At 64.9% G+C, this 124,461-nt stretch overlaps 11 protein-coding genes and 1 long non-coding RNA gene across 21 annotated transcripts in view; 10 read left to right on the forward strand and 2 right to left on the reverse strand.

Annotated features, from left to right (window-relative positions):
- STAT3 (signal transducer and activator of transcription 3) overlaps positions 1-7,481 on the forward strand; it is a 16,926-nt gene extending 9,445 nt beyond the window's left edge. For 2 of the 4 annotated variants that reach the window (XM_054224156.1, XM_054224157.1), the window contains exons 8-24: positions 111-262; positions 710-868; positions 995-1,087; positions 1,890-1,949; positions 2,193-2,222; positions 2,358-2,451; positions 2,536-2,583; positions 2,796-2,879; positions 2,975-3,073; positions 3,216-3,351; positions 3,466-3,518; positions 3,607-3,701; positions 4,008-4,147; positions 4,527-4,742; positions 4,968-5,010; positions 5,313-5,425; positions 5,513-7,481. In XM_054224156.1, the coding sequence (XP_054080131.1) occupies positions 111-262; positions 710-868; positions 995-1,087; positions 1,890-1,949; positions 2,193-2,222; positions 2,358-2,451; positions 2,536-2,583; positions 2,796-2,879; positions 2,975-3,073; positions 3,216-3,351; positions 3,466-3,518; positions 3,607-3,701; positions 4,008-4,147; positions 4,527-4,742; positions 4,968-5,010; positions 5,313-5,425; positions 5,513-5,568 (1,671 nt within the window). In that variant the 3' untranslated portion in view covers positions 5,569-7,481. Of the gene's footprint in view, positions 1-110; positions 263-709; positions 869-994; positions 1,088-1,889; positions 1,950-2,192; positions 2,223-2,357; positions 2,452-2,535; positions 2,584-2,795; positions 2,880-2,974; positions 3,074-3,215; positions 3,352-3,465; positions 3,519-3,606; positions 3,702-4,007; positions 4,148-4,526; positions 4,743-4,967; positions 5,015-5,312; positions 5,426-5,512 lie in introns of those variants that run through there. The other 2 variants (XM_054224158.1, XM_054224159.1) reach the window with 2 other exon arrangements.
- A 9,727-nt stretch (positions 7,482-17,208) lies between these two features.
- LOC128919233 (signal transducer and activator of transcription 5B) lies at positions 17,209-35,352 on the forward strand. Of its 4 annotated transcripts, none has more exons than XM_054224424.1 (19): positions 17,209-17,335; positions 28,727-28,864; positions 28,977-29,133; positions 29,223-29,312; positions 29,485-29,659; positions 29,738-29,868; positions 29,942-30,093; positions 30,164-30,319; positions 30,425-30,604; positions 30,726-30,813; positions 31,044-31,166; positions 31,338-31,430; positions 31,566-31,772; positions 32,433-32,527; positions 32,595-32,725; positions 33,424-33,594; positions 33,801-33,852; positions 34,267-34,374; positions 34,444-35,352. In XM_054224424.1, exons 2-19 carry the CDS (start codon positions 28,737-28,739, stop codon positions 34,568-34,570), a joined length of 2,364 nt encoding a protein of 787 aa, XP_054080399.1. In that variant the 5' UTR covers positions 17,209-17,335; positions 28,727-28,736; the 3' UTR covers positions 34,571-35,352. The 4 variants fall into 4 exon arrangements, with proteins under 4 accessions (XP_054080399.1, XP_054080398.1, XP_054080401.1 ...); XM_054224423.1 differs by lacking the exon at positions 17,209-17,335 and adding an exon at positions 20,044-20,632; XM_054224426.1 differs by lacking the exon at positions 17,209-17,335 and adding an exon at positions 20,045-20,632 and having other exon boundaries at positions 33,424-33,579.
- Positions 35,353-36,047: 695 nt separating this feature from the next.
- GHDC (GH3 domain containing) lies at positions 36,048-39,259 on the forward strand. Its single transcript, XM_054224726.1, has 8 exons — positions 36,048-36,295; positions 36,408-36,538; positions 36,643-37,219; positions 37,491-37,674; positions 37,761-37,832; positions 37,963-38,096; positions 38,247-38,335; positions 38,488-39,259. Exons 1-8 carry the CDS (start codon positions 36,073-36,075, stop codon positions 38,686-38,688), a joined length of 1,611 nt encoding a protein of 536 aa, XP_054080701.1. The 5' UTR covers positions 36,048-36,072; the 3' UTR covers positions 38,689-39,259.
- Positions 39,260-40,826: 1,567 nt separating this feature from the next.
- LOC128919381 (inactive phospholipase C-like protein 2) lies at positions 40,827-52,646 on the forward strand. Of its 2 annotated transcripts, none has more exons than XM_054224681.1 (6): positions 40,827-41,015; positions 46,287-48,776; positions 48,992-49,195; positions 49,726-49,801; positions 51,551-51,660; positions 51,832-52,646. In XM_054224681.1, exons 1-6 carry the CDS (start codon positions 40,827-40,829, stop codon positions 52,015-52,017), a joined length of 3,255 nt encoding a protein of 1,084 aa, XP_054080656.1. In that variant the 3' UTR covers positions 52,018-52,646. The 2 variants fall into 2 exon arrangements, with proteins under 2 accessions (XP_054080656.1, XP_054080657.1); XM_054224682.1 differs by lacking the exon at positions 40,827-41,015 and adding an exon at positions 42,254-42,335.
- Positions 52,647-53,417: 771 nt separating this feature from the next.
- HCRT (hypocretin neuropeptide precursor) lies at positions 53,418-54,426 on the forward strand. The gene has a single exon (XM_054224509.1). It carries the CDS (start codon positions 53,890-53,892, stop codon positions 54,277-54,279), a length of 390 nt encoding a protein of 129 aa, XP_054080484.1. The 5' UTR covers positions 53,418-53,889; the 3' UTR covers positions 54,280-54,426.
- A 907-nt stretch (positions 54,427-55,333) lies between these two features.
- LOC128919118 (uncharacterized) lies at positions 55,334-62,370 on the reverse strand. Its single transcript, XR_008469829.1, has 4 exons — positions 61,730-62,370; positions 60,423-60,567; positions 58,721-60,181; positions 55,334-58,592 (listed from the first exon to the last, which is right to left on the reverse strand). It is a non-coding gene; the product is annotated as an uncharacterized LOC128919118 (long non-coding RNA).
- On the forward strand, positions 58,205-66,305 carry KCNH4 (potassium voltage-gated channel subfamily H member 4). Its single transcript, XM_054224092.1, has 15 exons — positions 58,205-58,349; positions 58,480-58,611; positions 58,814-58,941; positions 59,912-60,155; positions 60,394-60,551; positions 61,629-61,836; positions 62,003-62,197; positions 62,475-62,674; positions 63,351-63,600; positions 63,692-63,906; positions 64,956-65,003; positions 65,086-65,453; positions 65,567-65,673; positions 65,749-65,825; positions 65,913-66,305. The coding sequence occupies exons 1-15, from the start codon at positions 58,220-58,222 to the stop codon at positions 66,303-66,305; spliced, it is 2,853 nt and encodes a 950-aa protein (XP_054080067.1). The 5' UTR covers positions 58,205-58,219.
- An 899-nt stretch (positions 66,306-67,204) lies between these two features.
- Positions 67,205-81,537, forward strand: RAB5C (RAB5C, member RAS oncogene family). 2 transcript variants are annotated; one of them, XM_054224105.1, is made up of 7 exons: positions 67,270-67,335; positions 70,433-70,535; positions 77,094-77,338; positions 78,421-78,572; positions 78,889-79,011; positions 79,811-79,904; positions 80,323-81,537. In XM_054224105.1, the coding sequence occupies exons 3-7, from the start codon at positions 77,173-77,175 to the stop codon at positions 80,436-80,438; spliced, it is 651 nt and encodes a 216-aa protein (XP_054080080.1). In that variant the 5' UTR covers positions 67,270-67,335; positions 70,433-70,535; positions 77,094-77,172; the 3' UTR covers positions 80,439-81,537. The 2 variants fall into 2 exon arrangements, with proteins under 2 accessions (XP_054080081.1, XP_054080080.1); XM_054224106.1 differs by lacking the exon at positions 70,433-70,535 and having other exon boundaries at positions 67,205-67,335.
- Positions 81,538-83,454: 1,917 nt separating this feature from the next.
- Positions 83,455-84,374, reverse strand: LOC128919114 (heat shock protein beta-11-like). The gene has a single exon (XM_054224103.1). The coding sequence runs from the start codon at positions 84,314-84,316 to the stop codon at positions 83,603-83,605; it is 714 nt and encodes a 237-aa protein (XP_054080078.1). The 5' UTR covers positions 84,317-84,374; the 3' UTR covers positions 83,455-83,602.
- A 270-nt stretch (positions 84,375-84,644) lies between these two features.
- LOC128919116 (heat shock protein 30C-like) lies at positions 84,645-86,011 on the forward strand. The gene has a single exon (XM_054224107.1). It carries the CDS (start codon positions 85,245-85,247, stop codon positions 85,851-85,853), a length of 609 nt encoding a protein of 202 aa, XP_054080082.1. The 5' UTR covers positions 84,645-85,244; the 3' UTR covers positions 85,854-86,011.
- Positions 86,012-86,921: 910 nt separating this feature from the next.
- On the forward strand, positions 86,922-93,388 carry KAT2A (lysine acetyltransferase 2A). Its single transcript, XM_054224093.1, has 18 exons — positions 86,922-87,266; positions 88,302-88,425; positions 88,519-88,664; positions 89,015-89,104; positions 89,215-89,396; positions 89,657-89,848; positions 89,988-90,094; positions 90,235-90,342; positions 90,426-90,562; positions 90,699-90,907; positions 90,990-91,116; positions 91,449-91,559; positions 91,642-91,785; positions 92,052-92,166; positions 92,277-92,313; positions 92,467-92,530; positions 92,737-92,821; positions 93,055-93,388. The coding sequence occupies exons 1-18, from the start codon at positions 87,024-87,026 to the stop codon at positions 93,246-93,248; spliced, it is 2,415 nt and encodes an 804-aa protein (XP_054080068.1). The 5' UTR covers positions 86,922-87,023; the 3' UTR covers positions 93,249-93,388.
- Positions 93,389-94,606: 1,218 nt separating this feature from the next.
- DHX58 (DExH-box helicase 58) lies at positions 94,607-99,358 on the forward strand. 2 transcript variants are annotated; one of them, XM_054224094.1, is made up of 12 exons: positions 94,607-94,924; positions 95,044-95,245; positions 95,357-95,547; positions 95,661-95,903; positions 96,122-96,248; positions 96,338-96,520; positions 96,608-96,864; positions 96,995-97,144; positions 97,424-97,585; positions 97,912-98,102; positions 98,354-98,450; positions 98,714-99,358. In XM_054224094.1, exons 1-12 carry the CDS (start codon positions 94,736-94,738, stop codon positions 98,891-98,893), a joined length of 2,172 nt encoding a protein of 723 aa, XP_054080069.1. In that variant the 5' UTR covers positions 94,607-94,735; the 3' UTR covers positions 98,894-99,358. The 2 variants fall into 2 exon arrangements, with proteins under 2 accessions (XP_054080069.1, XP_054080071.1); XM_054224096.1 differs by having other exon boundaries at positions 94,610-94,924; positions 95,787-95,903.
- Positions 99,359-124,461: the final 25,103 nt, after the last annotated feature.

Here is a 124,461-nt window from a genome sequence, read left to right on the forward strand (position 1 = left end):
AGCGCTGGAAACGCAGCCCTGGGCGACTTCTTTCTTGTCTGCAAATGTGAAACTTGCAGATCTCGGGAGGAGTCAGAGGGTGTTGAAGGTTCTCCTTTCTTTTCTGACAGGGTATTGTGAGCGAGCTGGCCGGACTGCTGTCAGCCATGGAGTATGTGCAGAAGATGCTGGCAGATGAGGAACTGGCAGACTGGAAGAGACGGCAGCAGATCGCCTGCATTGGCGGCCCACCGAATATCTGCTTAGACCGGCTCGAGAACTGGTAGGAGCTGGCTGGGGGTTGCATCAGTCCCTAGAGGTGGCATTCAAACCACCTGCAGTGCAAATGAGCTCTTTGCCTCTGGAAATATCCTTGCTAAATGGCTTCTGATGCCTGCAAACGTAAATGTAATGCATTAGTCGGACTGATCCTCACCAGCGGGCACTAGCGCTGGAGTGATTTGCCCCAGACCTGTGGGATTTTAAGGCTGCTGTGAGAAGTTTCTGGTCCTGGTGTCTCTGCAGAACTTAAGTGGGTGCAGGTTTCTTTTGTAACGGGTGGCCTGGAAAAATGCACTGGGTTGGGAACCATAGACATGTTCTGTTTTCCGCTGGTTTGGTACGGAGGGTGTCGTCTGTCACACAAGCGAGGGAAGAGGAAGGCTCTGCGGGCTGGGACCGTGCAGGGCTCGGCAGCCAGCGCTAACCCCGGTTCTTCCTGCTCCCCTAGGATAACCTCTCTTGCCGAATCACAGCTACAGACCCGGCAGCAGATCAAGAAGTTGGAAGAACTGCAGCAGAAAGTGTCCTACAAGGGTGACCCAATCGTCCAACACCGGCCCATGCTGGAGGAGCGGATTGTGGAGCTGTTCAGGAACCTGATGAAAAGGTGCCGAGGGCTGGCGGGGAAGCTGCGGGCGGTCCCCTGGTCATGGGCAGCTGGTGGAGGGGTGGGCAGTGAGCGTGCTGGGCCGGGCCTGAGGTTTGACTGTGGTTCTCCTGCCTTCCCCTGCAGCGCTTTCGTCGTGGAGAGGCAGCCCTGCATGCCCATGCACCCCGACCGGCCCCTGGTCATCAAAACCGGCGTGCAGTTCACCACCAAAGTCAGGTGAGTGTCGCTGGCCCCTGCGATCCCGCCACGCTGCGGGCGAGGAAAAGGAGCTGTGCAGGGGGGAAGCAAAGCGGGATCTCTCTCCGAAGGAGATGCTGGTGCGGATACAGCCTCCAGCTTGCCTGGGGAGCGCTGGTGCTGGGAGGGAACGGATCCCAGCAGGCTGGGCCTGCCGGAGTGCCGCCTGCGTGACTCAGTGCAGGGATGGCGCCCGCTGGCTGGGGCTCTGCCACGTTCCTGGAGGCAGCCGGGATTCTGGTAAATCCCGCTATGGGGGCGGGCAGCAGGAAGCGTCAGCACTTCCCTGGCCAGCTGCCTCTCAGCTGGCCCATGTTTCCTGCCAACCTCCACAGAGAGCGGCTGCTCCGACACCGGCCTCTGCCTGGAGATTGTTCACCATCTCCCAGCTGTGCCCCCGTTGTCCCCTTGGTGTGTGGCAGCATCTGGGCGCAGAGGAGCGCGGAGGGTGTTTGGTCAGAGCAGATACCTGCCTGGTGTGGGCAGTCACAGCCCAAACGGGCCTTCCTCGGGGGGCTCAGGAGAGCATCAGCACCTCCATGGCTCTGGGGACAGGGGTCAGGGCTGACATGTCACAGCCCTGCACGCAGGCGGGCTCGGGGGTGCCCGAGGAGCTGGGTAACGTCGCGTCCCTGTGAACTTTGTGGTGCTGCCTGCTGGGGCGTGCAGACAGCACTGCTCTGCATCCAGCTGTTCTGCAGCCTCTGCCAGGTGCTGTGTCGAACTGGAGTTGTTTGCGTGTGCAGGGTGTTCAGGCTCACGCTCTGCTGACTCTTTGCAGGTTGTTGGTCAAGTTTCCCGAGCTGAACTATCAGCTGAAAATTAAAGTCTGCATTGACAAGTGAGTCCCATGCCCTGATCCTGGTGGCGTCGGGTGGGATTACTGGAGTGGGACCTGTTCCCGCTGCCCTTGGAGGGTGTGGGGTGGTACGGTGTCCCAAGGGTTTGTTCCCATGTGGGGGGACAGCCTGGGGGGCTGGAGGGGTACTCGATGTTGTGATGCAGCCAGCGCCACGCACCAGCGTGTCTGCCTCAGGCTGGGAAGGCCATGGCCATGACCAGGTGTCTCTCTCCCCTTTCCCAGGGACTCCGGGGATGTTGCAGCACTTCGGGGGTAAGTGCAATGGTGGTTTTCTTTTCTCTTTTTTTTTTTTTTTTTTTGTTTTTTTCTTGCTTCTGCTTTTAATCCTGGCAAACGTCCTACCGCACGTTTGCTGTGTCAGCCACGCTCTGTCTTTCCTCTTTTGAGGTCCCGGAAGTTTAACATCCTGGGGACAAACACCAAGGTCATGAACATGGAGGAGTCGAACAACGGCAGCCTCTCAGCAGAGTTCAAGCACCTGGTAGGTACCACGAGCCCTCGGGCTGCTCCTGTTGAGGCCGTGCGCCGTCGCGGTGTTGCTTCAGCCTGTTCTTTCTCTCCACAGACCCTGCGGGAGCAGCGGTGTGGGAACGGAGGCAGAGCCAACTGCGACGTAAGTGCTGAGGGGGTTCCCAGTGCAAGAGCCCTTTGCTGAGCCTCGAGGAGAAGCGGGACCCCTGCCCCGCGGGGGCCTCTCTGCAGACACCTTCTGGCGCGTTGGCAGCTGCTGGACCAGCCTGGAGCGGCGGCGGCGGGCCCAAAGGCCATGCGTCAGGCCAAGGGCTGGCATCTCCTGTGTGCTCATTGTGTCCTCTTCTGCCCTAGGCCTCGCTGATAGTCACTGAGGAGCTGCACCTCATCACCTTTGAGACAGAGGTGTATCACCAGGGGCTGAAGATCGACCTGGAGGTGAGCTGTGGGTTATTGCCTCTTGCTGCCATGGGCCTGGGTGCAGAGGAGCCCTGGGAGATGTCCCAGCCCGTGGTGATGTCCTGTCTTTGCAGACCCACTCGCTGCCTGTGGTGGTCATCTCCAACATCTGCCAGATGCCCAATGCCTGGGCATCCATCCTGTGGTACAACATGCTGACCAACAACCCCAAGGTAGGGCTTTGGGACCTGAGTGTCCCAGCAGGCAGGCTGCAGGCAGGGAGAGGGAAGCTGTGGCCTGGGAGCAGGGCTGGGGCAGGACCTGGCTCTCTTTCTGTCCCACGTCTTGTTCAGGGCTGCCTTTTCCCTTGTACAGAACGTGAACTTCTTCACCAAACCCCCCATCGGGACCTGGGACCAGGTGGCGGAGGTGCTGAGCTGGCAGTTCTCCTCCACCACGAAGCGCGGCCTCAGCATCGAGCAGCTGACGACGCTGGCGGAAAAACTTCTAGGTAACCCTGCGTGGGTGTCCTGCCCGTCCCTGCTGTCCCTCAGGTTGCTCCCTGGAAACAATGTCTTTGTAAGAACAGATCAATCTCACTCTTGATGCTCCTGTTCTCTGCCAGGGCCAGGTGTGAATTACTCCGGCTGTCAGATCACCTGGGCCAAGTTCTGCAAGGTATAACTCCCTCTCTTCCCCGAGCACCTTCCCTTGGCCGTTCTTTTCCTCTGAGCCGTGCTCACGGCCTCTCTGTCCTCTTCCTCAGGAGAACATGGCTGGCAAAGGCTTCTCTTTCTGGGTCTGGCTGGACAACATCATTGACTTGGTGAAAAAGTACATCCTGGCGCTGTGGAACGAAGGGTGAGCCTCAGCCAGCGTCACTCCAGAGACCCTTGGTTGGGCTGGGCCTTGGGAGGGGTCCCACGAGTCCTCTCCTGGTGCAGGTGGGCTCTGCCGGTGTGGGTGCTTTTTCTGTCCAGGCCCTGTTGGCTGGTTCAGAGTAAAAACCCTCCTTGGGAATCCTTAAAACATTGGTGGCTCTGCCGGTGGCTGGGCCGGGTCCTGCTGCTGCCTGGTGCTGTGCAGAGAGCTGGCAGGGTTCATGTCCTGGAATGGCTGCCCCGGTATCCTGACCCACCCTTCCTCTCCTCGCTTCCTGGTGCCCAGGTACATCATGGGATTCATCAGCAAGGAGCGGGAGCGAGCCATCCTGAGCACCAAGCCTCCGGGAACCTTCCTGCTGCGGTTCAGCGAGAGCAGCAAGGAAGGTGGCATCACCTTCACGTGGGTGGAGAAGGACATCAGTGGTACGTTGCTCTCCCCATCGTTGCCCTGATTGCGGTGTCATGCTCAGCCAGCGTTTCTGGCTCTGAAGGGGGCTTGGAGCACGGCGATGTCCCCTGATTTGTCCTTCATCCTTGTCCTGACAAAGCCATCTCCCTAGGTTAAGTCTTTGAGCCTAGGCGCCCTTTGCTGGTCTCTGCGTCCTGGGTGCCCCTGCCCATGTGGCACAGTTCCCGGCAGCACCGAAACGCCCTGGCAGGTGCCCGTCCTGCCCCGTGGTCTGCTGGGTCCCTCCTGAAGCTGAGCACAGCCCCAGGCTTACCTTGTCTCTGCCGTTCCTGGGGTGTTTGGGGGAGGAGGCCTTTCCCGAGGAACACGGGTGTCAAAAGTCTCCTTGTACAGGGAAGACCCAGATCCAGTCCGTGGAGCCTTACACCAAGCAGCAGCTGAACAACATGTCATTTGCGGAGATCATCATGGGCTACAAAATCATGGATGCCACCAACATCCTGGTGTCCCCTCTGGTGTACCTGTACCCGGACATCCCCAAGGAGGAGGCGTTTGGGAAGTACTGCCGCTCAGAGAGCCAGGAGCACTCTGAAGCTACTGACTCAGGTAGTCGTTGACTTTCTGCGCTCCAGCCCAGCTCCTGTCTTGTGAGGTGGCTCCAGGGACGGTGCTGGTGGAAGAGCTGTCACCAGACGGGGGGTCCTGTACCGGTCCCCGGTGGGCAGCGAGGGCCGCGCTGGGGCCGGGAGGGTGGGCCCAGGGCTGTGCTCTGCGGGGAGGAGAGCAGGGTTCCTCCTCCGGCGTCCGCTGATGAGGCTGCTCCCTCCTCCGCAGGTGCCGCTCCGTATCTGAAGACCAAGTTCATCTGTGTCACCCCGTAAGTGTTCCTGGGGGTGTCTGTGAGTGAAGGGGGGCTTTGTGTGTGCTCAGTCTCGCTTGAGAGGGGTTTCCATCCCACCACTGCCCCGACTGTCCTGGGCAGCGGGAGACTGTCGGTGCTGAGCCAGGGTCCGCTTGCTGCCCTAACCGCAGCCCCGTCCCTCCCCTCCCGGGGCCCCTTTCCTCCGGAGAGCTCTTGGGACGGCCGGGGCCCCGTCGGGGGGAGAGGGGGTGTCAGAGAGCTCTGGCCAGGCCCTGACTCCGGAGGTTTCTCTGCTTTTCCCTTCCTCCCCTGGACAGCACCTCCTTCAGCAACACCATCGACCTGCCCATGTCCCCGCGCACCCTGGACTCGCTCATGCAGTTTGGCAACAGCAGCGAGGGCGCAGAGGCCAACGCAGGAGGGCAGTTTGGTGAGTCTGGTGGGCCGTGGCACTCGGGGGGTGTCCTGGCTGTAGCCACACATGGGCCCTGTAACCCCCGGCTGTGTCTCCCCGCAGAGTCACTGACCTTCGACATGGAGCTGACGCCGGAGTGCGCTTCTTCACCCATGTGAGGTGCTCTGCCGGCACTCGCGGGGGCCCTCCCGAGACTCGGGCTTCCCACCTCCAAAGAGCCCCCCCGGTCTCGCCCTGCTTGGTCACGGCTGCTCTGGGCCATTCCTCGGAGGAGCTGGGGGGGGGTCCTCGCCACCGATTCCTTGTTTGACCCAAACGCACACCCCCCTCTCGAGGGTGGTGCCGTTCGTCTCTTTGTGGGAGGGGGGGGGGGATGGGGGATGAACCTTTTTCTATTTCCTTCCGTAACAGTTTTTTATTATTGTTTTGCTCATTCAAGTGCCTATTAGCCTCCCATCGCAGCCTCAGTTTTTACAAACGCTTCTGCAGCCCCAGGCGTGCTGCCTGCTGCTGGAAGCTGCTTTCCCCACTGCCAGAGTCCAAAAGCCCACAAAGATCCCACGAGCCCGGATTTGCCTCCGGGTGCCTGAGCCGGGGGGGGATCGGCCGGTCCTGGCCTCCACGCAGGTTCCCTGATGCACCACGGTGGGCGACTGTGCCCCAGCAGCCCTCCCAGGGGGCAGAGGGGTCTCCTCTCCACACCTTTGGCCCTGGTTTTGCCCAGGAGGGACCGGCAGACGGCTCGGGGCTGGAGGTGGCCGGGCCCAGGCGCTCCCGTAAGAGCCACGTTCCTTGCTGGGCTCTGCCGGGAGCAGGGAGTTTCGGTGGCTGCCTCCGCTTGCCACCAGCTCCCTGCTGCGGGCACCCAGCTCCGACTGGCTCTAGCAGCCCCAGGGATCCTGCTGGGACAACTGGTTTCCCTGGGGCAGGGCAGTGATGTGTCCCAACACCAGCGCGTGCTGTGCAGGGTGAGACCCGTCGGACCCCCGGGGGCAGGATGGGAGGCCGCTGGATCCAACGTGACCGGCAGTGGACGGCCTGGCTTGGCCCTTTTCCCCCCGGTATGGCTGGTGCTGTCCCAGGCAGTGGGTTTGCAGCTTCTCGGGGGCTTCACGTGGCATTTTTGTTAGAGGTTGGCTGTGGCTGTTAAGGTAGGAGGTGGCAAGAGTTGAAGGGAGCAGGATGTACGTAGGGAGAGGAATCCGCTGTCGGCCAGCGCTCAACAGAGACGTGGGTGTTGCAAAGGGCAGGTTTCCTCCTCGGGGGGGGGAGCCGGGGGGCGGAGGGGGGGGTGTCGAGGAAAGCGGGAAGCCGTGCTTAACCGATGGTTGTGGCTCTGTGCACCCCCAAACGGGGGGAGCCCTGCCCTTTCCATGCGGTGGGCACACAGACAGTGATGAGCGAGGAAGAAGAGGGAGCAGGAAGGCTGCCTGTCCCCCTCCCCGGGGTGCTAACGGAGCTGTGGCTGCCCGGGGGGTGGCGGGGGGGGGGGGAGGTTGTGTGCTGTGCTTGGCCGGGCCGGTGCTTCAGGGCTGGGCTGTCACCGAGGCTGTGGGTGACAGCGGCAGAGAAACGTAGTGGGCACCAGCCCTGGGTTGGACACGTCTGATGGGTCTTAACTGGGTCCTGGGTGGAGAGAAACCCTCAATCATCTGTACCGGTGATGCCGCTGCGGCGCAGGGTGGACCCGACGCCCGGCTCTGGCACTTGTGCCCAGTAATGGCGGTGGGGTGTCCCCCCGCACCGGCTGGGGGCTGCGCTGTCGGCATCGCAGCCTGCGGGCAGGGGGAGATCCCCGGGGAAAGCAGAGGGCTGGGGGGTCCGGGCCAGCCCCCGTCCCTGTGTGGGCAGGAGACGGTGACTGTGGCTGCCCCGGGGGACAAGAAGGCCCTTTGGAGCTGGGAGGTGCCCCGAGGGGACGAGGGCCGTGCCCCTTGCTCGCGCGTAGCTGCCTCCAGCTGCTGTAGCCCCGGGCAGCACTCAATACTGTAAAAAAATTTTTATTTTTTTGTATATTTTATTGCTGTATCTACAGGCTTTAACTTTCTCCAAAATAAAGGCTCTGAAGCGACGTGCTCTGGGGCTGTGAGTTCAGCCGGCTCGCCTGCGCCGCCCGCCTTACCCCGCTCCGGGAACTGGGGCCTCTCGCAGCGGAACGCCGGCCCTGACGCCAGAGCTGCGGTTTGCGGGGCGCGAAGCAGCTGCTGCCGCCGCCGCCGCTGCTGCCCCGGCAAGCGTGGGCCGGCGGCGTGTTCAGGCCCCACTCCCGGGGGGCTGCCGGGGCAGGGGGGGGGGAGCATAGCCCCGGGCTGGTTTCTCTCTGCCCCCGAGCGGCGCTGGGTCTCCTCCGCTTGCGTCAAGGAAACGCCGGTGCCAGCGTGGGAGGAGGCGGTTGCGCCGGGGCCCTGCTTGCTGGAGGCCGGGGGCCGCAGTGGGACCCCTCTGCCCTTCGGCTGCCTCCGTCCCCGGGGGGCTCTGGGGGCAGGTGCCTGTCCCCACTGTCCCTCTCCTGGGGCTGTGGCCCTGGGGTGGCTGCATGGCCGCCCTGCAGGGACCTGGCCCCGGGCTGCAGCGTGGGCCTGTCCTGCCCTCTCGTGGGGACGCGCCGGAGCTGGCACCCTTCGCCCCACGGGGACAAACCCCGGCCAGCGGCTCTGAGCCTCGGGGACAGCAAGTCCCAGGCTCGGTGGGGCCAGGAGCAGCCAGACGGCGCCATGCTGCCCATGGAGCACCCCCGTCTCCCCCTGGATCCGCACCCCAGCCCTTGCCACCCGCAGCCCCCCGCAACGCCGCGGAGCAGCAGGATCGTGGTGGGGTTTGGGCTCTGAGATTATCGCTCCGTCAGGGCGGGATTAGCAGGGGGATTTTTCATGCAGGTCATGCTCAATAAATCCCCCCCCACACACACATTGCAGCCCCCGTGGGACCGGCTGCGCTGGGCTGGTTCGAGGGGCCAGAGGTGGCCCTGAAGCCTCCTGCGCCCTCCCCAACCCGGGAGCATCCCGCTCGGGTCTGCGGCCAGCGCTAGTCCCTACTCTGGGAACCAGCCCACCCCCCCAGGCCCCTCCATTTCACCGCCAAAACACACCAGGGCTCTGCATGGAGCTGGCAAACCCCTTCCAGCCCCGAGGCAGCGGCGGGGGGACCATGCGCCCGCTCCTGGCAGCGCAGCCCGGGTGCCGTTGGGGGGTGGCTCGCACGGGGACGTGCCCCAGCCCAGCCCCAGGGACACCCCCCCCCCCCCCCCCCACTCCTTCCCCGGCAGTTCCCAGCTCCCCTCTGCCAGCTGCAGGACGGGGTGGGAAACCCCAGCACGAGGAATTTTCTTACCGATATGCAAACCCCTGGGGTTGCCACAACCGTTTGCTGTCAGGAACGCAGCGTCCCGTCCCACGCTCCTGCAGATAAGTGGTTTCTTATCTCCCTGCGCCCACACGCCCTGCTGCATCCCTGTCGGAACCTGCCCCGCTCCCCGGGTGTAGGGCGGGGGGCCGGGCCCTTCAGTAACGGGGTTCAGTGGCCCCCCCCATCCCATCTCGGGGGGGGCCGTTGCGGTGGGCAAGTGCCGCAGCCTGATTTGCAGCAGGAGAAAGTGCCAGGGGAAGGTCCCGGTGGCACCGGGGGGCAGCCAGGGCAGGGGCACCCGCTGCCCCTCTATCCCCCCCCCCCCCCGACACCCAAGCCATCCCTGGGGGGCTGCTGATATGTGGGGCTGGGCTCCTCGCTTTCTCCCCACGCTGGGCGCTGCGGCGGGGCTGGGCGCTGGGGAATGGGGTTGTTTGTGACTCCGAAAGGAGGTCACGGGGGCGGCTTTGCCCCTTCCCCAAGGCCGCAGCCCCCCCTCCCCGCTCCGGCAGCGGGAACGGCATCCGAGCCAAATGTGCAAACGGATTAGGGGTTTCCAAATGCAGATAAGCCGCTTGGGAAGCAGACATTTGCGTGACAGGGATGGGGAGGCCCCACGGGGACGAGCGGCCACCCGGTGCCGCTGGGACCCCGGGGCTGGCAGCTGTCATGGGGCCGTGGCTACCGCCGGCCGAGCCCCGGGGTCCTGCCGGTCCCGGATGAGCCCAACTGGTGCCATGTGGGGAGTTCCCAGGGGATGAACCCTTGGATAGGGATCAGCGAGGCTGTGGCAGAGCCATGGGTCCAGCCCCAGCCCTGTGGGTCCCAACCCCCCCCTTTGCCCTCACCCCCAGGCTGTGGGTGCCCCCACCCGCCCCGAGCCGCCCCTGCGGTGGCTCCCACGCAGCCCATCGTGGCCACTGTTTGTGTTACCAAACCGCCTCCGGTTCAGCTCGCGCAGACCGAGGTGCGTCCCCCACAGCCAGAGCAGCCCCCCCTTGTCCCCGAGGGGGTGGCAGCGCTGACCCGAGCGCCGTGGGTGGGCAGGAGCGTTCGTTCGCCCGTGGCTCGGCGGGGCGATGCACGTGGGCAGCACGAAGACCCCGGGCAGCGCCGGGGGTCGGTGCCCAGCTCCCCCCAGCCCCCTGTGCCAGCCCCTGGCCGAGGCCGTGCCCAGCGCTGCCTGGAGCCGTGAAACGCTGCTCCGTACCTGCTGGTTTGCCGGGGGGCAGACGGGCGCTGCGGTCTCCTCCTCCATCCTTCCCCTGTCCGGTCGTGTGCTGCCATCGTGGTGGAGCGGGGCAGAGAGGTGGGATGCTCTGCTCCGAACGTCCGTCCAAGCCCCCTCCTCGGCAGGCCCTCGTCGGAGGCGGCTCTGAGCTGAGCTGCGGAGCACCAAGCCGTGGCTGCCCAAGCCAAATGCCATCCCTGCCTCCCAACGCTCATAAAACAAGTCAAATATTGCACCACTCTCAAACTTTAATACGCAGCGGAGCTGGGCCAAGCAAGGTCTCGGCGGCGGCGCCCGCTGCCAGGTGTGGGAGAGGTCAGACCCCGAGCTCAGCACAGCGCGGTCCCCAAATGCCACCCTCTGCCAGCCCTGCCCGCGGCTGCCGGGCCAGAGGGACACGACCTGCCCATTTTCACGCATTCATCCCATCCCAGCTCGGAGCGCGGCGTTTGGCTCTGCCGGCACCGACGCCGAGGGCTCAGCTCGCCCCGCGTTGGGTAAAGGACCCGACGCGGCTCCTGACCGCCCCCACGGACCAACGCTGCCTGGGAGGCTGGTGGGGCTTGGCCAAAATCAGCCTCCGAGCCCTGCGCGCCCCGAGCTGCCAGCCCGCCACAGTGGGGCTCCTCGGGTGGGGTTTTTCCCCCCTATTTTCTTGCCAGAGGCGCGTGTTCCTCGGTGTCCCTCAGCACGCAGCCTGGGAATTAGCACACGCCACCGTCGGTAGGAGCCCTCTGTGTCCCTCTGCCTTCCCCCAGCCACAGCAGCTCTGCTGGAAACCCACCAGCCCCGGGAGCACGAGCTGTCCCCTCCCCGCCACCCCCCAGAGCCGGACCCCACGGGCAGTGCCCCATGGCTGCCCTATGGCTCCCGCCTCGCCCCGCTGCTGGCCAGGATGGAGCCGGCGGCCGCCTTTCCCCTCGGAGCAGCCCACTCGCCACCTCTTCCAGCTCCGGCCGCCGCGGGGGCAGGACACGGCCCTGGGTGGGCTTGGGGGCTGCTCTGGCTTTTGGGTTCCTGCTTTGGCTCCTGTGGCAGCGTGTTGATGGCAGCAGCCGGCTGGGACCGAGCGGTTACTGTGGCAACCTGGGCTCTGCCGAGGGGAGCGCTCTGGCGAGCGCGGGGACGTGCGGCTGCATCGGCGTGGGGTGGGGGGCCGGGTGCTGCCCGGTGACCCCCTCCTGGGTGTCCCCCAGCCAGCCCAGGCCCCGGGGTGGGCACGAGATGCTTGTGTCCTTAGTCCCGGCTGGGCCACGGGTGCTGGCTGGGCCCCCTATGCCCCCCCGGGGTGCAGCGGCACCCGCTGGGATGATGGGGGGCTCCAGTTCCCATCGCAGAGCCGGACTGGCCGTTATTGCCCCGTGTTTTTCAGTAGGCAGAAACCCGGATGGTTTTTTTCCCAGCTGGATGAATGATGTGAGGGAACAAAGAGCTTTTGCCCAGGCAATAACGCCTGTGGGCTGCTGAGACCGAGCGTTCACTGGGGTTGTTCCCAGCCATATCCGAGTGGCTGGAAGCAGAGGTTTCCTGTGGAAATTCCCCCTCGGACAAAATGCCATTTCCCAGGTTTTTGCTGGAGCAGGTCGTCCCCTCCTGCTGGCACGAGGCACCGTGGGGCTGAGCTGGCTTCCGATGGGGATGAGCTTCCCGGGTGGCTCCCGCTTCCCCTGCCCGTCAGCTCCCCGCTGTGCTGGCTGTCCCCTGGCAGGGTCCGTGCTGCCCCTCCGTCCCCCGGCTGGTGCCGGCCCCGCTCTCCGCAAGCAGCGCGTGGGACCAGCCTCCGCCATCCCTGGGGTTTGGCATCCTCTCTCTCCCGGTGGGATCAGAGCCCCGTGGGGCTCATCTGGGCCAGCTCTCCGATGGGACCTCCCTTCGCATCCTTCGGCTGTGGCAGCCTGGCAGGAAACGACTTCTGGGGTGGCCACGGCAGAAATAGCCCGTCCGGCTCCAGCCCGACCCCTCTGCGTCATGCCGGGTCCCGGGGGACCGCAGGGCCGTCGTGGCACAGCCTGAGGAGCCCTGCACCCACCCCGGCTTTGGCAGCACTGGGTGCACCCCTGTCTCCCCGGAGGAGGATTCATGGCCGGTGTCAGGGAAATCGGGACGGGACGTGCCTGGGCACCAGGATGGCACTTTCCTGGGGCAGGGGCAGACAGACCCCTGGCTACCCTGGAAACTGGGACCACAAGGCAACGGCCTCAGCTCCTCGCTGCAGCCCGAGGAGCTCCTGCCTGCTCTGCTCCGCAGAGCCCGTGGGGAGCAAATGCTGCCGGGGCCAGGAGCTGGGGACGGCGCTGGCCGGGAGACCCGGGAGCGGCTCCAGTGCTGGGAAATCCGCCGCAGGGGGGATGGCTGTGGCTCGCTGAGCTCGCGTGGCCGAGCCCGTGCCGCCGTCCCTGCCATGGGCACCCGCACCCGGAGCAGAAGGGGCTGGGGGCCACCAGGGTGGGCCAGGAGGGCACGGTGCCGGGAGCTGCGGGTCCGCGGTGCCAATGCAGCCCTGCCAAAGCTTCGCCCTCCCTGCGTTTGAAACCGAGTGGGAAAACATGTAGCTGTGACTAATTTGGGGATTCATCTGGTTTGCATTAACTGGGCTGGATTATCACAACAGGGTTTTCTGGCCTCGGCACAGAGCTGGGACCACGTGGGGACCCAAAGCAGGGATGGGTTGAGGCCGGGGTCCTCGGCAAGACACCCCCCCCGCCCCGATAATCCTGCAGGGATGGGGCAGAGACTGCGCCGTGCCCGCAGGCGACATGGTTGGTGTGTTTGTGCTATGGCCGAGCCCCGAGCCCTGCGCCCTGCGTGTCCCAGGCATGGCAGAGGGGGATGCGGAGGAGCCTTGGGTACGGGATGTGCCGGGAGGGCTTTGGGGAGGGGAGGGCAGTAGCCAGTAGCCTTGGGACCTCTCCAGAGGCTGCCTAAATAAATGCTTCCACTCCTGAGAAATAATTAAGACCCTCGAGATGTCACTTAGAGAAGAAGGCTGCTCTGCCTGCGCTCCTCACGCTCCTGCTCCAAACACAGAGGCAATTTTCTAGGAAATCAATTACGAAGCCCCATGCTCCCTCTCTCCCCTGAATGTGCAGCGTCACTCGCCATCCTGTTGAGCTCATCTGAGATGACAACGTGTTTGGCCGCAGCTCAGCCTGGGCACTGTTTACCTTCCCAGAGGCTTTTGTGAGACTTTCCGAGGACCAACACAAGAGACGCCCCGATGAGAGCAGGGACCCAGCTGCGCCGGGAGCTTGCCGGGGTTGTGAGTGGGCTCGGGCGCTTTGCGGTGCTCGGTCGGCTGGAAAATCTGCCTTTCCAGCCCTGCCCGGAGGTGCTGGTGTTGCCCGTTAGATCCCCTGGCAGATCCCCGGCTGTCCCGCGGCAGGGTCTGCCCACTCCACCGGAGCAGGGCCAGGCGAGACGGCGGTGAGGGGACACCAGCCGTGCCCAGGGACCGCCTCTGGCGTCTGCAGAGTCCGTCCTGCCAGGACACATCCTGGGGCTGCCTGTCGCTGGCAGGGTCTGGCCTGGTCCCCTTGTCCCCAAAAGCCACCACCAGCGCGGCCACCGCGGCGGAGGCAGCACCGGGGCAGAGTCGGGGCAGAGTCGGAGCAGCCTCTCCATCGGTTATTGCTGCAACTGCCATTCCCCCGTTCCCTTCCTCCCTCCAGAAAGGAAGAATTTCTCTTGGGTAACATCCCCACCACCCAGCTCGGAGTTTTCCTTGGGATCTGTTTGAAACAAAGCTTTGATTTGATTCGATTCAATTTGATTCCATTTGCCCTCTCGGCATGGAGCACTTTCCACTTTCTCTCCCATCCCTAATTTCTTCCCCCTGTTTTTTTCCCCCCTTCCTATCAAAACGGGGAGGGAGAAGTCGGAAAGAAGGGGAGAGGGAACGGAGGATGTTCTGTGTACGTTTCCCAGCTCTCCCGAGCACACGTGGCCATGCAGGTCTCTGGCACAGGGAGCACCGCACCCCTGGGACCCTCCGGATCCACCCGGACCCGCTGTGCCCGGGCAGGGGCCCGGCAGAGGCAGACATTGCGTGTGACCTTGATTTTCTCAGCCGGAGCAGCCAGTGCCTGGATGACTGCGCCGATGGGTTATGTGGGCCGGGGATTGTGAAAGCCGTTTGTCCGCGTGATGCAACTCGCTGGAGCGTGAGCGTCCCCAGCCAAGGCAGGGAGGGCAGGGAGTGCAGTCCTTTCGCTGATTTCCCCATTCCTTTCCTTTGTCTTAGTGGAAAAAAGACGGCGTGGGACGTGCTGGCCCCACGCTGGGAGCTCACCCCCGGGTCGCCGGCATCCCAGCTCACCTCCCCACGAGGTCTGGAGCGCCGTGGGAGCACTGGGAACGGCAGCCAGGACTGTGCTGGCAGCGGCTCAGCCCCGATGTGTCAGCCCCGTGTGCGTGAGATGCCGCCCAAGTGTATGAGCGCAGGCGATGAAACGTTTGGTGGGAGCTGGGAGCTACTCGAGCTGGAGCCACTTGTCCCTCCAGGCTGTCCCGTTCATCCCGGGCTGCTCTGGGCAGGTGGCGAGGGCTGGCGGGGAGGAGGCGAGCCGAAAAGCACCGGTTCGTGGCTGGCATTTGCATGGGAGCAGGTGGAGCACCTGGACACGTGGAGCCGGGCTGGGCGTGAGGAGCTGGAGCTGCAGAGAGGCTGTTTGGGGGTGTCACTGCGGGCAGCAGACCCCCAAAGGCCTTGGCTTTGCCAGCCGGACAAGGGTCCGTGGGCATCTTGCCGCATTCCTGCCATGGCCCCGGCCTTCGGGGCTCACAGCGCTGTCCCCTGGGCTCGCTCCCACGGCTGCGCACTCCGGAAGGAAAGAGAATCACAGAACCACAGAATGGTTCGGGTTGGAAGGGACCTTAAAGATCATCTAGTCCCAACCCCCTGCCCTGGGCAGGGAGACCTCCCACCAGCCCAGGCTGCTCCAAGCCTCATCCAGCCCGGCCTTGGACACCTCCAGGGATGGGGCAGCCACAGCCTCCCTGGGCAACCTGTTCCAGCGCCTCCCCACCTTACCATAAAGAATTTCCTCCTGGTATCCAATCTAAATCTCCCCTCCTTCAGTTTGAGGCCGTTACCCCGTGTCCTGTCATTACACTCCCACTTTAATACAAAAGCAACATTAAAAAAGATGGAGAGGTGACAACTTGGAACTGCGCTTTTACCTAATTGCCAAGAGATTTGCAATTGCTGGCGCATTAACTGTCCCGAGAACCATCCTGTCCCAGCGCTGGCACCTGAGCGAGGAGAGCCGGGCCCGTCCCTCCCGGTGGGCACTGGGTGCTCGCCATCGCCGGGCAGGGATCACCCACGCTTCTCCCAGGCCGGAGAGGGACGGCGCCATGCACTGAATTTCCCTCCAGAGCTTCTTTAGGCCGCAGAATATTAACTGGTAACGAAAGTGAAAGCCCAGGAGATCCCATGCGGCTGGCGAGAGCGTTCAAGCAGAAACAAGCACACCCAGTATTGCTTCCTGCCCGGCCGCCTCGCCCCGCCGCCGCACGCTGCCCGGGGAGCCCCGTCACCCGGGGAGCCCCGTCACCCGGGGTGCCCCATCGCCCTGGGCAGGTGTTTGCTGTGGGTGGGCAGCTGTGCGAGGGCCCCTTGGGCTGGTTTTCTCATGGCAGCTGCCGCCTGTCCCTGTTTGGAGGATGCCAGAGGACTGGGTAGTGCCTCGGTTCTCCGTACAGCTCGCGGGGGACGTGCCAGCTCGGGAGAAGGTGATGCACTGGTGCCCATTCCCCTGCCTTCGCTCCCAGCGTCCTCGCCCCATGGGTGCATGAGGCTGCGGCACCGCTGGGGACCCGGCTGCGGTGCGGACCCCGGCCGTGCACGTGTCCTCACGTCCTCAGCCCAGGGCCTGCAGGGGGAGAGGGCAACCGTATCCAGCCAGGGGAACCGAGCTTGCTTCACACGGAGCGCCCGGTGCGGTCACTGGCGAGAGTCAGCACAAGGCACCCCCACAGCCGCGCGTGCAGCCACCCGGTACCACAGCAGCAGGGGAGCAGGACGGTGGGGCAAGACCTGGCACAGAAGGTCTTGGTGGGAGTTGACAAACCCCACAGACCCCGCGACGCCGGGCCAGTGCTCCCGACCTGCAGCGGCCCCCAGTGCTGCACGCCGGCGTGGGGGGTACCAGCTCGAGCTCTGTCACTGGGAGGTGGCTCATGGCGGCTGTGCTCGTCCCCGCTGGTCTCGCCTTTTGTATGACTCCTGTCCCTGGAGGCTCCTTGCCCCAGGAGCTTCCGGGGCTGGTGGATTCCCGCTTTCTCCAACTTTGGATGGCGGCATCCCCCTGCACCGCCAGCCCCACGGCGCCTGTGCCTTTCCCTGCGAGCCCGGCGGAGCGGCTGGAGCAGCCCCAGTGCCGCGTCCTCGCGCCGGGTCCCCCCACGTGCCCATGGCTGCGTTACCAGAAGGGAGGAAGCCTGTGGAGAGGAGGGAGCCAGGGCGATGGTGTTACTCATCCCGTGCTTTTTGGGATGGGAGTTCCTTTCTCTCCTCGCGCTCTCATGCGAACCCCGGCAGGGCCCACACGGCTCCCACGGGAAACCCGTCTTCCGCGGGCACGGGAGAGCGGGAGGCAGCCGGGGCCTGCAGGCAGCACAGCACAAAGAAACCATTAAGAAACATTAATAAGTGCAACGGGCAGCGTTCGCACCTTCGCCACAGCCCAGCGGCTGGCGGGGATGTGCCGCAGTGGGGCCGGGCACAGCGGCGTGGGTGGGCGGCTGGGGGGCTGGGGGGAAAGAGCCTGTCCTGTGGGCAGGGACGGTGGCGGCGGGGGGGAAATGGCTGGAGACCCAGGGGACTGGGAAGGGCGTGGGAGGAGAGGCGCAGAGGAGGGTCCCGGTGCCGGTGGGGGGGTCCCAGCCGTGCCCGGTGGCGGGGGCCTGATCCCGGTGCCCGTGCCTGGTACCACGGTGGTCTCCCCCCACTGCCAGGGCTGGTGTTGGAGTGGAATCCCCCGGTGCAAGGGCCCCGTGCCGATGCTGGCTCCTACCGCCACCAACGCCCGGTACCGGTTTGGGCTTCCCCGGTACCCCGTGCCGAACTCCGGTGACGGATCGTGCCCCGCCGTAGCCGGTACTGAAGCTCCCATCGGCTTCGTGCTGTGCCCGGTGCCGGTGCCGGTGCCGGCGGCGCGGCGGAGGCGGGCGGGGGGCGGTGCCGGGGGGGGTGGTGCCGCGCGGGCCGGGCGGCGGCGGCGGCGGCGGCGGGGGGGCGGCGCAGGCGGCGGCGGCGGCGGCGGCGGCCGGAGGGGGCAGAGCGGCGGCGGAGCCCAGCGCCGAGAGCCGCCGGAGCAGCGGAACCGCAGCCGCCGCCGCGGCCGCAGGTAGGGCCGTGTGCTGGGCCGCCATCGCCGCCGGGATCGGGATCGGGACCGGGCACGGGGCCGGGGCCGGGGCCGCTTTCGCTTTCCGCCGCCGGGGCGGGGGCGGCGGCGGCGGGGCCGGGGGCACCCGCGGCGGGGGGCGGCCGGGGCGCGTCCCCTCCCGCCGGTAAATATTGTGATATTTTGTGCGTTTCGTAACGGGCGGCGGGGCGGTGCGGGGCCGGGCGGGCCGCGGCCTGGCTGCGGGCGAGGGCGGGGGGGGGGGCCGCGCAGGTGCGGGCGGGGGCGCGGGCAGCCGCGGGGCCGCCCCCGGGGCCGCGCTCCCCGCGGGGGCGGGCGGACTTTGCGCGGGCCGGGGCCGGGGCCGGGGCGCTGCTCGCCCGGTGGAGCGGGGCCGGTGCCCCCCGCCGCCGCCGCCACCACCACCACCGCGGGCCGGGCCCAGCTTGAGCGGCGGCCGCGGGGGGAGCTCCTGGACCGGCGCCGCGCGTCCCGGCGCGGGGGGAGGGGGTCCGGCCGCGGGGAGCACAGCGGGACGGGGATCCCGCTCGCCACCGGGGGGGGGGACGCGCGGCCCCGCGCTGCCGGGCAGGGTCGAAGGCGGCCGGGAAATGTTCCCCGGTGCGAGGCGGGAGCGGTGACACCCCGGGGGCCTGCAGCGCTCGGTGGCCTTTCACCCAGCTCGTGCGCTGGCCGGGACACGCAGCCGGGTGACTGCGAGCCCAGGGAGCGGCGGCCACCTGTCCGGCGGGATACGGGAGCTGTCAGGGCCCTGCGCCCGGCCGGGCTCCCGGTGGCTCCTCGCCCTGACGCCGGGCGGCTCCGGGGCTCCAGCGCCCGGCTCGTGTCGGCGCCGGGGTGCGGGCACTGTCACTGGGGTGCGGGCACTGTCACTGCCGGGGCTCCCCGGCTCTGCCTCCACCTGAACTGCTGACGGCGGTGACACCTCCGACACGCGCTGCAGCGCGGAGCTGGGGCCGTGGCTCGCGCGAACTCACGAGCGAGCCCCATGGCAGGGGACAGGGGACAGGCAGTGACAACAAACCATTTGTTGAGGTGCGTTGCCGAGGGGTGCAGTGCACGGTGCTGCCGTGGGGGGGACCACGGTGTAGGGCCACGTGGCTCATCCATGGCCGGGACATGGTGCCCGAAGTCCCCGCAGCACAGGTCGCCTTGTTGCAGCAGGATGTTCCTGGCCCCGGGCTGGCTCACCCCGACACCTGCCTGTGGCCAGGCCATGTCCCTGGTGTCACTCATGGCTGCAGCCGGAGCTGTGCAAGCCCTGGTAGCCGGCATCCATGGATGCAGCTGGTGTGTTTACCGTGGGGTGGTCTGGAGAGCCTGTCCACCACTGCAGGCACCAGGGGGCCAGCCCTGAGCTGCGGGATCTTTGTTCCCCCTCATCCCTGTGCCCCGACTTCGGGAGGAAGGCTCTGAGCCTGTCATGGGGAGCGCAGCCCTGTGCTGGCATGGGAGGGCTGGCTGGCTGTGGTGCTCGGGGTTTGCCATCGTGCTTCCATACGTTTGCCCCCAGCGCAGCGATCCCACACTGGAGGGAGGTTTGGTCGGGGCCCAGCACCACGTGTGGCTCTCTCCCGTCTGCGTGGCTCCGGTGAGCGGGAGGCGTTGGGGGTGTAGGGGTCACCTGCCTGCGGGCAGCTGCAGCGAGCCCCAGGTGCTCCCAAAGCCATTGGGATCGCAGCCCGACCTGGCGTGGCTCCCACGCCCCCGGGATGCTGGATGTGAGGATGGAGACCGTCTCCTTGGGTTTTATAACTGTCCCTGGAGAGCGGGGCTTGTCCCCAGGGCTGTGCCGCGCCGCGTGTGCAGCCACGTGGAGGAGGAGCTGCGGTGCAGGTTGAGAGGTGCCAACAGCCCATGCCCGGGGACGCGGGAGAGCCGGGCTGGCAACGGGGCGTGGTGGGCAGCGGTCACCCAGGCTGCGTTTCATGGCACCTTGACAGTGTCCCCCTTTGGGGGGGGGTGTTTGCCCCGCAGCAGTTGTCATTAGAGCCACCTTGCTGGCTTTGGTGCCCCCGCCTTGTCCCGAGGACGACGCTTTGGGGCAGGACAAGGGATGCTGGCACCAGCGCTGGGGACGGGGAGCCGCAGCCGGGGATGCTCAGCGCAGGGTTGCACGGAGCCTCTGGAGGGACCTTCCCCTCTCGCTGCAGGGGAAGTGCTGACTCCAAAACGGCTGTGAGGTCTTCGCCGTGGGGTTTCCCAGCTCTCTCTCGAGTGATAGCAAAACCCAGATACTCTACTTGCGAAAAATCCCTGCTCCTTGTACTCCTCCACGGCGTGGGTGGTGGGGCGGCGAGTGGTGACTGTGCTGTGCCGAGTACAGTAAAGCGTCCCCGTCAGCTGGGAAATGACTTTCTGGTTTGCAAGGAATTACTGTAAGCCGGTCTGGGCTCGACGGACTTCGCGGCAGCCCCGGGGAGCTGGCGGGAGCGCAGGCACGGGCAGGACGGCGTGGGGGTTGAGCAGGATCGCCCTCCCCTCGGCATCCCCTGCGTGCCTGCGCTGAGGGCCATGGACTTTCTGCCCGGCCACCGGCTTCCCACCGTGCGGGTGCTGCCCTTGGAGCAGCCTCCGCATTACGTGTCCAATGCACCGCGGCGGTGCCGACGCAGGGCTACGGGTGCCGGGGGACGGAGGCAGGGGCTCGCCGGTCCCCGCCTCACCGGGGTGGCTTGGGGCTCGCGCAGGCAGCTCCGGCCTGGGAAGCCTGTGCCGGCTGCTGGCTCCGGGGCTCCGGCATGCCCTGGGAGAAGTAGCCTCGACAGCTGTAATGTTTCTGTGGCATGCCTTTCCTTTCATGGGGTGTCTATTTTGCAACCCCGAAGTGTTTTGATCCCGGAGGAAGGGGGCGGGTGTTTACCCTGGCACCGCGTGGCCGGCGCAGGGATCCAAGCGGGCTGGGCATGCCCGAATTCTACACGCAGCAACAGTTCTAGCAACATCTGCTGGCTGATAAAAGGTAGGCTGCCGTGAACCGCTTCTCCCGCCGCGTTGGGAAATGTCGAGGGGGAGGCACACATGCGAACACGGCTTCCTGGCCGATAGGGCTGAGCTGACTTGCTGATAAAGCAGAATCCACCCATCTGGCTGCCCCAGAGGGGCCAGGAGCGCTGGCTGTCGCTTCTCGCCCCGCGTTTCCCTTGGTGCCGGCTCCTGCTTCCCGTCAGGCTGGGGAGCGATGTGCTGCCGGGCGGCTCCTGGCCAGGCTGGGGTGGCCGCAGTGGCGGAGGCGAACCGTGCCATGGTCACCACTCGCTCCCTGTTCAGTCACTGGTGAGTTTTGCAATCTCCATTCTCGCTGCAACTTCGTGTCTTCCTGTTGTTATGAGACGTAAACGCTGGTTTATAGCGCGGCTCTGCCAGGGAGGGAATTGGGGAAAAGGCTGGTGCTGGGGCAGAGCTCGGAGAGCCGGTGCCCATCGGCAGAGCCGCGGCTGCGCGCTCCGTCTGTCTCTTTGTCCCCTCTCGCTCGATGGCTGTCCACAAAGCTTTTAGCGGAGAAAGAGGCAGCTCTCACTTGCGGCGTATCCAAGCCCTTCGCACCGGCTAAAACAGCTGTAAAATGATCTTTGTCCTATTTGGTGGCGTTAACACGCGGTTGGGGGGGCTGCAGCTCAGGGTGGCACAGCTGCCTGGGCCCGGCGTGCTCCGTTTATATCCCCATTAGTCACCTGAGCCTTTTGGAAACGCGTCGGTGGGGTGCTGGCGGGGCAGCCAGGGGGCCAGGACTCTGCTCACCCTCCTGGGGCCGCTCCGCGCTGCGGGGCGAGGGAAGCCGAAACCCGGCTCTCCCACCCAGACGCATCTGTGTGCGTTGGGAATGAATGCTGCGTTTAACCCCTGGCCAGGTTTGGCTGTGGGGTTTACCCGCTCTGACTGGGGATTTTGTTGCAGAAACCAGTAGCGTTTTGGTTTTTTATTCCCATTCTGACTTGTCCCTCCTCCTGCCAGCATCCCCGTGTGTCTGCGTGTCCCCTCTTTGGAAGCCAAGGCTTTACCCCTCTTCCCTTCTGCTCCGCTGACCGGGTGCGGGAGCATCACCTTGCGTGGGGCTGCTGCGGCGGCTGCGAATGGCTCGGAGGGGGATGTGGGGGTGACGGGTGCTGCTGTGCTGGGACGTCTGCGTGGGCTGGCAAGGGTTCCTCAGGCACCCTGCAGGCTCCACACCGGCAGTTGTTGGCGGTGGGTGCAGAGCAGCACCCGGTATCTGCCGTTGCTGGAGCATCCTCGTGCGTAGCCGGGTGCTCGCAGCCCGCGTTTGGTGTTTACTCCCAAAGACGGGGGCGTGAGGGTTTGCCCGCCCAACTGCGGCTGCACGGTGGGTCCCGCACGTACCCTACGCTGTCTCGCAGCGTGGTTGGTGCCTCTTCCCCGGGCAGGGCAGCGGGTGCCCTCGGGGGGCTGCCATCCCTCTGCCTGTCCCTGCCCTGCCCCAGACCCTGGGTGCCCGTGCCGTGGCATGAGACTGAGCTGGTCCCAGGGGATGGGGGAGGCTCCTGCACCGTCTCCCCTGCCCCGCGCGGAGCACGAGGGGGATGGATGTGGTCGGAGCGGTGCTTGCGCTGCCTGTGTCTGCCCCGGCCCACCTGGGTCCCGCTCTGCAAATCCATCCCGGTCGGCGACTGGATTAGTGCGATTGTGTGTGCTCGCCAGAGCGTGGCAGATAAAATGAAATTATGTCTCCAGACCCCAATCGGGACTAATTCGATGCTGAAATGAGCTTAATCCTCAGGTCCTTTTGACCAGCCCATCCCTCCAGGGCTGGCGCTGGTCTGAGCAGGGATTAGCAGCGAGCCCGGGGCTGGGGCTGTGCTGGAGGTGGCCCCGGTGCCAGGGGCTGCGCGGGACCCGGGAGTGGCTGCAGGGTTGCTGGGAGGTGGCTGCTCTTTTGGGCTGGTTTGTTGGAAGGGACAACACAAGGATGAACCGGCTGTTGGGGGTGCGGGGGCTTCTGCCTTGACCTCCTTGAAGCTGCCGCCCCATCCCTGGGGGGCATCGCTGGGATGCTGTCACCTCCCTGCCCTTCCCCAGGGCTGCATTGATGCCTCTTCCCTCCTGGGATGCAGGAGGGGACCGGAGCTGGACCCTCCCCGCTGGGCTGGAGTGGGCACCAAGGTGGCATGTGAGTCCCTGGGGGCTGCACCTCCTGCCGGCGGGTGCTTCACCCCCAGCATGGTGTTCCGGGGGTTGGGATGGGTGATTATTATCATGGAGGAAAAATACCTTCATCAAGTGCCCTGGCACGTGGTGGCTGCGCATCCCCTCCGGAGCGAGGACTGGTGCCTGCCCGGAGCTGGGATGCTGTGGGTGGGCAGTGGGATGCAGTGGCTCCGTGCCTTCCCCGGGATCCCCCCACCGAGCCTAGGGGAAACCCCGGGATCCGGAGGCGTCGGAGCCGGGAGCTCCCTGCCGTGCCAGCCCCGCAGCCAGTTAATTCTGCTGCTTGGCCCCAGGGAGCCAGGAGTAAGTAAAGCTCTGCCCAGGCCTCTCTAATCCTGTCTGCGGGCTTACGGCGGGGGCAGCACAGGCGCTGGTGGGGATTGGGGTCCCCGCGGCGGGTGTCCCCGCAGGATCCACGCTGGACTCGTGCCCGCAGGGGGCCGGGTGGGCGCTGGGCTCTGCCGGTGTGGCTGAGCGGTGTGTCCTGCCCACCAGCGCCTGGCTTCTGCTCTGGCGCTGGCTGCCTGCAGCTGGAGGGTGGGCAAGCTGCCTGCACCGCGCTGCTCGGCCCCCAACTCCCCCCCTCGCCCCCCCCCCCCACTCCCGGCACCCAGACAGACCCCTGTTGTTCCTCTGCGGCCGCAGCCTCCAGCCCAGCCCGCGTGGGGTCCGGCACAGCCGGCTCTTTGTGCCGGAGCTGAGCGGGTGGTCCTGGGTGCCTGGTGTCCCCAGGGATGGGGGGACTGGGGTGGGGGGACTGGCGTTGGCTCTCGCTGCGGCGAGCTCAGCCAGGGAGGGCAGCAGCGTGGCCATGGCCCCCCTGCTCTGCCGCGGGGACCTAGTCCTGCCGGTGCTGGTCCCGCTCCGTGCTCGGCATTTGGGGGAATCCCACCGGTGCTGGGGCAGCGGTTGTATCTGTGGCTACACCGGGGTGGTTTGTTTTTTTTTTTCTCTAGGTCCCGGCCCCTGGATTCAAGGGAATTTGCTGGGATTTCGTAGGGTATTTTGGTGGTTTTGGTTTGACGCAGGTTTCTGGGCCTCTGTGGTTGGAAGGGAAAATCTGAATAGGGGGAGAAAAACCGTTCCCGAAGGTGGCAAATGCCAATGGGCAAGTACAGCCCCAGGCCCCTGACCTCCCACCCCAGCACCTGGGGGGCAGCGCCGGTCCCCGTCTGGGGCGTCTCCGCTTGTGTGGGGCCAGTTTCTCCCCAGCATCATGCCATGCGTGGGTTTTCCTTGTTCCTGTAACGGTGTGACTTCCCCGTTTTTGGCTCCCAAAGCTGCCGGGACGCCCAAGCTGTTGGCTGCCGCCGCTTTTCTGCAGGAGACAAACAAAAGCCATCAAAGCACCGAGCTTCCAGAAGGAGCTTGTCTCCCAGCCCGAAGCTGGAAACCCCAGGCGGGTGTGAAACGGGTGAACCACCCCCTTTCCCGGTGCCGCGACCCACTGTGCCCCGGTGCCCACCACCCCCGAGCCCCGTCCGGCAGCTCTGAGGGGGGCCGGGGGCTGCTCACCAGCCCCCCAAGTGTTTTCTGGTGTGGGCTTTGCCCCAGTGCTGTGTGCCGGGGGGCATGGAGTGGAGTTGGGGGGGCACAGCGAGTCCATCCCATCTCCCCCCCTGCTCCGAGCTCCTGCGTCGGTCCCTGGGGTCCCATTCCCAGCTGCCTGTGGGGGGTCAGGGGGCTCAGCCCCGCTGACCGGCTGGGGCAACAGTTGTGCCTGGCTCTGGCACCGTGTCCGAGCGCGGAGGGGGTGCCAGACCCGCTCCCTCGGTGGGCACCACGCAGGCAGCGGCGGCAGAGGAAGCTGCTGGCAGCCCCGGGGCTGGCTGCCCTGCGCAGGCAGCTGACATTTTGGAAGGAAATAGCTGCTCTCCGCTCCTTCCTGTAGCGCGCAGCCTGCAAAACGGCCGCCCGGGAGCCCGGCTCTGCCGGCAGCGCCTGCCCGGAGCCGTGGCTGGGCTGCCCCGGGGCCGGGACGCCGGAGGGGTGCGAGGGGCAGAGGGGAGCCCGACCCCGGGTGAGTGCGATGGCGGGACGGGGCACGCCGAGCCCCCGCTGCGGTTCCCGTGCCCTGGAAGAGCCGGGAACCGTGCCGAGCCCCGAGGCTCTGCCGGCCCTGCCATGCCTGTGCGTGGGGAACCCCCCAGCTGGGATGGTCCTGGGGCTGCGGGGCCCCTCGAGTGGATGCGGAGCCCCCCGTGCCCCCCGGCGGCGGGGCAGGACGTGGTGCGCAGCGGCGCTCGCTGCCAGCAGCGGGCAGGCCCAGGGGCGAGAGTGAGGGGGGCCGCGCTGGGGGAGCCCATGGCGGGGACCCAGCCCCGTGGGGGTGCTTGGGGGCTCCAGCGTGTCCCCCAGGGCGAGCCGGTGTGGGCAGGGGGGCGAGATCGTATGGGCAGGGGGGTGGGTGTCTGTGCTGGGGGAACGGAGCCCTTCCAAGTGCCAAGCGGCTGCTATCGGCTGCCGGCACCACCGTTGCCGGGGCTTGGCTGGGAGCCGGATCCTGCCCCGTACGGAGCCTGCTTGGGGCTGCCCTTCCTGAGGGGCGCAGGATCCCCTCTCGCCGGGGCTGCCGGGGGGAGCAGGAGCAGTGTGGGCTGGGGCAGGACCGGAGCCCCCTGGCAGCACCGGCCACCGGGGCAGCAGGGTCCGGTCCTGCGGCCGCCAGCGAGGCCGGCTCTGACCTGGAAGCGATCGTGGCTCCCGGAGGTGCCGAGGAACCACGTGTCCGTGTGTTTACTGCGGCGGGAGGAGGCCACTGTGGCTGCTGCCAGCCAGAGCCCAGCGCCAGGCAAGCGCCGTGCCACCGCCCAGGGCAGGACACCGCTCCGGAGACCCCCGGGCCGGGAGAGTGCCGGGCGAAGGGCAGTGCAGGAGCCACCGCAGCAGAGGGGCTGTGCGGGGCTAGCGTGCGGGAGAGGGGGGGTTACGGCCAGAGCCCTTTGCTGTGTCCCCCCCCGAGCCTTGCCTGGCCCTCAGCCCCTGCCCGGCCCTGCAGGGCATGGGGCTGCAGTTGGCGGCTGTGCCAGTGCCAGGGCGGGGGTGTCTCCTGCCCACGGGGAGGTCCCCGGGGTGGCTGCGTGCTGCGAGCATCCCGCGGCTCTGCATGCGGTGAGCATCCTGTGAGCTTCCCGCGGCTCTGCGTGCAGTGAGCATCCTGTGAGCATCCTGCGGCTGCGTGCAGTGAGCATCCTGCGAGCATCCCGCGGCTCCGCGTGCACCGGCTCCTGGGTGGGCATTGCCCCTGTTTGGGCTTTGCTGTGCCCGCAGAACCATAGAATCACAGAATACCGGGTTGGAAAGGACCTTGAGGATCATCTGGTCCAACCTTTCTGGGCAAAAGCGCGGTGGGAACGTGGGAAGGCGCCGCTGCTGGGCTCGCCCGTGAGGCATTTCCCCCCTTTTGTCTGCCTGTGGACGTGCTTGGCTCACTCCGGCTTTCCTGCAGCTGGTGGCCATGGCCGGGAGTGCCACCGCTCCTGTCACTGCAGATGTGGCCATCCCCGGTATGATCACATCGGGTGCCCTGGCCACTCCCTGCCCCCAGCGGTGCTGCCAGCCTCCCCCTGCCCATCACCCCCCTGTCCGCTGCCTCTGGTGCTCTGGGTGCCCCTTTTGGGGGGGTTTCACCCATTTGCAGCCAGTTTGGCGGTGCCTCCCCGCGGGGAGCGGAGCTGTGGGATGCAGAAGTGATGACCGCCCGTGTCTCCCCTCCCTCTGCGCCTCCCCTGCCCACGCTGTCCCCACGGGGCTGGGATCTCTCTCCAGGCCACTTGTCCTACCTCCGGGAAGCCGCCACATGCTCGGCTTCGCAGGCGATAAGTCACCGGTGAGCGCGTTGCTGTGGCTTGTTGAGTTGCTGCTGGTTAACCGAGCTGCGGTAATGGGTGGGTTATAGCTCGCTGCCAGCAAGTAAATGCAAAGTAGCTTAAACCACTGCAATTATCTGTCTCTTGCAGTTGTTTGAGTGCGTGTGTGGCCGGCGGCTGCAGCACGGCTGACCCCTGGCAACGCGTGACGCTGCGGCAGCGCTGCCCGGCCCTGCTGGGGCTGGTGGGCTGGGGATGGCGCCGGGGGTGGGTGAATGCCGTTGGGCTGGAGCGGGGTCTTGTGGCCAGAACCCCTCATTTGCTCATGGCAGCAGGCGCTGGTGACTTGGGCTGGGGCGCCCGGGGCACCCTGCGGCCCTCAGGGAGGTTTGGTTTGTCATTCCGTGGGTGAGACGCGGGAGATAAAAGTGGGTGCTTTTCCAAGCGCCCGCTGCTGCATTGGTGATGCCCGTGGAGGTCGTGTCGAAGCCTGACGTGAGTGTTTTTGGGGCGTGCTGTGCCCTGCCTTGCCTTTGAGCGAGCCATGCTGCTGCTGGCCGCTGCACGGTCCCCTGGTAAACACTGACACGGCGCTGGCTCCCTTCCGACGGGCGCTCCGGCGGCGATGCTCGCGCTCTCGCTCCCAAGCCGGGCTCCCTTCTGCCGGGTGCTCCGGTGGCGATGCTCTCGCTCCCAGGCCGGCGCTGGCCGAGCGTGGTGTCTGCCGGCTCGCCGCAGCAGCAGCCCGAGACTCGTTGCTTAACAACACGCTGGAGTGGAATAGGAAGTGTTTTGTCACCGCAAGATGGGAAGAGATCACCATTTTCTTGATAGGCAGGGCGGCGTTTGTTCGCTCCGTGTCCCTGCCGATGTCCCCGCTGCTCCGGGAACTTTGGCCATTTGTGGTGTGGTGGCACTGGCGCGGCCGTGGCCGCTCTCCTCGGCTCTGCCGGGGCAGCGGTTCTCACCGATGGCCCTTATCAAGCGTCCGCAATTTCTAACCGCCAGCGCACGTCCTGCTGTCGGCCATCCCGCCTTCCCTTTCCCTCCTCGCCCGCCTTTTTATGCCTCCCCAGGCCCCTCCTCGCCAGCAGGATTTCCAACCGGCTGATTTCTCTGAATGTGGAAACGTTCCTCCCTTTTTGTAGGGGAAAATTTCATTTTTTTTAGCCAACTCTCGGTTATTGGTCCTCTTCCTGCGCAGGGGGCGGGTGTGCGCGGCTCGAGGGCCCTGGCCGTGGCTGCTCAGTTTGGACCCGCTGCCACCGTCCCCCACCGTGTGCCCCTGCCCGCGGGACGGCACCGGCTGTTTTTGGAGCCCCTTGGGCCGCCGGGTATTTCTGAGGCTGAACAAAGCACTTTGGGGAGGGAGGGAGGCTCAGCCCTTGCAGCCCCCGGCTCCCTCTGCTTGTCACCGGCCGGTGCAGTAACTGGATCCCGTCTCGGCCACCCAGCCTTGGGACGCAGCCCGAGGCCTCGCGCCCCTGCCCGGCACCCCCGCACGGCACTAAATCCCAGGCGTTTTGGGGGATAAAAGCTATTTGTTGCTGCCTCCTTGGCTCGGAGGGGCTGTGAGCCCCCCGTGCCCTCCCTCATCGCTCACCGTCGGGTCACCCTCAGCGACTCGACCGCCAAGTTGTGTTTCCAGGCCCCACCAGGCTGCACATACAGCTGCGGCCGGGGACGTTCGGGCTTTTTATAGGTGCTGTCCCTGGCCGTCCTTTCTCCGTGCCTGCCGCGGCCACCCCGTGTGAGCCAGGCGGGATCTGGCAGCGCTCTTGCACGGAGCCAGAGCCGCCCCAAAACTTTCTTTGGGAAGCTCCGTGCTCCAGCCAGCGTCTCCTCCGCGGCGTTGGTGCATGCGGTGGCCGTGGGGCCACAGACCCCCGGGGGGCTGCCGGGTGGGTCATGTATGGCCCCGGCTCCAGGGCTGCTCCTACCCATCTGCTGCCGGCGCTGCCAGGGTGTGGGCAGGAGCCGGGGCGAGCGCGGGGGGGGCCTCCGCTCTGCGTCACCCTGGGTTTCTTGCCAGCCCTCCCCCCAGCCCCGTTTCCTCATTTGCGTGGCCAGCGATGGCTGCGATCCCGCGGCGCAGCAAGGGGAAATGATTACCATGTGCGGAGGCAGCGCGGAGGCGCCTTCGTGGCCCCAGACCCCCCCAGGGCTCTTCCTAGAAAAGAGGGGGTGACACGGAGCTGGGGTCCCCTGTCCCCGCATGCCCATTCCGTCGGCAGCTGGAGGCGGCTCCGGCAGCTCTGGAGAACCCAGAGGAAACTGCAAAGGGCTTCGGGAACCCGGACGCTCCTACAAAGGGTTTGTGGGGGAGGCCAAGGCTGGCCCCTCACCCCGGCACAGCACTGGCCCGTCCGCGGTGCCCTGACGAGCCCGTCTCCGGCAGGTGGTGAGCCATGGCGGTGTGGATCCAGGCACAGCAGCTCCAGGGCGAAGCCCTGCGGCAGATGCAGGCGCTCTACGGGCAGCACTTTCCCATCGAGGTGCGGCACTACCTGTCGCAGTGGATCGAGAGCCAGGCATGGTAGGTCGGCGGGGTCCCTGTCCCCGGGGCGGGGGGATGCTGGGCCTGGGAGCACCCACCCTTGGGGGTGCCAGCGGGTGCCCCCCCGACACCGCCCCTCTGCTCCGCGCAGGGACTCCATCGACCTCGACAACCCCCAGGAGAACGTGAAGGCGACGCAGCTGCTGGAGGGGCTGATCCAGGAGCTGCAGAAGAAGGCGGACCACCAAGTGGGCGAAGACGGCTTCCTGCTGAAGATCAAGCTGGGCCACTACGCCACGCAGCTGCAGGTGAGCGGGGGGGTCGCAGACGGGGGCTGCGGGGCCTGGGAGGGGATGTCCCTGCCCCGTGCCCGGCTGAGGCTACGCTCTCCCTGCAGAACACGTACGACCGGTGCCCCATGGAGCTGGTGCGCTGCATCCGGCACATCCTCTACCACGAGCAGCGGCTGGTGCGGGAGGCCAACAACGTGAGTGGGGGCCACGGGGGGGCGAGGGAGCGGGTCCCCCAGGGCAGGGGGGATGTTGGGGGACTCCAGCGTGGGAGCAGCCCTGAAGCAGGGGGTGCTCTGGGTCCCTGCTGCCCCCGGCACCCAGGGGGTGGGGAGGGTGCCTGCGCTATGCTGAGCGTTTCCCGTGCAGAGCCCCTCGCCGGCCGGCTCCCTGGTGGACGCCATGTCCCAGAAGCACCTGCAGATCAACCAGACCTTCGAGGAGCTGCGGCTCATCACGCAGGACTCGGAGAACGAGCTCAAGAAGCTGCAGCAGACGCAGGAGTACTTCATCATCCAGTACCAGGAGAACATGCGCCTCCAAGGTGGGTGGGGAGCCGGGGGGGGTTCAAGGGCCTGGGGTGCTGGCGGTACCGACCCTAACGCCGCACCGCGTCCCCCAGCCCAGTTCTCCCAGCTCTCCCAGCTGGGTCCCCAGGAGCGCCTGTCGCGGGAGACAACGCTGCAGCAGAAGAAGGCATCGCTGGAGGCCTGGCTGCACCGGGAAGCCCAGACACTACAGCAGTACCGCGTGGTGAGTGCCGTAACGCCGTCCCCGCGCCCCGTAACGCCGTCCCCGCGCCCCGTAACGCCGTCCCGCCTCGCAGGACCTGGCTGAGAAGCACCAGAAGACGCTGCAGCTGCTGCGCAAACAACAAACGACCATCCTGGACGATGAGCTGATCCAGTGGAAGCGTCGGCAGCAGCTGGCGGGGAACGGGGGCCCCCCCGAGGGCACCCTGGACGTGCTGCAGACCTGGTGGGTCCCGGCGCTGGGGGTGGGACGGGGCGCGGAGCCCTGGCGCGGTGCTGAGCCCCTCTCCCCCCAGGTGCGAGAAGCTGGCGGAGATCATCTGGCAGAACCGGCAGCAGATCCGCCGGGCCGAGCACTTGTGCCAGCAGCTGCCCATCTCGGGCCCGGTGGAGGAGATGCTGTCGGAGCTGAACGGCACCATCACCGACATCATCTCCGCCCTGGTGACCAGGTAGAGGTGGGGGCCCAGCTCGGCTGAGGCACCCAACAGGGGTGGGGGTACCCTGGTTGGGGCTACTCTGCCCGCCTGCCCCTGATCCCCATTCCTCCCCCCCAGTACCTTCATCATCGAGAAGCAGCCCCCCCAAGTGCTGAAGACACAGACCAAGTTTGCGGCCACCGTGCGGCTCCTGGTGGGGGGGAAGCTGAACGTGCACATGAACCCCCCCCAGGTGAAGGCCACCATCATCAGCGAGCAGCAAGCCAAAGCCCTGCTGAAGAACGAGAGCACCCGCAAGTAATGCCGGGGGGGCTGGGGTGGGCTGCGGGGGGCTGTGGGGAGCAGGGGGTGTGGGGGGGCTTCCCCTTGCAGGGGGTGGTCCCTGGTGGTCCCCTGACCCTGTGCATTCCTGCGGCAGTGAGAGCAGCGGGGAGATCCTCAACAACTGCTGCGTGATGGAGTATCACCAGGCCACCGGCACGCTCAGCGCCCACTTCCGCAACATGGTGAGCGCCGCCAGCTCCCCGCTCCCGACGCTCGCACCCACCTTCCCGTCCCCTCCTGTCCCTGCCTGTGCCATGTCCCCCTGTGGTCACCCCTTGTATTGCCATCTGTGCTGCATCCCCCTCTCTTCACCCCTTGTGTCCCCATCTGGGTTGCATCTCCCCTGCGTTCACCTCGGTGTCCCCCCGTGTCCCCATCTGTCTCCCTGTGCTCACCCCTCGTGTCCCTGCAGTCCCTGAAGCGGATCAAGCGCTCAGACCGCCGCGGGGCCGAGTCGGTGACGGAGGAGAAGTTCACTATCCTCTTCGAGTCGCAGTTCAGTGTTGGCGGCAACGAGCTGGTCTTCCAGGTGAAGGTAAAGCCACCAGCCGTGTCCCCTCTGCAGGGCCCCGGTGAGCCACGGGCACCGTCCCCATGGGTGTGGGGCCACAGGGTGCCCGTGCAGGCTGGGGTGGCCCAGGGGGTGCCCACGGGCGATGCTCCCGCGGTGCCCCACAGCCCACCCTGGTCTCCTTCCACCCCGCAGACGCTGTCCCTGCCAGTGGTGGTGATCGTGCACGGGAGCCAGGACAACAACGCCACGGCCACCGTGCTCTGGGACAACGCCTTCGCCGAGCCCGTGAGTGCCAGCACCGGGGGGGTGGGACAGGCCCCGTCTGCCCCAGGGGGCTGCGGGAGTTGGGGTCGGTCTCCCGGCGAGGAGAGGCGGTGGGCAGAGCTCGGTGCTGACCCTGCTCTGTGTCCCCCCGCCCAGGGCCGCGTCCCCTTCGCCGTGCCCGACAAGGTGCAGTGGCCGCAGCTCTGCGAGGCGCTCAACATGAAGTTCAAGGCGGAGGTGCAGAGCAGCCGCGGGCTGACCAAGGAGAACTTGGTGTTCCTGGCCCAGAAACTCTTCAACAGCACCAGCTCCCACCTGGAGGACTACAGCAGCACCACGGTGTCCTGGTCCCAGTTCAACCGGGTGAGCGGGCTGGGCTCTGAGCTGGAAGAGCTGCAGAGCCCCGCGGTCCCGAGGCGCTTTGGGATGGGGGCTGTGTTATGCTCGCTTGTACTGGGGGGGCTGGACGGGTCATATCCAGCCCCCAGTAAGAAATTCTTTACTGTGAGGGTGGGGAGGTGCTGGAACAGGTTGCCCAGGGAAGTTGTGGCTGCCCCATCCCTGGAGGTGTCCAAGGCCGGGCTGGATGAGGCTTGGAGCAGCCTGGGCTGGTGGGAGGTGTCCCTGCCCAGGGCAGGGGGTTGGGACTAGATGATCTTTAAGGTCCCTTCCAACCCAAACCATTCTGTGATTCCCTCCCAAGGAGCCGTTTCTTGCTGGAGGGCTGCAAAAATGAGATGGCTGTGGGCTGTTAACGGGGTGGGAGGTGTCACCTTCCTCGCTTGGAGGGACACAGGGTGCCGTAGGGCCCGCAGATGGAGTCTGCGTCCTCGGGGAGGCATTGCTGGCGCTCCCCCGGGGCTGTGCTGCCCGGCTGGGCTGACCCACACCTGGTTGGGCAGCGCTGGTGGCCATCCCATGGTCCGGGTCCCCGAGTCCCGGTGTTGCGCCCAGCGCTTGTGCTGTTTAACAGCAGCGACGAGGCTGGAGCCAGGAGCGCTCATTTTCCGGGCATTTCAACAGGAAAACCTGCCTGGGAGGAATTACACCTTCTGGCAGTGGTTTGACGGGGTCATGGAGGTGCTGAAGAAGCATCTGAAGCCGCACTGGAACGATGGGTAAGAGCCGCCCTGCCCTCGCCGCCCGGCCCCGAGCCCCCGGCCCTGACACCCCCGCTCTGCCTAGGGCCATCCTGGGCTTCGTCAACAAGCAGCAGGCGCACGACCTGCTCATCAACAAGCCTGACGGGACCTTCCTCCTGCGGTTCAGCGACTCGGAGATCGGCGGCATCACCATCGCGTGGAAGTTCGACTCCTGTGAGTTTGTGCCGGGAACCAGCAGCCCCCAGCCCCGCTGTCCCTGTCCCCAGCCTGGGACTCGGCCATCCCCTGCCCATGGGGCTGGTGCTGCTGCTCTGGCACATCCTGTCTCGGCTGGGCACCGGCACCGCTGCGGCCTCGGGAGCCTTCCTTGGGAAAGGGGCAAGCGTGGGAGCCTGCGGAAACGCCTTGGCTGCCCTGTGGGGACCGGTGCTGCTGTTGCTGCAGCTGTGGCCGCGTCCAGTTGTTGGCGGGGAGGGAGTGGGCGAAACCGTCTGACCCAACCACCGTGTCTGACTCGTGGCTGTGTGAAACGCAGCGACTGCGTGGTGCCTCCTGGTGCAACGGGTTTGCACGGGTTGCCTGACCCCGTGCAGCAAGTCCGCTCGTTACCGCTCTTCGTGAGAGCGTCCCTCGGAGGAGCACCGCAAATCCCCGCGGAGTGCCCCACGGCCGGGGGGGACCTGCCCCCGGCGTGTCCGGATGAGGCCAGACCCGCCTGGAGTTCACCGTGCCTCCTGGCTGATCCTGTTTTCTGGCGACCTGCGTTTTGTCCTTAAACGTTGCCGGGGGAGGGATGCAGCGCGGGAAATGCCGTCTGCTGTTCAACGTGATCTCGCAGCCAGCGTCTGGAGCGGGGCCGGGAGCCACCACCAGCTCTGGGCGTCACCGCGATCCTCACTCTTCTCTTCCAGCCGAGAGGATGTTCTGGAACCTGATGCCTTTCACCACCAGGGACTTCTCCATCCGCTCCCTGGCCGACCGCCTCGGGGACCTCAGTTACCTCATCTATGTGTTCCCCGACCGGCCCAAGGACGAGGTTTTCTCCAAGTACTACACGCCGGTTCTCTGTGAGTCCACGCCAGGTAGCGCTGCCCTTCACCCCGCGCGCGTCCCTCTCCTTCGTGCATCCCACTGGGGTGGAGCTGGGGCTCAGGGCATCCCTCCGCCCCGGGGACGCATCCAGCCCCGCAGTGGGGCTGCAGTTCGCTGCGGTGAACCCCCAGCCCCGCCGCAGGCTTGCGGCGAGCACCGGCAGCTCGGGGCCTTAGTGCTGCCTTCTTTCCTCTAGCTAAAGCCGTGGATGGATACGTGAAGCCACAGATCAAGCAAGTGGTGCCAGAGTAAGTCTGACCCTGAATGCAGACCCTGGGGGGTCCCGTGGGTCGCCCCCAGCTGGCTGGGGCAAGCAGTAGCCCGGGGCACCTCAGCTCGCAGGCTCTGGCACCACCAATGGCCATGTCGGTGCTGAGCTGGTGCTGGGGGCCAAGGAGTGCGGGCCCATGGCCAAGGCAGGGCTGTGCGTTCCCTGGAAAGGCAGAGGCCCCCCCCTCGCTATGCTGCCACCCAGGGGGCTGGGACTGGGGACCCCCCAGGTTGTCAGTCTTCATGGGTGTGGGGGTTTGGATCCCCCGCCTGCACCCTGCCAGCCTTGGGAGATGCCAATCGGAGGTGATGGGAATTCCCAGAGCACGACATCACCTGGGGGGAGCCCCTCCTGTCCCCTGCCAGCGCTCACGAGCCCCCTGTCCCCGCAGGTTTGTCAGCGCATCAGGCGATTCTGCCCCCGGAGGGGCCACCTACATGGACCAGGCTCCTTCACCCGCCGTCTGCTCCCAGCCCCATTACAACATGTACGCCCAGAAGTAGGTATCGCATCCCCTGGCCCCCTCCCCCCGCAGCCGGTTCCCTCCCTCACCCCCTGCCTCCCGCAGCCCCGACGCCGTGCTGGACCCTGAGGGTGACTTCGACCTGGATGACACCATGGACGTGGCGAGGCACGTGGAGGAGCTGCTGCGGCGCCCCATGGACAGTCAGTGGATCCCCCATGCCCAGTCGTGACGGGCGGGCGCCCGGCCCCCCGCCCCCAGCGCTGCGGGGACTGTGCTGTGTTCGTGTCTCTGTGCCGGGGGGGGCGGCGGGTGGGCCCTGCCCCCGAGATTTGCTCTGTGCTGCCCCGAAACGCAGGCTCGCGTCCGGCTCTTTGGTGTTTATGCCCTTGTATAAACGGCAGCGGATTTGTCGCATGGTTTTCCTGTATGTTCCTTTTAAGAGGCCCAGCTTCGGCTTTCCGCTTCTGCAAGCACCGGCCCCGCGGCCTCCCTGCTCCCCGCCGAGGGGCTGCTTGGGGTGGGGGCCGGGTGTCCGGCCCCGGGTCCGCTTTCGCAGTCGTCACTAAGAATGTACGTGTCGCCTTCTTGTTCTACCCCGTGGCTCCATTCCCCGGGGGTGTGTGGGTGCACCAGGCTTGGGGGCGGGGCGGGGGGTCGGGGGTCGCCTGGGGCTCCCCCCCCAGCCCCTCCTGCCACTCTGCTCCCGAGCAGTGGGGTCCCCTCCCGGACCTCGTCTCATCCTCTGGCCCCCCAAGGATGTGGGAGCCTCTTCGGCTCCTGGCCTCGGCATCCCCCTCCGGAGCCGGTGCAGCACGAGGGAGGCAGGGCGCGAGGGCACCCAGCGAGGGCGGCCGGGCAGTGCGGGTGGTCTGGGGGGAGCAGAACCCTCTGCCCCCCCGCCCCCCTCCCCCCACCTCTCCCCTTGCCCTGGCCAAGAAGCTCTGGGGTCCTGGCCATGTTATTTTTCTACCACAGAATAAATAAAGCACGGAATATTTTTGTAACACAAAAGCTCTGGGTTTCACGTGTGTCTTGGGAAGGAGGCAGGTCCCTGCCCTGGTAAGTGGGGGGCAGAGGGGGGGACACGAGCCCCTCAGCCCCGGGGCTGTGGGAGACACGGGTGGCCCCGTGCTCCCCAATCTCCGGATGACACACAGCAGGCCAGCGGTGCCCTGGGGCCTGGTGCAAGGTTGGGGTCCATGTCCCCCTGTCCCCTCCCCAGTGCCGGGGGCGAGCAGGGAGAGGGGCAGCCCCCACAGGCCAGGGGGATGCTCGGGCAGCGGCGAGGGGGGGCCGGGGGCCTGTCGCTGGGGCCCAAGGGCTGATGGAGGTGGGTCTGGGGACGTTTACACAGGGCAAAAGCAAAACAAAAACAAGACAAATTGCACAATTTTATTTATTTTTTTTTTTTTAAAGGCGGTGCTTTCTCTTGCCGAGGCGTGGAGAAAGTGGCGGGGGGCGGGGGGGGGATCGCTTTTGGGGTTTAATTGTGATTTAATTCTCCGCTGAGCGGGGGCGGGGAGTGGGGGGGGCCGGGGCCGCGCCGCGTTTTTTGTAGAGAGGAGAAAATGAAAATAAAAACAAAGGCGGAGCCGACTGGGGGGGGGGCGGCGCCGGTCGCGGTTATTCCCCGTCATTTCTGCCGGAGGCGGAATAGCCGGGGTTGGGGGGGGGGGGTGGGGGTGAGGGGAGTCCCGGTTCCCGGGTCCCTGCAGGGGGTCGCGCCCCGGGATGCTGTCGGCGGTGGCGGTGGCCGTGGCGGTGGCCGTGGCCGTGGCGGTGGCGGTGGCCCTGGCACTGCCCGCCGCCCCCGCGCTGCGGCACCGCCTGGCCCGTTCCGCGCTGCTCCGCGCCGCGGGCCGGTACCGGCGACGGCTGGAGCTGCGGGGCAGCGAGGTGCGGCTCAGCCAGGAGCGGCGGCTGCGGCGGCTGCTGCCCCCCGGCACGGCCCGCGGTGAGCGGGGGGCGGCGGGGCGATGGGGCGGAGGGGGGTTGGTGGTGGGGGGGGGGGGGGGGGGGGGGTCGCGGCGGTCGTCGCCCCCCTCACCCCGCGCCCCTCTCGGCAGGCTCGGAGGCTTTCCGGGAGCGACACCCCCTGCGGCAGAGCTGCCCCGCCGGGGCGCTGGGGGAGGAGGTCCCCCCGCTGCGCCCCTGGGCTCTGCTCCGCAGCTGCTGGGGCACCGACCCCCCGCTGCAGGTAGGGGGGCGCCGGGGCAGGGGAGGAGCGCAGGCACCCCGCACAGGGAGGGCTGCGCTGCTGCCACGGTCTGCCCCCCCTGACCCCCGCTTCTCCCCGCACAGGGGTCCCTGCTCTACCTGGACACCCTCCACGTTGCCTTCCCGCAGGCGCTGGCCCCCCAGGGCACGGCCCTGCTCTCCTGGGCACCCGGTGGCCCCCGCGCCCCGGCGGGGTGGCCCTTGCCTACCCTATACTGCACCCCGGCCGAGGCGGGTGCTCTGCCCTCGAGGGCCGCCGCGCTGCGGGTGCAGCTGCTCTTCGCCCTGCGGATGCGTGCCCTGCACGTGCTGGAGGCCGGGCTGGCCACCGAGCTGCACGATGCGCTGGCGGCCCTGCGTGTCGGCTGGCCCGGCCTGGCCGAGGACCTGGCGCTGGGCAGGCTGAGCCCCCAGCCCGGGTTGCCGGAGGATGCGCGGGGCCGGCTGCAGGCGCTGCTGGCCCCCGATGTCGCCCGGGCAGCCGAGCTCCGGGCCGAGTGCGCCCAGGGCTTCGAGGGCATCGTGCAGCGCCTGTGGCCGCAGCTGGAGGTGGTGGTGGTGGGGACGGCGCATGGCGCGGAGCAGCTCTACTGCGACGCCCTCTGCCAGGCCGACTGCAAGGGGCTGCCGTTCTACTGCCCCTTCTACCGGGCGGCGGGAGGTGAGTGTCCCCAACGTGGGACTGTCCCCACAGCCTGCCCTGGCCGCATGGGTGGAGCCCCTGCCGAATGGCAGCACAAACTCCCCCTGCCCTGACAGACGTGGGTGCATCTCAGCGGCACATCCCTCTCTGGAGAGACCTGCCTGCTCCCTGAAAATGGCTCTGTCCTGGCACCAGCCAAGAGGTTCCCCCTCAGAGGGGGGTGAGGCTGTGTGAGCAGGGACGGGAGGTCTGGGGGGGCTCATGCTGACCCGTGCTGCCCTCTGCTCAGCCCTGCTTGGTGTGAACCTGTGGCCAAAGGAACCAGCGCCCCGATTCTTGCTATGCCCCGACTGGGCTTTCTGCGAGTTCCTGCCCTGCCCGGCCGAGGAGGAGCCACAAACAGTGCTGCTGGGCGAGCTCTGGGAGGGACGCGAGTACGGGCTGGTCCTGACAGCCCGGCCTGGAGAGTACAGGTGCCTCCTCCCTGCTGCGGTGGTCCGGGGGGGCTGCCCACCCCAGCCCCACACCAGCCACCCTCATGCTCCCCCTGCCCACACAGGTGCCGTGCCGGGGAGGTGCTGAGGGTGGCCGGGTTCCACAAGCAGTGTCCCGTGGTGGAGCCTGTCCGCAGGTGAGGACACCCCAGTCTCTGCCCCTCACCTCGGGGGGCTGCGGGGGGGCCCTGCATGGGCAGGGTCCGGATGGGACGGTGCCAGCGGCACCCCCGGCATGGGGCGCCCACCCCTGACCCTGCGCCGCAGGGAGAGCCAGGCGCTGAGCGTGCGGGGCGAGAGCATCCCCGAGGAGCGGTTCTGCCGAAGCCTGTGCCGCGCCGTGGGCATGTGGCCGGGCGCTCGCCTGGTTGACTACGTCTGCGTGGAGAGTGCCTTGCTGGGTGAGTCCCCCCGCGAGCTGCCTGACTCCCCCCAAAAGCGTGGCCAGCACTGCTCGGAGCACTGCTGGCCCTCCTGCGCCCTGCTCGGCCCCGAGGCACCGGTGCTGGGGGGCTGCGGGTGGCTTTAACATGCAAGCGGTGGTGCTGCAGGTGCCTCTTCGGGGGCCTGCGCCCCCCACTACGAGGTGTTCGTGGAGCTGCGGGGCCTGCGGGACCTGTCGGAGGCGCAGCGCTACAAGGTGAGGGGGACGCAGGCTCTGCTCCGGGCACAGCCTGGCACTGCCCGGGGGGCTGCAGCCGCCAGCAGGATCCCGGGCGTCACAGGGGGGAATGGCTGCTCTGCTGGGAAGGGGTGTCGGGGCAGCATGGGCAGCCTGCCCTCTCCCTGCAGCTGGACCAGTGTCTCCAGGAGGATTTTCCCATCTATAAGTCCTTCCGCTTCAAGGGCAGCATCGGGCCCCTGCGCCTGCACCTGGTGGGGGCTGGAGCCTTCGCCCGGCTGCGGGAGGCGCTGGGCTCCCCCCTCCCCATGCCCAGGGTCCTGCGGGAGGAGCGGCTGCTGCAGCTCATCCAGAGCACTGTCATCTCCTAGGGCAGCCCCGGGGGTCCCGCAGCCCTCCTGCCCCTGGGGTTCGCTTGCCGTGAGCCCTCTGGGGAGGGAGCGGGGCTGAGTCCCTGGCCGGGGGTGCAGGTGCCATGGTGCCCAGCCCTGGAGGGTTTGGCTGAGCGGAGCAGATGGAGCCAGCAACGTCAACCGTGCCCCTGCTCCGTGGTGGCGGCAGGTGCTGGGCACTGGTGGGAACCCCAGTCGGTCCTGCCCATGGGGACGGAGCAGGATGGAGCAGGACCCAGCCAAAACTTCCCCGGGAGCCAGGAGGAGCAGCGGAGCCCTGGGCCCGCGCAGGAGCTCGGCTCATCCCTGCACTGTGGCATTTTGTCCCCAGGCAGGGACACCGCGGGCAGGGCACAGGGTGGTCGGGGCTGGCAGGTGCTGGCTGGTTTAGGAAACAATGAGCTCCAGCAAGGGCTGATTTTAATGTTTAAAAAAACAGCAGCAAAATAAAGGAGGATTATCTCTCAAAAATAAATAAAGGGCAGCGCTCTGGGATTGATTTTTTTGTATTATTATTTTTAATCCTCATTAAAGAGATTTCTTGATGACAGCCCCGACTCTGCTCTGGTGGTTGAGATGCTGCTGTTGTTTCCTCGGGGGTCCTGGGGAAGGGGCAGCCATGAATATTTAACCAGTTCAGCGTCTGGCTGGGGCTCTGGGAGCGTTGGGCTGTTTGTGCCTTTGAGGCACAAATGTACCAGGCGGGAGGGACTGGTCCTTTCTCCTTCTGCTCGTTAAGGTTTATTTTAAGGGCTGGAGAGCTGTGGTGCTTGGGGAACCTGCTGTGCAGGCAGCTGCTGCCGGGGTGGGGGCAAGCCAGGCCGCTGGCAGAGGACAATGTCTTGAACAGGGTCCACACAAAGCATCCCCCCAGCGCAGCCAAAACCTCCGCCAGGGATGGAAGCCCGGCTGAGGCTCCATCCTGCCGGCCCTGCCAGAAAAAAACCCTGGGGCAAAATTCCTGGTGCAAACAGGGGAAAAGAAGTGCCTGCGGCTGGGGGGAAAGGATGCCCTGGGTGGAGCTGTGAGCCTGCAGTGACCTGACCCCCGAGCAAAAGCCTCAACCCGCTGCCCAGGAGAGCGGTGCCAGCCCAGGGCTTCACCAGGCGGCTCTGGCTTGTCTCAGCATGGCACCGCCAGCTCTAGTTGCCCCCTGTCCTTGCCTGGGCACTGACCCCGCTGGAGGCTGCAGAGGGGGCGGGTGCCCTAATGGGCATGGCTGGGCTGCAGGGTGCAGGCTCAGTTTGGGTGGCAGGCTGCAGGATGCAAGGTTGATTTGGGTGCCAGGCTGCAGGGTGCAGGTTTGTTTCGGGTACCAGGATGCAGGGTGGGTTTGGGTGCCAGGGTGCAGGCTGGTTTCTGGTAGCAGACTCTAGGGTGCAAGCTCAGTTTGGGTGCCGGGCTGCAGGGTGCAAGGTCGGTTTGGGTGCCAGGCTGCAGGGTGCCAGGCTGCAGGGTGCAGGTTCGTTTCGGGTACGAGGATGCAGGATGCAGGCTGGGTTTGGGTGCCAGGGTGCAGGCTCGTTTCAAGTACCAGGCTTGAAGGGTGCAAGGTCGATTTGGGTGCCAGGCTGCAGGGTGCAGGTTCGTTTTGGGTACCAGGGTGCAGGATGCAGGGTGGGTTTGGGTGCCAGGGTGCAGGCTGGTTTCTGGTAGGAGGGTCTAGGGTGCAGGCTCGTTTTGGGTGCCGGGCTGCAGGGTGCAAGGTCGATTTGGGTACCAGGCTGCAGGGTCGTTTCGGGTACCAGGCTGCAGGGCGTGGGCTGGGTGGGGGTGGCCGGCTGCAGGGTGCGGGCTTGGCCCGGGTCCCGCCGGGATGGGGCGGCCGCCGGGCCCTGGCGCTGCGGCGCTGGGCGGAGGCCGGGGGGGGTTTTCCCGGCGGCGGGAGGTGCCGGTGCCCGCTCCCCGCCGCTGCAGCCCGGGGCGGGGGGGGCCGCGCCGTCCCCATCCCCGTCGCCGTCCGCGGCCCCGCCCCCGGCGCGGCCCGTCCCCTCCTCCCGGCCGCGCCGCCTCCCGCCCGCTCCGCCACTGAGCCCGCAGCGGCGGCGGCGGCGGCGGGCGCAGGCTCCGGGGGCGCCCGGGGCCCCGCGGCGGCCGCTGCCCTGAGGCCGCGGGGGATGGCGGAGGGGCCCCGGGGCGCCCCGCCGCCGGGATCGCCCCGCCCCGCCGCCCCGCTGCCCAACGGGCCCCGCGGCGGCGGCGGCGGCGGCGGCGGCAGCCCCGGCTCGGGCTCGGGCAGCAGCAGCCGCGAGGACTCGGCGGAGCGGAGCCCCGCGCCCGCCGCGCCCCGGGCCAGCATCATGAAGGTGAGAGCACGGCCCCGGCCCCGGCCCCGGCCCCTCCCGCCCCGCCCCGCCCCGCGGCGCGCTCCGGTGTCCCCCGGGACCCGCGCAGGGGTCGGGGGTCCGAGCGATGCCCCCCCCCGCGGGAGCTGCGCGTCCCCCGGCCCCGGAGCCAGCGGGTACCGGCCCCGCCAGCCCGCGATGCCCGCCGTGCCCGCCGCCCCCCCGAGTCCCCGCCGAGCCCGGCCGGGCACTGCCCGCACCCGTGGGGAGGCTTTGGGGAGCCGGGGGGCAGCTGCAGCCCCGGATCGGTGCCCGGGGGTCGCCCGCCCGGCCGGACGCCGGGCTTTGCCTCCGGTCCGCGGCACCGGGCTCGCCGGGGATGCTCTTGCCAGGGCCGGCACGGCATCCCCTGGCCCTGCTCGGCACCCTGGGTCCCCAAGGGCAAAGCCTGGCTCGGGCTTCGTGCGCTGCCGGGCCAGGCCTGTCCTCTCTGCGTGGCCGTGGGTTGCCCCGTCCAGCCGCCGCCGGTCCCGCGGGTCCCCTGCATGGCCACGCTGCTCCTGCCGCGGGAGCCACGCCGCAGCATCACCCTGTCCTGCTCAGGGCACCCATGGGTGCCGGCGAGGAGACGCCTGCTCCTTGCTCCCGAGCACCTTGGGCCCGGCCTGGCCGGCTCCCGACCCGCTCCCGACATCTCCCCGGGGCCGTGCCGCGGCCGGGCGGGGGCACCGGCGGGGCCGTGGGGCAGGGAGGGTCTCTGGGGGTCTCCCGCGTGGGTGGGCAGTGGGTCACATGCGCCCTTTCCTCAATGAGCCCCCCCCTAATTGCGCTTGTGCCGGCGATGCTCGCTGACACAATAGGTCGCGTCCGCCCGGGACCCGCCTCCCCGCTCTTGGCAGCCTATTTTGAGCCGGGATTGCTCCGGTGCTATTAATACCCCGTGTGGGGGCTGTTCCCGTGGTGCCGCCCCAGCCCCGCTCCTCTGCCCCCGGCACCCGGTTCCCTGGGCAGAGGCGTCGGCCGGAGGGACCCCGCGCCCCCCGGGTTCCCGCTGCAAACTGTTGCGGGAGCGGCCGGGCTGAGCCCCGCGCGGTGGCGGCGAGGAGACCTCCCGGGGCTCCCGAGCAGCCCGAGGCCGGGACCGGTGCGCCGTCTCTGCCCGGTTTCCCTGGGGACCTCGCTGGGGTCTCCCGCTCCTCACGGGGCCGGGCAGCGACGCTTCCCGCCGCCCCCTGGCCGGGAAGCAGCCGCGGGCGGGGGGTGAACCCCCGCTTGCCCCCGGGCTGGGGGCACCCCCCCGTCACCGTCGTGCGTCACCGCGGGATTTGGCCTCACGTGAAGGTCGGTGGCCCCGGGCCAGCGCCGGGGGTGGGGAGGGCTGGCGGGAGCGGGTCAGGCCTGGCCACCGTCCCCAGCCTGTGCTGGTCCGCCGTGCATCTCCGAGCCCCCTCAGGGCCTGATCCTGCCCCGGTGCTGGAGGGCTGCAGGTCCCAAGTCCCACAGCCGGGAGCTCCCCGGGCTGGGCCTGGCTGTGCCCCGGGACCCGTCCTTGGGCGGGGGGGGCGGGCGGGCGGGCGGGCAGGGGGCGGTGGGCAGACACGCTGCCCGTGGGCACCGGCCGCCCGCGCCGCGCTTCTCCTGCCCTCCCCGCTTCGGAGGCAGCGCTCCTGCCGCTGCCTCAGCACAGCCCTCCTGTCCCTGAGAGACAACAGGGGACAGAGCGCGTCCCCCGCCAGCCCCTCACCGGCTGAGACCCCTGTGTGCCGGGGCCGGGGAGGGGATGGCTGCTGGCGACGTGGAAGCACGTGTGGGGAGAGCTGCCGGCTCTGTTATTTTTTGGAATTTCCAGAAAAGGCTGGAGGAGTGAATCTGAAAGCGAGAATCGGCGGCTGGGCTGGGGCAGGGGGAGCCCGGGCCCGGCCGTGCCGGGCAGCGATGGGACATCCCCGTGCTCTGGCTGGAGGAGCTGCTCCCGGCTTTCTGAGGCTGGAAGCGGAGGGTCTGGAGATCCGGTGGGCTGGAAGGATGCTGGAAGGGGACTGGGAGCATGCTGGATCTGTTCCTCCCTGCTGCAGGAGGTGACCCTTGCCCAGCGCCCCGCTGCCCCGTGTCCTGCGTGGGCCCCGTCCCGCGGCAGCCCCAGGAGCCGTACGGTGCCTCTGTGCGGGGCTCCGGCTCCGCGGCCCCTCGCTGCGTAGCGGCAGCTGGTGCCGCGGGGAGTGGATGTGTCACTCGCTCTCTTCTTGGCAGGGAACAAACGGCGGCAGAAAAGCCCTGGCTGTGCCTGGCCTCCCACTGCCTCCGCTCCGGTGCTACCGGCTGTCGTCCGCATCCCTGCTCGCGCTGCCCGGCCCGGGATGGGAGCAAGTGGGAAGAACCGGGATGCGGGGAAGCCGGCTGTGGATGAGTCCCGACACGGCCAGGTTGGGGGGGAACAACCCCGTACCCACGGCCGGGAGAGGGGTGCTACTGCCGGGGCGGCGGCAGTCCTGCTCCCCGGGCTGGCCAGCGGAACCGCGGGCGGGCGGGACGCCTCAGCCCCACGGGCTTTCGGTTCCTCTGTCTGCTGCTGCGCTGCGGGGACCCCCGCCGGCCGATAACGGGAAGGGACGGGAGGCCGATGGGCCCTTCCCCACCCCCGGGCTGCGGAGCCGGTTGCTTTGGCCGGTAACGCCGGCGGTCACATGGCGGCTGAGATTAAAGCTGCCGCGCTGGCCGGGACACTAATCACGGGAGGTAATTGCCTGAAGAGGTGATTAGTACACGCTGCAGAGCCGGGAGGGGCGCCGGTCGGACGTGCCCGCCGTGCCCAGGCTGATGCCCGCGCTCGCCGTGGTCGGCACCGGCACCGCGTCTTCCCCCCGCAGAGCCGGGCTGTGCGGGAGCGGTGCGTGTGGCAGGAGCCCTACGTGCTGGATGCCCTGCTCCTGCCGGAGCCCTGTCCGTGCCCGGGGACGCTCCCTACTCCCGCGGCCGTGGGTGCCGCCTCCTCCCGCCTCCGCTGCTCGATGGGGCTCCGCGGCCCCGGCTGCCCGCACCGCTCCCGCTCCTGCCCGCACCTCGCGGGGCACCGAGCAGGGCGTCCACAGGCGCGAAGCCCGCCTGGGAAGCGCCGTTGCAACGGGCTGCCGGGGAGCAGCGGCTTTTCCCCACCGGTCCCCGGGCCGGGGTGTGAAGCCGGCGGGCGGGAGGCCCCGCAGGGCCGCTGCCACCGGCTCGCTGGGGGCAAACACCGAGAGCTGCGGGAGCGGAGCGTCTGCACCCCAAGGCGCCGCAGCAGGCGCCCCCTCCCCTTGCCCGAGCCTTGGGGGGCTGCAGGGAGGGCGTTCGGGGGGGGGGGCCCGGCGTGGCTGTGCCGGAGGGTGGGTCCGGCTGGCTGCGGTGGGCGCAGCGGGGGCAGGTCCCCGGGCGCTGGGTGCTCGCAGGCCCCCCGCCCGTGTTTCCTTTCCGGATGGATTTCCTGTTTTCGGCTGTGGGGCCCGCTGCGGAGCCGCCCGGGGTGGGGTGCGCCGGTGCGGGGGGGTCCTGCCCGGGGCAGGAGGGGGCCGCTCCCCGGTGCCAGCCGTCACTTAGCGGGGGGGGGGGAGTGGGCGGGGGCGAGGGCCGGGGCTGCCCGTCAGTGGGGCGCTCAGGTTGCTGCTCGCAGGAAGCCACCCGGCGGCGAGTCCTTCCCCGCGGGGCTGGCCCCATGGCGTGACCTGCCGCTGAGCCCCCCCGCTGAGTAGGGCTGGTCGGGGTCCTGCGCCCCGGCACGGTGGCCCCCGGCTCAGCCCCGGGGACGATTGTCCCGGCTGGATACTGGGGCTTCGGGGGATGCCGTGCCCCCACTGCCCGGGGAGGCTGCAGAGGAGAGGGGGCAGCTGCTGGCTGTTGGGGGGTCCGGGAGGCGGCCTGAGCAGGGGACACCCCCCCGGAGCCGGCTGGCACAGAGGCAGGATGCTGGCGCTCAGCCGTCTCTCGGAGCAATCTGGCAGCGAGAGGATGCGAAAAGCTCCCTCATCCGAGATGGGGGAAACAGCCCCCACGCGAGGCCGAGTGGGGTCAGGGAGCGGGGCTGCAGAGGAAGGGCCGGATCCAGTGTGGGGCCGGGGGCCGGGGCTGATCCCCCTCCCCAGGACGTTGTGTCCTGGGTACCCTTGGGGGGAGTTGGCTGCCACCTGCGTCACCTGTCCCGATTGCCCTGGGTCGGGGCTGCCTGGCCCCACAGGGGCAGATTCAGGCCCTTGGGATGAGGCACGGGGACGTGCTCGCCCAGGCCACCAGCCCGCTCTGCTGTGGAAATTGTCGGGGTGCCTGAGGGGGACACCCCCTTGCCCTCAACCCAGGCAGCTGGGCAGCACCTGCCTCTGCCGGAGACACCACCAGATTAGAGGTGACTCACCATAATCTTGAAGTGGATTAAATCTCCTCCTGCTGCACTACTTAATGAAATCCATCCCATAATATTCGCCCAGCCCTGCTGTTCCCCCTCATCCCCCCGCCCCCTCCAGCCCCTTGGCAGCAGCGTCCCCCTTCCCTGCTGAGGGTCAGGGCTGGCGCAGGGGTACGGACAGATTGTGGGCATGGGGTGCAGGCAGCAGACAGCCCTTACCCCCTGGGACCCCCATCGGGGCAGCAGCGGCCATGGGCTGTGCAGGACAGGGCCAGGGGCCATACTTGTCCCCAGTGTGCGACACTTGCGGGGGGCTGTCCTGCACCGCTCCCTGGCAGACGAAGTGTGGGGGGGTCTGGCTTGGGCTCCCCAGGAGCAGCTCTGCCCCCGCCTCAGGGTGCCCCAGGCATCCTCGCACCCCACTGCCATGGTGCCCGGGGTCAGTGCAAGGGACACAGGCGTGAGGGCCCGTGGCGTGTGTCCCTCTGCAGGGATGCGGCTGCCGTGGGCACAGGCTGGTCCTGCCAGACGCCTGTTTTCCTCTGGTGTCCCCGGGCCAGGGAGACGGGGACCATGCCGGGCTGCCTGTGCATGGCTGTGCCTCCACGGGTGCATGAGCAGTGGGGAAGGATCCGGCTCAGGGCCGGGAGCAGGAAGGAAGGAAGGAAAGCAGAGTTAAAATAAGCCAGGCAGTGAGCTGTGGGGGAGGCCAGGGCTGGAGCCAGCTCCCAGCCTCCAGGGAGATGGTCAGACTGGGGTGGACTGGACTTCACGTGGCACTGGGGCACCCTGGGGTGCTGTGCTGTGCATTGGGGACGGGGTGGGGAAAGAGAGTGTGGCTGGGGGGTGTCAGGAGCTGGTGGGACGTATGCTCCCTGTCCTGTCCCTGACGGCTCTGCCCCCTTCTCCCACCCTGGCAGGATGGCTCCCGGCAGCGCCCGCCGCAGAAGAAGAAGACAGTGTCCTTCAGCACCATGCCCAATGACCGCAAGATCAACAGCACGGCCGCCTGCATCTCCTTCATGCTGGAGGGCTGCGAGCTGAAGAAGGTGCGCTCCAACTCCCGCATGTACAGCCGCTTCTTCGTGCTGGACGCTGACATGCGTTCCATGCGCTGGGAGCCCTCCAAGAAGGACTCAGAGAAGGCCAAGATTGAGATCAAGTCAGTGAAAGAGGTGCGTGTGGGCAAAAAGACTCCCGTCCTGCGCAGCAATGGCCTCTCCGACCAGTTCCCAGATGAGTGCGCCTTCTCCATCATCTACGGTGACAACTACGAGTCCCTGGACCTGGTGGCCAGCTCGGCTGATGTGGTGAGCGCCTGGGTGATGGGGCTCCGGTACCTGGTGTCCTACGGGAAGCACACCCCTGAGGCGCCCGGGACCGGCCACCCCAGCCTCCGGACCTCCTGGATCTCCTCCGTCTTCGATCTCGCCGACCTGGAGAAGTCTGGCCGCATCCCCGTGTCCCGGGCTGTGCAGCTGATCAAAGCACTCAACCCAGGCATGAAGACCTCCACCATTGAGCTGAAGTTCAAGGAGCTGCAGAAGGCCAGCGAGCGTCCTGGCACGGAGGTGGCCTGCGACCTCTTCGTGGAGGCGTACTGCGAGCTCTGCACCCGCCCCGAGATCTTCTTCCTTCTGGTGCAGTTCTCCAGCAACAAGGAGTACCTGGGTCTGAAGGACCTGCTGATGTTCCTGGAAGTGGAGCAGGGCATGGAGGGGGTGACGGAGGAGAAGTGCTTGGAGATCATCGGCAAGTACGAGCCCTCCAAGGAGGGCCGGGAGAAGGGCTACCTGGCCATCGACGGCTTCACGCGCTACCTGCTCTCCGCTGACTGCTCCATCTTCGACCCGCAGCACCGCAAGGTGTGCCAGGACATGGCGCAGCCCCTCTCCCACTACTACATCAGCTCTGCCCACAGCGCCTGCCTGCTGGAGGACAACTTCTGGGGCCGCTCAGACATCAGCGGCTACATCAGCGCCCTGGGCTTGGGCTGCCGTAGCATCGAGCTGGTGCTGTGGGACGGCCCTGAGGGCGAGCCCGTGGTCTACACCAGCCCCTCGGCCGCCTCCTGCGTGCCCTTCCGTGCCGTGGTGGGGCTGATTGACCAGCACGCCTTCACCGCCTCCGCCTACCCCCTCATCCTCTGCCTGGTGGTGCGCTGCTCGGCCCCCCAGCAGCGCCTCGCCGCCCAGTGCCTGCGCAAGACACTGGGGGAGAAGCTGTACCTGGAGCCCCCCAACCCCACCGCCTCCTACCTGCCCTCCCCGGAGCAGCTCAAGGGCCGCATTCTCATCAAGGGCAAGAAGCTGCCACCGGGCTGCGAGGACAGCGAGGGGGAGGTGTCAGACGAGGAGGAAGGCTGGGAACTGGCGCGGCGGCTGGGCCAGGAGGAGCGGGAGGCGCCAGAGGGAGGTGGCCCGCGGCGGGTGCGCCTCAGCCGGGAGCTCTCGGAGCTGGTGAGCCTCTGCCAGGCCGTCCCCTTCCAGGACTTCGAGAGCTCGCGGCGCGGGCAGCACTACTGGGAGATGTGCTCCTTCAGCGAGGTGGAGGCGGGACGCTTCGCCAACGAGTGCCCGGCCGAGCTGGTGAGCTACAACAAGCGGTTCCTCTCCCGCGTCTACCCCAGCCCCATGCGCATTGACGCCAGCAACATGAACCCCCAGGACTTCTGGAAGTGCGGCTGCCAGATGGTGGCCATGAACTACCAGACGCCGGGGCTCATGATGGACCTGAATGCGGGCTGGTTCCGGCAGAACGGGGCCTGTGGCTATGTCCTGCGCCCCGCCATCATGCGGGAGGAGGTCTCCTACTTCAGTGCCAACGCCAAGGACTCCTTGCCCGGGGTGCCTGCCCAGCTCCTGCACCTCAAGGTCATCAGCGGGCAGAACCTGCCCAAGCCCAAGGGCTCGGGGGCCAAGGGGGAGGTGGTGGAGCCCTACGTCTGCGCCGAGATCCACGGCATCCCAGCCGACTGCGCTGAGCACCGCACCAAGACGGCCCTGCAGAGCGGGGACAACCCTGTCTTTGACGAGAGCCTGGAGTTCCAGATCAACCTGCCGGAGCTGGCCGTCCTGCGCTTCGTCGTGCTGGACGACGACTACATCGGGGACGAGTTCATCGCCCAGTACACCATCCCCTTTGAGTGCCTGCAGCCCGGCTACCGCCACGTCCCCCTCCAGTCCCTGGCCGGGGAGCCCCTGCCCCACGCCACCCTCTTTGTGCATGTGGCCATCACCGACCGCCGCGGCGGGGGCAAGGGGCACCGCCGGGGGCTGGCAGGGCGTCGGGGCCGCCGGGTGCGGGAGTACACCTCCACCAAGGCCACTGGCATCAAGGCCATCGATGAGGTCTTCCGGACGGCCACCCAGCCACTGCGGGAGGCCACCGACCTGCGGGAGAATGTGCAGGTACGGACCCCATGGAGGCGCTGGGGACCTGGTTTCTGCGGGGGAGGACGGGGCTGGACTGTGAGCGGTGGGGAGCCCGGGCGTCCCCCTCTTCCTGGGGGATGTGGGTGAGGAGCCTCGTCTGGAGCAGAGAGCTGGGGGAAACTGGGCAATCCAAGGGGGGGCTCTTGGGGGCCCTCTGGGGCTGAGCCTCTAACGCTGGTGTCTGCCCGCAGAACGCACTGGTCTCCTTCAAGGAGCTGTGTGGCCTGACGCCCGCTGCCAACATGAAGCAGTGCATCCTGACGGTGGCCACGTGGCTGCTGCACAGTGACAGTGCGCCCAGCGTCACCCTCAACCTGGCAGAGAAGTACCCCCCCATGGAGGCCCAGGGCCCCATCCCGGACCTGCTGCGCAAGGTCCTCACCGCCTACGAGACGGTAAGTGCCGTTCCACCGGGGCTCGGCTTCTCGTGGGGATGCTCCGGCAGCATCGGGACCATCGTCCTGCCCAGGACAGGGGACCCCGAACTTGCTGCACCCATCCCGGTGCAGGGGGAGGCTGGCAGGGGGCTGCGTGGGGGGCTGTGCAGGGAGGAGGCTTGTGGAGGCTCAGGCTTGCCTGGCTCGCTATGAGCCCTGGGGGTGCCCGTCCCCTTGCCCGTGCTGCCTGCACCCTGTGCCGGGGCTGGCTGGCGGGGTGTCCCACGGTCCCGCCTTGCGGGAGAAATCCCATTAATGGCCCAGCCCGGAGCTGCTTCCTTCCTTTGTGTTGGAGGGGGACCTGGCTGCCAGCCAGGCGCTGGTCACACCACACCTGGCTGGACCAGACCCCGGCCACCACGCTGCGGGGAGGGGCAACCCCTGCCGGAGCCCCTTCTCCCCATCCTCTCTGCCTGGGGGTGCGTGAGTCCGGGGGGGGCGCGTGGGTCCAGGGGGTGCCCAACTCCTCACGCTGCCCCTCTCCCCAGATGATCCAGACCAGCCGGACGCTGATCGAGTCCGCCGACGCGGTGTATGGGAAGCTCATCCAGGCGCAGCAGGCAGGTGGGTGCTGGGGGGGGACTGGCCTAGTCCCGGAGCTGCTCTGTGCCAGACACATCCCGGGGTGGGGACGATGCTGGGCTGGGGGCTTGTGTCCCCACAGGACTCGGTTCAGGGGGGGCTGGCACCACTCTCCAGCCCTGCGCACGGGCATGGCAACGCACGCCGGTGTTTTTGGCTGTGCACAGCAGAGGACGAGGGGTGCGTGTCTGCACCCCCCCGGTGGGTGCGTGCCATGGCTGGGGTGCAGCGGCAGAGCAAACGGGGCCGAGCGGCTGTGGGAGAGCCATTTGCGGCTGGGGCGGCCCCGAGCCCGGCTCCGCGGTTTTCTCGTGTCCCGGCAGCACCGGGGGAGGGGCCCGGGGGGCGCTTCCCCGTGCCGGGGCAGGGTGCTGGGCTGCGGGGGCTGCAGGGGCTGTGCGGGAGGGAGGAGAGAGAGGGGAGCGGAGGAGGCTGATGAGGAAGCGGGGAAGAGTCATTAGCTGCCAAACGCCGGAATATAATTAGCACCAGAAATAACAGACTGGGGCTGACGGTAGAAGTGGCAACTGAATGTTACGACTTCCAAGACACATGGCTGAACCCACACAGGCAGGTGCTGCCGGCTGCCTGCCCCGGCCTCCCCCCCCCGGCCTCCCCTACCCCCCCCCCCCCCCCCGCGGCGGCTGCCCCGGACCCCCGGCCGCACTCCGGGCACCGACGGCTGCGCGGCCCCGCAGGGGCGGCCCCGGCCACCCCTCGTGTGGGCTCCCCGCGGGGCTGGGAGAGCCGCCAGGAGCTGGAGGGGCCGGGGGGGTAGAAGGGGGCCCCCTCTGCCCCCCCCCCCCGCCGGTACCAGCCTTGCTGCCAGCAGCCCTATTTGTTCCCTGCCGGCGCGGCAGCCCGGAACTCCCCGAGCTCTTGGCTTTGGGCTCCGCCACCGCTGCCAGCGCCGGGGGGAACGGCGGTGGGGATGGGGGGGGGGACGCGGGCTGCGGGGCTGGGGTGCGGGACACGGGGGGGGGGCTCTCCGCCGCTCTGCCTGGGGGAGCCCCGCTGCGGTGCTGGGAGGGGGCGGGTCGCCGCGGGGCAGAGGGGCTCTGCGGGCGGCGACCCCTCGCGGCGGTGGCAGGGGGCAGTTTGGGGGGGACTGAAACACACACACACCCCCCCCCCGACCTCCCCATTGCGCCCGGGCCAGCCCCGGCGATGCCGACCCGATGCGGGGGGGGGTGGGTGCTGCGGGGTCCGGGGAGGCGCCGGCTGCGGGCGGGGGGTGCGGGGCCGGGGGGGGTGGTGCTGATTGACGGCGCGTGGGCGGGCGGGCGCGCGTGGGAGCCCTCGCGTGGGCCCGGAGCCGGTGCTGCGTCAGGGCGGGGGGGGTAAATATAGCACCCGCTCACGGGGACGTCACGCGCTGCACGGCGCGGGGGCTCGCGCTCCGGGGGGGGGGGGGGGGGGGGACACGACGACGACGACGACGACGACCCGCTGCCAGCCCCCCGGGTGGGCCGCGGTGGGGGCCATGCCGCTGGCCACCACGGGCTGGCGCCCAGCGCGGGGACGGGGCGGGGGGGGCTCCCCCGTTGTTCCCGGCACGGGGTGGGGGGGACGGGACTCGGGGCTCTTGGGGCGGCGGGGAACCTACCCTGCCCGCACCCCCCCCGTGCCGGGCGGGGGGCGTCCCTCCGGCTGTGTCCCTGTGAGGGGGGGGGGGGGTGTTGTGGCCATCCCCGTGGCCCCGCGCCCGCTGAGCGCCGCCCCCGCCCGCAGGGATGGATTTCCACAAGGAACTGCCCCGCATCGAGGCCAAGGAGGGGCTGCGGGGCCGCAAGCTGCAGAAGGCGCTGGAGAGCTTCGCCTGGAACATCACCGTCCTCAAGGTGAAGGGCGAGGGCCGCCCCTTCCCCTCCCCAGCCGCCCCCGGGGGGCGCTCCCTGAGCGCTGGGGGTGTCCCCGGCCAGTTCAGGGGGTCCCGGCGGTGATCCCCCCGGCCTCCCGCAGCCCACGCTCCGTCGGTCCCCGGCCCTGACGGCCTCCCTCTCCCCGCGCAGGGCCAGGCCGACCTCCTGAAGCACGCCAAGGCGGAGGCGCTGGACAACCTGTGGCAGATCCACAACGCGGGACAGTCCTGCGGTATCGGCAGGAACGGCTCGGCCTCGCCGGAGCCCTCCCGGCTGCGCGCCCCGCTGGAGCCCATCCCGGAGACGGAAGGAGGCGGCGACGCGGCGTCCTGCTGACCCCGGCCTGGGGCTCGGGGGCCCGGACTGAGCACCCCCCCGCCCGCAGGGGCCGGGGGTAGGAAGCCCCAGCCTGTCCAGGGACGGGCAGCCGCCTGCCCGCAGGCTCGGGGTGCGGGGAGGGACGCCTGCGGGGCCGCTGCCCGCGCTCCGCCGTGCCGAGGGGCTGCGGCGGGGCCCAGCGGGGAGGTCGGGGAGGGGTAGCCCCGCTTCCACTTGCCCCCACCCCCGAGCTCGCCGGGGACTCATCCATCTCCCCCCATCCGCTTCTGGAGCAAGCGTCCTGCCGCGGGGCCCGCGGGGATGCTGGCACCCCGGTGCCCGTGTGCATGTGCCCCCCCACCCTACACTGCCCGACCCCCCTCATAAAAGCAGCCCCCGGACTGGGCTCCTGCCCCTCTCCAGGGCCGCGGGTGTTGTCTTCGCCAGCCCCTGCCTGGCGGGAAGGGTCCTGGCCTGTCGCTGTCCCCTCTCCGCGGGGCAGCGGGTCCCTCCCCCCTCCCTGGCGTCCCCAGCCCCCGCGCTGTGCAGAGGGGCCGGGCGGCTCTGGGGTGCAGCGGGCGGGGGGGGCCGCTGCAGACCAGCCTGGGCAGCAGATGTGGCTTCTGGCATCGCATCAGGGAAACGTCGGGGCTCGTCCCCCGGGCTAGGGGGGCCCCGCGCGGGCCAGGGGTGAGGGGTGGTCTGGGGTCGGACCGGGGCTGCGGAGCGTTATAAAGAGTGCGAGACCCAGCCCTACGCCCTGCTGCTCCCTCCATGGCGGGATGGGGTCACCAAAGGGGATGTGGCACTGGGGACAGGGATCATCCCTCCCTTGGCACCGGCCCAAGCGCAGGGTGACGGCTCCCCACGTCAGGGAGCCTGCGGCTGCCGGCGCCCCTTTGTTCGGGGAGGTAATTAGCCTAATGGGGCCGCCGGGAGCGGACCGGCGCCTCCCCAGCGCTGCCCTGCAGCCCCTTTGTGCCGGCCCGGCCGCAGAGCCCGCGGGCAATTAGGGCCTCATTAATGCCACGCACCCTGGCCACCGCGCCCGGCCCGCCGGCACCCGCACAATGAGAAGCTGCAAATGAGGGGAAAGGCCTGGCTAGTCTCCGGGCTACCGGCCCCAGCGAGCCCGCGTCTCCCGGAGACCGGCCGCTCCCGCCCGGCCCCGACGGTATTTTTGGCCGCGCCATTGTGCCGGGTCCTATAAAGCAGCGGCGGCGGCGGCGGCGGGCGGGAGGGCGCGGGGTTCTGTGCGGGACATGCCCCAGCACCGCTCGACTGCCTGAAGACCCCGGGAAGAATGGAGGTACCCAGCGCCAAGGTGGGGCCGGGGGGCTGCAGCCGCGGCGCTGGGAGGGCAGCGGCTGCGGGGAGGTCGGGGTGGGGGGTCCGGGGGTGCAGGGGGCACGGCCGGTTCCTCCCCGGGGCTCCCCGACCGTGGCCAGCAGTCTCTCGGGGGGGGTCAGCCCCGTGTGGGCTTCTCGGGAGGGCGCTGGGCGGGTGGTGCCCGCGGTGTCGCGCCTGGATGACACCGCTGCTCGTCCCGTGGCACTCGGGGACGGTGTTTGCCGTCGCTGCCCGGTGCTGGGGGGCGGCAGCCGCCTGTGGTCGGGGGCTGGGGGTGAGGTGCTGGCCGCGGGACTGGGGCACCCCCGGGAGCAGGGCACCCCCGGGGCAGCGGGGACGAGCAAGGAGCGCTGCAGCGAGCGGGGCGGACGGGAGCCGGGATACCGGCGGGCGCGGCAGCAGGACCTGGGGGCAGCCCCAGGGCTGTGCGGGCCCCGCTCTCCGGTGCTGTCGGTTGCCCCGCTCTGACGCTGCCCGTCGCTCCGGTAGCTCCCGCGGGCTGCCTGCCTCCTCCTGCTGCTGCTGCTGCTGCTGGGCTCCATGGCCGCCGCCCGGCAGAGCCTGCCCGAGTGTTGCCGGCAGAAGACCTGCTCCTGCCGCATCTACGACCTGCTGCACGGCATGGGCAACCACGCCGCCGGCATCCTCACGCTGGGCAAGAGGAAGAGCGTCCCGCCGGCGTTCCAGAGCCGGCTCTACCGCCTGCTGCACGGCTCCGGCAACCACGCCGCCGGCATCCTCACCATGGGCAAGCGCGGGGAGCCCCCCGGCCCCGCCTGCCACGGCGCGTCGGGCTGCCCCGGGGGCGCGGATCCCCAGGCCACGCCGGCGCTGCGGGGCTCGGCCGCCAGCCCCGCGGAGTGCCAGGGACACTCGGGGAAGGACCTGACGAAGAGCCAGGCTCAGGGAGCTGCCAAGAGCTTTTACTGAGCGGGGTGGGGTCAGCGGGAGCGGAGAGGAGGTCCCTGGGGGGACGGACCCCGGAGCTCGGTGTAAATAGCACTTTTACATACCTCCTCCTGGCCCCGAACGAGCCTGCGCAGGGCACCGCGGGCACCGCTGGCCTTTTACAATAAACGGTAGCCTGACGTTTGCCGGCTCTGCCTTCTGCCTGGGAGGGGCCGGGGGGGCACAACACCGCGCCGGGGGGACACAGCACCGCACCGGGGCAGCCGGTGAGGCTGGTGCCTTCCTCTGTGGTGCCGGCACTGGGGGCGTGCGCGGGACCTGCTGGTGGATGCGGGACCAAAACTGGGGAGAACCGAGCCTCCGCCAGGCGGCCCGGAACTGGAGGGGTATGTGAAGCCCCCCTAAAGGGCTCAGAGCACCCCCCACCACAGCACAGGGAACCTTTGGTGACCCTCTCGTGGCCACAGGTCCCTGACTTCCACCCCACCCCACTGCCCTCCCACTGTCCCGTCCCCACGCAGGGTCCTGGGGAGGGGTCCGTCTGGGTCCTGTCACCCCTGGGTGCCCCTCAGGGGGTCCCGCAGGGCATTGCCTTGCCCTGCAGCCCCCGAGCTGGCTGTCCCCAGGGTAGAGCCCCCAGCGGTGGGGCTGGTGTCCCACAGCAGGAGCCCCCGGGGACGCCGGGTCCTGCCCCCTCCTCAGCCTCCATGGAGCCCGGGAGGGCCGGTGCCTCCCAGTGCTGAGCGGGCTGGTACCGAGCAGGTCCCAGTGCAGCCGGTGCCTCCCGGGGCCGAAGGGTCCGGTGTCCCCGGGACAGAGCGACCTGCCCCCAAGCGGGTGCCGGTGCCCGCCGCTGCAGAGGCCCCTCCCGGTGCCGGCGGCGCGCAGGGCCCGGGGCGGGGCGGGGGGCGGGGCGGGAGCCCCGGGCGGGCCGGGCCGGGCCGGGCCGAGCCGAGCCGAGCCGGGATCAGCCCGCGGCGCCGGGGCCGCACCTGCGGAGGGGCCCGGGGCGGCGGCGGAGCCCAGCCCCGCGGCCGCAGCCCCGCGGCGGGCGGCGCGGCAGGACCATGCCGGTGATGAAGGGGGCTGCTGGCGCCGCAGAACACCTTCCTGGACACCATCGCCACCCGCTTCGATGGCACACGTAGGGCCGGAGGGGAGCGGGGAGGGTCCGTGCCGGGCATGGCGGGGCGCGGGCAGGGGGAGGCGCTGCCCCCCGGGAAGTGGCGGGAGGGCCCGGGGCTTGTCCCGGCACCGAAGCACCAGCGGTTCGGTGGGACGCGACCGTCCGCGCGCTCTGCGCCGTCCCAGGGACCGACCCCCCGTGTCCGTGGCCGGGCTCGGTTCTCCCGGACCCTCCGTGGCCGTGGCCGGGCTCTGTGCTCCGCGACCTCTCGTGTCCCTAGTGTCCCGGGCTGCCCCCGCTGTGCGGCAGGGATGCGTTCGCCGCGGTCGGTGCCCACTGCCGCTGCCCGGTGCCGGTGCCCGCGGTCGGTGCCGGCGCGGCCGCGCTCAGCACCAAGGACAGATCCCGGGCGCGGCGGGAGGGGCCGCGCGAGCCCCGGGCAGGGGGTCCCCGGGGGGCCCTCGGCCGGGCTCACCCCCCCCGGCCGCCCCGGGAGCCCCCACGGGCCCCGCTTTGCCCCGGTCCCGGGGGGGGACGTCTGGGTCGTTATGCGCGGGCGTCGAGTTGCTGCCCCAAGGAACGTCCCCCCACCCCCGAGACGGGGTCCCCCAGAGCAAGGGGGGCGGCCGTGGGGCGCAGCCTGTGTCTGTCACCTCCACGGCACACGGCGTTGCTGCGAGGGACATCGCGGGGCCCCAGGGAAGTCCCGGTGCTGCACAGGGCGGCCACCCCGAGCCCCCAGTTAGCAACACGCCTGATCGCTTGGGGTTATCCCCGGCCAGGTGGATACCAGTGGCAGGGGGGTGTGTTTTCGCAGGGGCGGGGAGCAGGGACTGTGTTGTCCCAGCACCATCCGTTTTGGGTCCACTTCCCATAGCTGGAGGTTCTGGCGTGTCTCCAGGAGCTGGGCTCCCCTCCCTGTCCGTGTGCTGGGGTCAGGATGGATTAAGGCGTTGGCATGTTGGGGAGGGGATCATGCCGGAGTGCCACGTGCCAGCTCCTGGCACCGCTGGCTCCATGCAGCCACCTGGGGACAGGTCGTGTTCGGAGCTGACCCCAGGTTCCCCCAAATCACCTGGAGCAGAGTCCTCCCAGGCCAGCTGCCTGCGGGGCTGGGTGTCTCACCTTGCTGGGAGGGACTGGCATGAGGCGGCACTGGGAGCCTGCAGCCACCTCCCACATCACCATCAGGGCACCAGGAGCACCCTGGGGACGTGTGTTGGCTGCGACTCTGGGCTGGCTCCTGGCCTGGTGTGATGCAGAGCATCCCAGATGACACGGGGTGTCGTTTGCCCACAGGAGCTCGCATTTGGGATGTTACCTTTGAGACGGCAACGCGTAACGAGGCAGCCAGTGCCCTCATCCCTCCCCAGCTCAGGCCGAGCTGCACCTGGTGGTGCCAGGGCAGAGCCCCGGGTGCTCACACTGGTGATGCCAGCACTGTCCCTCCACGGGAGCAGAGGCCAAGCATGGCACTGGGGTCCACATGCCCCTGCTGAGAGGAGTTCCCACAGAGGAACCGGGGGAAAGTCCCCAGAGGCAGCAGGGACCGGTGTCCCCAGCTCTGATGGCCCTGGGCTCCCTGGGGCTGGATCTGGCTCTCCAAGGAGGTCCCCGCGGGAGCTGCCTGAAATGACCCAACGCAAAGCCCGGGGACACGGCGTTTGCCCCACAGCCCCACAGCATCCTGCCTGCAGCTGCGCCAGCCGCCTCCCAGGCACTTTTAACCAGTGTCCGGCTTTGCGGGTTTGATGTGTCTTTTATCGGCTTTATCTGCCACGGAGAGGGGCTTTAGCCGCAGTGATATGCCGTGCGAGTTAACCCTGCCTCTCCCAGGCAGCCGCTGCCCACTGGGCCTGAGAGTGCCTGTCCAGGCAAGCTGGCCACCACAGCAGGGGGCCGCCGAGCCCCCCCAGAGCTGCTTCACCCTTCTCAGCAGAGCTGCTCCCAAATGACAGCCCTTTTTTTCTTTTCTAATAACACATCCTGGACACCGCTGTAATCCTGGCTCCCCAGAGCCAAAATCTGGCCTTAGTCACAGCTTCAAGCTATTTTTGCTTCTCCAAGCTAATCCCGGGTTGAGCTGTGCTGTGGCAGCCCCGCTGCACCCCCCCATGGTGCCAGGGCTGCCATCCTTCCCTTCCCGCAACCTCCCCTACCCTTGCCCTGCCCGTGCTGCCCTGGCACAGCTCTGATCTGCTGCGGGGTCCCCTCCTGCGCTGCCAGAGGGGCACAGCATGTCTCCTGCTCCCGGTGCTGGGGCTGAGGGGGTGCAGCGGTGCTGGGCTGGGGCCCCAGGGGCTGAAGACTGTGTCAGGGCTGGGGGACACCCTGCTCTGCACCGCAGCCCGGCGCCTCTGGGCTGGCAGCGCCCAGCCGGGTTTGCCGCTGCTCCGGCTAAGCCGCCTGAGCCTTGGTGGGAGATGGGAGCAGCAGATGGCAAGGGGGAGGCGTGAATGGCCTTGCTCAGGATCGCAGCTCCCTAGATGGGAGCCAGCAGCTGGATCTGGGCTCCTTCCCCTTCTGGTGTGTGGGGCTGGGATCCTGCCCAGGGCGGGCCCTTGGGGGCGGCAGGGCAGGGGATGAGCAGGCTCTGGGAGCAGCTGGGGGCAGATGGATGGAGACCTGGCTCCGCTTCCCAGAGGGACCCATGGGGGCCGCAGGGCTGGGCTCCCCTTTGAGCCCCCCAGGGTGGCCCCGAGCCCTCAGGGGCGGCTGCGTCTCCTTTCAGACAGCAACTTCATCCTGGCCAACGCGCAGGTCCGCCGCGGCTTCCCCATCGTCTACTGCTCCGACGGCTTCTGCGACCTCACCGGCTTCGCCCGCACCGAGGTCATGCAGAAGAACTGCAGCTGCCGCTTCCTCTACGGGGCCGAGACCAGCGAGCCCGTCCTGCAGCGCATCGAGAAGGTGCTGGACGGCAGGCAGGAGTACCAGACCGAGGTCTGCTTCTACAAGAAGGGGGGTGAGTGGTGCATGGGGCTGGGTCCCTGCCCCCTGCTCCGCCTGGGGCTCGGCCCTGTGCCGGCCCTGGGGTGAAGCCGCCGAGTGGCGGGGAGGCTGCCCGGCCTTCACCACCCCTCTCCTCCTCGCAGGAGCTGCCTTCTGGTGCCTGCTGGACATCATGCCCATCAAGAACGAGAAGGGGGAGGTCGTGCTGTTCCTCTTCTCCTTCAAGGACATCACAGAGAGCCGGGGCAGGAGCCACCTGGGTGACAAAAAGGAGGGTGAGCCATGGCTGAGGGATGGGGACAGGTTTCAGGGAGCGGTGTGTGCCGGGGGCATGTGGCAAAGGGGTTCCCGGTTCCCTGCTGGGTCCTGCCTGCCTTTATCCACCTGTGCAAGGAGGGGTCCGCGAAGCAGCCCCTGCTCTGTCGCACCAGCAGCGCCACAGCCTCCCACTAACCCAGCGTGTCTTATCCGCTGCAGAGAAGCAGAGGAGCAAGAAGTCGGGGAGCTCACACCTGCGGGCAGCACAGAGGCAGGGCCGGACAGTGCTGCACCGGCTCAGCAGCCAGTTTGCCCGGAGGGACCGCGGCGAGATGAAAATCAACCGTGTAAGGACCTGGGGGAACCCTCAGCTTCTCCCGGTGCCTCCCAGGCCGGGGCCGTAGGCAGGCTGGCAGCGCTGCGGCTCTCCCGGGACCAGCCCCTCAGCACAGCCCGGTCTCGCTGGGATGCTCTTCCCACGCACGCATCTCGCCGGCCTCCCCAGACACCGAAATGCCCTCCATCCCCGGCAGTCGCGTCGTAGCCCTGGCTGCAAAATGTAGTTTGTTGGCAGCAGGAGAGAGACCAGCAGGTGCCCAGAGCTTGCCGTGGGGAGACCAGATCTGGCAGCTCTCACGGGGCTGTCTCTCTCCTCACACGCTGGCTGTCAGGAAAAGCCGGCCCCGGGGAGCGCCGTTACCAGGCTGCGGGTGCGAGCAGCGGGGCTTGCAGCAGCAGCGGGGCTTGCAGCAGCAGCGGGCACCGGAGCCATCTCTGTGCCAGCCCATTCGCGTGGCTGTGGTGCCCCATGGCACCGCACCGCCTGCAGATGTAGGGCCAGGGCAGGGGTCTGTCACCGGCTGAGAGCGTCCGGGGGCCCAGAGCTGGCAAGCAGGCAAAGAGTTTCAGTACGTCAGTCTTCAATCACGGGGGCTTGGGTGGGATGGACCCGGCTCTCCCCTTGCCCAGGCTGGGCTCTCGCTGTCCCCGAGCAGCGCTGTGTCCCTGCAGAGGGTGAGGATGGCTCTGCCCCAGGGCACGAATTGGCACCTGGGACGGTTCTGGGCAGCAGCTGGCAGTGCCAGTGGATTACTGTTAATAGCATTAGCATAGCGTTAATTTATGTGCCGTAATCGGGCATTCTGTGCCCATCTCTGAGGGTGACCTCGGCGCAGCCCACGTGCCCCGTTGGAAATGTGTGTCCATCACCCCAGGCGGGCAGGACGCAGGAGGAGGGGGGGGCTGCGGTGGCCTTCCCCCCTCATGCGGGATGGCCCCTGTGCCACCCGTGTGCCACCCCGCTGCTTGCTCCCCCAGAACGTGTTTGAGAACAAGCCGTCCATCCCTGAGTACAAAGTGGCCTCAGTGCAGAAGTCCCGCTTCATCCTGCTCCACTACAGCATCTTCAAGGCCCTCTGGGACTGGCTGATCCTGCTGGCCACCTTCTACGTGGCCGTCACCGTCCCCTACAACGTCTGCTTCACGGGCACGGAGGACAGCCTCTCGGCCGCCCGCAGCACCATCGTCAGCGACATCGCCGTGGAGATGCTCTTCATCCTCGGTAGGTCCGTGCCCATGTCTGAGCATCTGCATGGGATGGGGGACGTGGCTGAGCGGGGCAGGGATGTGGCCGGAGGAGCGGACCTGGGGGGGTGATGGCGAGGGGAGCTGGCATCACTTTGCCCCTGCTGCTGGTGCCGAGCACCCCGGGATTGGGACCCAGGTTGGCCACAGACCCCGGCCCAGCTCCCCCGGCCACAGCGGGGGCGGTGAGGGCTGGTCCTGCTCTCCCGGGGCAGACATCATCCTGAATTTCCGGACGACGTACGTGAGCCAGTCGGGCCAGGTGGTGTATGACCCCCGCTCCATCTGCATCCATTACGTGGCCACCTGGTTCTTCGTGGACCTGATCGCCGCTCTGCCCTTCGATCTGCTCTACGTCTTCAACGTGACCGTGGTGAGTGCCACCGACGCTGTGGGAGGGGGACAGCAGGGGGGGAGGTGGCCCCTGTCACAGGGATACGCTCCTCGCGTGCCCGTCTGGGAGCGGCGCGGGCAGCGGGGGGAGGCAGCGATGGCAGCTGTAGCGGGAAGCTTCCCATGCCTCTTAATTTAACCAGAGGCTGCCACAAACGACAGTAAGTGCCAAGCCACCGCTCCAGGAGCTGCAGGAAGGTGCCTGCCCCATGCCCTTCACCCAGCACCCAGCGCCCAGCACGCCTGTGCTCTGCCCAGGGTACAGAGCAGCTCCGAGCAGCTCCAATTTGGCACGCAGATACCTTGTGCACGCACACCCCACCGCAGCCAGCGGCACTCGCACGGTGCCCGCTCTGGCAGGGGGGGTCCCAGGGGTGCAGACACACAGGGCACACGCCGGTGACGAAGGCAGGTCCTGCCTGAGCCTCCCCGGGCTCTCGAGGGGCCCCAAGCGCAGCGGGGGCGATGGGCTGTGCCAGTGCAGAGCTGGCACCAGCCCCTCGGCTAATTGGGGCGGGCAGGGGAGGAGGGAGGCGAGCGCAGAGGCTGTAATTACGCTTATTGGAGGCAGAGCAGCGTGCGGGGACGACAAAGGGCACTTGGGGCTGGAACTGCCCCCCTGAGCCAAACCCGGCTCCGCTGGCGCCCCGGCGGTGCTGCCGGCAGGAAAACAACCACGGCCGAGGCAGGGGCCACCGCTGCCGGGGCCGGGCAAGCCGGCAGCACGGAGCCGTGGCTGGCAGGATGGGCAGCCTGGCAAAGCCATTGCTGCCGGCTCCCACTCCCACCGGTCACCTCCCTGCCCCGCTGCAGCACCCCAAATCTCCCAGGGGGATTCAGCGCCCTGACAGGCTGTGACCCTGGCTGCCCGCTGGGCGCTGGGCACGGTGGTGGAAGGCACGGTGATGGAAGGCTGCTCGGGGACGAGCTCGTCCCGTAGCCCACGGCCCTCCTGGCGGCTGTGGGGGGTGGTGAAGGGTCCCTGCCCCCTGGGGGAGGTCTGGGGGGGTCCCTGCCTGCAGCTCCGCCCGGTTCACCCACCTGCCCCGCTCCCCAGACCTCGCTGGTTCACCTGCTGAAGACGGTGCGGCTGCTGCGGCTGCTGCGGCTGCTGCAGAAGCTGGACCGGTACTCGCAGTACAGCGCCATGGTGCTCACCCTGCTCATGTCCATGTTCGCGCTGCTGGCCCACTGGATGGCGTGCATCTGGTACGTCATCGGCCGCAAGGAGATGGAGAGCAACGACCCCCGGACCTGGGAGATCGGTGAGCGGGGGCTGCCGGGGATGCTCAGGATGCCTGGCTCCCTCCGTGCTGCCGGCAGGAGGGAGCGGGCAGAGGGCAATCCCGGGGGGCACAGGGTGGCCGGGGCAGGGACGGGAGCTGTGCCGAGCCCCCCGGCGAGCGCTAACCCCCCGGCTGTGCTTGGCAGGCTGGCTGCATGAGCTGGGCAAGAGGCTGGAGGCTCCCTACATCAACAACTCGGCGGGGGGCCCCTCCATCCGCAGCGCCTACATCGCCTCCCTCTACTTCACCCTCAGCAGCCTGACCAGCGTGGGCTTCGGCAACGTCTGCGCCAACACCGACGCCGAGAAGATCTTCTCCATCTGCACCATGCTCATCGGGGGTGAGGCGGGGAGCGCAGCAGGGCTTGGGGGGGGCTTCGTCTCCGGCTGCCGGAGCAGAGAGTGCAGCAGGTGCCGCAGGGCACGGGGGGGAGGTGATGAACGCGTGTGCCTTGTGGGACAGCCCTGGGGCTGGGGTTAGGGGAGAAGCCCCCCCCCGGTGCTGCACCCCTCAGCCTCGTGTTACTGGCGGGGGCAGAGCCCAGACTCCCGTACGCCGCAGCCCCCACCCAGCCATCCCCTCGGCGGGCCTGACGCTGGCCCTCCCACCCCCCCCAGCGCTGATGCACGCCGTCGTCTTCGGCAATGTCACGGCCATCATCCAGCGCATGTATTCCCGCCGCTCGCTCTACCACACCCGCATGAAGGACCTCAAGGACTTCATCCGCGTCCACCGCCTGCCCCAGCAGCTCAAGCAGAGGATGCTGGAGTACTTCCAGACCACCTGGTCGGTGAACAACGGCATCGACGCCAACGAGGTAGGAGGTGTTGGACGGGCTGGGCCAGGTCCCCTCTGGCCCCCTCCGGGTCCTGCGCCCAGCGTGGGGGTGATGGGGCTGGCACGGCCGGCTACGAGAGTGCGAGTGTGTGTACGTGCGTGTGCGCAAGTGTGCGCAGATGTGCGCGTGTCCGTGCGCTGTTGCTGGAGGGACCTGTGCCAGATCACAGAATCCCAGAATCCCAGAATCCCAGTCTGCCGGGGCTGGAAGGGCCCTCTGGAGATCACCCCCTCCAACCCCCGGCCAGAGCAGGGTCACCCAGAGCAGGTGGCACAGGAACGCGGCCAGGCGGGGTTGGAATGTCTCCAGAGACGGAGACTCCCCCACCTCTCTGGGCAGCCTGTGCCAGGGCTCTGCCACCCTCACAGCAAAGAAGTTCCTCCTCCTGTTGAGATGGAACTTCCCAGGGGCAAGTTTGCGCCCGTTACCTCTTGATTCCTGCCGACACGGGGAGCGGGACAGGCACATGGAGCAGAGGCAGCCCATCAGCACGGCCAGAGCTGGCCTGCCTCTGCCAGCCGGGATTGCTGGGCTCTGCCGAGGCAGCCGGGGCAGCTGGGGGGTGAGACACTCCGCTCCGGAGGGGGATGTGTCCCCTGGGCTGTGGGGGGAGGCCGCTCCTCGGCCACCCGCGCCCCAGCCCCGCTCTCCCCAGCTGCTGCATGACTTCCCCGACGAGCTGCGTGCGGACGTGGCCATGCACCTCAACAAGGACATCCTGCAGCTGCCCGTCTTCGAGACGGCCAGCCGGGGCTGCCTGCGCTCCCTCTCGCTCCACATCAAGACCTCCTTCTGCGCCCCGGGGGAGTACCTGCTGCGCCAGGGCGACGCGCTGCAGGCCAACTACTTCGTCTGCTCCGGCTCCCTCGAGGTGCTGAGGGACAACGTGGTCCTGGCCATCCTGGGTGAGGGCAGGTGGCGAGGGCTCCCCCCCAACCCCTTCTGCTGCCCGGGCCGGGGCTCACGCCGCTCGCCCACCCCCGTCCCCTCCTGCAGGCAAAGGGGATTTGATCGGAGCCGACCTGTGCAGCACGGACCAGGTCATCAAGACCAACGCGGACGTGAAGGCGTTGACCTACTGCGACCTGCAGTACATCGGGCTGCGGGGGCTCTGCGAGGTGCTGCAGCTCTACCCCGAGTACGCCAGCAAGTTCACGGCCGACATCCACCAGGACCTGACCTTCAACCTGCGGGAGGGCAGCGAGATGGAGGTGGGTGCGTGTCCTCCCTCGCAGGCCCCTTCCCGTCCTCGCGACCCCAGAAACCGGAGCAGGGCTGGGACTCCCCAGGGTCATGGAAAGGGTTTGTCCACTCCCTGCTCGCGGTCCCCAGGCTCTGTGGCCGGGGTGGGGGCTGCGGCTGGGCCACCCCGGCCATCCAGGTACGTCCCGTGCCCAGCTCCTCTTCGCTCCGTGCAACCTGGGGAATTGGAAGCAAGAGCGTTTGCAATGCAGGGTCTGAGGCAGATGGAGGGTTTGGAAATGGGGAGTGAAGGCGACTGGGGGGCACGGCGGGACAGGCAGCGAGGGCATAGCCCCCCCAGTGCGCAGGAGGCAGCGCCTGGGGCTGCCGGGTTTAGTCACGCTGCCAACTCCAGCAGCTGGGGGGATGTTCTGCTGCAGAAATAGCTCTGCAGCACTTTTTCCTCCCCCGTCTCTGCTGCCGGGTCTGCTCTGCGGTGGCACCGAGCGGCTGGGGGCTCCTCCAGAGCATCCCCACCCCCGGTACCCACCACCCTCAGTCCCTGCAGAGGTGGGGCAGGAGGTAGCTCTCTAGATCCCAGATAGTCCTACCAAAACCCGACATGTCCATCGCCCAGGAGGGGTATAAATAAACGAAGGGTGGGTGCGAACGGAGCTTGTCGGGTCCTGTGCCCCCTCCCCTGGCTGGCGGCACATGCCCGGGGGAGCTGATGTTTTGATGGCTGAGCTGGGGCTGGGAATTGGGCTCAGCCGTGGTTCTGGCTCTGAACCCACAGGCCGAGGCCGGGCAGCTCATCAGTGTCATGAGAGCAGCAGAGGAGGCAGAGCAGGCAAGGGTCTGCAGGGCCTGCTGCTGGGGCTGACCGGGATGGGGCTGATGCACGGTGCAGGGGGAGGTTTTGCCATCCAGGGGGGCTCTGAGAGGCTGGGAGGGCTGCATGCCAGGGTGGGGAGGGGGTGGGCGTGTGCTCGGGGCTGTATCTGCACATGGCTGGTCCCTGCAGAGCCATGTGGGGTCCCACAGGCCACCGAACCGGTGCCATCCACTCTCCCCGCAGGGGCTCTGCCGCTACCCCCGGTCCCCGCGGCTGTCGCAGGCACCCCAGGTTTGTGCAGGGGGGGGGATGGGGCAGGGGGGGCCATGCCTTAGCACCTCCACAGGCATCAGCCCTGACCTCTTCCCCGCAGTCTTGTCTGGAGAGCGGCGCTGCCCCGGAGAAGCCCCTTCCCTCCATCCTGGAGGACGAGGAGGAGCCCGACGAGGTCTTCCAGCCCTCGCCCCCCGCCGTCACCCGCCGCAAGTTGCTGCTGCCCCAGCTGAGCAGCCCGGCGCGTCGCGGCTCCCTGAGCAGCCTCCTGGGTGATGAGCTGTGCCAGATCTCAGCCCTGCGGCGCAACTGCCGCTCCCCGGCCCGCTGCAACCGGGGCCGCAGCCCCTCGCCGCAGTGCCGGAGGGACGCCCGGCTCCCGGAGCAGGAGGGTGATGCGGGCAGGAGGCCGGCCAAGCTCCTCATCCCCTCCCTGCACACCTACGGCCCCCCGGACCTCAGCCCCAGGTAAGGCTGGGACGTGCCAGTGGCTCGTCCTGCTGCCATGGGAGGCCACTGAGGATGGTGGCAGAGGGATGAGGGGGTGACGATGGCCAACCCTCACCCCCTCCCTGCCCTAGAGTTGTGGACGGGATTGAAGACAACAGGGGGATGTCGGAGCCACAAACCTTCTCCTTCAATGTGGATGCCCCGCTGCAGAGCGCGGCGAGGGGCTCCCCCACGGCAGGTACCCCCGGGGTGGGGGCTGCGGGGCTGGGGGGCTCGGGGAGCCCTCTGCCACCAGCCGTGTCCTCCCCGGCAGGGACCGAGGCGGGGGCCCCAGCCCTGGCCACGGAGGCGGAGGAGATAAAGCAGAACATCAGGAGGCTCAACCAGGAGGTGCGGCGGGGGCTGGGGCCGAGGCGGGGGGGCGCTGGGCCGGGGGTGTCCGCCGGGGCTCACTGCTGTGTCCCCCCCTGATTCCAGATCACCCACCTCAACCAGGAGGTTTCCCACCTCGGCCGGGAGCTACACCGCATGATGGAGCTGCTCCAGGGCCGCCTGGGCGCCTCGCCGCCCCCCCGGCCCCCGCCGCCCCCCTCGCCACCGCCTGCTCCCCCCCGCTCCCGCAGCCCCCCCCCCGCCAGCCCCCCGCCCCAGCGCTGCCCGCTCCGCAGCCGCTCGGCCCACGCCGCCGCCGGCCCCTGGGGGCTCTGCCCGCCGCGGGGGGACACCCCCGGCCCCGACCCCCGCCCGGTCTCGGGCTCGCCCCCCCGCTCGCTGCCGCCCCGCTCCGCCCGTTCCTTCCCCGGCTGTTCGGCCGGCGGCCGCCCCCGCGCCCACCCCCAGCCCCGCTCCGGCTCCGCCAGCTCCCACTGACCCCGCCGCACCGGGTGACGTCGCCCCGGGAGGGGGGGGATCGTCGCCCCAAAGGCGGGGGGGACACCCTTGCCCCGGTGGGGGTCGTCGCCCCTAGGGGAGGACCCTCGACCCAGGGGGGATCGTCGCCCCGAGGGGGTGGACCCTCGCCAATGTGGGACCCTCGCCCCGGGGGCGGGGATCGTCGCCCCGGTGGGACCCTCGCCCCGAGGCGGGGACTCTCGCCCGCCGCCCCGCTCTGCTCCCCTCGCTGCCCGGGACACGCCAGCGCCGGGCTGCCCCCGCTCCCCGCGTCCCCCCCGGGAGGGGGCGGCCGCGGGGAGGGCAGCGTGGAGGGCGCGGGGGGCAGCGCCCGGCACCAGCAGAGATTTTGATACGGTTTTATACTCGTTGCCCGCGGGGGTTTTTGTACAACCGGGACCTGCAGCCCCCCAACTCCTCGCCCCCGCCTTGCCCGGAGCAGTGGGCGCTGCACCGGGACCCGCGGGGACGGGGCGGGGGGGGTAGATTCTGTACGCGGGGCGGGCTCGGGGGCTCGGCGGGACACTGCGGGGGGTGCCCCGGGGGGTCGCGGCTGCTCCTGCCCGGCCCCGCGGTGCCGGCTCTCCGGTGATGTCGTTCTCCCCCCGCCCCAATGGGAAATAAAGGCTCTATTTTTCCAGCCCCGGCTCCGGGTGAGTCTCTGCCCGCGTCCCCCGCCCCGGCCCTCCGGGCCGCCATCCCCCCCCGCCGGTTCCCCCGTTCCCGCAGCCCCGGCGGCTCCCCGTCCCCCCGGACTACAGCTCCCATCGGCCCCTGCGACGGGCGCGCCGCGACGTCACTCCTCCCGGCTCACGTGAGGGGGGCGCGGCCGGGAGGGGGCGGAGCCTCCGCGGGGCGGGGAGCAGCTGATTGACAGGGAGCGCTGCCTGTGGGCGGCGGGCTGGGAGCGGAAGGGGTGGGCGAATCCGGAAGCGGAACGGGTAAAGGCGGAAGTGAGGGCCGGGGCCTGCGAGACTCACCTGCGGCGGGGGGAGCGGCGCTCCGGGCGGTGAGTGGGGCCGGGGGTGGCGGGGCCCTCTCGGCCCGCGGTGGAGCCGGCCCGCGGGGTCGCCGGGCAGGCGGGGCTCGGCGCCGAGCCCTGCCCCGGGCGGTGCCTGGCCTGGGGGCCCGGCTCCTCCGGGCCCGTGCGCCGCAGAGCCGGCGCCCCGGGAGCCCGCCCGGCGGGGGGGATGCGGGGGCAGCCGGGGGCCCTGCGGTGGGAGCGGAGCAGGGCGAGGCTGTCGGGGTGTGGAGCCGAGCAGGGCGGGGAGTGGCGGCCTTCGGGACTGCCCGAAATAAACCTCCCGGTGCTGGGTCGCGGGCGGGCCGGTCCCGCCGGGGGCCCTGTCGAGGCGGGGGAGCGGCGGAGGGTGGCACCGGTGTGGCCGGGAGCTGTGCTGGCCGGTGAGAGCCCCGCGTCAAAGGGGACAATCTCAAGCTGGAGGGGAATGGCGTGTCTGCATCGCGGAGCCGCGGGTTTGAGCCTCCTTCGGGCCGGTTTCCTTCACTGGGAGGGGCTCGCTCGGCAGCGGGTACCGGTGCTGCACTCGGTGTGCTGTGCCCGCCCTGCCGCTGTGTCCCAATGCCTCTGTCCCTCTCGTAGCAATGACTGTGTGACAGTTAAATGCAATTTGGGGAAGGTGTGGCACCTGTAAGGTCAGAAGGGGTGTGATATCTTGTAGCTAGTCAGCTGCCAAAGCGGGAATAGAAACTCTAGAAGTCTGAAAGCCCGGCCAGGTTCCCGAGTAGAGAACTGCCTAAATGAAGGATGTGACTTTATCTGCTGAAAATAGCTTCCAGTGGAATGGAGACTATTCTGCATTGCTGCTGGTGACAAACACAGCCCCCGTGTCCCCCGTGGGGTGTCTGTGAAGTGAAATACGTGGTGCTGCAGGCTCTCGAATGAGGCACAAAGTCTAGGAGAAAGTTCTGTAGCTTGTCTGGAAGGAAGTGGGTGTGCTCAGGACCTTCAGTGCCACGGGAGCAGCCACTGCCCGTAAGCTGAGATCTTGTGAAGGCCAATAGTGCAGATGTGAGCGTGAGCAACAGGTTTGTAGTACTAAAGCCTGTGAAAGCTGCTCCAGTCTTATTCTGGTAACGCTCAAGGTGCTGCTAAGACTCCTGTGGGCTGTGAGGAGCTGTGACAGTCACAGTTGCTCTCTGCTGACTGTGACTCTCACTGTAACTGGGTCTGCCAGTGAGACCAAATACAGTGTTGACCCGATCTCAGCTGACCTTTAGCTTGGTGCTTTTGTACGTGGCTGTCGGAGTTCTGACCTTGACTGTTCCCAAGCGTGTAAGGAAATCGGAGGGAAGAGAGTACACCCAGGTACTATTTTAAGTCTTATGTGGAACAACTTGCATCTACTATTCTTAGCTTTTTGTGTGGTGGGTCAACACATATTTGAGCTGTCCTGCTTACAGCATGACATCAGTTACGCTTTGCACTAAGTTAGGACTCCTGAGCCGACTCTGAAGGCAGGACTCTGAAGTTTGGTTGAGACCAAAAAAAGAAAGGTACTTCTGATTCATATTGGCTTGACATGCCATGCTGTCTGAGTGAACTTTCTTGGAATATCCCATTAATCTTCACTACTGCCTTAACTCAAAGAGGTTTTTTTGGGTTTTTTTTTCAGCTAACTGGACAATAAGGTGAAAGAACTGTGACTGAAATGGGCGAAGAATTCAGAATAGTGTGTGTGTAGGCAGCTACAAGACAACATTGGTCTTATTGCATCCTTGGAGTGAGGAGAGCAAGTAAAGCACAAGTCTGTAGACACCTGTGAGGTTAAGAAGAGCAGTGCTTAGATTCAGTAAGTAGGTCTCAGTGCTGAAATCATCTCAGACATCTCTTGAGTCTCAACAGTGTGCCCGAACAGTCAACTGCTTTCATAGCAAAAACCTACCTCTAGAGGCAACCTTTCCCTCTAAGATACTATAGGCTAGTGTAGGTGACGCTTGTTTTAAGGTAGGGCCAGGCAGCGTAGGTCCCTCGAGGGCAGCTACTTACACCCCTTCGGGTGAGGGAGCAACACAGGCAAGACGAAATGGGGCTGCTGAAGATGGGTTTCAGTTACCAGAGAGCAGTAAGGGGAAGGCTAGCTTGATGTGTGGCTGTGAATATAGGAAAATAAAACATTTGACTAGTTATGCTGTGAACAGAGTTGGGTTTAGGTCCACTTGAGAAACCAATAATGGATTGGGCAGTGTCTGGAACAAAACTGTCCAGTCATGTATTCATACTTGGTGTGCTTGGCCAAATTTAATGGTTGGGATGAGAAGTGGGACTGTCTCCGTCACAGCAAAGCTCTTCTGCATCTAAAGAGGGGTCAGCTCTAGAATTGCTCTAGGCCTGGGTAGCCATTAACTCTTGATCCTAACTTCTTAAGCCGCTGCGTGTTTAGCAGAGAGGTGGTCGTGGCATCTCCCTGCAAAGTGTGTGTGGGGGGAAGAATGCCAAGTACTTCCAGACACAGGAAATGAAATGGGAACGCTTCTAATGAAGTGGGTGTAGCCCAAAGTATTTCGGTCAGCGTACTTAAAAGAGTAGAATGTAGAAATGTCGGAGTCAGCTGTTTTCTTCCCTTGGGGTATGAAGTTTGAAGTCCTCTTATGCAAGTTCTGTGAAGTTGTCAGGAGTAACGCTCCGCATGCTAGCCAGGAACAACGAACCTTCCTGCAAGTGACAGTATCGGGGAAGAATAAAGCTTCGTGTAAATGCTAAAAGGAACGCTTTCCTCCCCTGGAGCACGGGAATGAGCTGCTGGAGTAGTTCTACATAAACAGATAAGAAAAGACTGGTTTTCATGTTTGCTTTTATTTGGTAGAGCTCCAAATAAGGAGCTGCCAGAGGCAAGAGATCTTTGTGCTGTCTGGAAAAGATATTATGAAGGTCACTGATTCTTTTGCAGTGAAGATAGCAATTTTCTGCTTTGCGTTGTTAATGATCTTGCCTTCTTGTTCACAGAATAGTAGGTGCTGTCTAAAGGCACTTGTTGCTGGATTTCTGGTCAAAATTAAGCTGAGCGGTGGACAATACCCAGAACAGGAGTTAAAAGAACCTTGCCTGCAGAATTAAAAACTTGATGCTTTTGTTCAATTTGTAGTTGGTCCAGGCTGCACTCATGAGTCACTCCTTCAGCCCAGCTGTGCCTCATCTCCTGTGAAACAGGACTAAGTTTTTGCAGTATCAAGGATAACTATGAGTAGGTAAGACCTCCAAGAGGGAGTTAATGTGGGGAGAGGGAATATGGAAACTTTGCTCCAGACAGCTGGTGAGAAGGTAATGTGAAATGAAGGTGAACTCTTCCATGGCAGTGTGTTGCTGCAATTCGTACCTTGATAATGCGTGATAGAAAGCTGTCGCTTCTCATTCCGTTCTTTTTAAAGCAATCTTTGCAAGTGCGTCGTCTCCATAGCTTAGCAAAGCAGAGCTTGACCGAAGCAGTGCTGACAGCTTGCGTTCATGGGTCTTCCATCGCTCGGATCTGGTGTGAGTTCACTTGCTGCCGTGGGTCAACGCAATGAGGGGTTCAGCGGTCGCTTAGAACCTGAGGTCTGGTGTAACGCCTGGCGCTTTCCTGACACGCGAGGACCAGGCAGAAGCACCACGCCTCAGCCTGCCCTCACTGCAAGTTTCTCTGTTCAGCTGCGGTGATCTAATAGGACACTAACTGCAGCTTTAAAAGCAATTAGTCACGCTATTTGGCAGAATTAAAACCCCCACTGGATTAGGCATGGAACTTCCTTGTGCTGCCAGTGTGACCAACATGGTAATAACTCTTGTTGCTGATACCTAGTCAACTGTCTTTAAGTATTAAAAAAACTGTAGCTCCAAGGCAGCATCAGTAAGTGTAATGTCTCTCTGCCTCCTGAGGGGTTTTTGTGATTTCCTGGTAAAGGATAACCACTTAAACCTAGGAAACCCTTCTGCGGGGGTGTGGATGGGGTTCGACTGGCTAGCAGAAGGCTTGAGGGAGCTCGATAACATGCTTTGACCAAAGTACTGTGCTTCTTGAGTCAGTCGTGCAGGCTGTGATCTTTGCCTCATCTTCCAAAGAGTCGGATCAGCTTTGTAGGATGCGCAGGTGTTCCTGGCTTCAGAGTTTTGTAAGAGTTTTTAGAGGTGACTCGCCTGGTTCAAGCAGATGACGTCTAGCAAGTGAGACTGTCTCAAACCGAGCAGTAGCATTCTGTCCATGACGATGGGTTCTGCGTGGATACGTGTGTCAGACGGTCTTGTCCCAGTACGGTGCTGCCTGTTTAGGTCGGATCTTCAATTTGGCCACTTGTGCTCAGCACCGAGCAGCAACCTGGCAGTAGGGCCTCACACACGGGGCCCTGAGAAGTAGCAGAAACTTGGCCTTTTCATCACAATTTCTTCTCTTGGGTTTGTCTTGCTCTGAAGGCTTTGGCTCTGTTTCACTGTGCTTGGCAACTGTCCTTCGTAAGGCCAGGCTCCAGCTCGCGTGGTGGAGCCATGGGAAGGTCTCTGCTGGCTCGGCCCTGGGTTGCCCGGCTGGGGGTAGCTGTGTGTTGTACCATCCTGCGAGCTCATCCGTGCTGGATTGACTGGTAACTGTAGGGTAGTGGCCTTGAAATCTCTGATAGAATTGTTTTTGAAAAGCTGTTTTGAAAAACAGCCGGCTGCTGGGGCTGCTTTGGAGGCCGTGGCTCTGCAGATGTCAGGGAACAGATGCCAGTATTAAAAACATGACAAGGAGCTGGTATTACAGATCCTACTATACTTTTTTAGGGCTCTAGCTACCAACAAAAAGTGATTTAATTCTTTGCCAGTGTAAATCCTATTTACCTCTAAATTAAAATGAGTGTGCCCAAGTCTTTGGGACGCTTGGGCACGAAGGGTCTACAGAGAAGTTGTGGCTTCTTGTAACAACCGTAACAGTACTTCTGAAACAGCTCTCTGAGCTGATTTAGGGCTGTGAATCTACATTTTAAGGCCGTAGCGCAGCTCCTGACGACTGCAATGACTACTTCCCCTGTTTAGAGCTGTTCTGGGAGCTCCGGATTATAGCCTTACTGATCAAGAGACGAAGTGTTCTTTGTTTGTGGAGGGAAGGGTGTGTTGTCTGTAGAGAGATGAAGGATTACAATTGATCAGAGTTTATGGGGCTGGGGGACTGAGGTCTGTACTTCAGGTCTGTTTCCTGGTTCATCTCCTGGGTAAGAGCTGGATCTGTTATTCCTTCCTCTGCAGCATGGACCCTACTGCAGTAAGGCTTTGGAAGTTTGTTCTTATTCATCGTATTATTGTGTTGGAAAAATCAGGTTGATGTTCCAGGTGGGGGCTAGTGGAGTCTGTGTGTTGCTCTGGTGGGTCCCACGCTTGCTGCTGGTCCTGCTGGTGGAAGTTGCTTGTGACTCTGGGTCCCGAATCTGGCTTGCCAGTTCTGGGTGGGAGCAAGGTAGCACCAAGCTTCCTGCTGGCGGTGGCTCGCTGCCCATTCGGTGTTAGGTGAAGCTAAACCACTCAGTAACTTCAGGGGTGGCTTTGCCAAGAAATTCATGTAACGCTGTCAGCTATTTAACAAGATAAATACTTCACTGGGGCTTTTGTCTTGAGTATTTTGACTCTAAGCCAGCAAATCCCCGGTGAAATGGTTTCTTGCATAGCTGAGAGCAAAAGCGGTCCTCTTGGGTAACGAGATTCTTCGGGACTGGGTTTCTAAATATCGCCAGCTTTCAGTGTAGTCCTCACTACTGGGTGAACACAGGGCAAAAATATCAGATTCTGTAACTTCTGCCACCTTAAACTATCAGCTTCCCTGCAGCAGGGAGTCTTGTAAAGCGTTTTTCATACGGGGTTAACATGGGGATCTGACAGTCATCGCCCTGCAGAGATTGGGGTGGTTGTACTGGGTTGACTTGTTTAAAATGAACACTTTTGCTCTTTTTGAGCATTCTAGTGGCTCCAGAGAACTTCCTTGCTCTAGGTAGGCAGGGAATGCAGCAGCGCTGGCATGCCCTTTCTCACGTAGGGCACTCAAATTCTTGAATTCAATATTCATAGGAGTGTACGAGCCCCTACAACAAATCCTGGGAAGTGGGCGAGGTGTTGAGGAGCACAGACCTAGAGAGCTTGGTCGTTGCACAGCATCGGGCATTGAAACTTATCTTTGATTTCAAAGCAAGAAAGAGACTGTTCTAAGACTTTACAGTTAAAAAACCGGTACTTTTGCCTGCGTGATGCAGAGCTCCTGTGTGTGCTTCAGTAAGCAGGAGGCGGGCAGGGCCCACAAACAAACCAGCACATACCTTTTTATGGGTCTTGTGACATCACAAGCTGCTGAGTTTAGCTAGTTAGAAGAAGCTAGCATGAAAATTAATACTTGTTAATCTTGATTACGTGCGTACCCTATCATATCCTTCCTTCTCATGGTCTTGACTTCTTGAATTAGTGTGGCAAGTGGCAACTTCAGCTGCTTTTGCTTGTCTGTGCAGCATTGCTGTTGTTATTTCGGTCAGTCTGACCCGTGGCTCGAGTGTCCGTGTTCTCACAGGAGCAGGTAGGGCTGCATGCCCGGTCTCCCCTGCTGGAAGAGGGGATGAGCAGCCTGCCTGGGCATCACGGATGGCTTCATCCAGCATGGAGCACTCCCCGCTTCTCAGACCAGTACTCACTGAGCGGGGTGGGCTGATCTAGCACAGATCCAGGCTGTGTGGTCTACTGGCTGGTACTTCTGCAGTCAGCAGAGTGGAGTTCTGTTTCTGTAAGGAATGTAGAAATCCTCAAAGATGTTGGCATTAGCAAAAACTGACCCTCCTGCAATGGAGTGTTCTTGCCATCTACAGCTTTGGTAGTCACTCATTCAATTGTTTGGTCATCAGCAGAAATGCTGAGTGGGTCATTCTGGTCTTGTGTACGTCCTTAGCCCGAGACCCTTGGGGAGATGGCTGCAGCTAGGGTCATCGGAACTGCATAAACTCCACCCAGTCATCCTAAAGATGTGGCAGCTTCTCGGGTGATCATGTAGTCCTGCAGCCAAACTTCAAACCATCTTTAGATGATCATCAGGTTCTCCATAATTAAGTGGTCAAAGGCTCTAGCTGCTCGACTGCTTGCTGTGATCAGTAGCTCTCCATGATGAGCTGGACATACAGACATGCTTGCTTAATTCTGTTTGAGTTCCTGTAGCACAACCAGATGGCAAAATGAATGGAGATCTGTGAAATATAGGTCAGGCTAAGACTTGAGGATGTCAACAGGCTCATTTCCTTGTTTTGCTCTGGGAATCACCCCTATCATATTTCAGGAGGTCATAACTCAGGAGAGGCATGATTCACGTGGCGTTTAATGTGCAGAGTGTTGGTCTGAAACAGTGACAGAGCTTATGGATTGCTGATAGACTGCCCTGGTAAATGAATACAAGGTTAAACAAGCAAAAGCCGTTCCCTTGCAAACTCTGGTTAGAGGAGAAACTCTAAAAGGTGGAAACCTTTTCAGGCTGATAGTGATGTAGAGCTCCTGATGTGCCCCTCGAACCTGGGGGTAACCAAGCCGCTCCTGGCCAGAGCGGCAAAATGCTCCTTCCTCACAGTCCAGCAAAAGAAGTTGCTGATTTGCTTCCTATCAAGCTTGCTCATCCTGTCAAAACAGCGTTCGTCCTTCCTCAAAGAGGCGGTGGGGATCTGACAGTGTTACTGGCCTTTGCAAGGACCTGGCTCTGAACTGCAGTTTTGTCACTGACTTAACCCCAAGACTGGACAGGCAGCTCGAATCAACGGCTTCTTCACAGCTCAGGCTGCTGAAACATCTCACTGCGCTGAAGTTACTCCTCGTGGGTTCTTTCCTACCTGCCAGCTTCAGTGAACGCTCCGGGCTTAACAGTAGGTTTTCTGACTTGGCTCCTCATCACAGCAACTCGAGGCTGAATGTCTCTGTTAGGTCAGAGTGTGCTGAAGTGCTTCTGTGTTTTGAAAACCGAAGAGGTTCTCCAGCCGCTGACACTCGCGTCCCTCCAGTGGTTCTCCAGCCGCTGACACTCGCGTCCCTCCAGTGGTTCTCCAGCCGCTGACACTCGCGTCCCTCCAGTGGTTCTCCAGCCGCTGACACTCGCGTCCCTCCAGTGGTTCTCCAGCCGCTGACACTCGCGTCCCTCCAGTGGTTCTCCAGCCGCTGACACTCGCGTCCCTCCAGTTAAGCGCTCAGGCTGAAATGGCTGTGGGTTTCCTATCAAACTATGGAATTGAATTGAGACCTGAGACATAGTTATAAGTGGTCTCACAGCACTCACAGCTGGACAGGCTTTGCTCTGCAAAGCTGCTGTTTGAAACTCTTCTTTTGAAACTCTTCCTCTCTATTGAGGCAGGCCTGAGCCTTGTTCACAGCATGCACTGCTCCAGTTCGGACCCAGTTTAACTTGCTTTAAGCTGCTTATTCGTAGGAATCTGGTATTTGCTGGGTAAATGCTGGGTGTACTCTGAGCATACCCAGAGTTTTCTTGGGGGTGCAGGCAGAGAAATCAGCTTTGGGGGTTTTTTTTTTGGCAGTTGTCTCTGTCAGCGAGAAGCTTGGGTTACGAAGGGAAAGTGGTGATACAGAGCAGATGCAATCAGTTGTAGCATTTGTCATTGACAGGAAGTGGGAGTTGTGATGAGAACAGGAAATATGCCTAAATCTGTATAACTGTGCGCTCTGAAAGCGCTCCTGTTCTCTGCTGCGTGCAGTTGAGGAATGGTTAGGAAGGCACTGAGACTTCACTTGTGGTTAACGATGGACGTAAGACGGCTTGTCTTGCTGCTCTCACCACGGTTTTGTGCTTCTACACAGCTCTGGAGCTTTGGGGCTGGGGAGGTGGGATGGCAGTTCTGGTCACGGGTGATGCCTGTTTGTGCTGCTCAGCGCAGCTGGATTTGAACAGCCTTCTCAAAGAATGTGGCCAGTAGCCTGGTGGCCTGCAATGGTGTGGGATAAGGGCAGTAAGGCAGTTGGGATGGGGTGTGGGAAGCGTTCGGTGTTGCCTGTTCCTTTGGACCGAGCTGTGGAGTCCCTCGTTGGGTGGTAAGGAGCCGTTTGCAGCAGGGATGGGGAGTAGCTGCTGGCAGCCTCTGCCCAGAGAGGGGCTGCAACCAGATGACTTCCCTCTGGCAGGCCGCGTGCGTAGCAATCCAAAGGCCTTCTTCAGGACTGCTCTGAGGTGCAGCCTTTAATGGCTTTGTGTGAATGCCTCTAAACTAACAGGCTCAATATAGAAACTCCCTTTGTCTGAGTGCCTTGCGATCTGAGGGACTGACATGCAGAACCGCTCCCCGTAATGGCTTACGTGTGGCACTTGAATATCTCCGTGCTGCATTGATAGTCCCAAGTTGCTGCCTTGTGAACTCAGAGAGGAGGAGGGAGCTAAAGGTCAGCCTCAGTTACCTCCATGAACTGCGTAATTGTTGTTTTAATAGCCGAAGCTCTAATAACACCGGTTGGCGTGCTGGCTGTTCTTTACCTGCCTCACCCTAGCAAGGTGCGTGTAACTTCTACAGTGGAAGTGCTGGAGGGCCCGCTGGTGGGGAGGCAAGCTTGTGTCACCAATATCCCTTCTCCGGGGAGGCTCAGGAGACTTCAGATGCTGCTCCAGGAGCTGCTGACTGACGGAACCTGCCCGATAGTGTTGTGGTGCATGTGGTGGATAACTTTCCACCGTGGGAAGGAGTCACCACCTGCCTGTGCTGATGGTGGTTGCAGATCAAACCCACCCTCTAGAACTGGTATGGCTGGTCCACGAGTGTGTCACTAACTCTGACCTCCTCTTCCAGTTGCAACCTGCCTCCAGGTGGATCCCAGCGCAGAACCTGCAGCATCCTTACCTCTTGGCACTCCTGCACTTAGGCCACGATGGCAGGTCGAGGTGGAGCTGCTCGACCGAATGGACCAGCTGCTGGAAACAAAATCTGCCAGTTTAAACTTGTTCTCTTGGGAGAATCGGCAGTGGGGAAGTCCAGCCTCGTCCTGCGCTTCGTGAAGGGGCAGTTCCACGAGTACCAGGAGAGCACGATTGGAGGTGAGTGCCAACTCCAAATGCCTGTGGCGGCAAGATGCCAGCCTCGCTAATGCAGTCTGGGGGGTATCAGAAGTAATAAAGGCTATCTCAGTCTGGTCTGGGGTTTTTGCTATAAATAGTCGAGCAGCTAATGCGTTAACTCCTGGTTTACAACTTGTTTGTTGGTGTGAAGATCAGCGCAGCAGAGAATAATGCTATGGCAACCGTGCGCGCTGCCTCTAAGGCGTCGTCACTTCCAGTGCTTGAATTCCTGCTTGTAATTAGAACTGAAGCCTTCAGCTTGGTTTATAGCCCTTAATTATCTTTTCAGACCATGACCTGGGATTTTGGTGCTGTTTCTAGCCCAATACTGTTAACTACTTCCACAGCTCTTTCAGGTCTAGTAGTTCTTGAGCTTGAAGTCATTAGCACAGTGTCACCAATCAAAGGTCAGTCGGCACCCAGGTCTCTGGGCATTAATATTAGGTGTGTACTGAGAAAAGGCTTGATTTGTCCCCATAGTAACCCATGCGGAGTTAGTATAGCTGTAATTATAGCTTATGGGCAAGTAGGGCCTAATGCTGTGCTGCAGAGGGCCATGTGGGCACTCTGCTGTTCTGCTTCGGTCTGTATCCAAGGCCGGTTGCCTTTATCCTGGTCGTAACGCATGGCATTATACTCGCTGGAACAAGAAAATACCCAGTTACTAAATTGGGGAGTGCAGGGTAACTGGGCTGACTCCAGCGCTTTGGCACTGGGTGCTCCCCAAAGCTGATCCCGGCGATGCTGCAGCCACACTGTGTGATCTGGGGGAGGAGGCCGCTGGGGCAGGGACCGGCAGCGCTGCCGCTCCGGTGGCCGTCTGCTGCCCGGGCTCTCAAGGCCACCTTCCTGTCCGCTGCGCAGTGGCTCTTGGGTTCCTGTGTGCAATGATGCTTGATGATACAGCAGAGCTGTGACTTCCCCGGCAAGTGGCACCGCGCTAGCCCCCGTCGGGGGCTTCTCCTCGCTCCCGTGCAAAAGCAGCACTGCTCGGAGCTCCTGGCGCTCACTGCAGGGGCTCTCCAGCTGGAGGTAAGGCAAACACGCGCCTTCTCTTCCAGCTGCCTTCCTAACACAGACAGTCTGTCTGGATGACACAACGGTGAAGTTTGAAATATGGGATACAGCGGGACAGGAGCGGTATCACAGCCTGGCACCAATGTATTACCGAGGGGCCCAGGCAGCCATTGTTGTCTACGACATCACTAACACAGTGAGTACTGCGTGGGGCTGAGCGTTTACCGGGGAGGAGGCGTCCGCACTTGCGGCTGGTGCTTCTCGGTTCCTTGGGAGAGTGTCTGGGTTCAGAGTCCCTGCAGACGCCTGCCTGCGGGGACTGAGTTTCTTGAAAACTGCTAATGGCCTGTTCCTCAGTTCTGACCAAGGCTGTCTAAGCTGATAAAGGATCCTGCTACAAAGTGCTGTAGAGGCAGAACACTTCTTCCAGGAAAGACTTGTTCTAATCATATCTTCACTGTGGATTAATAAGAGGCTGCCCTTCCTGACTGCTGCCTCCTGTTTGCTTCCAGGACACATTTGTACGAGCCAAGAACTGGGTGAAAGAGTTGCAGAGGCAGGCTAGCCCCAATATTGTAATTGCACTAGCGGGAAACAAGGCAGACCTTGCTACCAAGAGAGCTGTGGACTTCCAGGTGAGTGGGAATCCAGATCAGTTGTTACCTGAGCAAGTCAGGGAAGCAGCTTTTTTGCTTAAGTGGGGGGAAACGGTGACTGCGTGCAAAAGGCTTTGAGGGAGAGCGGAAGTCAAGATTGACGCTGCTGAGGACCCCGGGATGCCTCGCAGAGGGAATTGTGGCCTGCCTTTCCCATGCACTCCTTCCACAGCACGTCTAGCTCTTGTTGGTAACAATTGCGATGAACGTGGAGAATAAGGCCCACAGAGCACAAGCTCCTGTCTGCAGTCTTTTCTGGTGCCTTGCTCATCTGGGGCTGTCTTCAGCAGTGTACGAAACGGCGTCTTTTAGACACAAGACACATGAAGAATCATTCCCAGCTTGTTCTCTGCTCTTCGCAGCTCTTACCTTGTCTCAGGCAGGCTTTCAAGGAGAAGCTCTTATCTCAGACCTCTGCACGGGATTGCTGGTGGCGCACTTACAGCGTGCGTTGCTCTCCCAGCTAACCAAAGTACAAGGCGCTGTGCCGCTCGGGACACGCTGTGTCTATATTTGGCTCACAAACAGTCTGTGCTGCTGTACCCCAGCCCTGCTGCTGGGACACCAGCCGTGCTGTGCTGTCAGTGGAGCATGTCTCCCTGCTGCGCTGGCCAGGCAGGGTCAGGGACCGGCGGGGGAGAGGCGGGGGGAGAATGTCTGCCCTGGGGTGGGACAGGGTTTCTTTGGTGTTTAGTGAGCCAGCAAGTGAAGCGCGTGAAGGCTGCTTGGGCCTCCCTTTGACAGGATGCTGTTACCACTCTCATGTGATTGTTTGTAGGATGCACAAACATATGCAGATGACAACAGCTTGCTGTTCATGGAGACGTCGGCAAAGACAGCGATGAATGTGAATGAAATCTTCATGGCAATAGGTAACAGCCTGCGTGCAGAAGGATGGCTGGAGCGGTTCTGAGCACCAGCAGGGCAGCCCACTGGAAACCCTGGGAGCTCCTGTGTCAGCCAGGGTCTGGGAGCTCTTACTGGAGCCCGTGACCGGTTGGCTATGGTTCTGTGAACAGTCACTCCCTGAGGGTTTGGAGCCTTTGCCTTGCAAAGCCTGTTCCCCCTCTCCCTATCCCGGGGTGGTGAGTGAGGAAGGAGCGGGATTGGTGACAGCCAGGACTAGAAGTGGGGTGGTTTGCTGTACTCGTGCTGCCAGCAGTGCCCGGTCCCGAACACCCGAAGAGGTGAGGGCTTGGGGCAGAGCAGGGCCGAGCCCAGCTTGTGGGCTGTGGTGGGGAGGAGGTTGGCCTCTGTAGCGGAGCCCACTGACATCTTGTCTCTTTCTAGCCAAGAAACTGCCAAAAAATGAACCCCAGAACGCTCCTGGTGGCCCAGGTAGGAATCGGGTGGTTGACCTTCAGGAGAGCAGTCAGCCGAGCAGGAGCCAGTGCTGCAGCAATTGAGCACCCGTTCCCGCCTGACGGAGCCCTCGAATGACGTGACTGGAATCCACGCTAACAATCGCACTTACCGTAGAGCGGCTGCTGCCGGTGGCTGCTGTGATTTCTCCATCCCTTTCTGATCATAGGCTGGAGGGAGTTCTTCCACCTGCACCTTTCTGTACAAATACTAATTCAATTCTAAGTCTTAAGTCACTTTTTTAATATATGAACTTCTGCTCTTCCCTCTTCCTGGTGGTGGTGGATGCGCGACCTGGTGTCTGCCCAGCCAGCCCATCCCTTCCCACGGGTGAGGCCAGCAGCACCCAGGTCCCACGTACTGTAGTTCACTATTGGAAACAAAGGGATATTGAGACTAGACGACCTGGGTTTAAAATTACCCGTCTGTAAAAGCTAAGGCTAATCCCAGTACGATATGCCTAGAACAACCACTAAACTGTAGCATTATAGTGACAAACTTTGGCTTTTCAGCCACTTTATTGACCAAATCACTTACGAGTATTCTGGGGTGGGGCAGAGGGAAGCAAAACTGGTTTCTTCTGTATTTTGTATTGTATGTTTCTTCATGTAACCAATCAGTATCTTGTCAATATAGTACATACAACTAGCTGCCTGTTGTCTTTATTTGTGTTGGACTCTAGCATGCCAACTCTTTTATTTTTTTTTTCTATCTCCGGTTCTGTCGTAATGCACTAATCCTGTTGCAACTTTTGCAAAAAAATCTTGTATAGAAAAATTGTCCTTTTTCTTTTTTTTTTTTGATGGTTGTGATGCCACTAATGTTGTTAACCCTACTCTGGTGTGAATACACATGGTTTACCGATGTACAGAGGTGGGGTGGGGGAAACCTTGGCTAACTTGTCAGTGGAAACAATATGTATTGCAAAAGCCTGTAATTCCACAAAAGTATGAAGGGAGGTATTAAAACGGCTTCTGTTGCCAGACTCTAACTGATGTTGGCTGCTGCCTAGTGCCTAATGCAATGTCTTATGCATACTGGTATTTAAGAGGAACTGTCAACTTAGTCTTCATCACAAACTCCAGTTTTGTGTGATTAAAAACAAACAAAAAAAAATTTTTATAAACCTATCATAATCAACAATGTTCATGTTTCTTAATCAGCTCAAACCAGACGGGGAGCGGACCAGAACAGAGCAGTTGTGCTGGAGGCTGAGCTGGGCCGGGCAGGACACCCGGCTCTTCGGTAGGGCTGCGTTTCTGCCCCGGGGAAGGAGGAACTCGGGCTGCTGCCCTCGGACCTCTGCAGCCCCCCCCCCCCCCCTACCCCCCGGGCTCCCTCCAGGGGCAGGAGCTCCCTATGGCCAGGCTGCCGGTGGCTGGGTAAGCTGGTGGGGTGCTGCGCCGTGGCACGCGAGGAACTTTGAGGTGAACAGCGGGGGGAATTTTTAATTATCTAATACTTTTAGGGAAACCGTTTACAGCTCAAGCGGGGAAGAGGTGGGGGGGGGGGGAGCATGACAGCGGGGCAGGCTTAGGAATTCTGTGCTCCAGTGTTGATGAACGGAGTGGCTCTGTCCCGGGAGGAGGATGGCTTTGAAAGGCGCTGCTCTCCTGGGGCTGCCGCGTGGACGTAGCTCCTCACACCCGGGGTGAGACCTGGAGTCGATGTGGGAAGCGGAGCAGCCCCTTGCAGCCCTGCTGATGGTGCGTGCGCTGCTGGGCCAGCGCCAGGCGTGTTGGCAGAGCCTGAAGGTTGGGATGCGTGTGAACCCGCTGCTGCTGCTGGAGCTCTGCGGGTGGCGCAGTCGCAGTCACTGCGTCACCGGCCCTGGGCTTGCAGTCTTGGGGCTCTGAAAGCTCCGCTGGGTACCTGCCAATAAAGTCGTCTGTGTGAACAGCCTTGGCTTATGTGGGCTTCGTCCTCTGTCTGAGGCCTTGGTGCCTCTTGCTCGTGCTGGATTTCCTTAAAATCCTGGAAGCAAGAAGGGTCTGGAGCGACTCAGTGACTGAGTTCTTGCTGCCTCTGGCGGCCTCAAATGGGTTTCATTCGTCGGGTGCTGCTTGGTTCCATCCCCTGCTCATCTGCCTGAGGAGCGCGGGATCCCTGCAGGACGTCTGAGGCCTCAGCACTTCCACTGCGGTTGGGACTGATGCTGCCTGTTTCCCAGGCAGCGCGAGATGGATCTGTTGGAGAAGGGCTTCCCTACTCCCAACTCTTGTGACCATAGCATGAGGTGCTGTTGCCATCTGCTGGCTTCTGATACTCGGTTCCTGGGTGACAGGGCTTCATTTCAGGGTCTCCCTCTCTGTGCGGGAGCCTGTGACGCTCTGAGCGGTGTCTTGCTGCTGCCTGAGCCCGTGCAGTTCGGCTGCGGGGACGCGGTTGGGGCTGTGCTGCCGGGGCATGTGGCAGAGCTCCCTGGAGCAGAGCCTCCTCGCTGCCGGCACCGTGCTGCCATGGGGAAGGGCTGCCTGAGCTCGGAGCAGCTTTGACGCAAGCAGGCGTTGCTGCCTGCATACCTGCTGCCTGCCTGGGCCTGAGTGTGGGTGTTTGTGGTGTTACACACTGGGCCCGAGATGGGCTTCCCCCTCCCTGCGCCTGGGAGCCCAGAGAGGGCTCCAGTAGCCCCTTTCCTAGCTCATTGTGGGAGAGAGTGGCTACAGCAGGGGCACCCTGCACCCAGCCAGACCCCCCCAGCATGGCCATCTTCCCATTCCATGGCATGGGCCAGGGAGCGAGAGGCTGTGGAGCCGGTGCAGATGCTGACAGCAGCACGAGGAGGGAGTGAAGGCGGCCCCAGCCTGCCTGTTCCCTGGGTGAGCTGGTGAGTGGGGCCGCACCTGCCCCCTTGGGAGCTTCTCGCATCCCCCCACCCCAAGCAGCACCCTCTCACAGATCCCTTCCCTCCCTCTGGGTCCGCTGTTGGCCCTGGTTTGTGCTGCCCTGGGGCACCAAGAGAGGCTCTTCCCTCTCTGTGCATCCACCTCCCCTGGCATCAAGAGCTGGGACCAGGTCCCAGCCTCCCCTTCAATCAACACCAAGAGAACACAAGCAGGATCTATGCAAAAGGATTTTTATTGGATACAAAAGCATTCCAGTATAGCGAAAAAAATGACATCATTGCTGAGGGAGCTTGTCCGGGCTAAAACCCGAGACTCGCTGCTGACTGCTCCGGTCCTGCCGCAGGCTGTCGGTTCCTCTCCCATTACATCTGGGCTTTCTTGGTGGCTCCATCCTCGGAGGCTGGTCCGGGCTGTGGGGCTGCAGGGCCGACCTGGATGGGCACGTTCCTCTCCGAGGAAGCCGGCAGGGCCAGCCGGGGGGCCTCGATGCGCAGCTGCCCTTCCTTGGACAGGGAGCATGTCAGCGCCTCGGCGTCCACCTCCTCGGGCACGTCCCACTCCCGCTTCAGCACCTCGTACTTGTAGGAGAAGGAGCCCTTCTCGTCCGTGTTCTGCGTCTCCTTCTGCCCCACCAGCACCACCTTCCTGCCCACCACCTTCACCGACAGCTCCTCGGGAGCAAAGTTCTTCACGTCCTGGCAGATGGAGAAGCCGTCCCCGGAGCCCTGGGTCAGGCTGGTGCTGGGGGCTCGTTCCAGGGCGGCGGCTCCTTGGCTGGTCAGGAGCTGCTCGAAGCTGCTCATGAACTCCCGCGCTTTCTCCATCTCCTGCTGCAGCTCGGTGAAGATGGTCTCCGCATGCGGCCAGAGGGTCCTCACCGTGCCCAGCCGGCTGGCCAGGGAGCTGGAGGCGAATGGTGCGAGGTGCATTCGGCAAAGCATCTCTGGTGCTGGTGCTTCTGGTTCTGGTTCTGGTTCTGCTTCTCGTCTGTCCCCTCCTGGGAGCGCTCTGTCCCTCCGCCGCTGACCGGCGGCTTTTATTGCCGTTACCGGGAGGCGGGGCCCGGCCCCGCACATGACGTCACCCCCCGGGAGAAGGGCTCAGCTCTTTCCAGCCCGTTCCAGCTCATTCTTGTCGCTGGGGCGGGAGGGGCGGCCCCCGCTGCCGTCGCACCCCGCATACCTTCGCCCTTAGTCTCGCAGCTCCGCTCCCGTGGCTTATAATTAGCAGCATCACCTCAGCCCCCGGCCGGGATGCCTGAGCCGCCCCTGCCAAAAATCTCTGCCCTTTCTACTTCCCAGGCAGGGCGCGGGGCTGGGCTCCTCTCCTCTCTGCCTTCCCCCCCCCAGCTCCTCGCCTGTGGCCCATTCCCCACCGTCTGCAGGCAGGGGAGCCCCTCCGCCCCCCGCCCCATTTGCAGGACCCACATCTCACCCTCAGGTGAGACCAGAAACCAGCCCAGGGGATTGTCAAGGGGCTGGGACAGGATAAGGGCAGCCCCTGGGGGCAAGGGGGGACCTAGAAAGTGCGAGAGGCATCTGGCAGTGGGTGACGTAAGAACACGCTGCTTTGGGGGTGGGACTGTCCCCATGCTGGCCGAAGTGTCACACTCCTGGCACAGCGTAACTTGCGCTCTGCCGAGCCCCCGGCGCGAGGGCTGCGGGAAGGGCTTTGCTCGCCCCCCGCCTGGGGGTCCCGCAGGTGTTGCTGCATCACGGTGGCTCTGCAGAAACCCGAGCTCCCGGCGGTGACTGCGGGTCCCTATTTGCGGCGCGTGACGCGTCCCCAGAAGCAGGCGCTGCTATTTTGGCTGGCAGATAATCAGCCTCTCAAAAATAGGCGATGGCTCCAGGAGGGTGCGTGGGGAGAGAGCATTCTGGAAGGGGCACACCCCTGGGCCGGGGAGGATAAAACCCGTCGCTCCCGGCCCCAGCCCAGAACCGCTCCAGCCCCTGCACCCAGCAGAGCCACAGCACACGTCGGGAGCACACTCCGAGAGCAGAGATGCTTTGCCGCCTGCACTTCATGCCACCCACCTCCAGCTCGCTGTTCCCCTGGCTGGGACCCGTCCGCACCCTCTGGCCGCATCCAGGCACCCTCTTTGCCGAGCTGGAGCGAGAGCTGCGGCTGGAGATGGAGAGGGCTCGGGAGTTCATGAGCAGCTTCGAGCAGTTCCTGAGCAGCGGGAGCAGCCCCAGCCGGATCGGCATCGCCGCTGAGCGAGCCCCGAGCACCAGCGCGGCCCTGACCCAGGGCTCCGGGGAGGGCTTTGCCGTCTGCCAGGACGTGAAGGACTTTACGCCCGAGCAGCTGTCGGTGAAGGTGGTGGGCAGGAAGGTGGTGCTGGTGGGGCAGAAGGAGACGCAGAACACGGACGAGAAGGGCTCCTTCTCCTACAAGTACGAGGTGCTGAAGCGGGAGTGGGACGTGCCCGAGGAGGTGGACGCCGAGGCGCTGACGTGCTCCCTGTCCAAGGAAGGGCAGCTGCGCATCGAGGCCCCCCGGCTGGCCCTGCCGGCCGCCCCAGAGAGGAACGTGCCCATCCAGATGGGGCCAGCGGTGGCCCAGCCAACAGCCAGCACTGATGATGGAGCCGAACGGGCCAAAGCATGATGGGGAACGACACGGGGCCGGGCTGAGCCCGGCTGCCAGGGCAGCTGCCGGCCGCAGAGCGGGAACACACCGGGGTTTGCGTGACAGCCCGGCGGGGGGGGTGTCTCTGCCCAAAACATGTAGCTTTTTTGATATGTAATAAATATTCCTGACTTTTATTTGTGCGGTTTCTGTGTTTGCTGGTATCGCCTGGCCCCACGCTTTGAAATTCTCCTGGCGGTGCCCACACAGTGGGAAGGCAGCCCGGGAATCCGGGCTGTGCTGGCACCGGGCATGTTCCTGGCACCTCTCCCCTCCCTGCCGTGGCGGAGGAGGTTGTTTGAGGGGCTCCAGCTCATGCAGGGTGTTCAACATCCCTGGGGGGGCCCTGAGCATCCCCCTGGCTGGCCATTGGGCACCGGTCCCCAACTTCGGGATGGTGCTGGGACATTCCCCTGGGGTACCCGCTGGGTCACCAGCCGTGCCAGCATCTCCCGTGCCGTGCCAGCATCCCCCGGACCGTGTCCCCCCCCGGCTCGCCATTGCTGGCACCTTCCAGGCGCTGCCCGCTCCTTCCCCGCCCAGCCTGCCGCCAAGCCACGCCCCTCCAGCAGCCAAATGGGCGGGGGCTACCATAAATGGGCATGCGGGGGCGGTCCCACTCCATTGATCCCTCCCGGGGTAGGCGGGCATATGACCAAACAGGGGCGTGGTCAAACTCCATATTAGGAGGAGGGGGCGTGGCACAACACTCGTGTTTGCACTTAGGAGGCGGGGCGCAGGAGGTAGGGGCGTGGCCTCGCCCCATATTTGGAGGAGGGGGCGTGACCGCAGTCCATATTTGGAGGCGGCTGCGCGGCGCGCCCGTGCAGCACCGAGCACCGCCGAACCGGGCACGGTACCGGTTACCGGAGGGGCGGCTCCGCCGGGCAGTGATGGTCCCAAGCCGCCAGCACCACCCAGGGAGGGTGTCTTGTGGCGGTCGGTCGCCATCGGGCCCGGACCTCGACCCTTTTTGGCCGGTTCGCGCCGCCCGCAGCCCCGGGCGGGAGCTACGCTCCCGTCCGGGGCTGCGGGCGACGCGAACCGGCCCCGGGAGCGCCGGATTCACCCCCCCGCCGCAATGGACTACCGATCCCGGCGTGCCCGGCGCGCAGGCGCAGTGAGCGCAGAGCGCACGCCGGGCCCGGCATGGCGGAGCCGGAGGCCGCGCAGCCCGGGCGGCCCCCACCGGGCCCGGGAACGGCGGCGGGGAGCGGTGGGGCTGGAAGCGGGGGGACGGCGGCGGCAGGAGGAGGAGGAGGAGCGGGATCTAGTGACCCGGCGCGGCCCGGGTTGAGCCAGCAGCAGCGGGCGAGCCAGCGCAAGGCGCAGGTGCGGGGGTTCCCCCGCGGCAAGAAGCTGGAGAAGCTGGGGGTCTTCTCGGCGTGCAAGGTGGGATGCACCGGCACCGGGAGGAACCGACGGTGTGGGGGGGTGTGAGTGTGCTGCGGCGGGAACGGGCGGGGGGTGCAGGAGGGGGATGCAGGAGGAGGGCACTGGGTGGTGCGGGGGGTGCAGGAGGGGGATGAAAGGACGTGGATGGGGAGAGGGTGCAGGAGGGGGATGAAGGGACGTGGATGGGGAGAGGGTGCAGGAGGGGGATGAAAGGACGTGCATGGGTGGGGGATGCAGGAGGAGGGTGCTGGGGTGCAGGAGGGGGATGCAAGGACATGGGTGGGCAGGGGATGCAGGAAGGGGGCGCTGAGCCGTGCAGGAGCGGGGTGCTGGGTGGCGCAGGGGGTGCGAGGACACATGTGGGTTGGGGGGTGCAGGAGAGGGGTGCAGGAAGGCGGTGTAAGGATGTGCATGGGCAGGGGGTTGTAGGAGGAGGGTGCTGAGCTGGGCAGGGGTGCAGAAGGAGGATGCAAGGCCATGCATGGGCAGGGGATGCAGGAGGGGGGTGCTGGGCGGTGCAGGAGGGGGTGCAAGGACACAGATGGGCAGGGGCAGTGGGAGGGGGATGCTGAGCTGGGCAGGTGGTGCAAGGATGGATGTGCACGGGCAGGGCGTTGCAGAAGAGGGGTGCCGAGCCATGCAGGGGGTGCAGAAGGAGGATGCAAGGCCGTGCGTGGGTGGGGATGCAAGAGAGAGGTGCTGGGCTGGGCAGGGGGTGCAGGAGGGGGACACTGGGCCGTGCATGGCCGGGGGGTGGAGGAGAAGGGTGCAGAGCTGTGCAAGGGAGGTGCAAGGACATCCATGGGCAGGGGTTGCGGGATCCTGGGGCTGCACACGGGGGAAATGTGGGAGAGTGTTGGGGTGCTGGGCCGTGCAGGGGGGGTGCTGAGGAGAGCTGGGTGCTGGGGTGCGTGGGATGGGCGGAGGGGGCTTTGTTGATGGGGGGAGTTGTTTGGCGGAAGAAGGCGGCAGCCTTGGCATGAGACAGTGCATGGGCTGCTGTGTGACACCCTCTCCTGTCCCTCCTCCCAGGCCAATGACGCCTGCAAGTGCAATGGCTGGAAGAACCCCAACCCTCCCACCGCCCCCCGCATGGACCTGCAGCAGCCGGTGACCAACTTGAGCGAGCCCTGCCGGAGCTGCAGCCATGCGCTGGGTAATGCCCCCCCACCGGGTGCCCGGGACCCCCCTGGGGAGGGGGAGCAGGGCTGACCCCCCCGGTCTCACTGCGGCTTTCTCTCCACCCCAGCGGACCACGTGTCCCACCTGGAGAACGTCTCGGAGGAGGAGATCAACCGGCTGCTGGGCATGGTGGTGGACGTGGAGAACCTCTTCATGTCGGTGCACAAGGAGGAGGACACGGACACCAAGCAGGTGTATTTCTACCTGTTCAAGGTGCGTCTGGGGCTGGGCACGTTGCACAGGGTCCCTCAGCACTGCCGGGGAGCTGGGGCTGCTGTCCCACCATGTCCTCTGCCTGCTCCCCTGGGAGCTGGGGCTGTGACCCGTCCCGCCAGCCCAACCAGAGACCTGAAACACCGACCCTGTCCTGGGAGCCACCGCCCTCCTGGCCCTGAGCTCCCCTGGGAGAGAGGTTTCCTCTCCCCGTGCTCCAAGGTGGATGCTGGCACCTCCCTGGCTGTGCAGATCGGTGCAGCCCCACGGCAGAGTTCTGCCGCTTCCACCGCTCCCCGTGTGCCTGGTTCTTGGGACTTCGGTAACCGTGTCCGACGGTGTCCCCGCAGCTCCTGCGGAAGTGTATCCTGCAGATGAGCCAGCCTGTGGTCGAGGGGTCCCTGGGGAGCCCCCCCTTTGAGAAACCAAACATTGAGCAGGTGAGGCCGCTGTCACTGATGACTTGTCCCGTTCTGCTGCTCTTGCATGGTCCCCTTCCTCTTTGGGGGCCAGCACCTGGCGCCCCTCCACCGCCCCTTTCTCTCCCCAGGGAGTCTTGAACTTCGTCCAGTACAAGTTCAGCCACTTGCCACCCAAGGAGCGGCAGACCATGTACGAGCTCTCCAAGATGTTCCTGCTCTGCCTCAACTACTGGAAGCTGGAGACGCCATCCCAGTTCCGGCAGCGCTCGCAGAACGACGATGTGGCCACCTACAAGGTCAACTACACGAGGTGAGAGCGCGAGGGGGTCTGAGCCAGCCAGCCGGGGGTCTGCCTGCCCCGTGGGGCTGACCCCTGGCTCCCGGGCTCTTCACCTCTCCCCAGCGCTCCCAGGCGAGGAGAGCAAGCGGCCAGTGGGGAGGCTGCTTCCAAATAACATTGGCTGTGACCCCCCCGGACACCCCCTGCCCTCATCCCTGCTCCCAGCAGTGTATTCCCAGGTGGGATGAGTGGTCCCAGCCCCGTCACTGGAGCGTGTTCCTGTCTCCTAGGTGGCTGTGCTATTGCCACGTGCCGCAGAGCTGCGACAGCCTTCCCCGCTACGAGACCACCCACGTCTTCGGGCGCAGCCTCCTGAAGTCCATCTTCACGGTCACTCGCCGGCAGCTGCTGGAGAAGTTCCGGGTGGAGAAGGACAAGCTGGTGCCGGAGAAGCGGACGCTGATCCTCACCCACTTCCCCAAGTAGGTGCCCGATGCCGGGGATGGCTGCTGTGCCATCGGGGGGGTTCTCCTCCCTCGGGGCACTCGCACACCGTGCGTGATGGCGTGTGGAGCTGTGGGGCTGCGTGGGGCTCGCCACCGACGCGCTGCTCCCCGCCAGGTTCCTGTCCATGCTGGAGGAGGAGATCTACGGTGAGAACTCTCCCATCTGGGAGGCCGATTTCACCGTGCCGGCCGCAGAGGGTGCCCAGCTGGTGTCTCGCCCGGGTATGTTGGGGAGCAGCTCCCCCAGCTCAGGGGTGTAGGATAAAGGACCGAGGTGTGGGTGAGCCGGTGACGGTGGCTGGGCTGCTGCAGCGTGGCGAGCTGCTTGCTGGCAGTCGCGGGCATCGTTGGGTCTCTTCCAGCCGCGGTCAGCACCGTCGCTGTGCCCACCACTCCGCTCTTCAGCAAGAAGCTCAGCAGCAGCAGCTCTGCCGCGAGCATGGACGCCAGCACCCCGGAGCCGCTGCCAGGTAAGGACGGAGTGTGCCCGGCGCCAGGGAGCTGGGACCTTCCCCAGTCCCTCCGGGTGCTGGATGTGCCGCTCCGCTCCCAGGGGAGAAGCGGAAGCTGCCCGAGAGCCTGACGCTGGAGGACGCCAAGCGGATCCGCGTCATGGGAGACATCCCCATGGAGCTGGTGAACGAGGTCATGCTGACCATCACGGACCCCGCTGCCATGCTGGGCCCCGAGGTATGGGGTGGAGGGCACTGAGGCGGCACCGGTGCTCTCCAGGGCCCGCTGCTTTCCTGGTGTGCCAGGGCCCGGCTGGGGCCCTCCTGGGGAGGGTGTGCGGGGGTCAGTAACACCCCCCCACCACCACCACCAGACCAGCCTGCTGTCGGCCAACGCGGCGCGGGACGAGACGGCGCGGCTGGAGGAGCGCCGCGGCATCATCGAGTTCCACGTCATCGGCAACTCGCTCTCGCAGAAGTCCAACAAGAAGATCCTGATGTGGCTGGTGGGCTTGCAGAACGTCTTCTCGCACCAGCTGCCCCGCATGCCCAAGGAGTACATCACTCGCCTCGTCTTTGACCCGTGCGTGGCTGGGGAGGGGGGAGCGAGGGGGGGGAGCTGTGTGGGGGGCTCCCCCTCTCACCCTCGGCCGTGCTGCCCGCAGGAAGCACAAGACCCTGGCGCTGATCAAGGACGGCCGGGTGATCGGGGGGATCTGCTTCCGCATGTTCCCCACCCAGGGCTTCACGGAGATTGTCTTCTGCGCCGTCACGTCCAACGAGCAAGTGAAGGTGGGAGCGGGCAGGCGGGCAGTGGGCATGGCATGGCATGGCATGGGGGTCCCTGGCAGCCCAGAGCAGGGGGGCTGCAGGGTGGGGAGGAGCCGAGGCGGTGGGGCGCAGGATGGCCTCGCTGTAGCTGGTAGAGCCTGGATGGGGTCCCAGCCCTTGGGGTAGCCAGGCTCACTCATAACTAGCCACCCCCAAGCGGCAGCAATTGCTCTGGGACACCTTCAGCTGCCCGTGTCCATGGGTGCGAGGGGGGGCTGTGTGTCCTGTCTGCCTGGGGGGTGCTTCGGGGGGTGGGGGGGTGGTGTGTCCCTGTCTCACGGTGGCTCCCCCAGGGCTACGGGACGCACCTGATGAACCACCTGAAGGAGTACCACATCAAGCACAACATCCTCTACTTCCTCACCTACGCGGACGAGTACGCCATCGGCTACTTCAAGAAGCAGGTGGGCTCCTTCCCCCGGGGCAGCCCCCATCGGCCCTCCTGCCCCCCATCCCTCCCCCCCACACCTGCCCCCTCCCTCCTAGGGCTTTTCCAAGGACATCAAGGTCCCCAAGAGCCGCTACCTGGGCTACATCAAGGACTACGAGGGGGCGACCCTGATGGAGTGTGAGCTGAACCCCCGCATCCCCTACACCGAGCTCTCCCACATCATCAAGAAGCAGAAGGAGGTACGTCCTGCGGGGGAGAGGGGGGGCGGTGGGGTGGGCACTGCCCCCTCTGCCCCTGAAGGCCGGGGAGAGTGTGGGGATGTGACAGCCCTTGGGAACTGGCCCTTGAACTGCCTGGGAGCAGGCTGTCGGGGCAGAGAGGGGACGCTGCGGTTTATGGTGGCCAGGGCTGGCTGCGGACCCCCGTGGGGTCCCGTGTCACGGTTTGTCTCCCCGGAGCATCCCTGCTCACCCTCCCCCCTTCCAACCCCTCCACCCTGACGCAGATCATCAAGAAGCTGATTGAGCGGAAGCAGGCGCAGATCCGCAAGGTCTACCCTGGCCTGACCTGCTTCAAGGAGGGCGTGCGGCAGATCCCCATCGAGAGCGTCCCCGGCATCCGTGAGTCCTGCCGGCTCCTGGCGGGGAAGGGCTGGCTGGCGGGGAGGGCTCCGTCCTCCCTCACCCGTGGGTGTGGGGCAGACCTGGTGATGTTTACCCTTGATTTCCAGGAGAAACGGGCTGGAAACCGCTGGGGAAGGAGAAGGGGTGAGTGCTGCACTGGGCAGGGGGAAGGTGTCCTGCGGCAGCTGGGCTGCGAGGGCTCGGCTCAGGCTGCTCCTCGCTCCCGGCGGTGACCCAGCGCTGGGCTGGGGGAAGGCTGCCCGCCCTGGGGTGACTTGCACTGGTTTTGTCCTGCAGAAAAGAGCTGAAGGATCCGGACCAGCTCTACAACACCCTGAAGAACCTCCTGGCGCAGATTAAGGTGCGGGAAGGAGGAGGAGACCCTCGGCTCCAGGGTGTCCGTCCCCCTGGCAGCCCTCGGAGCTGCGTTCCCTGGGACAGGTCCCCCCTAGGCTCTGCCCTCAGGGGGAGATGGGGTGACCCGGGCGCAGGGGGAGCAGGACCCCTGTGTGCGGGGGCTGCCTGCGCTCGCTGCTGTAACTTGCCCCTCCCCGGCCCTTTCCCCAGACCCACCCTAGCGCGTGGCCATTCATGGAGCCGGTGAAGAAGTCGGAGGCGCCAGACTACTACGAAATCATCCGCTTCCCCATCGGTAGGTGGTTGTGCCCGGGGCAGGATGGCGGAGGGAGGGCTGCAGACCCCCTGTCTGGGGAAGGGCGTCCATGCTGGGGAGGGGGTGTCGTGGCTGGGGGTGTCGGGATGCTGGGAGCCCCGGGACGGTCCAGAAGAGAGGGATAATTCGGGACCCTTGGTCAGTGTCCAGCTCCATGGCTGGGGGGGAGCAGGGACCTGGGGGGGGCGGTCCTGACCCTTCCCTACCCCCAGACCTGAAAACCATGACGGAGCGCCTGAAGAACCGCTACTACGTCACCAAGAAGCTCTTCATCGCCGACCTGCAGCGCATCATCACCAACTGCCGCGAGTACAACCCGCCCGATAGCGACTACTGCAAGTGTGCCAACACCCTGGAGAAGTTCTTCTACTTCAAGCTCAAGGAGGGGGGGCTCATCGACAAGTAGGGGAGCTGGCCTGCCACTGTCCCCCGCCCCAGGAGGGACAGGGCCGCCTGTGGGACTTGGCCCCACTCCGTGGGCTGGAGGGTTTGTTGCTGCTGAGCAGCCTGGGGGAGCTGAGCCCTCCCTCTGGGGGGTGGTGGGGGTGTGAGGGGAGCAGGGGGTGCCCGGTGCTTTTATCCCCGAGCTGCTGGCTGCCTCTCCTGGGGGCGTGCGAGCAGCAGGGCTGGAGCTGCCTCATGGGGCTCTGCCCAGGGCAGGGGCAGCGCTGGGGTCCTGCCTCTCCCTGGGGGCCAGGAGCCCCCCGGGACCAGCACTTCCCTCCTCCCCAGGGTTGTGCCTTCTGCCCCGGCTCTCCCTGACAGGGCAGGGGCACACAAGTGCTTTGGTTTTCTGCTTCCGTCCACGCAGGGGCAGCCCCTGCCCCTCTTCTTGAATGTAGGGCACGGCTCAGCCCTGCCTGCCCTGGGCTGCGGGCAGAGATGCTGCTCGTGGTCCAGGGTCCTGCTGTGGGGGGCTGCTCTGCCCCTGTGCCCCCCAGCTCCTGCTGCCTCAATCGGCTCTTCCCGCCCCTCCCCGCTTCTGGAGGTAGCTCTGCCCCCAGGCTTGCCCCTCGCCTGGCCAGGGGGGTGGTAAGGGCTGGGCTGGCCGGGGCTGCTGCTCCGGCTCCCGGGGCAGGGGGATGCCCGTTCCCCTGCTCTGCCCCTGGGTGTGGGGTTGGCTCCTGCTCTCGTCTCCCTTCCCTGCCCTCTCCTTGCACCCCGCAGGCCCTGTTGCCCCCCAACGCCTGCCTGGGTGCTGGGCCGGGGGATGCCTGACCCCGGCATTGACTTGTCCCCCACCCTCGCTTGGTCGCCCGCTGCCTTACCCCGTGCTGCCATGGCCGTGGGGGTGCTGGTGATGCCCTGTGGCTCGCTGGCCTTGCCAGGTGGGACCAGCCCCCTCCAGCCCTTCCCCGCCACCCATTCCACATGACTGTTGTTTTGTTTGGGGTTTGTTTTGGTTTTGTTTTTTGGTTTTTTTTTGTTTTTTGTTTTTTTTTTTTTAAATAAACGTCATTGTGCAGACTCAGCTCCATCCTGGAGCCTGGCCCCCCAGCGCAGCCAGGCGTGTTGGCAGCCTGGGGTGCTGGGGGGGGTATTTGGGGGTGGGAGGGAGAGGAGCAGGTCGTGGGGAGGGGGATGCTAAGAGCCCCTGCGCTGGGCGGGGGTGCACAGACTGGGATGAACTGGGGTGTGCGGTGCTGCCCTGGGGGGCTGGCCAGGGAGCAGGGGCCGGTTGGGATGCGGGGGTCGGGGCTGGGGGGGGGGACGGGACTGTACCGGGGCTGCGGGAGCTCCGCCAGCTTTCGGTTTCTCTTTGTGTCCGGGGCCGGGGCTCCCTGGGGGGGGCTCCCGACAGGTCCCGGTGCTGCGGCCGGCGGGATCCCCCCTCGCTGGGGCTCCGGCAGGAGGAGGCGCCGCCCGCAGTTTCGTTTCCCGGCCGGGCCCGGGATGGGGGAGCGGCGGAGCGGGATGGAGCTGCGGGGGTACCAACGGGAGGCGGTGGGGCCGGCGCTCCGCGGCCGCAACAGCATCGTCTGGCTGCCCACGGGCGCCGGCAAGACCCGGGCCGCCGTCCACGTCTGTCGGCAGCACCTGGAGAGCCGGCCGGGCCGCAGGGTGGTCGTGCTGGTCAACAAGGTGCCCCCCCGAACCCCCTCCCCTGCCCCGGTGGTGACGGGGTGCCGGTCACCCGCCGTCCCCCAGGTCAGTGGTCCCGGGCTGGAGCTGAGCGGCGGTGGGGGGGTCTGGGGGCGCAGGTGCACCTGGTGGAGCAACACGCCAAGAAGGAGTTCCACGTGCTGCAGAAGGACTTCAGGGTGACAGCCATCAGCGGGGACAGTAGCCACAAGACCTTCTTTGCCTGCGCGGTGAAGGAGAGCGACGTCGTCATCTGCACGGCCCAGATCCTGCAGAACGCGCTGGCCAGTGGGGAGGAGGACACGCGCGTGGAGCTGACGGGTGGGTGCGGGACCCCCAGTGCTGCTCTCCCCATGGCTGGGCTGGGGTGGGACTGCCCTGGCCGAGCCCCCCGCCGCGGCTCACCCCGCTCCCCTCCCTCGCCCGGCGCAGATTTCTCATTGCTGGTGATCGATGAGTGCCACCACACGCACAAGGAAGCCGTCTACAACAAAATCATGCTGACTTACCTCCAGCGCAAGCTCAGCGGGCAGCAGGACCTGCCACAGGTCCTGGGCCTGACGGCGTCCCCTGGCACCGGGGGGGCAACCACCTTCGAGGGGGCCGTAGAGCACATCCTGCAGGTGGGTCCTGCGCCCTGTCCTGTGCTGAGACAGGGTGCAATGCCGTGGGCACAGCTTCCCCTGGGGTGTAGTGGGCCATCCCTTGGGCTGGGTGTTGATAACCCTGTGTGCAGGCGCTGGGCAGCTTGGTGGCCCGGGGGGGACATCCCCAAACTCGCCGGGGTGCCAGCGAGCACCACGCGGCGTGTCGCCCTGGGCTGCTGGGGCTTAGGGCTGGAAGCGGGGTCTCGCCCTCTCAGATCTGCGCCAACCTGGACACCGAGAAAATCATGTCAGCGCAGGAGGAGCTGCAGCAACTGCAGAGCCACGTCCCCCAGCCCAGGAAGCAGTACGACCTGTGCCAGGAGAGAGCGCAGGTGAGGGCGGCCAGGGGCCAAGTCCCTCCATCCCCTTAGCACAAGCCACGCTGAGGAACCGCTTGACCCAGTGCTTTGGTGCAGGGGAATCCTGCAACCCTCTGGGTCCCACTGTGCAAACATCCCCTAACGCTGGGCCAGGCTCTGGGCTGCACCTCCGAGGCTGTCCGGAGCAATGTCCCCAATTCCCCAGGTCCTGAGCCCCCCTCTGCTCCCAGGACCCCTTTGGCGAGCGGCTGAAGATGATGATGAGGCGGATCCAGCAGTACATGGAGGTGCCGGGCCTGCCGCAGGACTTTGGCACGCAGGTTTACGAGCAACGCATCGTGGAGCTGGAGAAGAGAGGTGAGGCGGTGGCAGCCGCAGGTGTGGTGGGGCAGAGCCGGCAGCCGCGGTGCCAGGCGGTGACCGCGGCGTGCCCCGTGCCTCGCCAGCGGCAGAGACGTTTTGTCGCAAGACGCGGGTGTGCGCGCTGCACCTGCGCAAGTACAACGACGCTTTGCTGATCAACGACACGGTGCGGATGATCGACGCCTTCCAGTGCCTCCAGCAGTTCTACGCCGCCGAGCGGGACACGAAGGACCCCACCGAACAGTTCCTCACCGCCACGTTTGAGGGTAACGGGGGGGGGGCCTAGGGGAGGTTGGTGCTGGCTGCGTTTGGGGGGACAGGGAGCCCCTCTGATGCCCCGCTCGCCTGCGCAGAGAACAGGACGGGCCTGCAGGCGCTCGCCGGCGACCGGCGCTATGAGAACCCCAGGCTGGGCAAGCTGGAGGAGATCCTGCGGGAGCACTTCCAGCCCCTGGGGGCTTCTCGCGGCATCGTCTTCACCAAGACCCGGCAGAGCGCCCACAGCCTGCTCAGCTGGCTGCAGGACACGGCCGCGCTCCGCGGGCAGCACATCAGGGCTGCCGTCCTCACCGGCGCCGGCTACAGCAACCAGACCAGGCACATGACGCAAGTGAGCGGAGGGTGGGGAGGAGCCGGGGCTGCCCCTCTCCGCACACTCTGTGGGTGCCGCGGGTGCTGCCAGGGCCTCGGAGCCCTACGCAGCTGCTGAAGCTTCGCCCCCTCTCCACCCCCCCGCCCAGAACGAGCAGCAGGACGTGATCAAGCTGTTCCGCGAGGGAGCCCTCAACCTGCTCTTCTCCACCAGCGTGGCCGAGGAGGGGCTGGATATCCCCCAGTGCAACATCGTGGTCCGCTACGGGCTGATGACCAACGAGATCGCCATGATGCAGGTATCTGCCCGGGCTCCCTCCGGCTGCTCTGCCCGGCCCCATGCCGGGGGCAGCCTGCCAGGATGCCCCAAAGCCGTGGGGGTGGGACACGGGGGGTCCTGCGTTCCCCGTGCCCGCTGGCAGCTCCCTGGGGATGAGCCCAGCCCCTGGCAGAGCATCTCTGCGAGGCGCAGCAGGGTGCGGAGAGCGGATCCGTCCTCGCGGGGTGGCACGGAAAGGCAGGGGGGATCGGCCGTCTCCCTCCTCCGCTGACCGCAGCGTTTGTCCCTTCCGCTGCAGGCCCGGGGCCGTGCCCGTGCCGAGAACAGCGTCTACTCGGTCCTCGCCAAAGCCAACAGCAGAGAGGTCTCTCGTGAGCTGCTCAACGAGGACCTCGTGGAGCTCATGGAGCGGGCGATCAGAGCGGTGCAGGCCATGCCCGAGCAGGAGTACCGCCTCAAGGTGAGCGCTGGGCACTGCCCTGGGCACCAGCAGGGCCAGGCAGCTCCTGCCCGCGTCTGCTGCTTGGGGACAGCCCTCTGCACCCTGCTTCTGACCGCCTGCTCTCCCCTCGGGGCAGCATCACCTGCACGGGGCAGCGCGTGCCCATCCTGTCCTGCTCATCCTGCTCTGCCCACCCTGCCGTGCTGCTCGCGCTCTCCGGGACGGCGCATCTCCCCGCGGCCGCGTATCTTGCCGTGTCTGCTGTCTGCCCGTGCCCATTGCCCTGTGCTGACCCCCGTCCTCCCCACCGTCCTGTCCCGTCCCCCCCCCACCCCCCCGTGCAGATCAGGGAGCTGCAGCGAGTGGCGGTTGCCAGCTGGCTGATGAAGGAGGCCAGGATCAGCGAGAGGCGGCAGCTGCATGACCCCGATGCTGTTTACCTCTACTGCGTCAACTGCAACACGGCGGTGTGCCGCGGCAGCGACCTCCGCACCGTGGAGGGCATGCACCACGTTAACGTCAACCCCAACTTCGGGTAGGAGCCAGGCGCTGGCGGGGGCGAGCGGGCAGAGCCCGGCTCTCGGCGTCACTCGCTGGAGCTGCCGCACTCTCCACCCAGGACGGGCAGGGGGTGGCAGCAGCCTGCTGCCAGCTCGCTCTTGGGGACACCGGTCCAGGGAGGTCGCGGGGGCCTTGTGGGACTGTGCGACTACAGTCGCACACCCCTGTTTCTTTCTGTCCCTCAGACCATTGTCCTTAGAGCGCCTTTTGGCTCCTTCCGTGCAGGTTGTATTACAGAGTTTCCGCTGGGAAGCTGCAGTTCCAGCGGACTTTCAAGGATTGGGAGCCCGGCTGCCGCATCGTGTGCAGTGAGTGCAGCCAGGTGAGTGCGGCACGCGGCAAAGACCGCGTCAGCGCTGGAGGGGCAGGGGGGGGCCGTGCCTTGTGCCCCAGCTCCCAGCTGTGGACTGGAGCTGCATCTCCCTTCAGCACATGCCCGTGTGACGTGCTGCTGCGCGTGTGGGACATGGACACGGGCAACGGGCTCCAACGGGGGACGTACCCTGGGAGCAAGGAGCTGCCTCCGTCCCGGGTGTGCGTGGTCCCGCAGAGGATGCTGTGACTGTCCCCCCCTTGCCCACACAGGACTGGGGAATGGAGATGATCTACCGGCACGTGAAGCTGCCCATCCTCTGCATCAAAAACTTCGTGGTGGAGACACCGGCTGAAAAGAGGAAGTATAAGAAGTGGAGCGCCGTGACGTTCCCTGTCAAGGAGTTTGACTACGTGGAGTACTGCTCCAGCACCTATGGCCAGTCCTTCTAGCACGGGCTGTGCTCAGAAGAGGACTATTCTCTGGGACAGTGGGACCCTTCCCCTCACCCTTGGCGTGGGACCCTCCCTCCAGGCCTGTGCAGACAGAGAGCCAAGGCTCGTTCCTCTTTTCCTCACTGCACTGAGCTGCCGCAAGCACATCCCTTGCCAGAGCCCGCGACTGCAGGAGGAGACTTTGCTGTGCCCACGCAGAAAGGACAAGACACGGGGATGGGAAAGCACCCGGACCCTTCCCTGCCCGCTGGCGGCTTCTCCTCGTGCCGCTGCCGTCCCCTCCTGCCCCCCAGTGCTGCCAGGTTCGGGGGGTGTCTCCACAGCCAATTAGCCACCCTGCCAGGTGAACCAGCCATTTCTCATGGGCTCGGGACACGGCCCAGTGTTTCTCGGGCAGCCTGCCGCCTGCTTTGCGAGTTTGATGGTCCTCCATTAAAAATATTTATGTGCGCTGGGAAGGAAGGAAGCGTTGGCAGTTTCATTCGTTGCGACAGCTCGCTGTGCGCAGGCAGGTTCGATGTGGGACAGCCCTCGCACCGGAGCCGGACCATCTCATCGCCCGATGAAGAGCCAGATCCCACTGTGCTGGCACCGCAGCGGTCCTCGGGGGGGGACACATGCAAGTGCCTGGGGTCACGTGTGTGGGGCTGCCCCAGTCCTACCCCTCCCTGCAGGCCCACCTGAGCGACCCACATCACCCACCCCCCCAAGACCAAACCTTCCCCCGTCCCAGAATAAGCCTCAACCCCTCCAGGTCGGCTCGGCCCTACAGGAACACAGCTGGATTTGACCTTCTGGCAGCGATGAAAGGGCTGCTGGGGCTGAACCGGGGCACCCAGCGTGGTGCAGATGGAGTCACCCTGCCTGGGTGCTGGGCTCGGGGAAGGGGCTGGGTGTCCCTGCCCCGGCAGCTCATGGTCCCCCGTCCCCACTCCAGGAGCTCAGCTGGAGCCGCCGCGGGCGATCAGGGCTGGCCGGACCCTTTCCTTCCGAGCCGCGGAGGCCTCGGGAGCCGCAGGGCTTGCAGCAGGACCCCGGTCCGGCCTCGGCGGAGGGGGTTGTTCGGTGCCGGGAGTCGGGGTCTCCGCGGCCGGTCCGGGATGCTGCGGCGTTCCCCCCGCCGTGCTCTCCCGCCGGCGGTCGCTAGAGGGAAGCCCCGGCCCGGTCCGGCGGCGGGAGGAGGGCGATACCCGGGGAGCCGGGGGGCGCCCGGGGCAGCGGGACGGACCCGGGGGCGCCGCCGCTGGCGGGAGGATGCTCGGCCGGTGCCTGGCCGATGTCGGGGGCGCTGCGGCGCTCGCAACCGCCGCTCCGTGAGCGCCCCTTCCCCGCGGGATCCGGCGCCGGCTCGGGCATCTCCCGTTCCGGTAAGCGGCGCGGTCGCTCCCGGGGGGCGCCGGGTCGCTCCGGGGAATGCGGGGAGGCCGCGATCTGTCCCTGCTCCCAGCCCGGTCCTGCGGGGCACAGGAGTTCCCGCGGCTTTTCCACCGGGCACCGGTGGCGGCAGGCGCAGGCGGGGACACCGGGATGTCCCGCAGCGATCTCTGCCCCCGATCCGTCCGCTCCCTGGGCAGCCACCCCCGGGAGTGCGGTAGCCCAGGGCTGTGGCCACCGGGGCTCCTGGCCGCGGGCCACTGCTGGCAGTTACCTCCAGCCAGGACGGGTGCTTGGAACAGTGTGTGGCTCCAGCCTGACTTTGAAGGCAACTGCTTCCGCCGTAATGAGGCATAGCCCAGTTTCAGGTGGAGTTAGCCCCCGGGGAAACATGAAATCAAACTCCTGTTCATCAGAAACTGGGTAATGAGGCCGTTTGAGTTATTTGTAGCTCTCTGTGGGCTGGAATGGCCTCTCCTACCTCTCCCCAGGCAGAATCCCTCCTGCAGGGACCCCAGATCGTTTTGTAAAGCTCAAATTGCCCTGATTTGTGCTCGGAGAATCCAGGCTGTGAGTTAACCTGATGGGTGCCCACAGTACTGGGTGGTACAATCCCTCACCAGCTTAGATGGATCTGGTTGTCCACTTCGGTGCCCAAGACCAGAATTTCTGCAACATTGATCCAAACTTGCCTGTTTTTGAGGGGGCACACCTGACCCCATGGGGTACAGGGCCAGGACAGCATCACTCTGTGGGACTCTGGGTTTTGCAAGTGGGTCTGCTTGTTCCTCCTTGTACATTTCTGCTTTAGCCCCAGCCCTGTCTGACTTCTCCGTCCCAAGGGCTCGGTCACCTTGGGCCTGGCGGCAGGGAGCAGCTGAGCTGCAGCAATTGGTGCTGCGACCTTGGCCGGTGTCCTTCAGAGCCAGCTTCATGCAGCCAAGTCCCCAGGCTGCCTGTGGCTGGGCCAGCCCGTGTCAGGGCACAGGGACACGCATCCCTGAGACCCCATTAATCCGCCCTGGCAGCAGGGCAGCCTCCTCCGAGTGCGCTGTCGCTGCATCCCTCAGCCCGGGGCAGGGGCAGTGGCTGCTCCCCTCCAATCAGCCATGCAGGTCACTCCCACATTGATCGGGTCTGGAGCGTGCTGATAAACCGGCTTCAGAGCCACAGGGACTCAGGAAGGGTGATAATCCCCGTCTGACCAGGTTCAGCTGCCACAGGGCTGCCCAAGTGTGTCCCCAGCCCCAGCCCGCTCCTGGCAGGCTCTCCCCGTGCACTGGCACCACGTCTTTGCTTTGCACTGCTCGTCCTCCCGCCATGGATGAGACCCCCTGGCCAGGGGGGTCCCTCTGCTCCCCCCCCCAGCCCACGGCCGGGGTCCCCCAAGGGGGCTGCCCCCTGCCCTGTGCCACCCCGCTCTCTCCTCCCCATGGCGCAGCGTGCCCGTGCCTCCACAGAGAACCACAGCGGTCCCCGGCCCTTCGGGCAGCGCCAGCCAGGCTTGTCCTGTGATTAAACCAGCCTGAAACCCCACTTCATCGCTCCAAGTGCCCTGTCGATAGCCGGGCATTAGAGAGGGCTGCTGGACTGGGTCTGGCACACTGACAAATCTCCTGTCAATAACCTCTGGATTTAAGCCTGTGGCTCAGAGCATCTTTGCTTATCTCAGCTCCCCGGCTCCCCGAAGCACTTACGTTCCCAGCCACCATAACTCCCCACCTGTAAGTGGAGACAGGCACCATTAGCCCCGCAGCAAACAGCTGCTGCAGCAAGTTTGGCTGGCAAAAGTGCGGCGAAGGTGTTTTCCAGCTGCGCTTTCGCGGGTGGGCTTCCAGGGCAGGGCTGGGCGAGGGGACGGGCACAGCCCCAGCAGCGCCCGCGTCCTCCTCCCCCGGCACCCTTCGCGCCTCCGGCAGCCGCGCGCGCGCTCACAGAGCTCTCCAGAGCGAGGGCGATGCGGCGATTTATTTTTATACAGCCCATTTCATTTATCGTCAGTGCATCAAGAAAGCGACAATTCACCTTTCAATGCACCAGCTGGAAAAAAAAAAAAAACAACAAAAAAAACCAAAAAACCAAAACCCTGGCTCCACTCTGCTTGGCAGCTCCTCAGATTGGCCCTTTCCCGAGGCTGGGTGTTTAGCAGAGCCTTAGAGCCCAATCTGTTCAGCTTATCGAAAAGTAGCCTGAGATGTGACTTGATTACAGTGTGCAAGTACCTTCCCAGGGAGAAAACTGCCAGGTATCAAAGGGCTCTTTAACTTAGCGGAGAGAGGAATAATAAGAACGGAGGGCTTGCAGATAAAGTCAGACAAATTGAAACTCAAAATCAGGTGCGGGTCCGCAGCGAGGAGGGCGCAGAGCAGCTGGAGGAGGATCCCTGGGTGCGTTTCTCAAAGCCATGCCCTGGCTGGACCGCGGGTGCCCGGGGCTGGGGGTCCCGATCCCACAGGGATGCAGCCTTGGGCAGCGGCAGGATGAATCCGGTGGCACCGTGGGCGAGGGGGATGGGGGACTGAATTCTGCTTCCCAGGCACATCTGAAAATCTCGCTGCCGCGTGGTATCGCTGCTGGAGCCTGGGAGCACGTCAGCCTCCGAGGTGACCTTTCCTGGGACAGCTGGAGCCTCCCTTTCTGTACCAGAGGAAATGCCAGCCTGGTGAAAACTGCTCATCGTGGAGGAACTCGATCCTGAAAACCAAAAGCCCTCTCTCCACGCGGCTCCTGCCTCCCCTCTCCTCTGTGCCGGCAGGGCGAGGGAGCCCAGGAAGCGCGGGGACGTCCTCGTCCTGCTCTGCTCCATCGTCCCCACGACCAACGGCTGCTCCTCTAACGATTCCCCGCCGGGAGTTAATCTCGACTGTTAGCATGTCAGGTTGCCGGCGGATTAAACAAGGGGATTAGCATCAAACAATTTCCCTCCCGTCCCAAGCGGGGAGGCAGGAAATATAATCACTGTGGTTTTATTCTGCTTAGGCTAAAAAAGCTCCCTGGCCCGTGGCCGGGCGATGCCAGCCGCGCCGGTGGCATGGGGAGGCATGTGCCCGGGGCGCTGCGGGGACATCGCCGCCTCTGTCGCACATGAGTCCCCGCCGGCACCATGACGGGGATGCCAAGACCAGGGGCTGCTGGTGCCCGGGGGGGGCTCGGAGAGGTGTCCCTGCTGGGGGGCACTCGTGTAACTGCTGCAGCCTGTGCCCGGGGTGGTGGATGCCACCACAGCTGGATGAGATCAACCCATTGTCCAGCTGTGAAGGGGTACATGTCGTCAGGGGCAGCAATTCCCTTGGCAGGGCACAGCTGCCCTCCAGCCTGGGGCAGGGGCCGCAGCCAGTCATTAAATGTCCCCCCCAAGGAGGGCACAAAACCCCCCAGGCAGCGACCGAGCTGCCCCAGCACCTTCCTCCCTGCCACTGCCGCTGCCAGCCTGGGCTCAGCTGTGGACGGCAGAGCATGGAACAGCCTTGCAGGTGCGAAAGCAAATCTGTCTTCCCAACGGCTCCGATTCCAGAGCCAGGGGACGGGTGACGCAGCTCCGCTCCGATGGCTGCGGTGCTGGGGACTTGCCAGCTCCCAGCCCGAGCCTCCTCCCCACCTGCGATCGCAGGAGCCGCTGGCAGCACCGGGGCACAGCGCTGCCCTCTCAGCCGCTACAGAAAAAGTGAAATAAACCCTCTAATCCGCAGTGTTTGATAAAAGGACGTAGCGCGGCTCTGGCTGGGGGTAGGGCAGAGCAGAGGCTCCACATCCCTTTGGACCAAAGCGTGGCAGGGAGCAGCCGGATTCACAGCCCTGTGGCCTCTTCGGCCCAGATCTCCTCGCTCCCTGCAGGTCTCTCGGACGCTTTCATGGCTTTTCATCCCCAGCGGCAGTGCAGGCGAGACGCGGCTCCTCTCCCTGCAGCTGCCTCCCCCGAGCCACGGCCCCGGGGCCGAACCGCCTGGTCCCCTGCCCCAGGGAAGGCTTTCCTTCCTCTCCTGCTTCTCCTGCCTTTCCAGACTCACGGCTTTCAGGGAAACTCGTGGGAACCTCCGTGCCCTAAGACCAGTCAATGGGCTGAAATTGGCCAAAAAGGTCCTGGGCAGGCGCCGCTGGGTGGGCAGATGCTGCCCCTCCGTGCGCACCTCGCTTTTCTAGGAAATCGGGCTAAAAATACCGTCCCAGGGCTGTGTGGCAAAAGACATGGCGGGTCCTCAGCTACTGGAAGCCCGAGTGATTTACAGCCCGTAGCCCATGCGTGATCCCAGCCCCGCTGTCCCTGGGGCAGGGATTGATCCCGGCACACGGCACCCGGGGCCGAGGCCAGGGCACAGCTCCGTCGGGAGGAAGAGCTGGGGGGAGACTGCAGGTACCCCCTTCTCCAGCGCTGCCAGCCGGGTTTGCTTCTCTCTTTCTTGCCATTTTTTAGGTGAGTCTCTGTATTTGGCCTGTGCAGCGCGGCGGGGGGGTGAGACCCAGGGACGGCTCGTCGGGTGCCGGCACAGCCCCGGGGACGGCGGGGACCCGCGGGCACAAGCTGCAATATCAGAAAATTCCCAAAGAAAATTTCATGCGCTAAACAAAAAAAAAAAAAAAAAAAAAAAAAAAAAATCTGAGGGCTGCGATTCTGCTGAGACCCGGCTTTATAATTGGATCTGTCAGAAACCGTCACGCTTAATGCGCAGCTGCCAACGCGCCGCGCGGTTCCTCGTTATGCTCCCGGCCGGCGCTGCCTCTGCCCCTCTCCCTGCCCAGCCCCGCCACCCTGCCGCCCGACAAAGGTGGTCCTGGGGGGCTCAGCGCCCCAACCCACGGCAGAAACATCCCCAACTGCTGCTGTGCCCAGCCCGGTGCTAGGAACGGCTGCCATGGGAGTGCTGCTCGTCCCACCCATTCCCGACACCGACCCCTCCGGAGCCGCGCACTGGCAATCCCCCGTCTCCCGTCCCGCGCCGGTGCTGCCGGCGGCAGTTGCGCGTTCCTGTGTAAGGAAGCAGGAGTTTTTGCACCTGGGAGCCACGGACCACGCTGTCACCGTCGGCCTGGCGGGTGCTCCCAGCCCATCACCCCTCGCACGCCACCCGGCCGCTTCTCCTCCTGCCGCCGTGGTTATTTTGGCGGATGTTTTTTTGGTTGTTTGCTTGTTTCTCTCCTGCAGTTTCTCTGCTGTTACCCGAAACAGGGCATGGCGGGACAGCAGCAGCGGGAGAGAGCAAGGAGCGGCTTCTCCCTGTCCTGCGCAGAGGACGGTCCCGTTGCGGCGGGGCCATGTGCCGCTCTGCAATTTGTCCAAACTCCACTCACGGGTTTTAAGTCCTTTTGGTGTTTGATGGAGAGGCCGGCGCTCGCAGGAGAGATGGCACACGTAACGCGGAGGCTCCTGCGCGCCGGTCTGCGGTCGGGCAGGTCTGGCTTGTACTTTCTGTCACCGAAGCCTGGGATGCTCAGCAGCTTTGGTGGCAAAAAATGCGTATTTGAGCTTGTTCCTGGAAGTTCTTCAATGCTGTTCACCCTCCCCAGCACCGTGCAGAGCCTCGGGCTGCGCAGTGGGACGTCACAGCCCCTTGGTCAGGTTGGGCTGTGCCTCCCACCCATCCCCAAAGAAAGCCCCCGCGGAGGGGCTGGGGCGTTCGGGGCTTCTGAGGAAACGTCCAGGTTTTTCCAGAAAAAGGCCAGGATTTCTGGTTCGTCTCTGCCCCAGGGACCAACAGTCAGGGCCAGGCACCGGGGAAATCTGGCCGCTTGGGATTTTCCAGCTTGAGGAAAGGTCCAACTTGCACCTGAGCCTCCAGCCCTGGGAGCGGGGCAGCGGGGACCACCCGAGTTTTGCCTTGCTGTGCCTCAGTTTCCCTCTCTGCCACCAGAGAAGGCGGTGGGTTGGTGCCAGCACCGGCGAGGCCGCGGCAGTGCCGGCGAGGCGTGGGAGCCCAGCAGCCTGCAGCCGCCGAGGAGGAGTGTGCCTGTGTGTTCTTCACCTGAGTAATCAACCCCTTTATCCAGTGTTTGATTAAAGGCCACAAAACATACTATCTTTGATTCTTTTGCTTTATTTTTTGTTCCCTTCATTTGTCCCTTGGAGATGAGGGTTGCTCTGGTACTTATTAGTCACAAAGCCCTAACCTCACACTGCGTTCTTGCTATCTGAGAAATGAATTATTAATGGTGCATTAAACAGAGACTGGAAAGGGGCCCTGGGACACTGATAATCAGGAGCTAATTGAGGAAGAAATGAGATACCGCTCCCGTTGCAGAGTGAGGACTGTGCAGCGCTGCGATACCAAAGGTGACCCTGCTGCAGCTCCTGGGCCGACTGCGCCAGGGTCTCCCTGCCCGGCCCTCGCCGATGGGTCACACACGCACGGTCTGCCCTGGCCAGGATGCTATTCCATGGCCGGGATGCCCTGCCCTGGCTGGGATGCTCTGCTGTGGCTGGGATGCTATTCCATGACCGGGATGCTCTGCCGTGGCTGGGATGCTATTCCATTGCTGGGATGCTATTCCATGTCAGAGATGCTATGCCCTGCCCTGGCCAGGGTGCTATTCCTTGGCTGGGATGCTCTGACATGGCTGGGATGCTGTTCCATGGCCGGGATGCCCTGCCCTGGCCGGGATGTTATTCCATGACTGGGATGCTCTGCTGTGGCCGGGATGCTATTCCGTGGCTGAGATGTTATTCCATGGCTGGGATGCTCTACCCTAGCTGGGATGGTCTGCCCTGGCCGGGATGCCCTGCCCTGGCTGGGATGCTATTCCATGGCTGGGATGCTCTGCCATGGCCACGATGCTCTGCTGTGGCCGGGATACTATTCCATGGCCCGGATGCTATTCCATTGCCGGGATGCTATTCCATGGCAGGGATGCTATTCCATGGCCGGGATGCCCTACTCTAGCTGGGATGCTATTCCTTGGCTGGGATGCTATTCCGTGGCTGAGATGTTATTCCATGGCTGGGATGCTCTGCCCTGGCTGGGATGCTCTGCCATGGCCGGGATGCTCTGCTGTGGCCAGGATGCTATTCCATGACTGGGATGCTCTGCTGTGGCTGGGATGCTATTCCATGGCTGGGATGCCCTGCCCTGGCTGGGATGCTATTCCTTGGCTGGGGTGCTCTGATATGGCTGGGATGTTATTCCATGGCCGAGATGCTATTCCATGGCCGGGATGCTCTGTGTGGTCCCCATGCCCTGCTGTCCCAGGCGCATCCCGCCTGCTGTGGGGGACCGGTGCAGTGCCCCTACCTTGCAGGCAGGGGGGCCACAGCAGCGGGTCCTCCAGAGCCGCTCCTGAAGGGAAGAGGCAGTCGGGCACCGTTTCTCCCTGTGCTTCAGCTAATCCCGGGTGAAACGGCACAGCCGGGGAACAGCCCTGGGGACACAAGGGGACTGGGAGCAGTGGTTGTGGCTGTGGCAGCATTTGGCAGGAGGGACGAACGTGGCTGTTGGAGTCAGGGGATAAGCACAGATTTTTTCCAGGCTGCCCACGAGCCGGCAGAGAGCTCAGCCCAGCGCCATGCCCACGTGCCAGTTGAGGCTCGGACGAGCTGGGAGGAATGGAGGAGAGAGGATCACAGAATCACAGAATCCCAGCCTGGCCGGGGCTGGAAGGGCCCTCTGGAGATCACCCCCTCCAACCCCCGGCCAGAGCAGGGTCACCCAGAGCAGGTGGCACAGGAACGCGTCCAGGCGGGGTCGGAATGTCTCCAGAGACGGAGACTCCCCCACCTCTCTGGGCAGCCTGTGCCAGGGCTCTGCCACCCTCACAGCAAAGAAGTTCCTCCTCCTGTTGAGATGGAACTTCCCAGGGGCAAGTTTGTTCCTGTCAAAATTCTCCTCTTCCACCCTGGCTGCATTAAAGCATAAAAGGTCTCCTTTTAAGCCCAAGCCAAACTCTTTGCGAGCCGGAAAACTTTCCGCAGCAGCTGAAGCGAAGCTGTGAAAGATGCTGGGACGCGGATGGTGTCCCCTTCTTGCTGCCGGGGAACTGAAAAGCTCTGAAATGGCCTCTTGCGATCAGCACCGAGGGCTCGGGGGGCAGCTGGGGGCAGCTGGGGGGAGGTCGGTCCTGGGACAACAGGGACAGGGCATGATGGAAAACAGCATTTATTTTCTGTTATAAGGTGTCTCAAGTAAACACGTATTTCCGTGTTGCTGAAGAGATTGGGGTTAATAGTAGAAGGGGGTGAGCAAATCACAGCTTTTCTCTGTGCCTCAGTTTACCTCCTGGAAAAGGGTGTCCTGGCAGCTCCCCTGCAGTGCAGGGCAGCAGTGCGGGCAGGGCAGGCAGGAATGCAGGCAGGGCAGGGCAGGGCAGCTGAGCCCCCCTCACCCAGGTGGGGCCGTTCAGCCTCCCCCCGCCCTGGGACTGAGGCTTTAAAGGTGGGTGGTGCTGCTGTGGTGGTGGGATGACACCATGAAGGAGAAGACAGCTGGGTTTGCTGTGTGGGGAAGGGGCTGTTGCTGGGATGGAGTTGGCTTCGGTGATGTTTCCCAAGCCCCCACGGCAGGAGAAACCTTTGGGAATTGGTAGGTGTGTGTGGCTCCGGTGGTGGTGTGGGGCTGGGGGAGCAGCTGTCCCCCTGGAATGGACCCTGACTTCTTTTTGTGGACCTGTGCCTGTCCTCCCTGTCCCCTGTGGTCCACCAGCCAGAGGTCTGTGGGGCTGCCAGCGTGAAGCCCCCACCCAGGCTGGGGCTGCCGGGTTTATGGTGCTGGTTCCCTGTTGCCGTGACCTGAGGTACTTCTGGGGGCTGGTGCTGCCTCCCTGGGGCTCTGCTGTGTCACCCAGTCCCATGCCATGGGGGCAAGGCTCATGTTGGCTTCCTCACCTCCAGCACCATGAGCCTCGGTGTTCCCACTGGGATGTGGCCGCTGGGTCTCAGGGGCTGGAGGAAGATGGGGAGCAAGGCTCACCCTGGTGTCCCCACTTCCAGCATCATGAGCCTTGGTGCTCCCACTGGGATGTGACCTCTGGGTCTCAGGGGCTGGAGGAAGATGGGGAGCAAGGCTCATGTTGGCTTCCCCACCTCCAGCACCATGACCCTTGGTGTTCCCACTGGGATGTGACCTCTGGGTCTCAAGGGCTGGAGGAAGATGGGGGGAAGCCCCAGCCACACGATGGGGATCCCTCTGCTGCCCCAAATGTGGCCGGTCTCAGCCTCCCACAGCCCCAGCGTGTCCCGCTCCCTCCCCTCTGCAAACGCTGGCGGTGGTTTGGGTTTGAGACCCCGACGGTCCCGTGGGCTCCGCTCCCCACCCCCCAGCGCCCGGCCGGGGCTTCCCGCTCCGTTCCCGCGTCACGCCAAAGCAGCCGCGGCTCATCCAGACTCCTCGCATAAATATTTATGCGGTGATGCAATGCTCTTCTAAATATAAAGCTTTATCTGGAATTTCATTTAAACATTAAGTGTAGATAATTTATTTATAATTAATGTAGACATCAAGTCCCATCTCTGGAATGCCTGTGAGCTTTCATTTATAATTGGGAGGTAAGTCAGAAGCTAGAGGCTGGGCCTCTTATCAGTTTCATTTTAATTTTCCTCCTACAGCAAACGAAGCCGGTGCAATTCATCTCTCATTAGGAGGAAGCACAAAACTCCCCTAAAAAAACAGTTTTATAGGGAACATGTAATAAACCCATCTTTGTTCATCTCCTCGCCTTTGATAGTGTTACCAGGGCTCACAGCTCCCTTCAAAGTGTTGCTCTTCCTTAAAAATAAGTCTATTAAAAATTAAAACCACTTTTCTATACAATAAAATTTACTCCCCGCAATTATGCGGAGGGACTAGTTATCTGCCTTTTGTAGATTTTAATTAAAAGTTACAACAGGGAGGGAGGAACGACTGCCATAAAAATAATAGAAGTCTCTCTGCTGACAATGAGTTATTGGCGCCTCTTCGGCTCAGGCAGCCTTTCGGGAGCCGATGCTGCGGCAGCGATGCCTGGCACTGGCCAGGGGGGAGCGGGGTGGTGGCTGCTGGGTTGGGGGCAGTGTTGAGGGTCCCTCTGTTACCCCTGCACCCGGCGAGGGGTCTCCTGCACCCCTGGGTGCCTGGACGGCAGCTCGGCTGGGCAGAAAGCCTGTCTCGTGCTGGACCCCTGGCAGCACCGGCTCTGCCCCAGTGATCTGGTGTCTGTGCCCTGGGTAGAAAACGGGACCCGCCATCCCGCAGCACCCATGGGTGCAGGGTGCTGGGGTCGGGGGGGGTGGCGGCTGTGCGGATCCTGGGGTGCAAACCAGACTGTCCCGACAGCCCGGCTCTGCCGGGGGCGCAGGGACCCCACGCGTTTCACCTCCAGTGACAGGGGGGTCCCTGACCCCCGACTCCGGTTCCTGCCCCTGACACATCCCCGGTGGCAGCAGCATCCCCGAGCGCTGCCCTGCAAAGTGCGTTATGGTGGAGCCGTGCTGCGAGGGCTGCGCGACGTGCTCATCTGTCCCGGATATTTTACAAAGCTGGTAGAGGGATGATCAAAGGCAGCTCCGCGCTCGCTCTAAAAATAGCAGGTACCCGGGACGGAGTGGGGGCTGCGGGCGGGAGCGCATGGTGCCTCGGTAACCTGTAAACACCGAGCGTCGCCCACAACACCCCGCTGGGGCTCGACTGTCCCTGATGCTGCTCCTTCTTGGAGTCACGCAACAGCCCCTGGTCCTCCCAGCTGCCCCAGGGCAGCGGGGATGGGCGCTGGACCGCGTGCGTGGCCACCGGCTCCATCCCGCCGTGGGGCTGGAGCATCTCGCGCCATGGGGCAGCCTCCAGAGCTCCCTGTGGGACCAGGGCCCTGCTGGGTCATCCGGGCTCCCGCAGGGACAGACCCCAGGTCCCCGGCGCGGGATGGGCAGAGCTGCGGAGCATCAGCTGCTGCCAACACTCAAAATTGATAAACCAGCTCCCCAGAGCCGAGGGACAGACTCCAGCTCCCCGGCACTTCCCTGCTGGACACTGCGCTCCGTTTGCTGCCTTTTGGCTTCCAAAGGTTTTGCTGGGACGCTCTTGGTCGCAGGCTTTGCAGGCTCAGGTCAGGCATCTTTTGTGCCTGAGACTCTGATGTGCCCCGTGGTGGCTTTGGGGTTTCACCCTCCCTTTACTCCCAACCTGACCCCCCCATCCCCGCCCCAAGCCGTGCAAGGCTTGCAGTGACGCGGGTGTTGGGGTGACCGACCCCTCTGGCACCTGGGCTGGGTCCCTGTCCTTGTCCTGCTGCCCCGGTGAGGGGGTGGCAGAGCCAGAGCTTGGTGGCAAAGAGCAGCCGTCACCGCGGAGGCCAGGCGTCCATCGGGCATGGGGACGGACGCACAGACAGGTCACCGTCCCAGCGCTCTGTAACCCTGTCCTTAATAGGAACAGGAAGGTGCTGCTGGACCAGGGGCTGGTCTTCAAACCACACGCCCTGGAGTGCTGCTGGTAGCGGCCTTACCTGGCAGAAGAGCGCTGAGATTTAATTAACGAGCTCTTTGCAAAGCGCTCGTGCGGAAAGGGCTGTAGGAGAGGAAAAACTTATCCCGTTTTCACAATAAGTCTCGCAGAGTGCAAACCTTTGCCCCTGAGGATGCCGTGGGCTCCTCTGAATCCAAACGCGGGTGTTTGCCTGGCCGGTACCCTCCCCGTCTGCGCCGACTGCCGGGGCCATCACTGCATCGCCAGAGCTGGGTAATCTGCTAATTCGGCTAATTTGGCTTGGGGGCCAAGATGCTGCTGTTGCTCAAGCCCTCGCTCGCCCCGTCTTGGCTTCTGGCTCTGCTGGAGGCTGGTGGTGCTGCCGTGCCCGTGTCCCACGGCAGCAGCATGTCCTGGCAATTTCAGACGAACAACCCAGAGCCCACCGAAGACGGGCCCTGGCACCCAGGCTGTTGAGCGGGGACCGATCTTGACCGGGCAGGGTCAGCGCAGCATCGGCACAAAGGCAAGGGCACCCTCCCGCGGGCCGGGGCTGCTCGTCGGTGTCGTCCCTGTGACCGCTTACGGCTGTTGAGATGTTTTGCTGCTTGTCCCCCCCATCGCCTGCCCCCTCCTCCGGGCTGGAGAGACGCTAACCCCCGCCATTGTTCTGGCTCCGAAACATTTATGAAATTTTTATGGGCTTTTGAAAAGATTTTAATTCCCTGACAGTGCTGCTTTCACCAAAAAAAAAAAAAAAAAATTATGACTCAATGAGCAATTATAGGCTTAACAGCTGCTGAACGGCCCCGGCAGCTGCCGGAGCAGCTTGGCATGGCTCAGCGCAGCGGCCGTGGGGCCAGCGAGGCTTCCTGGAAAGTGATGCTGGGACCGAGCCCCGGGGCTGCGGGACCCTGGCTGGGTTCCTGCGGTGCGTCCCCCGTCCCCCATCAGCCGCAGCGCCCAGAAACCCGGGCAGGGGGAGGCTCTGGCTGGCGCAGGCCTGGGGACGGGGATGAGAGCTCGCAGCACCACGGGGGGCCGGCGGGACCCTGGTGGGTGCTGCAGGAGGGGTCGTCCTCCTCCCCCCCCCGGGGGCTGCGTGGGGAGACGCTCGGAGCTGCTGGGGGCCAGTACGCCAGGTCTCTCGCTGCGGCGAGGATGTAGATCGTTGGGTTAATTGTAAAACTCCTCCTTTACCGCAGGCAGAGCCGCTCCGCAAAGCCGGGGAGAGGTGGAGCGTCAGCCCCGAGGGGTGCCCCTTCCCCGTGGGCTGGTTCCTTCTCTTTCGAATGCAAAAAAGCCACTATAAAGAAATGAGCATGGGGTGGGCGCGGGGGAGAAACTCTAGGAGTGTCTGTGGGGAGATGGAGGATTCGGAGGTGCTGTTCCTTCTTGCTCATCCGTCCCGCAGCCTTTCGGTGGGGCGCAGCTGGAGACGACCTTCTCTTTGTTTAGAGATTCGTCTTCGTTTTCAGGAACAGCAGCAGCAGCAGGCGAAGAGGTTGAAGGGCGACGAGTCTCCGCCGGCCTCGGCGCAAACAATATCTCGGGGAGAAGCTGAACTAAGCGCAAGGCAAGAGGCGTCTCCGGGAGGATCAGCCGGCGCTAATTGATCTCGCCAGGCTTCTGGAGGGGAGCAGAAGTTCAGTCCCAGCCCGCGAGAGCTGGTTTTGAGGCAGCTGAGGCTGCGTCCGTGCGGGAGCGAGACAGGGCTGGGCAGGGTTGCAATAAATAAAGACGATCATGATATTAGCTGTAGTGAGCACATTTTCATGAGGAATTTAACCACCAGAAGCGTGTTTGCGTGGTGGGCAGCCAGCACCCAGCAGAGCCGGGCTCCTCTGGGTGGGTGCAGATCCGGGGGTCCCCGAGGGCATGAGCTGATGGGATCCGACCCCGCGCTCCGGTGGGAATGGCTCCCTCCTCCCTCTTGCCCGGCATTCTCGCTCATCTTTTTGACACAGCAAAGTGTCGCCGTCTCGGTCCCTTCACAGGGACAGAATGGGTGTGAAAGCTTAGTTTAATTAAAAACTCCCTGCGTGCAGGTTTGAGAGAGATACTCCGAAAAACTTCAGGAGATGGGAAAGACGGCAAGAGGGATATTGTATTAGACTGTGAGCGACGTGAATGGCTGCCTCCGGGAAGCCAGCAGTTACTGAGGAGGGGGAACAACTCATCCGTGTGCTCCCCAGTGCTGGAACGCCGGGAGATGTGGACTGGATGAGAGCCCTCATCCCTGCGCTTCCCGGTTCCCACATCTGGAAGGAGGGAGTGTGGCCCCCTTTCCCGTAGAGTGGTGGGGGCAGGACGAGGCTGTAAGGGTTAATGGGAACGAAAAAAGCCTGTGGAGGAGCTGCAGCCCTGTCTCTGCCTGCGTGGGGAGGAAGGCTACACCGTAATCGTCAGGCTCCTGACAGCTAAGGTAATGCAAGGTTTGAGATCCATTAGAGTGCCTGTAATTATTTATAGGGAGGGGAAAAAAAAACCAAACACCCTACGTTGTGAAAATCAGATGGCACAGCAAATAAATGCACCAAAGCTTTGGAGAAAGGATTCTTAAACATCTGCTGATCCTCGGGACCCGACGCTGGCTCCGGTGGCAGCGAGGAAGGGGGCTCTTGGTGTGGAGAGGCGTAAACCAGTGCTGCTGGGCCATCTGCTCGCATTCCTAGATCTACGGACCTAGAAATAGAATCACAGACTGGTTTGGGTTGGAAGGGACCTTAAAGACCACCCAGGGCCACCCCCTGCCCTGGGCAGGGACACCTCCCACCAGCCCAGGTTGCTCCAAGCCCCGTCCAACCTGGCCTTGAACCCCTCCAGGGATGGGGCAGCCACAGCTTCTCTGGGCTGGAGCGGGGCTCAAAGCCCCGTCTCTCCGCTCCCTGGTAGTGGCGGGAGGCCCTCGAGCCCTCCTGCAGCCGTGGTCCCCCAGGGGGCTCAGAGGGGCTGAGGGCAGCGCATGGTCTGCCCTCGCTTCCAGCAGCCTCCACCCCTTCCCGGCCACTTCCCGGGGCTGATCGGACTTCATCTTGGCATCAATTCCACTTTTTAGTGGAGGCGAAGCAGCAAGCGGGCAAGAGCTCCTGGAGCAGAGAACCCTTGAGTGCATCTGCTCCGGAGGAGAGGGCTCTTGGCCAGAGAGCCCCAGAGCGCGGAGCAATTCCCTCCTGTCCAGGCTGCAAAGCTTAATTATTAGCAGTTTTGCAAAGTGCTTTGAGATCCTCTGGAAAACGTCCTGGAGGAGGGCAAAATGTGCTTATATAACGCGTCTAGACATTATATTCCTTGGGGCGGGGAGTGGGTCTTTTTTATATCTGCTTTTCTGTGTCAACACCGTGTGGCCCCGCTTAAAGGTTCTGGGAGCCGCTAAAATATGAATAACAATGACCACGATAGGAAAACACATGCTTTTGCCCTCAAAAAAAAAAAATAAAATGTTGATGTTAGCACAAGCCAGCTGTATGTCAGCAAAGGAGCCTTTGCCCGGCGGGTGCCTGGCACTCCGGCCACCACGAGTGAAGAGCAAACAGCATCTCCCTGCAGGCCCCCTCGCTCCTGCCCCTCCGGGAACAGCGGGGCTCCTCCGGCTTGTTTGGAAGGGTCGGGCAGGGCTGTCTTGCGGGGGGCCACCTTGCCTGTCCTCCCCCCAGAGCTCCCGGGGAGCCGGGCTGGCCGCTGCTGGGGGTTACGGAATGGGGAGCCCCGTCCCAGCCCGCAGAGACGAAGGGGAGAACTCGGTGGGCCGGACCGAGCCCTGACGCTGCTGGGGGCACCGGGCATCTCCGTGCCCCCAAATCAGGGGTGCCCTCCTCACAGCCCTGCTGGGTCACCCCCTCCGTGTGCCCAGCCACGCACCTCACTGCCCCCCCGGGCCCCCCGCGAAGGACCTGGGGAGCCCCTGCCCGCCCCCCCCGCCCCGGGGGTGCCCGGGGGCTGCGGCGGCACGGCCGGGCAGGGGGTCCCCGGGGGTCCCTCCCTCCCAAACCCCGCTCAGCCGCCCGCCCCGGTTCGCGGCAGCCCAGTCCCAGCCCGGGGCGCTCCGGGCCGAGGGGTGAGCGGCGACTCCCCCCCGCCCCCGCGCCCCCGGGATGCAGCACCGGGATGCGCCGCTGCGGTTTCCTCCCTCCCACCCCGTACGGGGGCGGGGGGGGGGCACACCGCGACGGCGCGCGCTGCTGCCTTCATCCCCCCCCCCCCTTCCTCCTCCTCCCCGCTTTCCTCCTCCTCCTCCTCTTCCTCCTCCTCCTCCTCCTCCTCCTCCTCCGGGAGCGCGCTCGCCCAGCCGGGAGCGAGCAGCAGGCGGGAGGATGCTGCAGACGGCGGCGGAGCCGGGCGGCTGGGCAGGTAGGGCGGGGGGGGGAGGGCGGGGGCGGCCCGGGTTCCCCGGCACCGCCGGTGCTCGGTGCTCGCTGGGCTGCGGCCCGGGAGAGTTGCGGCCGCAGCAAAGTTGTCGGAGGGAGCGGGGCGGTGGGGGGTGGGGGGGGGGAGGATACGCTGGGGAGGCACCGCGGAGCCGGGAGAAGGGATGGATGTTTGGCCGGGAGGATGCTCCGGGCCCCCCCCCCTCCATCCCGGCTCTCGCCCGCGGCTCCTGGAAGCCCGGCTGCGCAGCGCCGTGCACCGGGGCGGGGGGCGGCGGAACCCTCCGTCCCGTTGACAACCGCCCCCCCCCCCCCCCTCCCCGGCCCCTCCGGAGGCGTCGGATCAGGAGGAAACTTCTTCAGAGGAACTTTGCCGAGGCCGTGGTCGCAGCCCCTTCCCCCCCGTGCCATTCCCATGCCGGGCGGGACCCGCGGGGGTGTGCGGCGGGTGGTGCCCCCGGCTTGTCTCTGCCAAGGTGCCCGCGCCATTGGGGTGCGCGGCGTGCGGTCCCCACGGGCTGTCGGTGGGCTCGGGGCGGTGGGCTCGGGTCTGGTGGCAGCGCCTGGGCCCAGCCGGCGTTGGCCAAAGTCTCCGCGCGTGGCCGAGGCAAGCGGCACAACCTGGGCTGTGGCCACGGGCAGGCGGTGGGGCCGTGTCCGTGGGCCCCGCTGTGCTGCTCGGGGTGTCGGGGTGTGCGGTGCACCCTGCGTGTACCACGGCTCGGCTGCGGGGTGCCCGGGGCTGCTCATGTCCCTGCTTTTGCTTGAGGTACGGAGAGGTTTGCGTTGGAAATGGAGCCCGGGCTTTCTGGCTGTCTCCACAAGGGCTACTCGGCTTTTAAAGAAAAGGACTTTTACTGAAGCCTTACAAAAGCGCTTTCTGTTAGCGGTTTGGGCAGCGGGCGCCGTGTCTGGGGTGGCTGCAGCCGGGGCAGAGTGTGGTCCTCCCGCCCAGGCTCGCGCCTGCAGAGCAGCCCCCGAGCGGGAGAGACCTTGGATGCAGGAGGAGCATCCGCGTCTGGAGGATCCCCCGCTCTCTCCTCAGCTTTTATCAATATCCTTCGCTATTAGCTTGAAGCAGCAGGGAGTTATCGCTGCAGCTTTTGATGAGGTGTGCGTGGGGTGTGGTGGGGCTCCTCCGCCCTGGAGCGAAGCCGGCGGGTCCCGGGGAGCCGGGACGTGCCTGCGCCCGCCCTCGGTGGGGCTGGCGGTGCCGATCGCGCTGGATGTGCGTGTGGGAAAACAGCTTCTTGCACAGAATCCGAACTCCCAGCTCTCCCCGGCACGTGTGGCTGCTTTATATTTTAGAGAAAAGCTTAAAAGTGCATCTTAAATACAGGAGGGGATTCTGCCTGAGGTAAGGGATTGTAGGGCCCAGCTTCTGCACTCCTGGAGGCGTACAGGGCTCCTGGGTTAGTTCAGCGCTGGGAAGGGGATCGGCACCGCTCTGTTCCCACCCCGCTGCTGGAGCCGCCTGCTCCTGCGGGGGCTGGATGTGTCCGCGGGTCCCGGGCACGTTGGCAGCACCGCCCGGCCCGAGTGGAGCACGGCAGCAGCGTCCAGCGAAAACGAGAGGTGGGAGCTGGCCTCACGCTGCGCAGAAACCACCTTCACCCCCGTCCTTATCCGGGGCGTCTGAACGGGGAGCAGTTTTGTGTAAGCTGCTGTGTCTGCATGTGGGGCACGGTGCCTGGAAATAGCATCGATGAGCAGAGCCGCTGGACGTGACACTCCGCAAATAAGCGAGGCTCCATCCCCGGCTGCCAGCCTGGCCAGGACTTTCTGCAGCCAGCGCCAGTCAAATTGGTGACTTTTTTTCGGGTTTTTTTTTTGTGTTGTTTGAAGTGGCTGCAGGTGTTTTCTGATGGAGCATCCAGCCCGGCGTCAGCTTCTCCGAGTGATGTTTGTCACTTGGCTGAAGTGGCTCGGTGGGGATGGGAGGAACTGCTCCGGTCCCTCAGTAGCTGCCGCCGTGACTCTGCCGATGAGAAACTCTCCTGCCACGCGTAGAGTTCAGAGTCGGGCTGGTGATAACGGGTGCTGCGGGGTTTCTTGCTTGCTCTGTAATCTGCCGTGTGCATTAAAAAAAAAAAAAAAAAAAAAAGACTGGTGTAATCCCAAACCCGGAGCTGCGTCTGTAAACGCGGGGAGCGTTGCTGTGTGTTATCGGGGGGGGGTGACATCAACGCCGAGCTGTGACTTCCCGCTGTGCGCCTTGTGCACGAGCATCCCTGGGCTCCCGCATCGTCCTCGGTCCCTGGAGCCAGCTGCTCACGCCGCTGGCTGCTCGGGTGATGCTCTGCCTTGATGAAAGCGCCAGCTTTGGTGTGGTTTAATAATCCCAAGAATAAGAAATGTTTGTTGGGGCTGGTGGCTTGTGACCTCAGGGCCTTGTCCCCGTCACAGGACTGTGTGGGATGTGCAGGACGTGCGTCCCGGCCACCGTGGGTTAGGGTCAGGGGTCCGGCCGCTCGGCAAAGCCCGGCGGTGAATGCGTGCGAGGAGCTGCCATCCCGACGGAGCGTGCGCTGCCGGAGACAGGGGTCGGGGCTGCCTTTCCATCCCTCGCCTCCCGCTGCTCCCGTCTCCCTCAGCACAAAGAGCCGAGACACCCAGCTCAGATGTGCCGAGTCTATTTTTGCTGGCAGGAAAAGAGTATAAATACCGCAGCACCTGAGGCGCAAAACTCAACCGGCTGCACGGCAATGTCGCACCCGAAACCGCGGAGACCCCCGCCCGCGGTGCTCCCCACCGGGTTGTGCTCTCTCGGTGCCGTGTGGCTGTGGGTGCCATCGGCTGCCCGCCGTACCGCCCGGCGTGGCACGGGACGAGGCTCCCGTGGATGATGGGGACAGGGACCCGTCCCGCCTGCACCCTCCTGGTGTTTATCCCCAGGGATCGGCTGTTGCCGAGCGGAGCCTGGAGCGATGTCACGGCACCAGGAGCTCACCCGGTTCCAACCCCAACGTACCCCTCAAGCATTGCCCCAGCGTCCTTGAACATCAGCTGGTGGCCGGTAAGGGAACCCCTGTCTTGGGACCGTTATTTGGGTACATTTCTGGAGGTCTTCCCCTCGCTTTGGCTTCTATCTGGCATTTCTGGTGAGATCAGAGAATCGTAGAACGGTTTAGGTTGGAAGGGACCTTAAAGGTCATCAAGGTCCAACCCCCTGCCATAGGCAGGGACGAGAAATCTACCTATTTCTACAAGCGCGCGGTGTGTCTGCTATTGAAGGAACGAGGGCCTTTGCACTGATGCTCTCAATCGAGTCCTGAACACGTTAATCAAGTTGCTTTCCACTGTCGAATTCCCAGGACTGGGAGCAAACCGGTCCTGGAAGCACGGGGCAGTCTCCAAAGCATGCTGGACTTAAACATCATGGGAAGAGAGAGCCCCTCTCCGGGCTCCGCGTCCCATCAAGCTACTTGTTTTGTTCCTCGGCTCGATCGGGGCTTGGTGTTTGAATTTTCCCAACCCAGAGCCCACAGTTCTGCAGCCCTTTTAATCATTCCTAGGGAAAATAAAAATGCAAAAATGCGTGCCCGGAGCAGAGTAATGAAGCCCACGAGGGTCTATTTGTCAATTTAGAAACAATATTGTGATGTACAAAGGCTGTTTCTTAGCCTGATGTTCCGAGATTGCCTCCAAAATAGCGTCATAATTTCTGTGCCAGGAAGCCCCTGTCAAGAATTATATCTGCGCTCTCAAGGAAACCCAGTCTGCGGCTACATGCTAACAGGCGCTCGGTTTTTATTAGAACCACAACAATTTACTTGCAAGTCGTAAAAAAAGGGAACCCGCCTGTTTAAGGAGCCCTGAGCCCCTCGGGGGGCACGGGACGTGCCCCGCGAGGGTCCCGTGTCCTACGGAAAGCTGGCTCGAGGCTCCCCAGGGATGCCACGGGTGCGGGGTTCGGTCCTTCGGGGTGTCACCGTGTTCTCCGGTGGCCAAGGGGCTGGCTGGGGCTGGCCGTGGCGAGGGGGCCGGTCAGGCTCATGCCCCCCGGCGTGGGCAGGGGACGGGGGCTCAGCACCCCGGGGCTGCAGGGGGGGGTCTTTGCCCTGCAGAGCCGTGGGGCAGAGGGGGGGATCCCCCAAGGACCCCCAGGTGTCGAAGGCAGGGTCTGAAGGCAGGGAAGCATCCCCCGGGCTTTTAGAGGGCCATTTATGGTTGGATTTTTTTTTTAAAAATAGAAAACCCACCACTTTTCCCCCCCCCCCCCGCTGCAACATAAACAGCCTTTTCCCCAGAATGAATTCCCGGCCGGGTGCCAGGGTGAGGGGCCGGCGGCGGCACCCGGGGCTCCGGCGGGGCCCCGAGAGGTGCTGCCCACACGCGTGGGCTCCATGGGGAGCAGCGTGGGGACCCCCAGCGCTGAGCACGCAGCCGGCCCTTCCCTGCGGGGTTTGATGCTCCAGGGGCTGCGGAGCCCAAATGGGGCGACCCTGGGCTGAGCCCCTGCGCGGATGGGGGGAGCCTGGCTCCGCTGGGGGCTCCGAGCCCTCCCCACGGAACAGAGCTGTGCTGCTTTGAAACGGGAACGTTCCCGAGTCGTGATTTTCCCCTGGCCTAATTATGGAAATTTTTTAATTAGTTGATAAGAAAGATCACTTGGAAATTGCAAGGGAAACATTTCGAGGTTAAGTCCTAATCCGTGCCCAGATCTGCCTGAAGACGGGAGCTGCTGCGGGTGCCGGGGTGCCGGGGAGGCAGGGTGCCCCGTGCCACCTCCTGCAGCGAGCCACCAGGCTCCTTTGGCCAGCGGGTTTGATCCGGCAGGAATTAAATCCATGTGGGTTTGGCCCTAGGGCCAGGCTGTTGTTTCCCACTCCGGGGGCTGTGGGCTGGGCGCAGGGATGCTTTGCCCCATGGAGGGGAGGTGCCTGTGGGATGGGGGCTGCTGGGATCTGGCCACCACAAGGGTCCTTTGCCAACGTCCTTCGTGGCTCCTGCTGCCGTCTTGCTCCAGGAACTCTGCTCCATCCGAACCAATCCCCGCACTGGGGTGGTTTTCCTCCCATCATGGACCTGGTGGTCCGGTGGGAGCCCACGCGGCACCAGCTATGGTCCCTGTGTGGGGACTGGAACACCTCTCTGATGGAGAAAGGCTGAGGGATTTGGGTCTCTTCAGCCTGGAAAAAAGACGGCTGAGGGGGGACCTTATCAACACTTATAAATACTTCAAGGGGGGGTGTCAGGAGGATGGGGCCAGGCTCTTCTCAGTGGTGCCCGGGGACAGGACAAGGGGTAACGGGCACAAACTTGCCCCTGGGAAGTTCCATCTCAACAGGAGGAGGAACTTCTTTGCTGTGAGGGTGGCAGAGCCCTGGCACAGGCTGCCCAGAGAGGTGGGGGAGTCTCCGTCTCTGGAGACATTCCAACCCCGCCTGGACACGTTCCTGTGCCACCTGCTCTGGGTGACCCTGCTCTGGCCGGGGGTTGGAGGGGGTGATCTCCAGAGGGCCCTTCCAGCCCCGGCCAGGCTGGGATTCTGGGATTCTGTGTCAGTGTGGCACGCACACCCTGTGGCCCCCAGACCCGCTCGCTGCAGGCTGGTTCTCCAGCTCCCAACCCAACATGGTGCATCTCCAGGGACATGGGGGTCACACAGTACCCACAGGTCGAGGAGCACCTGGGGAGCCGGGAAGGATAAAGGACAGGAACTGAGGGGTTTGTGGCTTGGCTGTGGCTCCATCTGGGCTGGCAGAGCCAGCTCTGCCGACTCCTCTGCCCCCAACCCAAGGGGCAGGGGATGGGGTGGATGGGATGGGATGGGATGGGGCATCTCCGGGGGGATGCGGGCTGGTGCAGCGCTGCGGGGCAGATGCCACCGGCCGCTGCCTGGCCAGGCTGAACCCAGCGCCGTTTTTCCAGTTTGGGTATTTCTGGCTCTGACGTCTGGTCGCTGGCTCTTGCTCCGCGTCGGCGGGGGGTGAAGGAGCTGTTGAATGCGGGGAGGGTTTTGCCAGCGTTAAGATCAGAGGCTGCTTCTCACCTTCCCTTCACCTCCCTCTCGGAGCCCTCCCCTGCCTTTGAACCGGGCGAAGCACCGCAGCAGCGCGTCACCGCTTCGTGAAACTGCGCGGCAACGAGCCAAGGGCTTTTTGGGGTTATTTCTTTCCTTTATCTGCTGGAGCAGGAGAGACGTAGGAGCATGCTGCCCCGGCCATCCCGCAGCTCCCCGCTGAGACCAGGACCGGGGTGGCAGAGCTGCAAATGGCCACCAGTGGTGGTTACTGGAACCAGACCTCAGGGAGGGACGCCAGCCCCCGGCCAGCTAGAGAGGGATGGAGCTGAGAGGCCTTGGCCTCGTCCTCCCGGGCGTCCATCCACCCCGCAGGCGGGCTCAGCGCCCAGAGGGATTTCTGCTCTCAAACACTTCAAGCTCTCTCCGCTCCGGGCAGCGGCAGTTCCGCGGGGTGGTGGCGGCGGCGGCGGCGGGACCCTGCCCCGGTGCCACAGCCATCAGAGGGGCTGGTTTCCCAGGGTGTCCGTGTGCCTGGCCGGCAGCCCGCGGGCTGTCACGGCTCACCGCAAGCGCCGTGGAGGGAACGCTGCCGCTGGTGAGCGGAGCAGGAGCCTCCTGCCAGCAGCCGGGTCCGTCCCCATGAAGGAGGGACACGTGCGGGGAGCTGGTCCCTTGTCCCTCGCCTGGCTGCTCTGCCCGTCACCATCCCGCCGGCCCTGCGCGGGCTCTGCTGCTCACGGGGGGACGGCAGCAGCCCCCCGACAAAGGGCAGGAGTGACCCGGCTCTGTGTGACCATCCTCAAGGCACAGGGACACTGAACAGCCCCTCTGCTCCGCAGCGCCTGGGGACGGGGTCGGACCACGCAGACATTTCTTCGTGGTCCTGACCCAGCGGCTCCTGCGGGATTTTGTGGACGTGGGTAATTTCTGGCACCTGACGTTGCGCAGAGCTTTGGCGTTTGGTTCCCCGCAGGACTCCCGGGGAGGCCGGGCAGTAATCCGTGGGTACGGCTCTTCGGCAAGAATTCCCACCACCGAAGGTTTGTGCCGCACCCAGCACCATCGGCTGCGTGCTCCTCATTTAATCTGCAAGCCACAAAGATATAAATAAGAAGAATGGTGGCGGAGAATTAATATTTTTCAAACCATGAACCCTGCTCTGGGATAGATAGAGGCGTCAGGGCTGGCCCGGAGGACGCGATGTCCTGTCCCTGCTGGGGACAATGCCAGCCCTGCCCAACAGCGTGCCTCTGGCAGGGCTGGGATGCCCAAGTGCCGCTCGTCACCGAAGCAGCCGGTGAGAGACCTCGTCCCCCAGCAGGATCCAACCCACCTCTGGAGGGGAATCGGTTCTCCAGGACCTTTCCAGCTCTTCATCCTCATGCCGAGCCTGGCGGAGGAGATGCCGATGGGGGCCGGGCCGGTCCCTGGGGAGGGAACCTCATGTCCCGTCCCTGGAGAGCGAAGCCGAGGGTCTGTTGTTTATTGGGAAGAGAAACAAGCGCGGCCCAGGCGGGGCTGGGCTCCTCCAGGCTGGAGTTAGTTTTTTATTTTTGACGTGTCACTTTTCCTGTCGCCGTTCGTCACCTGCTCACCTCGCCCTGCCCTCGTGCTCCCCGGGAACGCGTGCGCTGCAGGGACACAGGCCCCCGCGCTGTTTGTCTTGGTCGGCAGCGCCGCGGCTTCGCGTTCATTTCAAGCGCCGGAGGCATCTCAGCACAGAGCCCGACTGTGCGCCGGGGGCCGGAGTTCCTTCTCAGGAGCCCTCAAATGTTTTTAGGGGAAAAAAAAATAAAAATCCCAAACAAGGGAAGCTTGTTCCCGAGCCGGCGGGAGACGAGGGAGTGGCACAGAGCGGGCTCCGGGCAGGATTGGGGGGGGACCCTGGGAGCCGGCAGCGAATCCCCCCCACCCTGCAGCTGAGCCCTCTCGGGTGCGCTTCGTCGCACGCAAGGGCAGAGCCTATAAATATCCCAACTCCAAATTTTCAAGAAGTATTAGGAACTCTCCAGGCTTATTTTTGAGCGCTGTTACGAAAGGGCTTGAGAGGATTAAAGCGCTCCCGGATTTAATCCGTGCTCCGGCAGCGCAGGGTGCGGGGAGGGCAGCTCTGGCTCCCCGGGACGCGGTGCTGGGCTTCACCGGGGCTCCTGGGGACACACCGGTCCCCGTCCCACGGGCGCGGGGCAGCGGCTGGCGGGGCAGGGAGGGATGCTCCAGCAGCCGCCGCGATTCCAGCCCCCTGCTCGCCCCCTCAGCCCCCGCTGGGCACCCCGGACCCAGCCGGCAGTCGGGCTGCGGGTTGTCACGGCTCAATGTCAAATTTCTGTCCTCTCCGGTTTCCGGAGGAGGTAATTAGCAAACAGGCATAATAGCAATTTAATAAGTGTGTCAAATGAGTGAGCCGGTCGCGGTGTTGTAGGGCGCACCGTGCCTTCGGGGGAGCCTTCCACGGGATGGGGAGTCGGCAGGCGGCCTTTCAATGGGAACACAGCGACC

Source organism: Rissa tridactyla, chromosome 19, assembly GCF_028500815.1.
Source record: "Rissa tridactyla isolate bRisTri1 chromosome 19, bRisTri1.patW.cur.20221130, whole genome shotgun sequence".
In the NCBI taxonomy this organism is placed as follows: domain Eukaryota; kingdom Metazoa; phylum Chordata; class Aves; order Charadriiformes; family Laridae; genus Rissa; species Rissa tridactyla.

Excerpts from the sequence above, each read along its gene's own strand:
- LOC128919233 (XM_054224424.1), top strand. The coding sequence starts at position 28,737 with ATGGCGGTGTGGATCCAGGCACAGCAGCTCCAGGGCGAAGCCCTGCGG. Across the intron at positions 29,313-29,484 it reads TGGTGCGGGAGGCCAACAAC|AGCCCCTCGCCGGCCGGCTC; the intron begins GTGAGTGGGGGC and ends TTTCCCGTGCAG. Across the intron at positions 31,773-32,432 it reads CCTGGTCCCAGTTCAACCGG|GAAAACCTGCCTGGGAGGAA; the intron begins GTGAGCGGGCTG and ends GCATTTCAACAG.
- GHDC (XM_054224726.1), top strand. The coding sequence starts at position 36,073 with ATGCTGTCGGCGGTGGCGGTGGCCGTGGCGGTGGCCGTGGCCGTGGCG. Across the intron at positions 37,220-37,490 it reads CTTCTACCGGGCGGCGGGAG|CCCTGCTTGGTGTGAACCTG; the intron begins GTGAGTGTCCCC and ends CCCTCTGCTCAG. Across the intron at positions 38,336-38,487 it reads CGGAGGCGCAGCGCTACAAG|CTGGACCAGTGTCTCCAGGA; the intron begins GTGAGGGGGACG and ends CTCTCCCTGCAG.
- LOC128919381 (XM_054224681.1), top strand. The coding sequence starts at position 40,827 with ATGGCGGAGGGGCCCCGGGGCGCCCCGCCGCCGGGATCGCCCCGCCCC. Across the intron at positions 48,777-48,991 it reads ACCTGCGGGAGAATGTGCAG|AACGCACTGGTCTCCTTCAA; the intron begins GTACGGACCCCA and ends GTCTGCCCGCAG. Across the intron at positions 51,661-51,831 it reads GGAACATCACCGTCCTCAAG|GGCCAGGCCGACCTCCTGAA; the intron begins GTGAAGGGCGAG and ends CTCCCCGCGCAG.
- HCRT (XM_054224509.1), top strand. The coding sequence starts at position 53,890 with ATGGCCGCCGCCCGGCAGAGCCTGCCCGAGTGTTGCCGGCAGAAGACC.
- KCNH4 (XM_054224092.1), top strand. The coding sequence starts at position 58,220 with ATGCAGAAGAACTGCAGCTGCCGCTTCCTCTACGGGGCCGAGACCAGC. Across the intron at positions 65,454-65,566 it reads CCCCCGGACCTCAGCCCCAG|AGTTGTGGACGGGATTGAAG; the intron begins GTAAGGCTGGGA and ends TCCCTGCCCTAG. Across the intron at positions 65,674-65,748 it reads GAGGGGCTCCCCCACGGCAG|GGACCGAGGCGGGGGCCCCA; the intron begins GTACCCCCGGGG and ends CCTCCCCGGCAG.
- RAB5C (XM_054224106.1), top strand. The coding sequence starts at position 77,173 with ATGGCAGGTCGAGGTGGAGCTGCTCGACCGAATGGACCAGCTGCTGGA. Across the intron at positions 78,573-78,888 it reads TCTACGACATCACTAACACA|GACACATTTGTACGAGCCAA; the intron begins GTGAGTACTGCG and ends GTTTGCTTCCAG. Across the intron at positions 79,905-80,322 it reads TGAAATCTTCATGGCAATAG|CCAAGAAACTGCCAAAAAAT; the intron begins GTAACAGCCTGC and ends GTCTCTTTCTAG.
- LOC128919114 (XM_054224103.1), bottom strand. The coding sequence starts at position 84,316 with ATGTGCGGGGCCGGGCCCCGCCTCCCGGTAACGGCAATAAAAGCCGCC.
- LOC128919116 (XM_054224107.1), top strand. The coding sequence starts at position 85,245 with ATGCTTTGCCGCCTGCACTTCATGCCACCCACCTCCAGCTCGCTGTTC.
- KAT2A (XM_054224093.1), top strand. The coding sequence starts at position 87,024 with ATGGCGGAGCCGGAGGCCGCGCAGCCCGGGCGGCCCCCACCGGGCCCG. Across the intron at positions 90,343-90,425 it reads CACCCCGGAGCCGCTGCCAG|GGGAGAAGCGGAAGCTGCCC; the intron begins GTAAGGACGGAG and ends CTCCGCTCCCAG. Across the intron at positions 92,531-92,736 it reads ACCTCCTGGCGCAGATTAAG|ACCCACCCTAGCGCGTGGCC; the intron begins GTGCGGGAAGGA and ends CCCTTTCCCCAG.
- DHX58 (XM_054224094.1), top strand. The coding sequence starts at position 94,736 with ATGGGGGAGCGGCGGAGCGGGATGGAGCTGCGGGGGTACCAACGGGAG. Across the intron at positions 95,246-95,356 it reads CACGCGCGTGGAGCTGACGG|ATTTCTCATTGCTGGTGATC; the intron begins GTGGGTGCGGGA and ends CGCCCGGCGCAG. Across the intron at positions 97,145-97,423 it reads ACGAGATCGCCATGATGCAG|GCCCGGGGCCGTGCCCGTGC; the intron begins GTATCTGCCCGG and ends CTTCCGCTGCAG.